Source organism: Rana temporaria, chromosome 7 (genome assembly GCF_905171775.1).
Source record: "Rana temporaria chromosome 7, aRanTem1.1, whole genome shotgun sequence".
Taxonomy (NCBI): Eukaryota; Metazoa; Chordata; class Amphibia; order Anura; family Ranidae; genus Rana; species Rana temporaria.
In genome coordinates this window covers 151315755-151459933 of record NC_053495.1, presented here as the reverse complement: position 1 = coordinate 151459933, position 144179 = coordinate 151315755, and the positions used below count along the sequence as shown (strand labels likewise).

The 144179-nt window shown below is 43.9% G+C and overlaps 1 protein-coding gene across 2 annotated transcripts; it reads left to right on the top strand.

Annotated features, from left to right (window-relative positions):
• Window positions 1–47868: 47868 nt before the first annotated feature.
• Window positions 47869–122116, top strand: LOC120945769 (flavin-containing monooxygenase 5-like). Of its 2 annotated transcripts, XM_040360151.1 has the most exons (9): window positions 47870–47959; window positions 63193–63358; window positions 78098–78286; window positions 84558–84720; window positions 96633–96775; window positions 97783–97979; window positions 113586–113941; window positions 118248–118320; window positions 121478–122116. In XM_040360151.1, the coding sequence occupies exons 2-9, from the start codon at window positions 63227–63229 to the stop codon at window positions 121821–121823; spliced, it is 1599 nt and encodes a 532-aa protein (XP_040216085.1). In that variant the 5' UTR covers window positions 47870–47959; window positions 63193–63226; the 3' UTR covers window positions 121824–122116. The 2 variants fall into 2 exon arrangements, with proteins under 2 accessions (XP_040216086.1, XP_040216085.1); XM_040360152.1 differs by lacking the exon at window positions 113586–113941 and having other exon boundaries at window positions 47869–47959; window positions 121478–121565.
• The last annotated feature ends 22063 nt before the right edge of the window (window positions 122117–144179 follow it).

Below are 144179 nucleotides of genomic sequence, written 5' to 3'. Positions count from 1 at the left end.
ATTTGATCACCTCTGCGTTTTATATATATATATATATATATATATATATATATATATATATATAAACAAAAATATAAACAAAAATAGAGTGACGATTTTGAAAAAAAAAAAACAATATTTTTTACTTTTTGTGAAAGGTGAAACTCGTGCGCTGTCTGTGAATACAAAGGGGGGGGGGGGTGGGGGGAGGGAGAGTGAAAGGGGCACTGCTGCAAAACCTAGGAAGGTCTACCTTGATAGACAAAGTGATAATGGAACAAGTGAAAGATGTCTGCGCTGTGAAAACACACTATCAATAATATATTGCAAATGTGTGAAAGGGGAGGGGAAGGGGGAAAGGGGGGGGAGGAGGGACACAAGTGACAGTGAATACGTGGGTATGCCGTGGTAATAACTATAGATAGCAAAAAATTGAACAATAACTTAGTAAATATAAAAGATACACATATGCAACTAAAATAAAGTCCAAGAAACGAAAGAAACCCCAGGTCTCCAGTTTTTCATTTTTTTACTAGTAATGGCGGCAATCTGTGATTTTTATTGTGACCGTGATATTGCGACAGACATATCAGACACATTTTGACACATTTTTGGGACCATTCACATTTATACAGCGATTAGTGCTATACAACTGCACTGGTTACTGTATAAATGTGACTGTCAGGAAAGGGGTTGACACTAGGGGGCACTGAAGGGGTAAAATGTTCCCTAGTGAGTGATTCTAACAGTAGGGGGAGGGGACTCACAAGGGGAGGAGACCGATGTGTGCTCCTCTGTACTGGGAACACACATCGGTCTCCTCTCCTCTGACAGAACACACACAGATCCACGGTCCTGCCGTGATTGCGGGCAATCGCGGGGTGCCCGGCAGACATCGCAGCCGCCGGGCACGCGCACCAGGTCCCGAGCAATGCTGCGGGCGCGCGCACCCCCTAGATGGCCGGGAAGCCCAGGACGTCATATGTCGTCCACCCAGGATGGGAGATCCCATCGGTGGACGTCATATTACTATGGGCGGGTAGGGAAGTGGTTAAACATCCATGAACAGAGTAAGGTAAGCGAGGGTAGAATAAATGGAAAGCTGTTTTATATTTGCAAAACTAGTACATTAATGCTATATTGGTACATCGGGGAGCTGGAATTTAGAAAAAAAAATAAAAGCTGAACTTAGCCTTTAAAATTGTATGCACCTATGAAACATCAACAAACTTTGGAGTACCAAATTTTCCATAAGCGACTTTAAAATTCCTTACAGCTCATTAGTTTAGAGTTAACTGAATAACGACCCTAGAATGATTGCACTTACTCCAGCGTGCATGGCGATATGTTACAAGTGTAGTGTAATCATACGTACATGCGTGGCCATGGGAGGCGGGGCAAGCTCAATATTGTTTTGTGTTTTTTTTTAAGTGGGTGTACCTGAAATTTTTTACACTTTTTTTTAACCTAATGTTATTGCTACTGTTTGGGCATATGTCAATGACAGTGAAAGGTTTAAAGTGACGGAAAATTACAGTACATTGAAAGTACCGGTAAATGATAGTAAATAACAGCTCTTGACTGCTTTATTCAGTTTGTAAACAAAGCAGATGGGAAATTACTTCATCTGTACCAGACCTTTATTCTAGACAATGCTCTATATAGATGGTAGCCACCCTGGTGGTATGATTATGTCAGATTTTTGAATCTCAAAGCGGTACTGTACATTGTTTTGCATAGAAATTTGGCTTTTTATATTGTAGGCCTGTAATTCTTAGGAATAACTCACTTAAATCTGTCCAAACAAGAGTTTAGTAGACATTCCGGGTATGATAAAGTTTGAAACATGAAATCATAAATTATAATATAATAAATAACTATACATAATTTAAAAAAATAATAATATAATACAGTCCTGATCAAAAGTTTAAGACCACTTGAAAAATGGCAAAAAATCATATTTGACATTGTTGGATCTTAACAAGGTTCCAAGTAGAGCTTCAACATGCAACAAGAAGAAATGAGAGTGAGACAAAAGATTTTTTGAGCATTCAATTAATTGAAAATAACGATTAAACTGAAACAGGCTGTTTTTCAGCTGATCAAAAGTTTAGGACCACATGCCTTTAAAAGGCCAAATCTGTGCAAAGATGTGGATTCATTGTCATTTTCTGTCAGGTAGTCACATGTTGTGATGGCAAAGGCAAAAAAACTCTCCCTTTTTGAACGTGGTCGGGTTGCTGAACTGCATAAGCAGGGTCTCTCATCAAGACACTGGACGATCCTCGACCTAAATTAAGGCCCTTACTGGTGCTGACTGCAGCCCCATAACCATCAGACGGCATCTGAGACTGAAGGGCTTCAAAAACAAAAAACTTCTTCAAAAACCTTGTCTCCTTGAACGCCACAGAACTGCTCATTTGGACTTTGCAAGAGAGCACCAAACATGGGACATTCAAAGGTGGAAGAAAGTTTTATTCTCTGATGAGAAAAAGTTAACCTTGATGGTCCTGATGGTTTCCAACGTTACTGGCATGACAAGCAGATCCCACCTGATATGTTTTCTACGTGCCACAGTGGAGGGGGCGCCATAATGGTCTGGGGTGCTTTTTTCTTCAGTGGAACAATGGAGCTTCAGGAAGTGCAGGGGTGTCAAACGGCCGCTGGCTATGTCCAGATGTTGCAGAGAGCATTCCTCATGACTGAGGGCCCTCGTCTGTGTGGTAACGACTGGGTTTTTCAACAGGACAATGCTACAGTACACAATGCCCGCAGGACAAGGGACTTCTTCCAGGAGAATAACATCACTCTTTTGGCCCATCCTGCGTGTTCCCCTGATCTAAATCCAATTGAGAACCTTTGGGGATGGATGTCAAGGAAAGTTTGCAAAAATGGACAACAGTTCCAGACAGTAGATGGCCTTCGTGCGGCTGTCTTCACCACTTGGAGAAATGTTCCCACCCACCTCATGGAAACGCTTGCATCAAGCATGCCGAAACAAATGTTTGAAGTGATCAACAATAACGGCGGAGCTACTCATTAATGAGTTCATGTTTGGAAGTTGGATTTCTGTTTTGGGGGGGTTTAGTTTTTTTTTGGAGGTGTGATCCTAAACTTTTGATCAGCTGAAAAACAGCCTGTTTCAGTTTATTCGTTGTTTTCATTAAATTGAATGCTCAAAAAATGTTTTGTCCCACTCTCAATTCTTCTTGTTGCATGTTGAAGCTCTACTTGGAACCTTGTTAAGATCCAACAATGTAAAATATGTTTTTTTTTTGCAATTTTTCAAGTGGTCTTAAACTTTTGATCAGGACTGTATCAATAAAATGAATTTACCAATGAATCACTATCGCTCAATTCTGCAAATGTTCTAATTCACTATCGCTGTTTTCTAGCTGGTCTAAAACCACTTTTAATGTAAAAGGACACCTTTTGGTTGCCATGGACAATCTCAAGTTCCCAGGCAGAAAGAACAGTATATATAAAAAAAATGTGCAGGCAGGGCACTGGACAAAGCAATAGGGACAAAGGGAAGGTGAAATGATTTGATACAGTAATGTAATCTATAAGAAAAAAGTGTACTGTATGTGTTATTTATTTAGTATTTTTTGAATTTCCTGCCGGGCTCTGCCCCTGTGCGTCGCAACGCTCGCAGGGAACAGAGCACGGGAAAAGATGACAAGGTAAGTTACCTGTACCAGGATTCTGCAATGCAATCCCGAGTGTGGCTCTGGGTTACCGCTAATGGTACTGAAATGTAACCCCGAGCCACAGGAGGGTTAATGGGGGACTCCGCACAAAAAAACACAAACAGCATGGGGTTACCCCTAAAAACATATACCAGACCCTTATCCTTGATGAGTTTGGGTGTCAAGGGGGATCCTAGGCAAATAAAAACAAACAAAAAGAAAAAACTGTGTGGGACCCATATTTGATCAATGACATCACCCGGGAGATCAGATATGTTGGTGGGTTTTCCTCTTTCAGGGGGTCGGAGGCCGTTGTTTACGGCAATTGACGAGGGTCCACAGTGCTGTACAACCTGATTTTATTTATTTTTTTAATTACTTGTCAAAATATGTTTGTGTATTTATTATTAAAATGTTTTACTATACTATACATTTTTATCTCTGTACTATGTATCCCTTACTCATTCATGCAAGAGGTGGGGGGGGGGGGCAGTATTTGGGGTCTCCCTTACATTTAATTTCAATTAGCTCCCCACCGACAGATCCCCACAAACACCAAGCCAGGGTTGTGAGAAGGAGGCCCCTTTGGTTTAGGGCATGTGGCCTGATATAGCTTGGGTACAGGTTTTTCTCCAAATTTGTTAACTGATGTCGAAAGCATCCTCTCCTCTTTGTGTGCAGGAAGCTGCAGGGTGGAAAATCTCCTGCCTACAGCTCATTAGCTTGTCACTGACAGCTGATTTCCAGGTTTGGATTGAACCCAAGCTCATTTCTAGTTGTTAGTATAGAGATTACCCCCACAGGAGCTGCTGGTGATAATGGGATCTGATCTGTGTTCTGCCACAACTCTCTTATCTGCTCTATCCTCTCTGACACACCTGGTCATAGACTCATTTTCTTTTTACTCCTGTGTGACTTAAGAGTTAGTAAGCTACTAACTATTAATACATGTAATATGGCAATGTAATTAAACAAGGCATAAATTAATGAACAGATAATTACGCAGTCTTAAGGGCATTATAATGAATGGACAGGAAAACGGTCAACCCACTAACTGGCACACAAAAGACTGCAAAAAGACTATAGCAAAGTTAAAATGAACTATAACAGGTACAATTAGAGACACTAGAATGGCATCAACTAACTCAGAAAAATAAAAGGGTCCACGTGTGCACACTATGCAAATGACCCCAGCAGTGGGTGAGAGTATGCATTCCTATTGTATGGGGTACCCTTTAAAGGTAATTGAAAGTACCTGACACATAATAATTAACAATGGCTGGTTTTCAATGGGGCTGTTCTGTAGGTGGTGCACTTAAACTGTTCCTTTAAGAATGTGAGTAAGGAATGGCAGATTGGCTGGTAAGTAGGGGCATTCTCTATTTGCATTCAAAGCGTGTAGTGGGTGTTTTAGACATATAGTTCAGCTCACCACCCCTGGCAGGCAGAAGATCTGGTCCCAGGCACTTGGAGGTTATTTGGCTCATAATTCTTAGTCCTCATAAGCTCACCAAAGCTGTAGGCACACATGATAATGGGTCCATCCAGATTTGGGTTGCGTTGAGACCGAATAACACTCATGTCTCTTGGTCCCTGGTATGAGCACAGGCACCTAGCATTGAGTCTGTCCTGCTCCAGGTCCCAACACACAAAAGGTCCAACGCCTTCTGAAGTGTATGGATGCAGACACCTCTGGAAGCAGGTCCTCACTCGCTCGCTCCAACCTTAGACTGCCGCTCCCTCTCACTTTGCCGGTGAAAAAATCTGATCTCATCTCCTCTGTCCACAGGGAATTCTGAGTATTGAAGTATAAGCCCATATCCATTCACACTGCAGCACTGTCCTAAAGTCTACACGTCCTATGATCTACCATGCTGCATAGCAAGTTCTCTCCCTTCACTCATAGAAAGTGAACCTTCAAAGAGAGACAGCCGGTGATAGAAAAAACATTTTATTGAAAAAAACACACAAAAATTAAACAAAATGAAACCTCCACCACATTCATTTAGAATTTGACAACGTTGTCAAGGCACAGGTAGACCACAGGCATTCACACTTCACACTCATATCCTAAACAGCTGATTTGGAGTGCACTGACAGGCTCAAGCACCATTGCCAGGAGGGAGGAGGAGCAAGAGTGAGCGTGGGACAGAGTGGGCAAACACACATAGCCCGCAGCTGCGGCTCTCATAGCCGCTCTGTTTACACACAGCTGCTCCGGCTTGGGGTATGAGCAGGGTATTTTAAACCACAGAGCCAATGTGTAGGATAAGTAGGATAAGTGAGCAGACACAAGCCTGCTCTGTCACCACCCACACAAAAGTCTAAGTGGGAGAGGGCGCGGCAGCACCCAGCCAGTAGCACCAGGCTACACTAGGAAGCCCACAGCTGCAGACTATCTACCATGATTCCAGCCTGATGGAAACTTTCACATTTAGCATCAGTAGTAATACCACTGCTAAATATTTCACTTGCCATTGCAGAAGGAGGTTACGTTTGGCTAAACACCCATTTAGTTTGGTCATTTACCAAACTTCCAAACAAACAAAATGCAGACCAAACTGACAGCTCATAGCTACTGGTAAGCTGTAGTATATTATATTTTCTTTTTCTTCTGATTGGCTGCTTTGGGTTACTCTGTCTAGCTCCTGAAGCATGTCTAAACCCAAAATATTAAGAGTATTTAAAAAAAGCTTGCAAATGAAAAATAAACATTCATACTCACCTAGGTGGATGCAGCATCTTTCTGATGCTACATCTGTCCCTCGTCATCCTCTGAAGCCCCATACACACTATCAGTTTTCCTGATGGTTTTCTCTTCAGGTTTACCAAAACCATCTAATATGAGGTCAAACCTTAAGCGTTTCAATTTGTATGCAATCAGGCAGGTCCTTGTACTACATGGTTTTGGTAAACCTGAAGAGAAAACCAGCAGGAAAACTCATAGTGTGTATGGGGCTTAAGACTGAGAACTGACTGATCTAGGACCGCTGCCCAGTTCTTGGTCTTCAGTGAGCAGAGAGCCGAGAGCCGGTGATTGTCAGTCACTGACTCTCTGCTCTGCCCCTCCAGCGCTCACTGAGACTGAGCCAGCTGCTGCTCAGGAATCAGGGTGGATTCTGACAGGATTTCTCCAGAGCCTGGACTGGCTCAGTGACATCAGCCGACAGCAGGCTTTAGCCCGCTGTCAGCTGAAAATGGGCCACAAGAGTGCAGAACAAAGTGCACTCCTGTGACCCACATCGGAACCAGGGCCAAAAAGAGCTTCTCCTTTAGGTAATTTTAAAAGTTGCTTTATCTTTCTTTTAAATTAACAGCTATCGTTAAGATTACAACTGGTGATCCTGCCATGAAAGTCTTTGTTCAGGCGCTTCCTGGTAATGGATGACAGATGTCTGCATTGTCAATCTGTCACACGTGGCCCTGGTAGAGACTACAAGTGTCCATGCTGCCACATATTGTGCAGCCATGGTCCACTATTGTCACTATCAGGAATCTAGTCCAGAGCAATGATGTGCAGCCAATGCTGGAGCACGTACATATAGATAGGAAATGCCTGAAAAAGATTAAAATTATATATTTTCCAGGGAAAATGGGACAGCTTTTCAATCCTCACTATAGTTAAAATACATGTATAGCCAAAGGTTTTATTTTTCAGTTTGGGAAGAATAACAAGTCTTGTGTTTATTTCCTACTGTCTTTGCTCCTTTGCGGACATTTCCTTTCACTTCCTGTCCTAAGGATGCAACAGAACGTTAGAGGATTTCTCTACTGTCTGTGCCCCTTTGGGGACATTTCCTTTCACTTCCTGTCCTAGGGATGCAACAGAAAGTTAGAAGATTTCTCTCCAAAGTAAAGTGAATTCTCCTCCAAGGCATGCAAAAAAGAAAAAAAAAAGTATAAGCTGCACTCCACTCTTAGCTCCTCTTACCATATGTATTAGTTGTTGACAAAAAAACTGCATACAACAATGTCTCCACCTGGGAACCAACCCTCGACGCATTTTATCATCTCAACCTTCAAACATCAAGGCAGGTTGGTTTCCAGGGGAACACTTTGTGGTATGTAGTCATTTTTGTTGACAGCTTATAAACACAGCAAGAGGAGCTAAGAGCGGCGTACGGCTGATACATATTTGCATATTTCTGATGAGGACGGAGTGGACTATAGTGGTCAGCACCCAGGTTGTCCATGTACAGGTGGGTGGGGTGGGCTCTTGAGTGGAGCTATGGATTTGGCTGTGTCTCCACCTTAGCAGTTATTATAAGAACAGTTGTACCCAAAAGAAAATCTTCCCTCACCTCTTGTTTTGATGACAGCTTACACATTAGGGTTGCCAAAATCAATTTCAGTCTTGGTGGTGGCAGACACCAGGACAGAAACAGAGGGCTAATCTACCCAGCAGAAACACAGCAACAATAAAATCTTGACTTGTATTCTAACCATTCTGTACTTTATCCAACACTTTTTTGGCTATACAAACACTTTAAACTCACATAGCTTCCCCTCTAACAATCTTAATACTCTACAAGAGTCTGAGCGCACAGATGCATAATAATAGCCGTACACTGAGGGACTGTAAAGCCCATACAGTGAAGAATCAATCTTCCCTTGAAGGATTCACTGATAGATAAGTAGTGCATAAAACATGCCTTCTAATTTCCAATTGAAAAGAAGGGAGGATCAGCTAGGTCAAACAGATTTTTCAACAAGCATGATGATCTCGGTGAGCGAGAAATAAGCATTTCCAGTTTTGAAAGCACCGATCAGTTCCTTTGAAGCCACCTCTTACATGAGGGTTAATAGGCTGAGGACATTCAACCAGCAGGGGAATCATTATGAGGAATACATCTGCAATGTGTGCAGCCTATGGAGAATCATTTCTTGGGCTATGGCAGGATTAGCAGAGGAGGAGGGTGAAGAGGTTTCATTGATAAGGCTGGAAAACAACTGCCCACCACTACTAAGTCCTTCAGAAGCTGCTCGTCTCCTACCACCGCCACTTGCAGTATCTCTACCTCTTGTTTTATACTTGCCTCTCATTGTAGTATTTTTGGTAGGTAAATGGATTGCCTAATGCCCCGTACACACGATCAGAAATTCCGACAGCAAAAGTCCGATGTAGGCTTTTAAATGGAAATTTTGACCGCTTGTATGCTCCATTGGACTTTTGCTGGCGGAATTTCAGACAGCAAAAGATTAAGAGCTGGTTCTCAATTTTTCCAATGGAAAAAAAAAATGCCTAATGGAAAATCCAAATCGTCTGTAGCAATTCCGACGCGCAAAAATGCTTGCAAGCTTTGAACTTCATTTTCTTGGCTCATCGTAGTGTTGTACATCACTGCGTTCTTGACGGACAAAAGTTCAGAGAACGTTTGTGTGACCGTGTGTATGCAAGCCAAGCTTGAGCAAAATTGGATGGACGAAAAATTAGATCGTGTGTACAGGGCATAACATTTATGGTGACAAAGGGGTGAATGCGGGGTGCTTTTGATGCACACCAGTTACTGCATAGCAGTGCGTTGGCATGCTGCGTACAAAAGGGCAGTACCAACTAGGATTGTCCCGATACCACTTTTTTGAGACCGAGTACAAGTACTGATACTTTTTTCAAGTACTCGCTGATACCGATTACCGATACTTTTTTTAATGTCATGTGACAGTGGCAGTATTTTTTTTTTTTTTTTTACAATTTTTTTTTTACAATTTATTTTTATTTTTTATAGTGCTTTTTTTTATTTTTTTTAGGGGGGGGTGGATTGTCAGTGTGTTTTTTTTGTTTTGTTTTTTATTTACATTTTATTTTTATTTATTTATTTATTTTAAATATTTATTGCAATTTTTTATTTTTTTTTAATCAGCCCTGTTGGGGGTCTTTGAAGAGATATCAGGGGTCTTAACAGACCTCTGACATCTCCCCTTTAAGACAGAGAAAGGGACTAAGGACACAGATTCCCCAGTCCCTTTCTCAGCAGCCTCAGCTGAAATGAATGGGGAGAAGCTCCTCCATTCATAAACTGAAGCATCCTAAACACAGGAGGTTACAATGCTCAGTTATATGAATGGACAGAGTCGGTGATCATTCAGAAAAGGTAGGAGCCGGGCTTAACAGCTCCTACCTCCGCTCTCCCCCCTGACAGATTGAGGGGGGAGAGCGGCGCGGACGGGGGGAGAGAGAACTGCATGGACGGACGGGGGAAGGAGAGAGAACGGCACGGACGGGGGGGTTGGAGAGAGAACTGCACGGACGGGGGGGGAGAGAACTGCACGGCTGGACGGGGGGAGAGAGAACGGCACGGACAGACGGGGGAAGGGGAGGAGAGAGAATGGCACGGACGGACAGGGGGGAGGAGAGAGAACTGCACGGACGAACAGGGGGAGGTGAGAGAGCTGCACGGATGGTGAAAAACAGCACGGGGGAAGACAACAGCACGGGGGGAAGACAGCACTGAGCACGAGGGAGAGAAGACTTGCAACTCCCCTGCCTGCCCAGGTATCCGGTGAGGCATCGGAGCATTTCCCCCAAGTACAAGTACTCTGGGAAATGCTCGGTATCGGTCCCGATACCGATACTAGTATCGGTATCGGGACATCCCTAGTACCAACAACTGTAATTTTTTTTTTACTCTAACAGGAAAAAAATATGAAAAACATTAAATGAAATAAAAACAAAAATCACAAAATAATAAAAGAGGGTGGCACAGAGGCTAGGAAGAAAGAACACTTGCTGCTAATACAAAAAAAGAGAGTCAAAGGAAGGACAGTTGGGTCTATGGTTCTTGGATTACAGGGCAGTACACAAGGGTATGTAGCCCCCCACACTGCAATATAAACTATAGCACTGCATAGTGAGGTATATCACTGTAACACAGTATATAGCTTTGCTCTGTATCTCTCCCTACCCTCTTCCTACACTGATTTGTTAACTTTCCTTAACTAGTTGCAACACACACTGACCTTTTGGCTGCTGGGAGTTCACCCTTCTATAGTGAGAACTTGTCGATTTTTTCAGATTTTAGTCTCTCATGGACCCATCTGACCAAGGACAAAGTTCAGGCATTCATTTTCATCCTATAATTCAGTGTTTTGCTGAACTGCCAAAATGTGAGATCCACCTCAAACCAAAGGTGTTTCCGAACCTGAACCTTATCCCTACTAACCAGGCACTTCCCTTTGCCAATGCTACCATCTATGCAATAATTAAAATAATTGTAAAGACAATTTTGTTTTAGATTAAAATAAAAAGTTGCTCTGTGGAATGGTATTGCACAGACTGTCCCCTAATTTCCTCTTCTGGAGTCCCCCACCGACACTCTCTGCCCCCTCCCCCTCCTTGCAAGTGCCCCCTCAGCAAGCTACAGTATGTGCAGGAGCATTCCCTGTGCATAGACACACACTGCGCTGCTTGACCACATTCCCTGCTCTGCAAGCCGCACTTTGCACAGGTACGGCAGCTCATTCATTTCAATGGGCTGCTGTGTTCCCTGAAATGCATTGAAAAGATCTCCATTTTTGGAATCACAGTCTGCAAGGGAATTACAAGTGCAGTGCAGTTCCCAGTGCAGAAACTATTTCAAGTTAGGATTAATGGCAACTGCACACAACTCCCGAGTTTTTCTGTGTGGGTGGTTGTGGCTGTGGGAACAGGCGCAGATTCTCAGCAGCAATTACCAGATGTAAGCCAGACCTTATAACCCCAATTCCAAAAAAGTTGGGATGCTGTGTAAAATCTATATAAAACAAACTGCAATGATTTGCAAATCTCATAAACCCATATTTTATTCACAATAGAAAACATAACTGTTTAAACTGAGAAAATGTACTATTTACAGAAAAAAAATTGTATTCTAAAAATGTTGGTAGCAACACATCTCAAAAAAGTTGGGGAAAGGCAACAAAAAGCTGCCAAAGTAAGTGTTAGGCCCCTTTCACAAGGTCGGGCCGTTCATGCCCGCCTGTCAATTTTGACGGCGGACCCGAACAGGCGCTCCATTCAATCCTATGGAGCATCGGATATCAGCGGAGACATGTCCGCTGACATCCGACCCTGGGGTGCTCTCTGGGTTCTTCAGGTGTGCCTTGGCAGAATGGCAAAAAACTGCTCCAAATTACCCAAAACTTGTGTACAGGGCAACAGGTGGATCAGAACTGCTTCGTGTTACACAAAGCCAAAAATTGTTATTGTGCAACATTACAACCTTGGGCACTGGACCGTTCAGCCACCAGCGTCCTAAGAACTGCTGACATCATTGGTTGATAAGGAGGACATTGGGTACCTGCACAGACTCCTTGTTTGACCCCCGTGCCCCTCTCTGTCAGCACTGGGGTCACCCTAGCCGTGTGAGGCAAAAAAAAAAAAGGAAGAAATGCTGGAATACTTGTCAGCCCCAGTGTGCAAAAGTGTATTTGCTTTGAAAAAATAAGTCACCTCTAATATTGGGTGTCTCACGTATGTGGATGTTGCTGCAATACGTAAAACTATTAGTTTTGTTTTTACATTTTAGAAGGGGTTGCATCAAGATCGTCCAGGGTTCTAAATGGTGCCCTGACTGGAAAAAGTTTAAGAAACACTGTCCTAGAGCGTCAGAGTGTCTCAGAAGTAAATATGGGCAGAGGTTTACCAATCTGTGAAAAGCTGCGTCTAAAAACTGTTGAACAATTTCAGAATAATGTTCCTCAATGTAAAATTCCAAAGATTTTAAGGCAGAGTTCCACCCAAAAGTGGAAGCTCTGCTTATCTGCCCCCCCCCCCCCCCAAGGCTGTATCCTGGCCTAGGCCAACAAGGCCCAGGCCTAGGGCAGCACTTTGCAGGGGGGCAGCACGGACAGTGTCCCCACTGGCCTGTGCTACACTGTTGGTGTAACGCAAGCTGTTTCTAATTTTGACTGTCCTATCATCCTGGACCACAAACCTTCCTCACTGTGCTATATGTTTTCTGCTGCACCATTGGCATGGTTATATCTTCTTAGTCTTCTCCATAAAATTATCAGAAATTTGTGCTTGAAGTAGAACTATAGGCAACACTTATTTTTTCATTTTGGATAGAGTAAGGGAGAGTTAAAGCCCCTGTCAGTTTATTTTTTACCATCTCTGTCCAATTGCAGAGATTTCCCTTCACTTCCTGCCCCATAGCGATAAAGGAAGTGAGAGGAAATCTATGCAAATTAAGGGAATCCATTCCCCCCCCCCCCCACCCAGGCATTGAGAATTGGTGTCCCCACTCGAAAATGTCAGGGTGGGTCTTAAACAGAAATGGGGTGTGGCCTTGACAGGAAGGGGGTGGGTCATATTTAAATTAGGGGGTGCACAAGTTTAGTCAGGCCTAGGGCAGCACAAAACCTATTTGTAGCTGCTGACTTTTAATATTTTTTTTAAACCAGGCTGGAACTCTGCTTTAAATATATAATCATCTACAGTACACATCATCAAAAGATACTTCCAAAATTTGACGTAGCGTTCTTCACGTTAAAGTTCTATCATGCAGAGAAGAAGCCATATCTGAATATGATTCAGAAACACTTCCATCTTTTCTGGGTCAAAGCTATTTAAAATTAAAAAGTCTGTTGCAAAGTGGAAAACTGTTCTGTGGTAAGACAAATCAAAATTTGACATTCTTTTTGGTAACCATGGACCTTAGGACTAAAGAGGAGAGGAACCGTATTAGGCCTCGTACACACCAGCGGACATGTCCGATGAAAACGGTCCGCGGACCGTTTTCATCGGACATGTCCGCTCGGAGATTTCGGTCTGATGGCTGTACACACCATCAAACCAAAATCCGCGCGGACAGAGAACGCGGTGACGTAGACGACACCGACGTTCTCTCTCGCGCGAGTTCAATGCTTCCACGCATGCGTCGAATCAATTCGACGCATGCGTGGGATTTCGGTCCGCTGGTTAGACGTACTAACCAGCGGACATGTCCGCCGGACAGCTTTCCAGCGGACATGTTTCTTAGCATGCTAAGAAACATTTGTCTGCTGGAAATCTGTCCGCTAGCCTGTACACACGATCGGATCTGTCCGCTGAAACTGGTCGGCGGACCAGTTTCAGCGGACATGTCCGGTCGTGTGTACGAGGCCTTAGTCTGTATGGAACTGGACAGCTTGCACATCTGGAAAAATACCATCAATTCTGAAAGATATATCCAGGTGTTAGAGAAGCATATGCTCAGGCAAGAATGGGACACCCACAATTCCAGCAACTGGTCCCTCTGACTTTCTTAAAGCGGATGTGCCATGGGAACAAAATATTAAAAGTCAGCAGCTACAAATACTGCAGCTGCTGACTTTTAATATTAGGACACTTACCTGTCCTGGAGTCCAGCGCCGATCGCAGCAGAGCACGAGCGATCGCTCGTCACTCTGCTGCTCCCCCCGCCATCCACGCTCAGGGAACCAGGAAGTGAAGCGCTGCGGCTTCACTGCCCGGTTCCCTACGGCGCATGCGCGAGTCGCGCTGCGCCCGCCGATTGGCTCACACGCTGTGTGCTGGGAGCCGAGTGTTCCCAGCACACAACGGGCGACAGACGGGATGTGACGGAATGCCCGTCTTTCGCCCGTATCGTGTGGCCGGAAGTGGGTGCAAATACCTGTCTTTAGACAGGTGTCTGCACCCCCCTCCCCCCTGAAAGGTGTCAAATGTGACACCGGAGGGGGGGAGGGTTCCGATCAGCGGGACTCCACTTTAGGGTGGAGGACCGCTTTAAGATGCCCTTTTTATACCCAGTTGTGTTACTTATCTGTTAGCAATCAACCTAATTAGTAGCAACATGTTCTTCCAGCATTTCCTTGTTACTACCACTTACTTTGCCAGCTTTTTGTTGCCCTGTCCCAACTTTTTTTAGACATTTTACTGCCATCAATTTCTTAAAATGGTACACTTTCTCATTTTAAACATTTGACATGCTTTCTATTTTCTATTGTGAATAAAAAGATTTTCAAATCATTACATTCAGTGTTTATGTAAATTTTACACAGAGTCCAAACTTTTTTGGAATTGGGGTTGTACTTTAGAACCATTTCATGTAACAAATTACTGTATTATATATTCTGATCCAGATGATACTTTTTTTTTTTATATATATATTACAAAATGCTTTTAATATATTTAAAACAAGGTTATATAAACTTCAAAATGTATATAAAAATAAAATAATTTAGAAACAAAAAAGAAATACAGTAAAACCTTGGATTGCGAGCATAATTCGTTCCGGGAAACATTCTTATAATCCAAAGCACTTGTATATCAAAGCAAATTTTACCTTACGAAATGATGGAAACTCAAATGATTAATTCCACAACCATTTATTCATAAATCCTTCACTCTATAGTCCATATAAAAAGATTATAGCAATGTGATAAGTTGTGTAACCATAAAATGTCCATCCACAAATGGCAGCCTCCCCAAGGGGATTAGAAGCAAAACCCAGTAGAACCTACAGAGTATAAAAGAGAAGAGAGGCACCTCTAATTGTAGCAACATGGTTACATTTAATGAAGGTACAACTAGGGGCCGACTGACAACTCATGGGGCCCCCGGGCAATAGAAGATTATGGGGCCCCCGGGCTTACAGATGGCCACCAAGCCAGGAGGCAGTACAGAGGCAGGGCAGCTAAAATCTCGGGATTTTCACATCAAAAGCATGTCGGTTTTGGATATATCAGGGACAGATGTAAAAAAAACACATATTTTGACATACTGTCCCTGGTTTTACTGAGCCTGGCAACCCTGATGGGGCCCCCTAGTGGCATGGGGCTCTTGGGTAGTGCCCGAGTGCCTCAATGGTCAGTCCGCCCCTGGGTACAACATTTAGCAACTCACATTGATGATTAAAAGAGGCACATCTAAGTATGCAGGGGTCCGGGGGAAAAGCAATCCACATAGGCGGTCCTCACCGCCGACTTTCACCAATGTCAGTCTGCAATCATGACCAGGAAGACTACCCTGCAGTAGAGCAATCTGAAAGCGAGGCTTTAACCGCTTGTGGAAGAGACGACATCAATGGATGGTCTTTGTGGACAGCTTTACCCCAGATGACTGCATACTTAGATGTGTCTGTTTTAATCATTAACCATGTGACTTGCTAAATGTTGTACCTTCATTAAATGTAACCATATTGCTACACTTAGAATCACCTCTCTTCTATTTTCTACTCAGTTGTGATATGATGCTACTCTTATATCAAGGCATCGCTTGTATACCAAGTCAAAATGTATTTAAAAATCTTGCTTGTCTTGCAAAACGCTTTCAATCCAAGTTACTCTCAAACCAAGGTTTTACTGTACAAGGATATAGTTACATAACATGTGCATAACACTGGCCTCTAGTGGCCATCAAACAGTATGGAAATATAATTTTGCAGCTCTGTAGGTAGTAATAAGAGTATTATAACGGTATAATAATGGTCATCAGTTAATGAAGAAAGTTTGGAGTTTCAGTGACAGCCTTTATTAGATAACTTTAGCTATTAAAGATGCATGTTTTCGGGCTTACATCCGTATTGATTTAAGTTAGGCAGTAAAATATATCACCTAAATTTCAGACTTTCTGCATCCATCTATGAAAGGAAAATATGCACCAATATACATTAAATGTGTGCCCTCTAGTGGTTAAACTTGAAACTGAAAATAAAATGACCATGCTTCTTTCACCATGTATTTTCTGCATTCTTATAGCATCAGCACAAACATCAAATAAAATGGCAGCCCCTGAGCTGCGGATTGCAGAAGACAATCCTGAATTTGCTGGTGAGGTTGTGAAATGAGGATAATAGGTAAGAAAAGGGAGAGAGAGGAAAAAAAAAGAGTGGTGTATGGGACCTAAGATCCTCTTTAAGCCCCAAATCAATAAACCAGTTAAAAAAAAATATATATATATATATATATATATATGTATTAAACTTAAAAGTAGGCACCTGCAGTATTCTTCATATATCTTATGTTTCCTGGGTTTCTGACATAGTAAAGAAGGACACCTTTCAGCGCAAAGTATGTCAGTAAAGGACAATTCAAATTGCAGAGGTGATGATTAAATAGTAGTGCAGGGGTCAGAAGTCAGGAGTAAGAAACACAGAGAGCAAAGGCCTGTAGTAAATAAGGTCAGGAACAGCTAACACAGCATTCAGGAGTATTTGATGCAGAGTGTAAGGTTCATTAATGAGTAACATTGAGTTCAGAGGTCAGTTATATGTAATGAAGAGTGCAGAAAGCAGTACAAATTAATGCATAGTGCAGAGGTCAGTAGTATGTAACACACAGTGCAGAGGACAGGCATCTCCCACCAAAAGCAGACATCTGTTTTTCATTTATTGTGTTGCTGTTAGAGAGTGTCCGTCACTACCTGACTGGTAAAATGTCATAAGATAGGACAGAAAGTGAGGGAAATGCAAAATGTTAGTATTCCTTCAAGGGATAGAAAGGAACAAATTTAAAAAAAGAGTACAGCAGGCTCATGCCAATAGATGGGTTTTACCTTAGTAAATAGCAGTGTGTAGTTCACAATGAAGAGTGGGGCATGGGACAGACACAAGGGGCTAAGTCATAGGTGTGCACACAGGGTGTACCGGATGTGCCTGGGCACATCCTAATCATCCTCTTTGCGTTAGGATTATTGTGTGCCAGTGAGGAGATGGGAAAGACCTCCTACTGAGCTTAAAAGAGAAGGGTGGAAGCATTTCCCTCTCACTCTGAATCTGCAGGCAGGAAGATCATGTGCTGGCTGGGCAGAGTGCCGCAAGGAAGACTGTATATCTATCTATCTATCTATCTATCTATCTATCTATCTATCTATCTATATAGATGTACAGTATATATATAGATATATATCTATATACCGTATTTATCGGCGTATACCGCGCACTTTTTTGCCCTGAAAATCAGGGCAAAATCGTGGGTGTGCGGTATACGCCGATACCCGCTTTCCCGCGCCGAGTTTGAATACTGCGCCGACATATACCGAGCGCAGTACACTCGTGTATTGTCGGGCAGTCTCTGCTCCTCTCGCGCTGACGTCCTGGACGTACAGGACGTCAGCGCGAGAGTAGCCGAGCCTGCCCGACAATACACGAGTGTACTGCGCTCTGTATATGTCGGCGCAGTATTCAAACTCGGCGTGGGAAACGAGCGGGGAGGACGCGAGGAAAACGCAGAAGGACGCCGGACCCGACGAAGAGGACACCCGAAGCCGCAGACGGACGCCGGACCCGACGAGGCCGTCGATGGACGCCGCGCAAGACACCAAAACTGTAAGTAGAAAAAACGTTTTTTTCCACAGGAATTCGTGGCAACTTTAGGGGTGCGCGCTATACGCGGGAGCGCGCTATACCCCAATAAATACGGTATACAGTATATATATAGATCTATACAGTATATATATATAGATATATATATATATATATATATATATATATAGAGAGAGAAAGAGAGAGAGAGAGAGAGAGAGAGAGAGAGATAGACAGATAGATAGATAGATATAGAACTATATATAGATCTATATCTATATATATATATATATATATATATATATATATATATATATACACACACACATGCATATGTGTATGAGATTTGGTGTGCACACTCTTGGAGAATGGGATAAAATTGAAAGAGACAGACCATGCATAAGTGTCAGAAGTAGACATCAGGAAAAGTCAGATCTCAGGATAGTATTAATCCTTTATCTCTTGATAAGCTTTTAACTCCTTAACCACTTGACAACTGGGCAATTAAACCCCCTTAACCACTTAAGGACCGCCTCCTGCAGATATACGTCGGCAGAATGGCAAGGCTGGGCACAAGCACGTACCTGTACGTCCTCTTTAAAGCGGGGGTTCACCCAAAAAACTAATTTTTAACATTAGATTGAGGCTAATTGCGGGAAGCACAATCGGGTGCTTTTTTTTAAATCAATGCAGTACTTACAGTTTTTAGAGATCGATGTTCTCCGCCGCTTCCGGGTATGGTCTGCAGGACTGGGCATTCCTATTTGATTGACAGCCTTCCGACCGTCGCATACAGAGCGTCACGAGTTGCCGAAAGTAGCCAAACGTCGGTGCGCAGGCGCCGTATAGAGCCGCACCGACGTTCGGCTTCTTTCGGCAACTTGTTACGCGCTGTATGCGATGGTCGGAAGGCTGTCAATCAGATAGGAATGCCCAGTCCCCAAGACCATACCCGGAAGCGGCGGAGAACATCTATCTCTAAAACGGTAAGTACTGCATTGATTTAAAAAAAAACACCCGATTGTGCTTCCCGTAATTAGCCTCAATCTAATGTTAAAAAAATAAGTGCCCAGCTTTGGGTCGTGGGCGCTCGCCCGCGGCGGGCGCCCGCGACCCGGTCCGAAGCTCCGTGATCGCGGCCGAGGGACCCGCGGACCCGATCGCCGCTGGAGTCCCACGATCGGTCCCCGGAGCTGAAGAACGGGGAGAGCTGTGTGTAAACACAGGCCCAGATTCTCAAAAGAGATACGACGGCGCATCTCCAGATACGCCGTCGTATCTCTGCCTAGCGCCGTCGTATCTATGCGACTGATTCTTAGAATCAGTTACGCATAGATATTCATTAGATCCGACAGGCGTAAGTCTCTTACGCTGTCGAATCTTAAATGCAATTTTTTTTTGCGATTTCCCCGTCGAGTATGCAAATTAGCTAGATACGTGAATTCCCGAACGTCCGCGCGGCCGAAGCAGTAAAGTTACGACGTTTACGTTAGGCTTTTCCCGGCGTAAAGTTGCCCCTGCTATATGAGGCGCAGCCAATGTTAAGCATGGCCGTCGTTCCCGCGTCGAAAATTTACGTTGTTTGCGTAAGTCGTCCGTGAATGGGGCTGGACGTCATTTACGTTCACGTCTAAACCAATGACGTCCTTGCGACGTCATTTGGAGCAATGCACACTGGGATATTTGACGGACGGCGCATGCGCATTTTGTTCGGCACGGGGACGCGCTTCATTTAAATGAAACACGCCCCCTACCCGCCGAATTTGAATTCCGCCAGGTGATTTACGCTACGCCGCCGCAACTTTACAGGCAAGTGCTTTGTGAATAAAGCACTTGCCTGAAAAACTTGCGGCGGCATAACGTAAATGAGATACGTTACGCCCGCACATTTTTGCGCCCATCTACGTGAATCTGGGCCACAGCTTCCCCGTTCTTCACAGTGGCAGCTTCATTGATCGTGTGTTCCCTAATATAGGGAAACACGATCAATGACGTCACACATCACACAAGTCCAAAGGAGAAAGAAGGTTTGCTTTTCAGGGTCCTAGACTATGGAACGCTTTACCAACCAGCATTCGCTTGGAGGAAAACCACCTGACTTTCAGAAGACAGATCAAAACTCTGCTCTTTTGATGTCATGAGACACGAACAACTAGCGCCCAGAAGCGATTCAGTTCGCATGCGCCGCGCTTTATAAGTTTTTCATTCATTCATTCATTCATTCATTCACATCCATCCCCGCCCCCTACAGTTAGAAAAACATATGAGGTCACACATAACCCCTACAGCGCCCCCTAGTGGTTAACTCCTAAACTGCACTGTCATTTTCACAGTAAACAATGCATTTTTATAGCATTTTTTGCTATGAAAATGACAATGGTTCCAAAAATGTGTCAAAATTGTCCGAAGTGTCTGCCATAATGTCGCAGTCATGAAAAAAAACGCTGATCGCCGCCATTAGTAGTTAAAAAAATAATTAATAAAACTATCTCCTATTTTGTAAACGCTATAAATTTCGCGCAAAACAATCGATAAACACTTATTGTGATTTTTTTTACCAAAAATAGGTAGAAGAATATGTATCGGCCTAAACTGACACAAATAGAGCTTTCTTTTGGTGGTATTTAATCACAGTTGTTTTTTTTTTGCGCTACATAAGAAAAAGGAATAAAAATTCTGTAAAAAAAAAAAAATTTTCTTCGTTTCTGTTATAAAATTTAGCAAATTAGTACTTTTTTCTTCATACATTTTGGCCAAAATTTACATATCTTTGGTAAAAATAAGTACAAACTGGTGTATATTATTTGGTCTTTGTGAAATTTTCAGATATTGACACCACAAGCTATGGTGCCAATATCTGAAAATTGATCACACCTGAAGAACTGACAACCTTTCTCATTTCTTGAGACCCTAACATGCCAGGACAGTACAAATACCCCCCCCCAATTACCCCTTTTTGGAAAGAAGATGTTCCAAAATATTTATAAAGAGGCATGGTGAGTTTTTTTAAGTTGTAATTTTTTCCCACAATTCTATACAAAATCAAGATTTTTTTCACAAAATTGTCATATTAGCAGGTTATTTCTCACACACAGCATATGCATACCACAAATTACACCCCGAAAAACATTATGCTATTACTCCTGAGTATGGCGATACCACATGTGTGAGACTTTTACACAGCGTGGCCACATACAGAGGCCCAACATGCAGGGAGCACCTTCAGGCATTCTGGAGCACCCAGGCTAATTCTGACATTTCTCTCCTACATGTAAAAATCATCATTTATTTGCTAGAAAATTACATAGAACCCCAAAACATTGTATATGTTTTTTTAGCAAAGAAAAAGACAAGGGGAGAGGCGCCTCTGGGTGTAGATGTTTAAAACAATTTAATAGCACAGTAATTAACACAGGCAACTCACATTTGCGAGGTAAAAAGTAGGCATTGAACGGGTCCCAAACATGGGGGAGATCATCAGTTCTGTCAGTCCATTCCTGATCCTGCTGGGCGCTGTGCTGCTAGAAGTAACATACATCCCTGATAGATGAAAAAAAGGCAGACTGTGGTGGAGGAACGTATTTTACGTGGTTTGCGTAAGTCGTCCGTGAATGGGGCTGGGCGTAGGTTACGTTCACGTCGACTAAGCATTGAGCGGGCGAAATTTACTTAGAAAATTTGACGTGATACTGAGCATGCGCGCGCATTCGCCTTTTGTAAAGCGTGTCATTTACGTGGGGTCACCAATCATTTACATACAACATGCCCCCTACCAGCCTAGTTTGAATTACGAGCGCTTACGCTGGCCCATTTATGCTACGCCGCCGTAACTTAGGACGCAAGTGCTTTGTGAATACTGCACTTGCCTCTCTAAGTTGCGGCGTAGCGTAAATAAGATATGCTACGCCCAACTAAAGATACGCCGCCATACGTGAATCTGGGCCTGTGTGTCTAAAACTCCTCAGAACCAATCAGATTCATTTTAAAAACAAACACTGTCCTGTGTTTGTTTGTTTTTGTTGTGTGTCTCTGTACTTCACAGAAACATGAAACTAGTTTAAAAACAAAACTAAACTGCAGGCACATTATATGATTGATTTTTATCTATTTTTAATATTTTTTAAAAGGAACCAGTTAACTATTATGTCTCTATACCCTGTAAACAGTCATTTCAGCAAAAAAAAAAAATTCCTTTACTGCTCCTTTAAGCCATAGTCACACGATGATCCTTCATTCTATTTTTTTTTTCCTGCTGGAAAATAATTAAATTATGTATAACACTTGCATAAATAAATTAATAATATAACCATTAGAAATGTATCCTGTTACACGAAGTGACAAAAAATAATAATAATATATATATACCGTATTTATCGCGGTATAACACACTCCCGCGTATACTGCGCACCCCTAAAGTTGCCCCGAATCCTGTGGAAAAAAAGTTTTTTTTGTACTTACAGTTTTGGTGTCTTGCGCGGCGTCCATCGGCGGCCTCGTCGGGTCTGGCGTCCGTCTGCGGCTTCGGGTGTCCTCTTCGTCGGGTCCGGCGTCCTTCTGCGGCTTCGGGTGTCCTCTTCGTCGGGTCCGGCGTCCGTCTGCGGCTTCGGGTGTCCTCTTCGTCGGGTCCGGCGTCCTTCTGCGGCGTCCTTGCATCCTCCCTGCTCGTTTCCCGCGACGAGTTTGAATACTGTGCCGACATATACCGAGCGCAGTACACTCGTGAATCGTCGGGCAGGCTCGGCAACTCTCGCGCTGACGTCCTGTACGCTCAGGACGTCAGCGCGAGAGGTGCCGAGACTGCCCGAAGATACACTCGGTATATGCCGGCGCAGTATTCAAACTCGTGGCGGGAAAGCGGGTATCGGCGTATACCGCGCACCCACGAATTTGCCCTGATTTTCAGGGCAAAATAGTGCGCGGTATACGCCGATAAATACGGTACCTAATATAAAAACACCTACATATTTAATCCACCCCAAATCTGCCAGTGAAGAAATCAAGTAAAGTAATCCAATAATGTGGCTTTCACATTTATCCATGCCATGTTTTTTATCTGTTACCGTGATTCTGTTTTGGTCATACTGATGGAATAACAATTTGGTGTTTTAGTTTTGTTTTTTATTATTTATTGCACAGTGTAATTTTAGGGAGCCTTTTTATATAGAAATAGTTCCCACCCCAGACGATGTGCTTTTGACCACGAAACGCGTCGGGAGGACTCCACTGTCGCCCCATTTTTGCATGCAAGAAATCTTTACATCAGCCAAATGTAAGTTTGTCAGCTGTGAATAAACTTCGCTATTTTTACCATACGGAGTTACGCTATGTGGCCACCTCTCTTTTCTCTTTCCTATGCACCGTCATTTTATCAAACCAATTGGTTTTGAGAGTCCTACACCAGTGCAGTTTCCCGTCTGTCCCTGGGGACCTATTCCATCTACGGATACATCATCCAATTGGGTCTACAATTCCCGGCTAAGGATCGTTTTCTGACATCCGTCATAATAAGCCTTGATTGACCTCTCTTGGCATATGCCACTAGCGGTCAATAAGTTCTGGTAAGCCTGCATTTTTATCGGTGGTGGGATTTTATCGTTTTAGAAGTCACGCATCTTCTTCCCTCACTCACGTGAATGAAATGTGGAGATAATGAACTTCAACAATATTAATTATTTTGAATATTAAGTTTTGTTGGACTTTGGTTTTCACTGGATATCACATTAAGTACATTGTATTATCCATCCATTGGTTTTTCCCTTTTCCCAAAGGGTTGCACAGACTGTTTATTCATGTTTCACATTTATTTATCTTTTGTGTAATTATTTACATATATTATGGTATTTTGATATTTAACATATCACTCTAAGCGCTACACTTATCTATCTTTTTGTCACTTTTTGCTTTTTTGAATAAGCTGTGTTAGCAGCTACCATTACCGCACTATAGGCAGCGCAGGGTATTCACTTTTCTTTATATAGAAATAGTTACCACTAGTTCAAAGTTTTTTGGAGATGAATGGTAGATGTAGAAAGATTGCAACTGCAGAAAGATAGCGCTGTTTAAACACACAGCTCCCAGTCCCCGCTCTGTAACGAGCGATCGCGTGTGCCCGGCGGCGATCGCGCCCGCCGGGCACGCGCACGGGAGTAAAAAAAACGACGTCGGCTGGTCGGCAACTAGTTAACCTTTTATAGTCTTTTGTTACTTTGTGATCAGTTCCTCCAAAATTTTGGAGAAAACTGAATTTTTTTATATTGGTCGTGAAAACTGGTCGTGTGCATGCTCCCTAGCAGTTTTCTCGACGGAAAATCTGTCCGCAAAAAAATTGAAACCAGCTCTTTTTTCTCGTCGTGTTTCCCATCAGTCTTTTTCTCGTCACAAAAAACGGTCGTGTGTATGCTTTTCCAAGGGGAAAAAAACACGCATGCTCAGAATCAAGTATGCAGCCCAAAAGCAGCCCAAAGGGTGGCGCCATTTGAAAGGAACTTCCCCTTTATAGTCCCGTCGTACATGTTGTATGTCACCGCGCTTTGATCAAACGTTTTTTTGCATGAACGTGTGTATGCAAGTCAGGCTGGAGAGGAATCATGTCGGCAAAAACGTTGTTTCTTTTCCTCCTGAGAAAAATGGTCGTGCGTACGAGGCATCATTCTCTGAAATTTTTGAGCATTCCCTTCTTGTTTCTTTGGTATCTACAATCTCACCTGCAAGACTCAAACATACAAGCAGCATATTTGAATTAATAATTCCAATGCTAGATATTTGCACAGACCATATCGACTGCAGCCTAGAGTCAAAACAGTTTTCCAGGTGCAGATTCCAGCCACATATCATGCTGGTGATAGTGAATGAATGAATTGTATAGTGCAACGCATGCGAACTGAATTGCCCCCCAGATTCAGTGTGTCACTTGCCACCATCACCTGCCACCAGATTCAGCGTGTCACTTGCCACCATCACCTGCCACCAGATTCAGCTTGTCACGTGCCACTGTCACCTGCCACCAGATTCAGCGTGTCACTTGCCACCGTCACCTGCCACCAGATTCAGCTTGTCACTTGCCACCGTCACCTGCCACCAGATTCAGCGTGTCACTTGCCACCGTCACCTGCCACCAGATTCAGCTTGTCACTTGCCACCGTCACCTGCCACCAGATTCAGCGTGTCACTTGCCACCGTCACCTGCCACCAGATTCAGCGTGTCACTTGCCACCGTCACCTGCCACCAGATTCAGCGTGTCACTTGCCACCGTCACCTGCCTCTAGATTCAGCGTGCCACTTACCACGTCACCTGCCATCAAATTCAGCGTGTCACTTGCCACCATCACCTGTCATCAAATTCAGCGTGTCACTTGCCACCCATCCCCTGTCACCAGATTCAGCGTGTCACTTACCATCCATCCCGTCACCAGATTCAACATGTCACTTGCCACGTCGCCTGTCACCAGATGCAGATTGTCACTTGCCAAGTCACCTGCCACACATTGCGGATTGTCAGTTGCCACATCATGGGCCCCTGGGCAAAGTAATGCTATGGGGCCCCTACAAGCCTGCCCCAATTTACGCACCTACTCTCAAGAATGAAAGTACAATATTTCTACTTTACAGCGTGTCACTGGCTACTGTCCCCTGCCACCAGATTCAGCGTGTCACTTGCCACCATCGCCTGCCACCAGATTCAGCTTGTCACTTGCCACTGTCACCTGCCACCAGATTCAGCGTGTCACTTGCCACCGTCACCTGCCACCAGATTCAGCGTGTCTCTTGCCACCGTCACCTGCCACCAGATTCAGCGTGTCACTTGCCACCGTCACCTGCCACCAGATTCAGCGTGTCACTTGCCACCGTCACCTGCCACCAGATTCAGCGTGTCACTTGCCACCGTCACCTGCCACCAGATTCAGCGTGTCACTTGCCACTGTCACCTGCCTCCAGATTCAGCGTGCCACTTACCACGTCACCTGCCATCAAATTCAGCGTGTCACTTGCCACCGTCACCTGTCATCAAATTCAGCGTGTCACTTGCCACCGTCACCTGCCACCAGATTCAGCGTGTCACTTGCCACCGTCACCTGCCACCAGATTCAGCGTGTCACTTGCCACCATCACCTGCCACCAGATTCAGCGTATCTCTTGCCACCGTCACCTGCCACCAGATTCAGCGTGTCACTTGCCACCGTCACCTGCCACCAGATTCAGCGTGTCACTTGCCACCGTCACCTGCCTCCAGATTCAGCGTGCCACTTACCACGTCACCTGCCACCAGATTCAGCGTGCCACTTGCCACCGTCACCTGCCACCAGATTCAGCTTGTCACTTGCCACCGTCACCTGCCACCAGATTCAGCGTGTCACTTGCCACCATCACCTGCCACCAGATTCAGCGTGTCTCTTGCCACCGTCACCTGCCACCAGATTCAGCGTGTCACTTGCCACCGTCACCTGCCACCAGATTCAGCGTGTCACTTGCCACCGTCACCTGCCACCAGATTCAGCGTGTCACTTGCTACCGTCACCTGCCTCTAGATTCAGCGTGCCACTTACCACGTCACCTGCCATCAAATTCAGCGTGTCACTTGCCACCGTCACCTGTCATCAAATTCAGCGTGTCACTTGCCACCATCACCTGTCATCAAATTCAGCGTGTCACTTGCCACCCATCCCCTGTCACCAGATTCAGCGTGTCACTTACCATCCATCCCGTCACCAGATTCAACATGTCACTTGCCACGTCGCCTGTCACCAGATGCAGATTGTCACTTGCCAAGTCACCTGCCACACATTGCGGATTGTCAGTTGCCACATCACGGGCCCCTGGGTAAAAGTAATGCTATGGGGCCCCTACAAGCCTGCCCCAATTTACGCACCTACTCTCAAGAATGAAAGTACAATATTTCTACTTTACAGCGTGTCACTGGCTACTGTCCCCTGCCACCAGATTCAGCGTGTCACTTGCCACCATCGCCTGCTACCAGATTCAGCGTGTCACTTGCCAGCATCACCTGCCACCGGATTCAGCTTGTCACTTGCCACTGTCACCTGCCACCAGATTCAGCGTGTCACTTGCCACCATCACCTGCCACCAGATTCAGCGTGTCTCTTGCCACCGTCACCTGCCACCAGATTCAGCGTGTCACTTGCCACCGTCACCTGCCACCAGATTCAGCGTGTCTCTTGCCACCGTCACCTGCCTCTAGATTCAGCGTGCCACTTACCACGTCACCTGCCATCAAATTCAGCGTGTCACTTGCCACCGTCACCTGTCATCAAATTCAGCGTGTCACTTGCCACCATCACCTGTCATCAAATTCAGCGTGCCACTTGCCACCCATCCCCTGTCACCAGATTCAGCGTGTCACTTACCATCCATCCCGTCACCAGATTCAACATGTCACTTGCCACGTCGCCTGTCACCAGATGCAGATTGTCACTTGCCAAGTCACCTGCCACACATTGCGGATTGTCAGTTGCCACATCATGGGCCCCTGGGCAAAGTAATGCTATGGGGCCCCTAAAAGCCTGCCCCAATTTACGCACCTACTCTCAAGAATGAAAGTACAATATTTCTACTTTACAGCGTGTTACTGGCTACTGTCCCCTGCCACCAGATTCAGCGTGTCACTTGCCACCATCGCCTGCTACCAGATTCAGCTTGTCACTTGCCACCGTCACCTGCCACCAGATTCAGCGTGCCACTTGCCACCGTCACCTGCCACCAGATTTAGCCTGTCACTTGCCACCAGATTCAGCGTGTCACTTGCTACCGTCACCTGCCACCAGATTCAGCGTGTCACTTGCCACCATCACCTGCCACCAGATTCAGCGTGTCACTTGTCACCATCACCTGCCACCAGATTCAGCGTGTCACTTGCCACCGTCACCTGCCACCAGATTCAGTATGTCACTTGCCACCGGAGTTCTTCCTTACATGTCAGGTGTTCCCAGCGGAGTGTCTCCTTACATCTCAGGTGTCCCCAGCAGAGTGCTTCCTTACATCTTAGGAGTCCCCAGCGGAGTGCTTCCTTACATCTCAGGTGTCCCTAGCCAGTGGAGTGCTTCCTTACATCTCAGGTGTCACTGTCCCCAGCCAGCGGAGTGCTTCCTTACATCTCAGGTGTCCCTAGCCAGCGGAATGCTTCCTTACATCTCAGGTGTCACTGTCCCCAGCCAGCGGAGTGCCTCCTTACATCTCAGGTGTCCCCAGCCAGCGGAGTGCTTCCTTACATCTCAGGTGTCCCCAGTGGAGTGCCTCCTTACATCTCAGGTGTCCCCAGCGGAGTGCTTCCTTACATTTCAGGTGTCCCAAGAGGAGTGCCTCCTTAAATTTCAGGTGTCCCCAGCGGAGTGCTTCCTTACATTTCAGGTGTTCCCAATGGAGTGCCTCCTTACATCTCAGGTGTTCCCAGCGGAGTGCTTCCTTACATTTCAGGTGTCCCCAGCGGAGTGCCTCCTTACATTTCAGGTGTCCACAGCGGAGTGCCTCCTTACATCTCAGGTGTCCCCAGCGGAGTGCCTCCTTACATTTCAGGTGTCCCCAGCGGAGTGCCTCCTTACATCTCAGGTGTCCCCCCCCCCCCTCCACAACAGGTCACAGATGACAGACAGACGGGGGGTGGGGGCGGCACCACAGCTCCTTTTTCTATTTCGGCAGGGCTCCCTTCTCGTTCTGGTCTTCAGGAAAATGGCTGCCACGGCCTTCTAGCGGCGGCGGGGCCCCCAAGTTTTACTCAGGGCCCTACGCAGCTTGCGTAGTCCGCATACAGGGCGGATCGGCCCTGGCTGTGGGGGTTTACAGGCAGGGGGCTTATCATAATCTGGATCTCGCCCCCCCTCCCTTGTGAATGAGTATGGTGTATCCCTAACCATTCACCAAAAAAGGGTCAAAAAGTAATAAAAACACAGAGGCAGTTTTTGACAATCCCTTTATTAATTGTTTTTAAAAAGCACCCCCCCATGTTAAGGGCATGTGGTCTTTCTTGTTTGACCCCCTTTCCTGACCTGCCAGAATGCATGCTCGGATAAGGGTCTGGTATTGATTGTGGGGGGAACCCCACGCCGTTTGTATTTTTACTACCATTTTTTTTTGTTTACTCAGGTGTCAGCGATGAACCCCATTGACAGCTGATGACTCATCGGTTGGTAAGGACGCCGCAGCCAGCTTCCCGACCCTGCTCCTTAACAACCAGCTTATACTGCACTGTGATTGGGCAAAGCTTTTATAGAAAAACATGCATTATAGATGGTTCATTAAGACTTCAAGATTAAATAGTGAAGGAAAGAATGAAATTCAGTTTATTTATATGTAAGAAGATAATGGTCAGCTTCAATAAAATGAAACTGGGCAAATCAAAAAGTGTCTCAAAGTGTATTTTTTCATCTGTAAACAAAGGACTTTGAAGGAGAAAAGTTCAGATTACATTATCCTTTATCGCCACTAGGTGTCAGCCTTGTTAAACGTTTAGATATATTCTGTGGTTTCAAAGTTAAAGGATTCAAACTTTGAAACTGGTCATTGTAGGTACAAATAAAAAAAATATGAACTCCCAAACATCTTCTGAATGCTTTTAAGTTGTCCTTTGTCTCTCTAGCATTTTTTCTACATTTTCTGATTAGTAAAGTGCTCTTTATTTCTAAGAATGTACAGTAGTTTTTCCCTTCTATGGTATTTCGTAGGCATAAAAGATCAATTTTTTTTATAAAGCAATTTTGTCAATGGTTGTAGTTGTTTTCTGTGTGCTTTTCATATCAAAGCTGTTCCACTGATCAGAGTTTAATGAGGAATTTGTCCTTAAAGTCATTGGGGTAGATTCAGGTACATTTGCCCATTTCTTACGGAGGCGCAGCGCACCGTTTTGCCGTAAATTTTGCCGTAAATTTCCTGCGCTACGCTTGATTCACGGAGCAGTAGCTCCGTAAATTGTGTGGGCGCTCCTGAAAAATGCCCGGCGTAAGAGCGCGCAATTTAAATGATCCCGTAGGGGGCGTGGATCATTTAAATTAGGCGCGTTCCCTCGCCGAACGTAGTGCGCATGCTCCGTCGGGAAACTTTCCCGACGTGCATTGCGGTAAATGACGTCGCAAGGACGTCATTTGCCTCAAAGTGAACGTGAATGGCATCCAGCGCCATTCACTTCACTTACGCAAACAACGTAGTTTTTCGAAAACGCGACGCGGGAACGACGGGTATACGTAGCATTGGCTGCCCCTGCTAATAGCAGGGGCAGCCTTACGCAAAAAAACGGCGTACGCAAACGACGTAAACTGCGTACGCAGGGCGCGCGTACGGTTGTGAATCGGCATTAGTATGCAATTTGCATACTCTACGCTGACCACTACGGGAACGCCACCTAGCGGCCTGCGTAAGAATGCAGCCTAAGATATGACGGCATAAGAGCCTTATGCCAGGCATATCTTAGGCTGCAGTCGGCGTATCGAGGTTCTGAATCAGGAGCATTCGATACGCCCGCGCAAGTAAGCAATTGCGCTGCGTAACTATGGTTACGCAGACGCAATTGCTTTTTGAATACACCCCATTCATGCAGCATTATACATTCCTTGCATTGCTGTTATGCCATGTGGGCACTTTCAACATTTTTAGTGAATGTTATTCGCTATTAAAAATAAAGTTGAACATTTTGGTAATCACACCATTTAAAGGGCAACATTAGAAATGCAAAAATCATTTAAATAACATGCCTGGGTGACGTTCTTAACTTGCATGTGAAGTGGTGCATCTGTTTGATGCATACAGCCTACTACAGAAAAACTGACATTTAGACCCCTTTCAGACTGGGGCGCTTTGCAGGTACTATAACGCTAAAAATAGTGCCTGCAAAGCGCCCTGAAAGAGCCGCTGCTGTCTGTCCAGTGTGAAAGCCCCGAGGGCTTTCACACTGGATTGGTGCGCTAGCAGGACGGTAAAAAAAAGTCCTGCATCTTTGGAGCTGTGAAGGAGAGGTGTATATACCACTCCTGCCCATTGAAATGCATGGGCCGTGGCTATACTGCCGGAAAAGCACTGCTGCATCGGCGCTTTGCAGTGGTTTTAACCCTTTCTCGGACAGTAAAGTGCCGCTAAAAATAGCGTCGCTTTACCGCCGACGCCCCCACCGCCCCAGTGTGAAAGGGGCCTTACAAAGAAAATATTGCTGTTTAAATTGCAGCTCCCGGTTGCTTTGTACTTTTTGTAGACAAATGGCCAGGGTCAGTGTTGCCAATCATCTGTAAATTCACAGAATTTTAAATCTGTCCATGATTATCCATTACAGACATTCAGGGGTTTACTAAAACTGGGAATTGCAAAATCTGGTGCAGCTGTGCATTGAAACCAATCAGTTTCCAGATTATTTTGTCAAAGTCTGTAGATAAAATGTTTAACTTTTGGTTGGCTCTCCCAAAGTTTCAGCCGATGTAAAGAAGAACATGTTGAATAAACGACAAGCATTGTCCCTATAATTATTTTTTCCAATTTTCTGACACGTGAAAGCAATTTTCTGGACAAATTTGTAACTTTAGTAGAAGGTCAAGACAGCTTTCAAAGACAATTAATTTTTTTCTTTTACAACATTAAAGGGGTATGGAAGCGGATTCTCATTCTGATGTTCCGTTACTTCTAGACTGTCATCTAAAGTGAGATCACTTTTTTGGGGTGTTTCGCAGTCAGATGTATGAAAACTTGGGTCATCATAATAAGTTAATTTTCTTTTGCTCTCCAACTCTGGACTATCAATTTCATCAGACAAAATATTGTGTGTTTTTTTTGTCTTTTTGGATGGAGGGGGAGACATGAGGGACGTAGAGGGTGAAATATCCAAAGGGATCACTTCTGATCTCCTTTTTGGATTTTCAGGAGTAGACCTGTGTAGTGGTGACATTATACATTGATCTCTACTTACATATGGGTGGTCTAAACCAAATGATCGAGGGGTGCCCATTTTGGGAGACGTGGGCTCCGACACCATAAACTGAGACGAGGGTACTACTGTTTGGTTGCCAGCTTCCTGCCTTGACACAATATCCATATTATTTTTGTCATGACATGGGCAATGACAATTAACACTGCTTACAGTAGCAGTAGAGGTAGAGGCCATCATCTGTTCTGTTCCCCAAATTTTTTTTAGTTTCAAGATCCATTTATTTTCGTGAACTAACGGGTTTTGCGGATTTTAAAAAATGGTTGGTACAGCATCTGTGTTCAGTCTCTTTTGTGTCCCACGCAATACAAAACATTCATTGGTGAAGTGTGAGGAACACATTCTGTAAGAGTCAGAACGTTTGTCCCCTTTTATAATTGGAATGTATTCGGAAATCATTCCTTGGTCCATTCCTGCATTGCTCAGCCAAGCTTTCATCCTCTCATCATCCTTTGGGAAGGCAAAGTAACTAATGTTACTTTCCTTTTGACCCTTCCTTGTGTAATTACCACAATTTTTGGCAAAACATCCAGGCATTTCTAATAAATACATAAGATTTATGGGGGTTAATAAAGCAAAGAAAACACCTAACAAAATATAGCAAAGTTATTATTTTTTTTTTAATCCAACAAAAGTTTTATTTAGTTTGCAGAGGTACAAGGCATACAGAATCCCCTCGACACGTCGGGGACATAAACATAAACTAGAGATAAAGATCAAGGCCATACAAACATGTACAGATATAGCAATCCCATTCTGGAGGTAAATCCCCCCCCCCCCACCACCACTCCAGGCATTGTTCTCGTGGCATCCGCTCCCATCCAGATCTCACCCAACATTAATACCCAGCAACCTATCCATCACCAAGTCCACCGGGGCTAGGCCCGGTACATCCAACCACTTTGCCCATAGCTTCTCAAACTTGTGGGCATTGCCCCTGTGTTGGTATACCAGTTTCTCCATCCTCATCGTTGTCCCAATGTTGGTGATCCACTCAGCACGAGTCGGGGGAGCCTCAGCTCTTCAATGAACCATGATGAGTTTCCTCGCCTGGAACAACACCCTGTGAATCACTTCCCTGTCCGCCTCCTCCCATTCGTACTCCTCCAGAGCCCCCAAGAGACATGCCCTTGGGTCCTGCGGAAGAGCCACGCCAAATGTTGAGTTAATGGTACTCACTACTCCTGCCCAATAAGTGTGGAGCTTGGGACATCTCCATAACATATGAATCAAATCTCCATGGTCTCTCTTACAACGTGTACAAGTAGGGTCAAGTTGCGGGTTCATCTTACTAAGTCTGTGTGGGGTGTAATAGGTACGTAGCAGGATATACAACTGGGTAAGCTTTTGTGATACATTCAAGGAGCACTTGCCCACCGCCTGAAAAATCTCCTCCCACTGTTCCCCATCCAACTCTCCCGCATCCGCTTCCCACCTCTCTCTTATCCTCAGGGGATGCTGCTTCATCACATATTGCAACAAAATGGTATAGCACTGGGAGATAAAGCCTTTCGACGTCTCAGCATCCCCCAAAAGATCAAAAGCAGGAGTAGGCGACAGGCACCACTCAGAAGAGCGACCCTGCGCCACCACTGCATGCCTCAACTGTAGGTAGGAGAAGTACATTGACTGCGGCAAGCCAAACTTCTCTCGCAACGCAGGGAACGTACGTAGCACTCCATTACAAAATATGTGTGTGAGGTGTGTGACCCCATATCTTTTCCATCTGGTCCCCGATTGCAACTTGGCCAGTTCAGTTTAGGTGTCATTTTGCCATATTGGACTGTATTTCGTGTATCCTTCCGCATTTTGAACATATTTAACCTTATTCCATACCTTCTGGGTTAGACTAAAAGTGGGGTATTTCCTATGTGGTTTAGCAAAGGCCTGTGCCTCCAACGCATCAGGAATCGGACTTCTGCCCACGGTGTGCTCCAGGAGCTTCTGAGCAGAGGACCGCACCGCCGGCCGAAACATACCGACCAACTGCTGCATCTGGGCCGCCAAATAGTACAGCCAGGGGTTTGGCAATGCCAATCCCCCACTATCCTTAGGTCTCTGTAAGTGCTCTAATTTAATCCTAGGAGCCCCGTCTCTCCAGATGAGGCCTCGAAAGATGCTATTAACCGTGTGGAAAACTTTCAAGGGGATGACCATGGGGGTGTTATGGAGGAAGTATAATAACTGTGGCATAAGTATAATCTTGATTAAATTCACCCGGCCTGCAACCGACAACAACAGGGCCTTCCAAGTTTTAACTTTGTCCCTAAATCGTAATAACAAGGGGGATATATTGAGACGGATGAAGTCCCGTGTCTGAGCCGTAATCTGCACCCCTAGGTACTTAAAGGAGGGAGTAATGGGAATAGGGCACAAGGGATTAATTACCTGCGTGTTGTCACCGTCCAACAAAAGCAAGGCCGACTTTGACCAGTTAATAAGTAAACCAGAAAATCGGCCAAACTCCATGATCGCTACCATAGCCTCTCTAAGGGAAGTGTCCGTATCCCCCAACAAAAGGAGGGTATCGTCCGCATATAACATCACCTTTTCCTACTCGTCTCCATAGCAGAAACCGGCGATGCGAGGGTTGGCTCTAATACTAATGGCCAGCGGTTCAATAGCCAAAGCAAAGAGGAGGGGGGACAGAGGGCTCCCCTGCCGAGTACCCCTCTTCAGTGCGAAACTCCCTGATAGAGAGCCAAACGCCCTTATCGCTGCCTGTGGCTGACAGTATAGCAAGCGCACCCAGGAAATGTAAACCGGGCCAAACCCGAATTTCTGCAACACCGTCCAAAGGTAGTTCCAATCTATACTATTAAACGCCTTTGTGGCGTCTAAGGACAGTAGCGCCCTACTGCCCATGTTGTCCGCCCGTGCCTGCATATTAAGGAACAGCCTCCTAAGATTGACCGCCGTGGATTTATTGGGCATGAAACCAGCTTGGTCTCCATGCACAATTGAAGTTATCACCCCATTCAGCCGCATGGCCAGCACCTTGGCTAGTATCTTAATGTCACTCTGCAGTAAGGAAATGGGGCGGTACGCACCTGGGTCTACAGGATCTTTGCCTGGCTTAAGTAGCAGGACTATGTTAGCCTTAGTCATAGACGGGGGTAAATTCCCCCTTTCCCTGGCCTTGTTAAAGACCCTCAGTAATTGGGGGAGTAATGTTTCAGAGTACTGTTTATACACCTCCATGGGCAGCCCGTCCTCCCCCGGAGCCTTGCAGTTAGGGAAAGCACCGACCGCCCCCACCAGTTCCTCCACTGTGATTGGCTTATCCAGCAGAATACGCTGGTCAGCAGTCAGTTCTGGGAAGGCCAGTTGGGCTAGGTATAGCTCTAGATCTCCCTGAGTGTATGCCGTGCCTGAGCTGTACAGGGTCTCATAGAAACCCGCCAGTTCCTGCATAATTTGTTCTGGTTGTGAAACTAATCCTCCAGAACTAGATCTTATGGCCCCTATAGCCGGCGATCGTTGGTGGGAGTTCGCAATCCGGGCCAATATACGGCCGGTTTTCTCACCCTCCTCAAAGAACGCCTGCTTTGCAAAAAAGCGTTTCTTCTCAGCAGACGAGGAGAGAAGTTGCTGGTAGGCCGACTGAGCGGCCTGCCAGGTTTCCCTGGTCGAATCAGAAGGATCCGCCACGTAAGCCCTCTCCATGTCCTGAACCCTGTTCTCTACTTCAATCAATAAAGCTGTTGAGGCCTTTTTAACCCCATTCACTTCCCTGCTAAGTATGCCTCGAAAATGCGCCTTGAAGGCGTCCCAATGTTCCACCTCCATGTCCATCCCTGCACCTGCTGCAAAGTACCCCCGTACCTCCTCCAATATCTCCCCATGTGAACGTATGAGCTGTAACCAGAACGCATTCAATTTCCATGGTGCCTTAACTAAGTTCCCCTGCGGAGCCACTAAGAGCTGTACCACTAGAGCTGAGTGATCCGACACGCTGCGGGGCCTGTGTGACAGGTCCGCTATCAGCGGAAGCATGCTCAGATTTCCCACCCCCAAATCAATCCTGGACAGACAGCCGTGAGTTTTTGAGAAACACGTAAACTGTCTGCCTCCCGGGTTACGGTGTCGCCAGACGTCCACCCAGCCCACCTCTTGCAACAACCGCGCCAGGGGAGTACTCCTAGCGAGGGCAGAGGGTCTAGGGGCCGGATGTCTATCCGCCACCTGATCCAAACAACAATTGAAATCTCCCAACACGACCAGTGGCGCCTCCGGCCTACCGTCCAAAAAAGAGAGGAGGAGCCGGAGCACCACTGCCGTGAAGGGCGGGGGAATGTAAACGCATGCTATGACACAGATTAAGGTACCGATTTTACAGTGAACAAATACATAGCGGCCCTCTGGATCTATGACACTTGCAATCTCCTGAAAATCCACTGCATTATGCACCAGTACACTCACCCCCCTCGAAAAGGAGGTGTGTGTAGAGTGATATGCCTTACCCACCCATTTGTATTTCAGGAAGCACACGGTCTCCGCCGTTAAGTGAGTCTCCTGAAAGCAAATCACCCCTGGCAAATACTTCTTTAAGCACATAAACAACATTGTACGTTTTAGTGGTGAATGCATACCCCTCACGTTCCATGAAACAATAGGCACTTTAGCCATGAGAGTCCTCCACTAAAATCATATAGCTATACACTGGTGAGCATAAATACACATTCTGGTCCCATGACTGGGAAGGCAGACCCACCCCCAGGACTGTCCACATCTGTATACTACCTTGCAAAAGGGCCAAAGGCCTAAGTCTCGTGCGATGTACCTCTTTCAACGAATGGTAACTGAAAAAGTGATAGAAAGTAATGTAACCTTTGGACCAAACGGGCCCCAAATATCCACGTACCACCAACAGGGCGGATACAACTCTTTTTGCGATTACTCGTCGACTGACACTGTTCGCATTAACCATCAGCATAGCACACTTTTCGTTGAGAGCATCTCTCCTCACATCTTGCTGCCACTTATCATGTCCCCCGGCCAAGAGGGAAAAGAAAGAACCAAAAAAAAGAGGAAATGAGTCTTCCTATATGGAGCACAAAAGTCTGCAAAGGGAGATCAACAGGTAAAAAGTAGGGGCTCCCCCCTAAACAGGATCAACTCAGACATTCTCTCATTTGTGCAGGATAGGTGCCCAAAGGCAAACAACAAACCTCCCACCCCAGTCTCTGGGCTCACTCTCCTTCCTCCTGCGCTCGTCTTTGTAAGGATTGTTCGTTGCGATCCAGCCATGACATGGCCTCCTTAGCGGATTCAAAAAATTGAGCTTGGCCCCTAACCACCACTCTGAGCTTCGCAGGGTATAGAATGGCGTAGGGAAGTTGCAGGTTTCGCAGCCGTCGCTTCACATCAAGGAATTTCGCCCTGCGTCTCTGCACCTCTTGTGAGAAATCCGGATAGAAGGACACCCGCACTCCATTATATTGAATATTGGCTCGTTCCCGGGCCTGACGGAGCACTGCCTCCCTGTCACGGTAGTGAAGTAGTTTAGCCAGGATAGATCTGGGGGGGCCCCCCTGTTGCGGTGGGTGCGAAGGGACTCTGTGGGCCCGCTCCACCGCAAAGAACGGTGACAGTGTTTTTTTGCCAAAAAGTTCCAATAGCCAGTTCTCTACAAACGTGGTGGGGTCCTTGCCCTCCACCCTCTCCGGTAGGCCCACTATGCGGACATTATTTCGTCTAAAACGGTTCTCCATATCTTCTACACGGTCATAGGCCTCCCTTGCCATCTGCAAAGCAGCCCTGGTATCCTGGGCCATGGGGTGCATCTGGTCCTCCACCTCACTGACCCTGCTTTCCACCGCAGTGGTGCGTTCACGAATTTTTTGCATATCCTGCCGGGGGAGGATCGTTACCGGATCACCGCTGGGAGCTGTGAGAGATGCGTCCTCTCACATGCCTGTCTTGGCCACGCCCCCCTAGCAAAGTTATTATACTTTAACGTGAGATTGGACCATTAAAAAAAAAAAGAAAAGTAATTATTAATAAAATGTATTAATATCAAATTTTACAAAAAAAATTAAATTTTGGAAATAAATAATTAAAAATAAAGATTACAAATATTTTAAAACATAAAAACTCTATTTACAATGAGAGAAAGAGACAGAAAGAGAGAAAGAAAGAGAGAAAAAGAAAGAGAGAGAAAAAGAGAGAGAGAGAGAGAGAGAGAAAGAGAAAGAAAGAAAGAAAGAAAGAAAGAAAGATAGAAAGAAAGAAAGAAAGAAGGAAAGAGAAAGAAAGAGAGAAAAAAGAAAGAGATAGAGAGAAAGAAAGAAAGAAAGAGAAAGAAAGAGAGAAAGAGAGAGAGAGAGAGAAAAAGAAAAAAAATGAGAAAAAAATTAGAGAGAAAAAAGAAAGAGAGAAAAAAGAAAGAAAAAGAGCGATAGAGAAAAAGAAAAAGAGAGAAAGAGAGAAAAAGAGAGAGAAAGAAAGAGAGAAAAAGAGAGAGAAAGAAAGAGAGAAAGAAAGAAAAAAAGAAAAAAAGAAAGAGAGAGAGAAAAAGAAAGAAAGAAAGAGAGAGAAAAAAAAAGAGATAGAGAGAAAGAAAAAAAGAAAGAGAGAGAGAAAAAGAAAGAAAGAAAGAGAGAAAAAAAGAGAGAGAGAAAGAAAGAAAGAGAGAGAGAGAAAGAAAGAAAGAAAGAAAGAAAGAAAGAAAGAAAGAAAGAAAGAAAGAAAGAAAGAAAGAAAGAAAGAAAGAAAAAGAAAGAGAGAGAAAAAAAGAAAGATAGAGAGAAAGAAAGAAAGAAAGAGAAAGAAAGAGAGAAAGAGAGAGAGAGAGAGAGAGAAAGAAAGAAAAAAAATGAGAAAAAAAATTAGAGAGAAAAAAGAAAGAGAGAAAAAAGAAAGAAAAAGAGCGATAGAGAAAAAGAGAGAGAGAAAGAAAGAGAGAGAAAGAAAAAGAGAGAAAAAGAGAGAGAAAGAAAGAGAGAAAGAAAGAAAAAAAGAAAAAAAGAAAGAGAGAGAGACAGAGAAAAAAAGAAAGAGAGAGAAAAAAAAAGAGAGAAGAAAAGAAAAAGAAAGAAAGAGAGAGAGAGAAAGAAAGAAAGAAAGAGAGAGAAAAAAAGAGATAGAGAGAAAGAAAGAAAGAAAGAAAGAGAGAAAGAGAGAGAGCGAGAGAGAGAGAGAGAGAGAGAGAGAGAGAGAAAGAAAGAAAAAAAGGAGAGAAAAAAGAAATAGAGAGAAAAAAGAAAGAGAGATAGAGAGAAAGAAAAAAAGAAAAAGAGAGATAGAGAAAAAGAGAGAGAGAAAAAGAAAGAGAGAAAAAGAAAGAGAGAAAAAGAAAGAGAAAAAGAGAGAGAGAGAAAGAGAGAGAGAGAAAGAGAGAGAGACTGGGAGAGCCAACTCCCCGTGAATGGCATTGGAGAATAAATGAGATGCTCCTGAAGGATCCAGAGTACGAGAATCAAATAGCAGAGGAAATCGAATCTTACTTTGAAGTCAACACATCAGAAGAAATAAGTCCTTTGTGCGTATGGGAAGCGCATAAGTGTTATATAAGGGGAATCCTTATTTCACTTGGCGCACGTAGGAAACGAATTTACGGGGCAAAATTAGATGCGCTGATTGAGGAGATCAAAGGGGTGGAGCGGTCGCATAAGAAACTTCAAACTTTAGGGAATGAGGACAAACTTATAAGATTACAGGAGGAACTTAATGTTTTACTGACGGAGAGAGCGAGGGCAAAATTAACTAGATGTAAGCGTGCATACTATGAATTCGGAAATAAACCGGGCAGAATGTTGGCAAACGCGCTAAGAGAGACAAGGGCGAGGAATTATATTGAGCATATAAAAACTCAGGGTGATACCCTAGTTAAATCATCACAGGAAATAGCAAAGACGTTTAGGGAGTATTATTTAAAACTGTACAATATAAAAAGCCAACACCATGCTCTAAGTAGGGAACAACAAGTAAATGAGTACATAGTAACATCAGGGATGCCGGGGGTGTCAGAAGAGGAGGCAGAAAATATGGATGGCCCAATTAAATTAGAAGAATTTTTAGAAGCGCTGAAAGAATTAAAACCAGGAAGATCACCAGGCCCAGACGGTTATACGTTGTTATACTATAAAACTTTCTCTGAAAGGCTAGCACCAAAATTCCTTGCTGCTTTTAATTCTATACGAGAAGGACAGGAGATGAGAGGAGAGACATTGATGGCACACATAACTTTAATTCCGAAAGCAGGCAAAGACCCAACCCAGTGTGCCAGTTACCACCCAATTTCATTGTTGAATGTTGATCTTAAAATTTTAATGAAGATACTTGCAAATAGGTTACTGGGATGTATCCCGGACCTTATACATCCAGACCAGGTGGGATTTACCCCGGGTAGAGAGGGGAGGGAAAATACACAAAGGGTCCTTAACGCCATTCAATTCTCACATTCCCAGCAGAAACCGTTAGTGATCGTATCCGCAGATGCGGAGAAAGCATTTGATCGGGTAGAGTGGACATTCCTGAGAGCAGTTTTACAACATATAGGACTAAAAAAAGGGATGTTAAATTGGATTATAAGTTTATATTCATGCCCAAGAGCTAGAGTGAAAGTGAACAATGTTATGTCTGAATCCTTTCCGATAGGCAATGGAACGCGCCAGGGATGTCCACTCTCACCCATTATATTTATTCTCACAGTAGAACCCTTTTTAAGAATAATACGGGCTAATTCTGATATCAAGGGAATTAGAACAAAAGGGAGGGAACATAAGGTGGCAGCTTATGCCGACGACTTACTGTTTTTTATAACTTCACCAGTGATATCTCTGCCCCCATTGCTGTCCAAGTTACGGAGGTATGGGGAGATGTCCAATTTTAAAGTAAACTACAGTAAGCCCAAAGCAATGGGAGTGGAAATGAATGGAAGGTTAAAGCAACAATTGGCAGATAACTTCAGCTTTAAATGGACTGAATCCCACTTAAGCTATTTGGGGACTAAAATACCAAATAACCTTAACCGTATATTCAAACTCAATTATACACCATTGATTAGGCAAATTAAATTGGACTTCCAGAAGTGGGAGAAAGAAATTTTTACCTGGTTTGGAAAAATAAATATCATCAAAATGAACATAATGCCGAGAATATTATATCTGTTCCAGACCCTACCCGTTAAGTTATCTGCTGGCTTTCTGAAAGATCTAAGGGCAAGATTTGTAAGATTTATTTGGGCAGGAAAACCCCCGAGGGTACGTAGAGCCATTCTGACTCTACCTAAAGCAAGAGGAGGGGTAGGCCTCCCGGACCCGGTGAGCTATTATGAAGCATCGCACTTAACATGGGTAGTGGACTGGTGAACAGTACAAGAGGCAAAGCCATGGATACAGTTGGAACAAACTATGACGGTTATACCCTTAGAAGGTATAGTGTGGCTGCCAGATGCTGAGATACCACACGAGGTGAAGAGACATCCCACGATTGGGGCTACTATCCAGATGACAAAAAAAATATTTAAGAAAACAAAGATGTCGATACATCCAAGTCCCATGATCCCAATCCTGGGAAATCCAAGCTTTGAACCGGGATTGATGGATCAGAACTTTCGAGAATTAAGATGCCAGGGAACTGGGAGGCTGATGCACTTTTCCAGAGAAAACCGGGTAATGACGAGGGAAGAGATAGAAAGAGCATTTTCGGAAGTTTTAGATCCTTTTAGGAGAACACAGCTCAATGCTTTCTTACAGTCACTTAGGCAACGCATGGAAGGAATACGTACACCGTCTGGGTTTGAGCAGATATGTTTAAAAAGAGAGCCACTTAGACACTCGCTTTCAGTTATTTATGCTTTACTGATAGACTTAGAAGCCCCTCAAGAATTGGCCTTTTTGCAAGCTTGGGAAAGAGATCTGGGTATTAGTTTCACGGAGACACAGAAAAAGAAGATATTGTTAATTGCACATAAAGCATCCATGGCAACCAAGTATCAGGAAGGGGGGTATAAAATCTTGACTAGGTGGTACAGAACTCCGGTAGTACTGAATAGGATATATCCGCAAGTATCTAATCAATGCTGGCGCTGTCAGAACGCAGAAGGCACTTTATTTCATATTTTTTGGGAATGTCCCAGACTAAAAGAATTTTGGACAATGGTAGCAGAAACGGTACTAGAAATCACAGAGGTATCTCTGGGAGAAAATCCATCAGCTTTTTTGCTTCACGATATCCCTATGTCTAACGAAAAATATAAAAACTCTCTTGTAAGGCACTTGATTACGGCAGCAAAAGCATGTATCCCGGCCCTATGGAAAAGTGCGATAGCGCCAACTAAAATACAATGGATTGGGAGAATAGCGGAGATCCAGCAAATGGAAAGTTTAACTATGATATTGAGAGAGCAAGAGGAAAAATATCGTGAGGTATGGACACCATATATTAAATTTAGAGAACAAAGTGTGTAGGCAGATATGTTGGGGACTGGGTGGGTAGGGGAGAGCCTAGTGTTCAAGATGCTAATCTGTGTTTTTTTTTTTTTTTATGTATTTATTTATTTATTTATTTATTTGTGTAGATTTTGGTTTGGAGGTGACTGGGGTATCACCCTAGGTAAAGAAAAGATATTGCATTGGTGATAAGAAATAATAACATACATGTATTAGGATATCGAGTGGAAAAAAAAAAATGTAAGGGCGCTGAGGTAAGAAGGTATTACCTGATAAATGTTGAAAGGAGATTCTGTTGTATAGGTAGAAGGGAAATGTTAATGTATACATGTATGTTGCTGTATAACACTAATGCAATTAAGAAAATAAAGAATTTATAAAGAAAAAGAGAGAGAGAGAAAGAAAGAGAGAGAGAAAGAGAGAGAGAGCGAGAGAGAAAAAGAGAGAGAGAGAGAAAGATATAGAGAATAAGACAAAGAAAGAGAGAGAGAGAAAAAGCAAAAGATGGAGAGAGAGATAAAGAGAGAGAGACAGCGAAAGAGAGACACACAGTGAGAGTGTGTGTGAGAGAGAGAGAGAGTGTGTGTGTGTGTGAGAGAGAGAGAAAGAGAATTAAAGTGAACGATAGAGAGAAAGAGAACAATAGAAATAGACAGAGACAAAGATGAAAGGAAAGAAACAAACAAAGAGACTAATTTAAAAATAGAGAAAGAGTAAAATAAAGAGAACAAGAGATTGGAAGTACAAATTACAAAAAAAAATATACAAGCAAAAAACTAGATAAATAAACCTTATATAATCTATAATTTAGAATGCTTGTTTTGAATAAAATTCAAAAACAATTGTCGGATGAGGGTGGGGGGGGGGGCTGAGAGAGAGAGAGAGAGGAGAGAGAGAGAAAGACAGACAAAGACAAATACAGACAGATAGAGACACACACAGTGAGAGAGAGAGCGAGAGAGAGAGAAAGACAGACACATAGTAAGAGAGAGAGAGACACACACACACACACACACCAAGAGAGAGAGAGACACCAAGAGAGAGAGAGAGACACCAAGAGAGAGAGACACCAAGATAGAGAGAGAGACACCAAGAGAGATACACCAAATGACAGAGAGAGAGAGAGAGACCGAGTGAGAGAGACACCAAGTGAGAGAGAGAGACACCAAGTGAGAGAGAGAGAGACACCAAGTGAGAGAGAGAGAGAGAGACACCCAGTGAGTGAGAAAGAGAGAGACACCCAGTGAGAGAGAGAGACACCAAGTGAGAGAGACACCCCAAGTGAGAGAGAGAGAGACACCAAGAGAGAGAGACACACACACCAAGAGAGAGAGATATAGAGAGAGACACCAAGTGAGAGAGAGAGAGAGAGAGAGAGAGACACCAAGTGAGAGAGAGAGAGACACCAAGTGAGTGAGAGAGAGAGAGAGACACCAAGTGAGAGAGAGAGAGAGAGACACCAAGTGAGAGAGAGAGAGAGAGAGAGAGAGAGAGACACCAAGTGAGAGAGAGAGAGACACCAAGTGAGAGAGAGACACCAAGTGAGAGAGAGAGACACCAAGTGAGACAGAGAGAGAGAGAGAGAGACCGAGTGAGACAGAGAGAGAGACACCAAGTGAGAGAGAGAGAGACACCAAGTGAGAGAGAGAGAGAGAGACACCAAGTGTGAGAGAGAGACACACCAAGTAAGAGAGAGAGAGAGAGACACACCAAGTGAGAGAGAGAGAGAGAGACACCAAGTGAGAGAGAGACACTAAGTGAGAGAGAGAGAGAGAGAGACCCCAAGAGAGAGAGAGAGAGACCAAGTGAGAGAGAGAGACACCAAGTGAGAGAGAGAGACCAAGTGAGAGAGAGAGAGAGACACCAAGTGAGAGAGAGAGAGAGACCAAGTGAGAGAGAGAGAGAGACACACACCAAGAGAGAGAGTAAGAGAGACACACCAAGATAGAGAGAGAGAGACCAAGTGAGAGAGAGAGAGAGAGAGAGACACACACACCAAGAGAGAGAGAGTAAGAGAGACACACCTAGATAGAGAGAGAGAGACCAATTGAGAGAGAGAGAGACACCAAGTGAGATAGAGAGAAACAACCACAGTCAGAGAGAGACACACAGTGAGAGAGAGACACACAGAGACACACAGCGAGAGAGAGAGAGACAGCGATAGAGAGACACACACACAGTGAGAGAGACACAGAGAGACAGTGAGAGAGAAACAGCGAGAGAGAAAGAGAGAGAAACAGCGAGAGAGAAAGAGAGAGAAACAGCGAGAGAGAAAGAGAGAGAAACAGCGAGAGAGAAAGAGAGAGAAACAGCGCGCGCGAGAGAGAGAGAGAGAGAGAGAGAAAGATAGAAATAGACAGAGACAAAGATGAAAGAAAAGAAACAAAGAGATTAATTTAAAAATAGACAAAGAGTAAAATAGAGAGAACCAGAGAATGGAAGTACAAAAATAAATATACAATCAACAAACTCGATAAATAAACCTTATACAATCTAAAATTTATAATGCTTGTTTTGAATAAAATTCAAAAACAATTGTCGGATGAGGGTGGGGGGGAAGAGAGAGAGAGAGAGCACCTCCTCCAACTCCATCGGAGCACCTCCAACAGTGCTTGCCGGTCCGAGTTGGTCAGATTTCCCTTACTTCTCGCAGTACAGAAGAGGGCGCTATCATACTGGGACCACCTACAAAACAGCAGTCCCAACTCCTACCACCATAAAGCCTTACTGGACAGTAAGAACCAGTCCAGGCCGTGTGGCCTACAACAACTTATCAACACCCTGTCTCCCCAAAACTCTCAACAATTCGGCCTGACAAAATCTCAAATAAAAATCATAATTTATAACTCCAAAGAAAAACATGTTGGAGAATGGAGACACGAAATAAAAAACTCCAAAAAACGAACAATTTACCAGTCACTGCAGAGAGACTACAAACTGGCCCCGTACCTGGAGGTGCTACAAGACCCCAAAGACAGACAGACAATGAGCCTGTACAGACTGAGCGCCCACAGCCTGGAAATGGAATTAGGACGGCACAGACAGACCTACAAGCCCCGGGAGAGGAGACTGTGCCAGCAATGTGACCAGGGGGTCCCGGAGGATGAGGAACACTTCCTGTTACATTGCCCTAAGTACGCATCAGTGAGGGACACTCACTTCCAGAGACTCTCCGCTCTCATCCCGGACTTCAATTCTACAGAAGAGAAGAGGAAACTCCAATTTCTACTGGGAGAAGAGGAGCCAATGGCGAAGATAGCTGCCCAATATGTGACAGCGTGTCACAGACTGAGAGGGACATGAGAAACTGAGGACTTTCACAGACTTATGTCCATTCCCCTTTATATTACCCCCTTCCCCTTTTCCTTGCTTTGGCAATGCTAACATGTGTTTGGTCCTGCCAATAAAGCTTATTTGAATTTGAATTTGAGAGAGAGAGTGTTATAGAGAGAGAAAAATAGAAACAGAGACAGAGAGAGACACACAGTGAGAGAGAGAGAGAAAGACAGAGACACACAGTAATAGAGAGAGAGACACACACACACACACACACACACACACACACACACAGTGAGAGAGAGAGACAGAGACACTGACAGAGATACACAAAAAGAAAGAGAGAGACACACACACACAGTGAGAGAGACAGCGAGAGTGAGAGAGAGAGAGAGAGAGACACAGACTTAGCGATAAAGGAGAGAGAAAGAGAGTGAGACACAAAGAGAGAGAGACAGAGACACAGAGACAGAGAGAGACACAGAGACAGACAGAGAGACAAGAGACAGAGAGAGACAGAGAGACAAGAGACAGAGAGAGACAGAGAGAGAGACAGAGAGAGACAAATATTTGTAACAATGTTTAATTAAACAAATAGTAAAATAAATACAAATTTGATAGGTTTGCATGGCTTTGAAAAATTCAAATCCACTTGTCTTTGAAATCTATAAAAACAGAAATAAAAACATAACATGAATACAAATATTATTACATTTTTTCTATTAAACAGGTACTATAATCTTTCGGCATAATCAAAATCATATTTAAATATAAATGGATCTATATAGACACACACACACACACACACACTAACACACAAAAATGTAAATATAATTCTAAACTAACACAATAATTAAATAAATATTATATTAGAAAAAAGGGGAAATATTTCAAGATTTGTTTCAATTTATAATAACAATTCTAATGAGTTAGGCAAAAAAAAAAAAAATCATATATATATATATATATATATATATGATTATATATATATATATTATTATAATTATTTTTTAATCATTATTATCCAGAGGTAGATTCTATTTAAAAATATATAATTTTTTTATTCTGTGATATAAAAAAATAATCTCTCTCTCTCTCTCTCTCTCTCTCTCTCTCTAATTATTTTTACAAATAAATCATGATAGAAAAAAAACTTGATTCGCTCTATATGACAGATATATATATATATATATATATATATATATATATATATATATATATGTATATATATATATATATATATGTGTGTGTGCTATAGAGCAAAGCAGGTTTTTTTTATACCATGCATTTTTGATACAAATATATATACATATATATATATTAACATTTAAAAAAAAAATATAACATATTAAAAAAACTTTATGTCTATATGACAGGCATTATAAAATTAAAAAAATATATATAATCTATATATTATATATATATATATATATATATATATATATATATATATATATATATATATATATAATATTAAAAAAAAAAAAAAAAAAGACAGAGAATTAAAAATGTTAGTCTTATTTTATACAATATTTGATAAAATAATATGAGATGAACACACACAAGCACGGACACACTCACGCATCCAAATAAAAAAAAATATTTCACTTACCTGATTAAACAATAGATGAGACAAATTGAGGTTTTGAGAAATGTCAGTATTTTTTCTGTTGTTGGTAGTGTTAATTGTAGTTATTTAACCTGGTAAAAATAAGATGTATGATTTTTAAAATAATTTTGTTTAAACATTTAAAAAAAATAAAGCAAATCCATCAGAAAAAAAATATAGAAAACACACACCAAAATATATGTTTCCCAAAAAAATATATCTATTAAAAAAATAAAAATAAAGAGTGTAAACCTTACAATTTATTCAAATATAATGATTGTAATAAATAATAATGAAAGTGGATATATAGCATTTTAAATACAATTTGAGGGCAAACGAATACAAATCTACCCTGATATCTCCCCAGCTACATTAGAATACAAATGAGCTGTGTCTAAGCACGTCCCATCCGCGTCGCGCCGCGCATGCTCCCCCGATATTATATGTTTTATTCACATATATACCATCTCTGATTCACTATTGAAGCGCTGCACTTTATATTTTTGTAATATTTACATTATGCCAAGCTGGACAAATGTAACTATGCAATAGAGATCATTTCTGGAGTTTAGCTTTAAGTACTTTGTCTATTTATTATTTTTAAATCTTGGGCTTATGCTATTGTGCAGTGGTGTGGGGTTAATAGGAAAAATCAAAGCTAGTTTTTTAAATGTTTTATCTGGAAATGCTATTACTGCCAATACTGCTGTTTATTGGCTTATCAAACATTAACAATGAACAAGCAAAGTTCCAGCTGCCAAGTTTGCCTAACCTAACAGACGTCCTCAGTAAAGGGCGGGGGATATATTAAAAGCCCATGCCTCTCTTACACAAATTCTCATTCAAGAACAAGCCATTTTTCGGGTTAACTCAGGCAAGTTTGTTACGTTTTTTTATTTTTTTTAACATTTATATTGCTTAGAATTTCCAAATATTATATTTGATGCTGGAAATTCTGGATTAACATCCTGGATATACATATTCTTTAGCAGCAGATGGTGTATTTTAATGTTTAGCTTATTCTCATTATAATTGTATTTTTTTGTTGTTATGTTGATGTTTTTAAAGGAAACCTTAAACACTTTGGGTGCTGATTCTCTGACTCTAGTGCTTTCTAAATCACAGACTTGGTATAGTGGCATTTCCCTAATGTGTGTAGTCCTCCCTGAGACCCTCTTCACAGCTGGACATGACTGGTAAATACCCTGGGGGCATATTTAGAAGTCACCTGCAGCATAGGTGTGCACAGCCTATTGCATTAGGGTGTGCACCCCAAAGGGCATATATGTGTGTGTGCATGTGTATATATAATGGCGTTGTCAGTAGAGCAGTGGACAGTGTCATTAGGGCAGAGATTGGTGAAAGTAGCACAGTGGACGGTGTCAGACATTTTTCATTTTTTATTATTTTATTTTCAACAATTTTATTTTTTAAATAATTTTTTTAGGAGCCCCATTAGGGGGCTTTGGTGAAATATTAGGGGTCTAAACAAGGGGAATCCGTGCCACACAGGCTGATTAGAGTGTGCGCAGGCACACCTGGCACACCCTGTGCACACACCTATGACCTGCAGTGATTCTATCAGCAGGGGGAACTCTGAAGGGAGGCTCTTATGTATAGGAGGACTCTGATATACAGGGTGACACTTATGTGAAGGGAGGACTCTGATTTAAAGAGAGAGCTCTGATGTACCAGGGGGACTCTGATGTATAGGTAGAAAAATTATTATTATTCTTAAAATGAAAAATTATTATTATTTGTGTCTCCACGGCGTTCACTAAAACCATATGATGGTTTTACTGAACGCCTTGGAGACACAAACTACTGTTGAGAAATCTTGTTCTTAGATTCTTAGATAATATGAAGTCAGAGTCTGCACAAAACTGGTATATTCGTTTTGCTTAAAATTGCCTTTTAAATACACAACCATGTTTCTGGAGTCCAAAGCCGCCCACTCAGCCTCTTTGCAGCCGCCCATTCAGGTCACAGTATGGCTGGGGGGGCATAGACTAGAGGTGTGGAAGGTACTCAGTGAGCGCTAAAAGTATGTGGGCTAGAGGTGCAAATTACTTGTCTTGCCTTGGGTGCTGACAATCCACGCTATGAAAATTTTACTGTTAGAGGTCCCCACAACTTGGGATATTTTATCAAGGCATCACGGCACTAAAAAGGTTGAGAACCACTGCACTAGAGGGAGCCTACTCCATGTAAACAACAGAGAACTTTACCTAGATTCAGTAAGAGTTAGGCCGGCGTATCAGTAGATACGCCGACCTAACTCAGAATCTGCGCCAACCTAAGTTTAAGTGTATTCTCAAACAGAGATACACTTACACCTATCTAAGATACGACGGCTTGCGCCGTCGTATCTTAGGGTGCAATATTTAGGCTGGCCGCTAGGTGGCGCTTCCATTGCGTTCAGCGTAGAATATGTAAATCACTAGATACGCCTATTCACGAACTTACGCTTGCCCATCGCAGTAAAGATACGCCGTTTACGTAAGGCATTTTCAGGCGCAAAGTTATTCCATCAAATAGCTGGACTAGTAATGTTAAGTATGGCCGTCGTTCCCGCGTTGAAATTTGAAAATGTTATGTTGTTTGCGTAAGTCGTCCGTGAATAGGGCTGGACGTAATTTGCGTCCACGTCGAAACCAATACGTCCTTGCGGCGTACTTTGCCGCAATGCACACTGGGATATGTACACGGACGGCGCATGCGCCGTTCGTAAAAAAACGTCAATCACGTCAGGTCACCCCCCCATTAACATAAAACGAGCCCCCTCAGCCTAATTTGAATTAGGCGCGCTTACGCCAGCCCCATTTACGGTACGCCTCCGTAACTTAGCAGGCAAGTACTTTGTGAAAACAGTACTTGCCTAGCTAACTTACGGCGGCGTAGTGTAAATACGATACGCTACGCCGCAAAGATGTGGCGGTCTATTTGAATCCAGCTAATTGTCTCTAACGTATAAGCACAGTAGCTAACTTTGGCTACATGTTTATGCACAATCCCTACAATTCCAGCTCCTGTAACCTTTGTATTTCCTAAAACCTTCCAAAAAAAAAAAAACAGTGAAGAATATAATTTGTTCTTTTGTTATTTGCAATGTTTTATTGTTAATGCCTTTCTGTAAGTAATTTCTGGAAAAAACATCTTGCAAAATAGTTAAGACTTGAGCTTTACTAGGCGTGTCTGTCCGTGTCCCTGGCAGCACTCACATTCTTTCCACTTTTGATGAAAACTGCTCTTATGGAAGAAGACAGGAACAAAAACATCTGCCAATTTATTAGCATGTGCATTTGCTAGAAAATCACCCACAGTCTGGCTTTATTTCCCCAAGCCTATGAAATGTTTTGCAACATGGCATCCATAGACTTTCATAAGTGACAAGGACAAAAAGAGTATATTTTTTACATGGTCATTGCCTTTGTTACCTTGGTGCATTGCAATGTACAAACACGGGCCTTAGTTTAGGGTGACCAGACATCCCCAGTTTCAGGGGACAGTCCCCTGATTGAGGACACTGTCCCTGGACCAAGTCTGTCCCTGGTTTTGTCCCCAGATTGGATTTAATAGGGGGCAGGGGCAATTTCAAAGACAATCAGTGCAGAATTAAAATAAAAAAAATTTGAATTACACACCGCCGCTCTGCCGTGCCTACCAGCATAGGGGGGTTGTATTTTTTCCATTATCTGCGCCCCTTTCTGATGATCATTAGTGTTGCTCACGAATATTCGCATTTCGAATATTCGTTACGAATATGGCATATTCCAATATTCGCGAATAACTCGAATTTCGCGGCCAAAATTCGCTATTCCGAATATTCGTATTTTTTCAAATTTATTTTTAAAACAGATCACATCCTATCGACGTCTAAAAGCATTGCTGGTATGATTAGAGACCCTGGGCCGAGTAGCTAAGCTGAGGCGATCCTTTTATGTTGCCGAATATTCGCAATCGCGAATATTCGATTTCCGAATATTCGCGAATACTATAATAACTATACTATAATAACCTTCTTTTGCATCAGAGCCAATCAGAGTTCTCCTACCACAGTTGTCAAAATCTCGCAATCAATTTCGCATTCGCATTAGCGAAATTTCGATAAAATATCACCAATATTCGATTTCCGAATATTCGCGAATACTTTCTCCGCCCTTCTTTTGCATCAGAGCCAATCAGAGTTGTCAAAATCTCGCAATCAATTTCGCATTCGCATTAGCGAAATTTCGATAAAATATCACCAATATTCGATTTCCGAATATTCGCGAATACTTTCTCCGCCCTTCTTTTGCATCAGAGCCAATCAGAGTTCTCCTACCACAGTTGTCAAAATTTCGCAATCAATTTCGCATTCGCGAAATTTCGCAACATTTTTATTTTTTATAAAATATCACGAATATTCGATTTTAGCGAATATTTCACGAATATTCGTCTATATATTCGTGATATATCGCGAAATCGAATATGGCGTATTCCGCTCAACACTAATGATCATGTGCTGGTCGGAGCGGAGGGAATATTTCTTCAGTTTCAGGTGCATGCCCATTCAGCTTCGCTCGCATGTTCTTCTGCCTTGGCTCAAATCCTGGCCAGCCACCTGCCTATCTCCTTGCCTTCCCTGGCAGAGTGATCTTCCTGCGCTCCCCATCCAGTAGTAGCCGGGGCCGGAGAGTAAGACTTGAGAGGCTGTGAGGCGGGCGGCGACGGGCAGGGAGTCGCTGATTGTTGCCATTACTAGTAAAGAAAAAATATGTCCCCAGATTTCATTTAAAAAATCTGGTCACCTTACCTTAGTTGCTGTGCTGCAAACTCGCCTACCTCCAGGTAGTGTGCAATATTCCAAATAATGTGAGTGGACAGCACAAGAAATGGCTGGCTAAATTGGTAGTTCTTTATCATCCATCAAGTGCACTCAAGTGCACAAGTTTTCTAACAAATCTTGAATTGACTGGTAAACAGTAAGTGCAGTATCAATATCTTGGCTGTTTTATTAGCTACAGCTGGTGGTAAGCATATGATTCTGCCAAGCCACTCCACAACTAACAATCAGTGATTGTAGGGGCATGGAAAAAAGAGGAGGATGAACTAACTGCCAGGTTTTGAGGTGGATTATGTGTGGCAGACCAGCTGCTGGGTAACAACTTCATTTTTGTACTGCTTATCCAATCTCTTCATTATTGCTGCAGAAAATAATTCCTTTCCAGAAGAGCAGTGAAGGAAGATGATATTTAGTGAGATATTTTGACTGGGATCTGAATACAGTAGATGATAGTGAAGTATAGGAGGAAGATAAGTTTGAAACAGTGGCGGTTCGTCCATAGAGGGCGCCGGAGTGCCGCCCCCTCTGGCTCTTGCACCGCCACTGAAATACATAGATTCATGCATTGCATGAATCTATATATTTTCGCCGCTGCAGCCAACTATTCAGATGACTGGATGGTGAGCGCCGGCCACCTGAATAACGGCAGCTGGTTGGCTGTGTGGAAGTGCCTATCAGAGCCAGCGGCTCTGATAGGCTTTCCGAGTACAGCCCTCAGGCTGTAGTCGACTTCCGAATGCTTATCTAAGGGACATACGGGGGGTGCGTTCCTTGGATAAGACTGACAGGCGTCTCAGCCAATCAGGTTCACCGGTTCTGGTTACCGGTAACCTGATTGGCTGAAGCGTCATCGAGGGCAGGAGAAGACATCGAGGGACGTGGAAGGAGGATGGCTGACCCCCAGAAAGGTAAGTGCCAGGCGGGGGAGGGGCATTTTACAGGGCACAGCGGCAACAATGGGAAAAGCGGCGACAATGGGCACAGTGGCATCAATGGGCACAGTGGCATCAATGGGCACAGTGTTGACAATGGGCACAGTGGCGACAATTGATGGGCACAGTGGCTGCGTTTGATGGCATGGCACAGTGGTGACAATTGATGGCACAGTGGCTGCGTTTGATGGCATGGCACAGTGACTGCATTTGATGGCATGGCACAGTGGTGACAATTGATGGCACAGTGGCTGCGTTTGATGGCATGGCACAGTGGCTGCGTTTGATGGCATGGCGCAGTGGTGACAATTGATGGCAAAGTGGCGACAATTGATGGCAAAGTGGCTGCATTTGATGGGCACAGCGAGGCTGAAATTGTTTTGTTTTTTTTCTTTTTTCGTTTGCGCCCCCCCAAAAATGTTGAGCACCAGCTGCCACTGGTTTGAAACTACTGTCAACTTTGTTTCTCAAAAAGGATACAAGTCTGCTGGAACTTTGTATGTGTTTTTGGATGGCCATGGCTTGCCCTTTCTTACTCAGGATGGGAAAAATTGCCAGTCTGGTGATCTTGGTCGGGATTTAGATGTAATAGGTCATTTTAGGATAGATTAGAGTAGGGTAGGGTAAAGGTTAGGTGTCAGAGAAAGAAGATAAAGTGGTTGTAAACCATAATGCCGCGTACACACGTCATTTAAAAATGATCGTGTGTGGGCTTCACATTGTTTTTCAGCTTCTGAAAAACAACAAAAAAAAAATTCGAACATGCTGCATTTTTTAACGTCGTTTTAAAAAAAATGATCGTGTGTGGGCTAAAATGACGTTTTGAACCCACGCATGCTCAGAAGCAAGTTATGAGACGGGAGCGCTTGTTCAGGTAAAACTACTGTTCATAATGGAGTAAGCACATTCATCACGCTGTAACAGACAGAAAAGCGCGAATCGTCTTTTACTAACACGGAATCAGCTAAAGCAGCCCAAAGGCGAATAGAACTTCCCATTTAGAGTGCCGTCGTACGTGTTGTACGTCACCGCGCTTTTTTCATACTTTTTTTAAAACGATGGTGTGTGGGCAACGTCGTTTTTAATGATGAAGTTGGAAAAACTTCGTTTTTTGGACATGCTGAAAAACGTCGTTTTTTTTTCATGACGAAAAATCATCGTGTGTACGCGGCCTTACATATACCCAGAGGCGTTGCTAGGGGGGTGCGGGGGGTGCAGTCCGCACCGGGTGACACCCACTAGAGGGGTGACACCATCCCGACTGCAGCGATGAGCGCCGCGGAATCGGAGCGGAATCGGAGCGCCGAGCGCCGCGGTACAAGAGGAGGGGGGGTTGCGGGGTGACACCGCAGCACCATCCATCCCCTCCTCTCACAGCCACGGGCTGTTAGCGGTGCTCGGCAGTCGGCACACAGGCACAGCCCCCTCCTCTCTGTGTGTACAGAGGGGGAGGGGCCGAGGGGACCTTCTGTCCATGTGCCGTGGCGCTGCCTGCGATGATCTGAGGTACTGCATGGGAAGGGGGGGTGTTTGCACCTGGGGGGATTTCACTGAAGGGGGGGTGTTTGCACTGAGGGGGGGGTTGTACTAAGGGGGTGTTTGCACTGAGGGGGTTTTCACTAAGGGGGGTTTGCACTGGGGGTTGTACTAAGGGGGGGTGTTTGCACTGGGGGGGTTGCACCGAAGGGGTTTGCACTGAGGGGGGGATTTGCACTAAGGGGGGGTGTCTGCACTGAGGGGGTGTCTGCACTGAAGGGGGTCTGTGTAACATGCAGGGGTCCAGAGGTGCAGGTGGCTGTGTAATGTAAAAGGGTCCAGAGGTGCAGGGGGCTATGAGATGTAAAGGGGGCCAGTGATGCAGGGTGCTGTGTAATGTAAAGGGGTCCAGAGGTGCAGGGTGCTGTGTAATGTAAAAGGGTCCAGAGGTGCAGGGGGCTATGAGATGTAAAGGGGGCCAGTGATGCAGGGTGCTGTGTAATGTAAAGGGGTCCAGAGATGCAGGGTGCTGTGTAATGTAAAAGGGTCCAGAGGTGCAGGGTGCTGTGTAATGTAAAGGGGTGCAGAGGGCTGTGTAGTGTAAAAGGGTCCAGAGGTGCAGGGGGCTATGTGATGTAAAGGGGTGCAGAGGTGCAGGCGGCTGTGTAATGTAAAAGGGGTGCAGTGATGCAGGGTGCTGTGTAATGTAAAATGGTCCAGAGATGCAGGGTGCTATGAGATGTAAAGGGGTCCAGTGATGCAGGGTGCTGTGTAATGTAAAGGGGTCCAGTGGTGCAGGGTGCTGTGTAATGTAAAGGGGTCCAGAGGTGCAGGGTGCTGTGTAATGTAAAGGGGTCCAGAGGTGCAGGGTGCTGTGTAATGTAAAAGGGTCCAGAGGTGAAGGGGGCTGTGAGATGTAAAGGGGGCCAGTGATACAGGGTGCTGTGTAATTTTAAAGGGGTCCAGTGATGCAGGGTACTGTGTAATGTAAAAGGGTCCAGAGGTGCAGGGTGCTGTGTAATGTAAAGGGGTGCAGAGGGCTGTGTAGTGTAAAAGGGTCCAGAGGTGCAGGGGGCTATGTGATGTAAAGGGGTCCAGAGGTGCAGTGGGCTATGTGATGTAAAGAGGTCCAGTGGTGCAGGGGGGCTGTGTAATTTAAAAGGGTCCAGAGGTGCAGGGGGCTATGAGATGTAAAGGGGTCCAGTGATGCAGGGTGCTGTGTAATGTAAAGGGGTGCAGTGATGCAGGGTACTGTGTAAATTTAAAGGGGTCCAGTGATGCAGGGGGCTGTGTAATGTAAAGAGGTCCAGAGGTGCAGGGGGCTATGTGATGTAAAGGGGTCCAGTGGTGCAGAGGGCTGTGTAATGTAAAGAGGTCCAGAGGTGCAGGGTGCTGTGTAATGTAAAGGGGCCCAGAGGTGCAGGGTGCTGTGTAATGTAAAAGGGTCCAGAGGTGAAGGGGGCTGTGAGATATAAAGGGGGCCAGTGATACAGGGTGCTGTGTAATTTTAAAGGGGTCCAGTGATGCAGGGTACTGTGTAATTTTAAAGGGGTCCAGTGATGCAAGGGGCTGTGTAATGTAAAGGGGTCCAGTGATGCAGGGGGCTGTGTAATGTAAAGGGGTCCAGTGATGCAGGGTGCTGTGCAATGTAAAGTGGTCCAGAGGTGCAGTTGTGAAGAGGGGTACACAGAAGTAAAAAAAAGATATTGAAGGATGCAGAGGTATGCAGGGGGCACAGTGCGGTGTTTTTACATTTTAACGTGTGGAGGGGGGGTGCCAGATATTGGATCCACCCCGGGTGCCAAATGCTCTAGGTACGCCCCTGGCCTATAGGCTCCTGAGATGTGAATTCCGGTTCTGGAGAAAGAGAGGTGGGGGGAGGGGACAAAGAAAAATGGAGAGAAAGAAGAAGGGATAGAACGAACAAGAAAGATGGATAGGGAGAGAGAGAAAAGGGGAAGAAAGGAGAACAGAGAGCAAACAGTAGGGTAAAAAATATTTGAAAAATGTTATTGGGGGGGTGGGGGGGTGACACCATATTTTACCGCACCAGATGACACCAACCCTAGTGACGCCACTGCATATACCCAAGTGAAGTGACTGACCTCAGGTGATACAAGAGATTAAACAAATTCTCCTACATTTATCTGCAGTTTTCTCTTCTCTACATCCATTCAAAGTCCACAATTTATAAGCTTGTCTGAGGGTTCAGAAAAAGGGAGCAGAGAATTAGTCTGCAGAGCTCAGTGAAAAGAGCTCTAATGCCCTGTACACAAGATCACTTTTTGTGATAAAATAAAATGACATTTTTAAAAATGTCATTTAAAATGATCGTGTGTGGGCAAAACATCGTTTTTTGTCTTCTGAAAAACGACCAAAAAAAATTCGAACATTCTTCAATTTTTTATGTCATTTTTTAAAATGTCATTTTTTGTGTCATAAAAAATGATCGTGTGTGGGCAAAAACTACGTTTTAAACCCGCACATGCCCAGAAGCAAGTTATGAGACGGGAGGTAAAACTACCATTCATAATGGGCACATTCATCACGCTGTAACAGACAAAAAAGCACGAATCGTCTTTTACTAACAAGTAACCAGCTAAAAGCAGCCTCAAGGCGAATAGAACTTCCCCTTTAGAGTGCCTAATAAGATATTTTGGGTCTGAGGTCCCGAACCAAAGAACCAAGGGGGGAGGAATGGGCCAATTAGGACTATCGCGGTACAGGTAAAAAAAGGGAACAAGTGAGGGTACATTTTAAAAGAACAAAAAATACATTTTATTGAAAACATAGACATACATCATCACACAATTAAAATACTCATAACCTATGACAACACCATATTGAGGAACCCCCGATAAGGAGAAAGACACGATGGGTTGAGGGTTATGACGGTCTCAACTAGTTTCGCGGAATATTCCGCTTCCTCAGGAGAAATTCTAGACAGGTCCCGCCAAGATGGAAACAGCGGGCGTCGCCCTACAGGGTCCCATGCGGTAGCCAAGGTGGACACACGGAGGGAATGTCCTGCTAGTCTTGATAACAAGATAGGTGGTAAAATGTAAGGGGATCCCGGGAACAGGAGCCCAATGGTGGCACCTGTGGAGGTGCCTGTGAGTTCAACACAACATGTGGGAGTAGTACAGTTGTATGGAGTAGGGGGGGCCAAACAATGACCCATGGTAGCATCAGGATAATGATGCTAGCATCTAATACTGTGGACTGGGTAAGTCGCAGCAGTCCCGGGACCCAACGCTGTGATTTCAATAAAATTTATTTTTTGTTCTTTTAAAATGTACCCTCACTCGTTCCCTTTTTTTACCTGTACCGCGATAGTCCTAATTGGCCCATTCCTCCCCCCTTGGTTCTTTGGTTCGGGACCTCAGACCCAAAATATCTTATATGATCTCAGGATGATGGTACTTCCAATATTTGTATTTACATACCTTACCCAGAGGCTCCTACTTTATATTTCCCTTTAGAGTGCCGTCGCTTTGTTCATCATTTTTCAAAAACTATGGTGTGTGGGCAACATCATTTTTAATGATGAAGTTGGAAAAATTACATTTTTTTTTCATGATAAAAAATGACTTTCTTTTTCATCACAAAAAGTGATCGTGTGTACAGGGCATGAGAGTTGATTGGAGGGAAAGACCTCCCTTTTTTTCACACAGCACACAGGAACAGAGCTGGGCTTGTCAATCAGCTGGAGCTCCATCCCCTGTCACCATTGTTCTCTTGGTGTCAGGAAAACTTGTCAGAAGTGACTCATGATGATAGCAAAGGGAATAAAACAGAAGGTAGAAATAGTGCTTAGCGCTCCTAATTGAGACAAGTACACACTATAGAGGGATATGCTTTGTTCATATTTCATGTCTGAGGTTTACAACCACTTTAAGAGTTATGCCACGTACACACAATTATTTTTCAGCATGAAAGAAAACGTTGTTTTTCAGCATGTCCAAAAAACAACGTTTTCCCAACTTCATCATTAAAACGACGTTGCCCACATACCATAGTTTTTAAAAAATGATCTAGCAAAGCGTGGTGACGTACAACACGTACGACGGCACTATAAAGGGGAAGTTCCATTCGCCTTTGGGCTGCTTTAGCTGATTCTGTGTTAGTAAAAGACGATTCGCGCTTTTCTGTCTGTTACAGCGTGATGAATGTGCTTACTCCATTATGAACGGTAGTTTTACCAGAACGAGCGCTCCCGTCTCATAACTTGCTTCTGAGCATGCGCGGGTATTTTACGTCGTTTTTGCCCACACACGATAATTTTTTACAACCCGAAAAACGACATTGTTTAAAACGACGTTTAAAAATGCAGCATGTTCGAATTTTTTTTTTTGTCGTTTTTCAGAACCTGAAAAATTATGTGTAGCCCACACAGATCATTTTAAATGACGTTTTTAAAAAAAACAACGTTTTCTTCATGCCGAAAAATGATCGTGTGTACGTGGCATCAGGATTTTGGTTTAGGAGATCTTTGATCTTTATTCTTTCTAACAGGCTCAAGTCTCTTAACACCCCATGATCCAATGTTTGTTTTTTCCAAGCAGCTCTGTGCTTTCAGGCAGTTTGTCAGGGGTCTTTTGTGAGAAGTGCCACTGCCACATTAAGTTTGATTGAAGTCTCCCACAAAATTGACAACTATTGCTATCCTGTAGGAAAATATAGTATTAATTTAGCCCTGATAATTTGCCATCATATTGTTTAACAGGAAGGTCAAACATATATTACAGGTTACAGTGCCTTGGAAAAGTATTCATACCCCTTAAAATTTTCCACATTTTGTCATGTAATCCTTGTGTAGCAGAACACAGTGGTTAGCTTGCACTCACCCTCATGTGGCTACTGGTCCCAGCACCACCTCTTCAGGCAATGCCAACCCACCTAGCTGCAGCTGCCCCTTTCATTAGTGCATAGAACACCTGTGCATACCTACTGTATGCGCTGATACACAGCCTGGCCTCATTCAGGTATACTCTGTAGTATGGCCCACGTGATATACAGAATACCATATTTTCTAAAAGTTATGGTATATGGTCCAAGCATACTCAGTCCCATGAATCCTTATGCCTGCATTTCACTCCAATGTATTCCAAAATGTAATTATCTAAGGCATTCAGTATAGTAGAACATTAACTTGTTAAGAGAAATGATAAAGAGTGCATGGTTTCCTTGGGCTGTAAGATAGCCACTGTATGTAGGGCTTACAAGAAAATACTGTTATACGTAAGAATGAGCATATCTGCCTGTGTTTACTTTATAAAAGGTTTGGAGAAACCTATTTGAAATTCAGTTAATCATTGAAGTCTAACGAGGGGGGGAGGGGGGGCATAGAGTGGCTTATCTTCTTAGATTATTATGGACATTTTGAGGGCTAATAGGCCAACGGTTGTGAAAAAACAAGTGGGTTAGGCACTGCCATAGGGACATGCACCAATGGCAAAAAAACAAAACAAAAACTGGGCTTTTCGGTTGCAGCGGAGAGCGGTCTGAAGTACACTCTCCGCTGTCGTCACTGCCATCAGTCGAGACTTCCAAGTCTGAATCTGGCATTTGCCTTGATTGTTGGCAGTCTCAGCAAGCCACTTCCCGCCCCTCCACTGCTCAGCGCTCCAATGAACACGGAGAAGTAGAGCAGAAGCGATGCTGACTAACAGTTCGGGGAGGAGTGAAAACAACAGTATCTTCAGTAGCAAGGTGCAGTTGATATACAAGTGTAAGATTGGCCAGCAGAAGGGCAGTTCTAATAAGCAAGACTAGGTCCAAGGTCATTAGAGACAGACAGGGTTTTACTTCAAGATTTGAGATACCACAGAAGATACAGCAGTGTTTAATTGCCCAGCATCAGGACAATTTACAATCTATTTAGGTGCAGCACTACCCCCAAAGGAGCTGCTGATTTGTTTTGGGTGGCATGTTACCTCTATTTCTCTGCCGTCTAGGGTACTGGATGAGAGCTGAAACAAAGTTAATATCCACACGTTGCGTTCCCCTTTCTCTGCTTTATTTACCAAATGTGGTAAAAGAACGAACAATGGGTTGAAGAGGTAATAGGTTCAGGTGTAGAACTTGATAGGAAGCACTCCTGCCTCCAGTCATAATCTCTCGTCACCACTCTAGCCAGAGTGGGTATTGTGCCCCTGGATAGGCCTCTCTCACTAGTCCTAGCAGCCAGGGCACTACACGGAACCTTGGTACAGTCTCTGCCACTGACCTTCCCAACGGTGGAGATACGATCGGTCCAGAATCCTCTCACTTTAGAATTAAGCACTCTCAAAGTAGTAACTTGTGAAATCAGGCAACTGACGGGCGATCACTGCTCAGCCTTTCAGTAACGATAGGTCCTTCAATGAAGTTCAGGCTTCCCCTGAGTGTACCAGCCTCGTGCTGGGTGCTCTCCAGACAGGTACTTCATTCAACGGCTTCCTCCCTCTAGGACGGATAGCACAGGACCACTTTAGCAATGCAGACCCAGTCTGACTACTGGGCCTGCTTAGCAGGGCACGACTCCAGACCAACGTGGCCCCGGAGCCAGGAAACTCTGAACACGCACCCCCGGCCACACACAGGGGTGGTGGGACGACTGCCCAGGGCAGACGACGATGACCCAGAACCTGTGACGTCTGCCCCTTAAATACTCCTCCCCAGTATGCACAGTGAGGTGACCAACCCTGACTGATTGACAGCCGAGAAAGAATACCCAATACACCTGGATCTGACTGCTGCTGGAGCCAGGAAACTCTGAACACGCACCCCCGGCCACACACAGGGGTGGTGGGACGACTGCCCAGGGCAGACGACGATGACCCAGAACCTGTGACGTCTGCCCCTTAAATACTCCTCCCCAGTATGCACAGTGAGGTGACCAACCCTGACTGATTGACAGCCGAGAAAGAATACCCAATACACCTGGATCTGACTGCTGCTACCCTTGGCCTGGGGTGGAACTGACACCCCAGACAACAATAGCGTTTACCTGCAGTACAGCCACGGCTGGGACAGAGGTCAAAATTTGAAAACAAAATAGGTCAGAGGTAACTAATCCCCTGACTAACCCCTAAATTTAAAGCAGGGCCAGCAAAGAAAATAGCTGCCCGCTACATAGGGATAACAGAACAACAAGTGTATGCCTAACTTTTATTTCTACTGGGTTAGAGAAGTGCTGTGAATTGGAGTGATTATATTTCAGGTCGGTTTAAGTGAAAATTGTAATTGCAAATTGTGCAACTCCAAAAACAGATTGTCTGTCACAAGTGAATGCTGTGCTATGAACAGCGTAAAAACTTAAAATAAAAACGTATAAAAATACAATAAAAACCATTCCCAAAACAATACCCCCATTTTTAAGGAAGGCATTGCAGAATTAAATATATATCCCAAAATACTATCCCCCTGAAACTTATGTAGGCTCCTTTTTTAAATAAGGATGACTTTTAGAATAAATAAATAAATACAATTGATATGGTGTCATGGATGGGACAGCAGCCAACCTCAGATCAACCACAAAATAAAAATTAAAGACATAAAGTCCCCAATAACAAAAACAACAACAAAGGCAAAGAACTAGCACATAAACGTAAATTACATTTTCCTATCTAACCCTAATTGCTTACTAAAAGTTTGTTAGCTTTCCCCATACATTTCCCTACAGCAGCTACCAACACATTGACAATATGGCCGCTTTGTGTGCCCCCTTTTATAGTGAGTGGACTCGCTTAACCAAAAGCCTTCTAGGTCTGTTATCCATATTGCCATGCAGTGCATTATGGCTTCACAAAAAATGTCCTAGAAAGTCTGCACATAAATTTACCAGGACAGCAAAGTTCAAACCTGTATGATTCACCTCAGATGATAAAACAAACCTCATCCCTAGTTGTAACATGGAAACATAGAAAGATGAAGGAAGAAACAGACTGAGTAGTCCATCGAGTCTGTCCTTTATTTTTTTTTTTCGTTAACTTTATTGTTTGAAAGTGAAATAGATAATTCATTATAACTAGATAAATGAAAATGAGGACAGTAGAGTTGTTGCCTATTGTGACCAATTTGTTTTTTTCATAAAATAAAAAGGTTCGTTGCTATTGGCAATACCAGCACTTATTTATTTATTTTCTCCGGGTTTTATAATTTGGCTCAAGTAATGAATTTTCCTTGATATGGCAAAAAATAATAATTCTGAATGAGGTATCGGCCCTCCTACAAACGTTGCACAGAGATTTCTGCCTTTTTGGTCCTTCTGGACATTGCTTTTTCTTGTGGAGCTAGTCTTCTTTTTGACAAAAAAAACTGGTATACTGATTGTAGTGACAGAGATTAGACTAATGATACACACGATTGGAAATTCCGACAAGAAAAGTCAGATGTGAGCTTTTGGTCCGAAATTCCCACTGTGTGTATGCTCCATCTGACTTTTGCTGTTGGAATTTCTGCCAACAAAAGATTGAGAGCAGGTTCTCTATTTTTCCAACGGAAAAAGTTCCTATCTGAAAATCCGCTCTTCTGTATGCAATGCCGACGCACAAAAGAAAAACACGCATGCTCAGAATCAAGCAGAAGAGCCAAACTGCCTACTGAACTTCATTGATCTCGGCTCGTCGTATGTCTTGTATGTCACCGCGTTCTTGACGGTCGGAATTTCCGACAAGATTTGTGTGACTGTGTGTATGCAACACAAGTTTGAGCCAACATTCCGTCAGAAAAAAAATCACGTTTTTTTTGTCGGAATTTCCAAACGTGTGTACGCGGCATAATTCTTTAAATATATGATTTGCAATTGGTCATTTGAATAAACCTTAGAATCATAGCACATTTTTCCCTGCTCCCAAACAAATAGCTTATGTTGTACCTATTGTTTTACAGAATTCAAGCTCATCAGGTAAACTAGAAATCCATCATGGTTAAAAGAGTCGCAGTGATTGGTGCTGGTTGCAGTGGACTGACTGCTATAAAATGCTGTCTCGAGGAAGGTTTGGAGCCCACTTGCTTTGAAAAGAGTGGAGATATTGGTGGACTCTGGAGATTTAAGGTATTGTCATTTGTCAACACATTATGAACTTTTAAATATATATATATATATATATATATATATAGACCTATACACACAATGTTTTTTTTGTATTTCTATGCAAATAAACCTTGTAGATGTTTAAAATAGATGACTGATCGTCTTGCAGCCTTGGCAGGACTGACTTCACTTAACTCATTCCCCTTATATCGACTCTTCCTAACCCCCACCCCCCCCCCTTTATTTTTTAATTCTTTCCCCTTCTCTCTTTAAATTCCTCCTTTTTCATCCCCTTCTTTGATCATGTTCTTCCCACAATTCCTGTTTATAAGCAAAATTAGTTGATGGAGCCAATGAGAATTACTGTATTGAACCTAGCTGTGGACAAGGTTCTCATGCCGCGTACACACGGTCGTTTTCTGCGATGTAAAAAAACGACGTTTTCTGTGAAGTAAAAAACAACGTTTTTAAAACGACACTTTTCAAAAACGATGTTGCCTACACACCATTGTTTTTTCACAGTGCTCTAGCAAAGCGAGGTTACGTTCACCACGTTTTTCCATTGAAGCTCGCTTCATAAGTAGCTTTTGGGCATGCGCGGATGAAAAAACGTCGTTTTAAACAACGTTTTTGCTACACACGGTCAATTTCTGTGAAGTCAAAAACGACGTTTTGAAAAACGACACATAAAATTGAAGCATGCTTCAATTTTTTTTGGTCGTTTTTCAGAAGACATAAAACGTAGTTTTCTCCCACACACGGTCAATTAAATTGACGTTTTTAAAAACGTCGTTTTTTTACATTGCAGAAAACGACCGTGTGTACGCGGCATCACTCATTTTAAATTTAGCTGCCTACATACCACCTCTTTCTCGACAGCAAAGTTAACCACTTAAGGACCGAGCCTGTTTTTCAGACTCAGTGTTTACAAGTTAAAAACATTTTTTTTTGCAAGAAAATTACTTAGAACCCCCAAACATTATACCTTTTTTTTCTAACACCCTAGAGAATAAAATGGTGGTCATTGCAACAATTTTTGTCACACTGTATTTGCGCAGCGGTCTTACAAGCTCACGTTTTTAAATTAAAAATTAAGACAACAGTAAAGTTAGCCCAATTTGTTTTATATTGTGAAAGATAATGTTACGCCAAGTATATTGATACCCAACATGTCACGCTTCAAAATTGCGTCCGCCCGTGGAATGGCGTCAAACTTTTACCCTTAAAAATCTCCATAGGCGACGTTTAAAAAATTCTACGGGTTGCATGTTTTAAGTTACAGAGGAGGTCTAGGATTATAACGATCGCGATACCTCATATGTGTGGTTTGAACACCATTTTCATATGCGGGTGCTGCTCACATATGCGATTGCTTCTGCGTGTGAGCTCGTCGGAACGGGGCGCTTTAATTTTTTTTCTCATTTATTTTACTTTATTTTATTGATTTTAAAACAGTTTTTTAAAAAAAATTGGGTCACTTTTATTCCCATTAAAAGGAATGTAAACATCCCTTGTAATAGAAAAAGCATGACAGGTCCTCTTAAATATGAAATCTGGGGTCAAAAAGACATGTACTGCGGATGGCTGGCATCTACAGGCTAACTGACATACCCGTACGTTGCCTAGCACATGTGCACTTGCACACTCCCAGGGGCGTGCAGCATGCCACACACGTGATATCTATGTCCACAGGACACAGTGGACTGTGTTTGCCAGTACCTAGATGCTTTGATCTGCTGGGTGATAATGTGATAAAAAAAAGAATCACTGCCACAGGAGTCATATGACAATGCTGCACTGCTCTGGTGATAGTATGTAAAAAGAAATTGTGAAAAAAACAACATTCTATTTAATTTTTTTATCTTCCAAAAACTTGTGACAAAAAATTACAACTTCAAAAACTTGGCAATGCCTCTTACTAAATGCATCAGATTGTCTACTTTCCAAAAAGGGGTAATTTGGGGGCTATTTGTACTGGGATTTTAAGGGCCTTAAGAAATTGGATTGGCCGCCAGTACATCAGAATTGGTAAATTTTCAAATCTACTGTATATACCATAGTTTGTAGAGACTCTAAGGCCCCATACACACAATAGAATCCATCCGCAGATAAATCCCAGCAAATGGGTTTCTGCGGATAGATCCTATGGTGTGTACACGCCAGCGGATCTGTTTCCGCGGAGAAATCTCCTCTGGGATGGATTCCAGCAGATCGGATATTTGCTGACATGCACAACAAATCCATCTGCTGGAATCCATCCCAACGGATGGATCCGCTGGTCTGTACAGACTCACCGGATCCATCCGTCCGAAGGGATCCCCCGCATGCGTCGTAATGATTCGACGCATGCGTGGAATTCCTTATATGACAGCGTCGCGCACGTCGCCGCGTCATAATCGCGGCGACGGCGCGACACGTCATCGCCAGAGGATTTCGGCGCGGATTTCCATGCGATGGTGAGTACACTCCATCGCATGGAAATCCGCGGAAATCCTCGAGAGGATTTATCCGTGGAAACGGTCCGCTGGACCGTATCCGCGGATAAATCCTCCCGTGTGTATGGGGCCTAAGGCCTCGTACACACGGACGGACAGTCCGCTGAAAACGGTTCGCCGGACCGTTTTCAGCAGACATGTCCGCCCGGAGATTGTACACACCATCAGACAGAAATCCACGTGTAAACAATACGCGGGGACGTGGCCGCGATGATGACGCGGCGACGTGCGCGGCCCTGGAAGTTCAAAGCTTCCACGCATGCGTTGAATCAGTAATGGTCGGGTCACAGACACAGAGCACCTCCCCCCCCCCCCCCGTCAGTTGGTCGGTCACTAGCCCCACACTTACCCCCTCAAGGTCACGGGGTGGCGGGCAGCGCCTTCTCCTCCTGGTGTTTTACAGTGGCTTCCCCTGTGTCTCCTCAGCAGCCAAAAGGATCACTTCTCCTCTCAGACAATCAGGTGACGGTCCTGGTTAGCTGGGAGGAGAATCAGGATGGCAATAGCGAATATTTTCATTTGCTGTTGTCACACAAGTGGATGGGCTCAGAGCGCGGAGCCCACCCTTTTTTTAAGCCTATTAGAGCCATTGGCTTTAATCACATGCTTCTAAAAAAAAAACATTTGAATCATTGCATCTGGCACTAGATGCATGTATTAGGGGGACGGCTCACCCACTAAAGGTACCTAAGATGGACCATTTAAAATCTGGGTTCTGTTAGGCTGCTCTCAAAAGGCCAAGTACCTACTTTACAAGAAGTGAGTTCTTTAGCCATTTTTTTGTCTATTTCAGGTACCTAGTGCCCTAACCCTCTCTCCTGACTTTATTGCGCTAAATAAACCTTCACAACATACTAAAGTCAGGGCCGGATTCCCGACAAGGCCACCGAGGCCAGGCCTCGGGGCGGCAGTGGGTGCAGGGGTGGCGCCGTTTGTAACACACAGCAGGAGACTGCTGTGTCATGGAGCTCACTGTGAAAAGTTTGGGCGAGCTGTGATAAAAGTCCCGTCCTCCTCCTAGACTTGCACGTGTGATAGAGGCAGTGTTTTGTCTATCACACAAGCTGGTCTAGGAGTAGGGCGGGACTTTTATCACAGCGCGCCCAAACTTTTCACAGTGAGCTCCGTGACACAGCAGGAGCAGGAGATGCCCGATATGCGTAATGCACACACTGACTGGTGAGGCTACATTGTTTGGCACAGTAAGGCTGCAATGATAGGGAGTGGGGCTGCAATAATGGTGAGGGGGGCTGTACTGATGGTGGGGGGGCTGTAATGATGGTGAGTGGGCTGCAATGAGGGCACAGTAAGGCAGCAGTGATGGTGAGGTTGCAATGAGGGCACGGTAAGGCTACAATGATGGTGAGGCGGCAATGATGGGCACAGTGAGGCGCCAATGATGGGCACGGGTTGGGGAACTTTCCGGTTTTTTTTTGGAGCCACTTAGGGGTACTCAGCCATTGCTCAATGGTAAGGGAATGCTACACTTATATACAGGAGTGGCAGCACCCCTTTCCTTATCCGATTAATTTCCGTTTTATTAAAGAACCCTTTCAGGTAGTTTTGGCAACAACGCATGCTTTTTTTTATCAATTAGTATTTACAGTAGACTGCTTTGATACGTGGATAGAAATTGTCCAGCAGTTTTCTGAGCCTTTCTGTGTTTCTGCTAATGCAAAGCTGTCCTGACATAGACCAATTAAAATCAAATGCTCAGATACAACAGTGAAAAAAAGAATTGTCAGCAGGGCAGCGACACAAAAAGACACAAAGCACAAACAGAAACAAGACCCCACAACTACAATTCACAGAAATAAATCACAATTTTCTAACTGTCACTAATCTTGCAGCTTGTCTGCTTTCTCTATTCTCTCCCTACACTAACTTCAAGACACAAAAGCCCTGTACACACGATCGGTTTGTCCGATGAAAACAGACCGATGGACTGTTTTCATCAGTAAAACCGATCGTGTGTGGGCCCCATCGGTTTGTTTTCCATCGGTGAAAAAAAATAGACTATGTTTTAAATTTTTCCTATGGATAAAAAAACGATAGAAAAAAACAATCGTCTGTGTGGAAGTCCATCAGTCAAAAATGCTCGGAAGCATTGAACTTAATTTTTCTCAGCACGTCGTAGTGTTTTACGTCACTGCGTTTGGACACGGTTGGATTTTTGACCGATGGTGTGTAGGCAAGACTGATGAAAGTCAGCTTCATCGGATATCCGACGAAAAAAATACATCGGATTAGATTCCATCAGATATCCGATCGTGTGTACAGGGCTGCTATGGTGTGGGGAGCTGACTTATACAAAGGTCCCTGTTATTGGCCCTTCTGAGTTTGCTGGTCATGATTCTAACCTCAAACAGTAAGAGCCGGTTCACACTGGGGCGACTTGCGATCCGACTTCATGTCGCCTCAAGTCGTCCCAAGTCGCGCTGTAGAGAAAAACAATGGAAGTGAATGGGAGCGGTGTTAATACACACGACTCAAGGCGATCCGACTTCAGAAAAGGTTCCTGAACTACTTCAATCCGACTTGTAGGCGATTTGTACCCATTGATTTCAATGGAAGTCGCCTCAGAAGTCTGATCACTGTCTTATCTGAAGCAACTTTCCAGGAAGATAACATACATTTCTCAGGCAAATCTCTCCTGCCCCCCTCCCTCCCCCTCCCTCTCCCAGAGCTGATTGTTGTTTTATTGGCCACTGGAAAGTCTCCTGTCCTGGAGACGACTTCAAGTCGTGTTGTAAATCGCCCCAGATCGCCCTGTGGTTCATGTTCAAGTCGTGTCGGAGTCGCCTCTGAAAGTCGTGCTGGAAGTCGTGTCGCCCCAGTGTGAACCGGCTCTTATGGATAAAATACAAAACAAAACAAAAAACAGACCAGAAAATTTGGACAGAAATTCAAACTAAGAGAATTTGGCTTAAGTTCAAGGTTACTGTGAATATGATCTTCAACCCTGCAATGTCAAATCAATAGCAAAGGAATATTGCTGCCAAATAAAATTAAGAAAAGGGAATATCACATCTGGAAATATACAAAACATCTGTCATAAATAAAACATAGCCCATAAAACATTTATAAGTCCATGCTATGACATCCAAGATTTAAATGAAAAAATATTTCTACCACTGTTGTGCCAGCAAAGTGAAATAAAAAAAAAAAAACAACCCAGAGTTTAACCACTTAAGACCCGGACCTTTAGGCAGCTAAAGGACCTGGCCAGTTTTTGCAATTCAGCACTGGCTTCACAGCTGGGTGCGCACTGTGCATGCGTGAGCCGCTCCTGCATGCTGTGATTGGCCTGGGCAATCTTCTGGGACCTGTGACTTGTCCCAGAAGATTGCAGGAAGGGAGGAGGGAGAGGTGATCTTCCTTCCAGCACCACGGCGCCAGACAGGAAGTGGTTGCTGGGTGCCTGTAAAAACAGGGTACCCGCTACCCCCCCCCCCCCCCCAAAAAATGACCTTTGGCATGTTAGGGGGTCACCTACACGTAAAGCGGAAGTTCCATTTTTGGGTGGAACTCCACTTTTATTCAAAACACCCACAGGCAGCGAATATCCTCCAGAGAAAGTTGCAGTCAAACTCTTGATGAATACAGCTTAACCACATAATAACAAATCTACCATTAAATACAAAGCATCTTACTCTGTTATTCACTCCTTTCAGGATGCCGGGCGCATTAATTCAAACGGCAGGGGTGTTTTTTTTTAAGCACCTGATTAGAGTCAGTGGCTCTAATAGGCTTCAAAATGTGGCGCAGAGCATTGCGCCAGGAGCCCACCCAGGTGTTACAACAGCGAATGAATATTCACCATTGAAACACTGATCCTCAATCCGGCCAATCAGAAGCAGGTCTGAGACCCATTTTCCTATTTCCTGAAAAGAGAATATTCCCAATTGCCCGCTCAGGAGGAGGGAGGAAATGGAAGCTGCCGCAATGCCCGTGAAGAACAGAGGAAGGGAAAGCTGTCGCCACCGCCGAGCAAACGGCCGCCACAGGTTGGATGTCAGGTCAGATGTTTTCATAACATTAGTTAATATCCACAAATACTATTGCTCCTTCTTTGTCTGCTATTTTTTTACATTCAGTATTTGTGAATTTATTTATAAATTATGTAAGACTTTACATAAGACGTAGGCCTCTTTCACATTGAGGCGTGGTGACGGTATAGCCGCGCTATTTGTAGCGCGGCTATACCGTCGTATTTACTGCGATATTCGGGCGCTAGCGGTGAGGTTTTAACACACCGCTCCTATACCGCGGTAAAGATGCGGCTAGCAGGACTTTTGGAGCGCTCCTGCTAGCGCACCGCTTCAATGTGAAAGCCTTCGGGCTTTCTCATTGAACACTACAGGGCAGGTTTTTTCATGCGGTATAGCAGCGCTATTTTTAGCGCTGTACCGCATGAAAACCGCCTCAATGTGAAAGGGGCCTAACAGAAAAGCCCTTTTCAATATTTGTTACTAAACTCTACAGTTCTCTCTCTGTTCTCCCTCTCTCGTTCACAGGGTAAAAGCCTGATCCTTTTCTTGTCCTAATATTAATTAGTTTCTCTAGAGATTTTGGGAGTTAAATATTTTTCATCTACACTTTGTGAATTATTATTATACAGGATTTATATAGCGCCAACAGTTTGCACAGCGCTTTACAAGAGAGCAGACAGTATTCATCACAGGAATCAACTGACGGATCTCATCAACCTACCCATAATCCGTTACCATTGCACTCCTGTAATGTTGTGTAGCACTACCCCCGTAGGAGCTGCTGGTTTAGATTTGGGTTTTGCACGTTACCTCACCATTCGTTGTCCAGGGAAAAAAGTCTTTAGAAATTGCAATGTCCACACAAGATGCAAAACCTTCAACTGTAGGCTTTATTTTTGCTGCATAAAACTTGTGAAGGAAGTAGAGAGTATAGAGAGAAGGGGAAGGTTCTGGTACGCGGTACAGAATGCACAAAAAGTAGTCCAAGTTCCAATATTCACCACTCACTCCTGAGTGGGCATTGCTCACCCGGAAAGACCCCTCTCACATGGCCTAGCAGCCGGAATGACGCACGGACAGTATAGAAACAGTCTCTGCCACAGACCGTCTGAGAACACAGAATGGATAGTCAGGAATCCTGTGCCACAGGATTTCAGTCCCAAACTTCCTGCCTTACAGCAAAAGAGCCTTTAAGCCAATCCGGCGGGCTGTAAGACAAATTGCATAGTGGATCCCTTACCTTAACGAGGTCACCAGGCCTATCCTGAGACATCAGCTTGCCTTGCTTGGTCTCCTCCAGGGCAGGTCCTCCCCCGATTTCCTTTGCTAAGAAGCTTCCTTACATAGAATTAGCAATCTGAACCCAACTATGGCTTAGACGCCCCCTAAATTTAAAATAGCGCCCTTGTCATTGGGAGCCTGGCGCGACACTTGCATAATTTCAACTTTCAAACAATTAAATTACTCACATCAGGCATATCAAACAAATCAAAGTGGTAGAAGTTCATAATTCAAACCTTTGGATAGAAGTTTTATCTCATCTTTTGGGCGTTCATGTCTAAAAGAATGTAAAATGTTATTACAAAACTCCATCTCAGTGCCATCGCGTGTTTCATAATTGAGATTGCGCAACAGATGAATCTAGAAGTATTTGGAACAACTAAACAAACTTGGCTAAACATTTTATAGACACGCATGGTGGAGACACATAACTCCTGAAATAGAGATAATTTAATGCATAGACAGACCCATTAGGAGAGGACAGATTTTCTATACAGGCATATCCTGCTTTTAAGTACACATTGGGGTTTATTTACTAAAGCTGGAAAGTGCAAAATCAGGATCACTTCTGCATATAAACCAATGAGCTTCTAACCCCCAGATTGTTCAATTAAGCCTGGTAATAAAACCTGGAAGCTTATTGGTTTATATGCACAAGTGAGCCTGAGTTTGCACTTTCCAGATTTAGTAAATAAACCCCATTGTGTACTTAAAAGTGGGGTATTCCTGTATTGTGTAATAAGTGTCACCGGCGCAAAACAATAATTCCCAATTGTTTAAGTTACAAAAAAACAATAAATAACATAACATAATAACAATATTATAGTATAAGGTGTGCTGCAGCTAAAATGTTTCCACTACTTACAGTGAAAAATTTCCAAAGTTATACGTATCGATAGCTGCGCCAACCTTAATATATTAGTGCTCACATCAACATAATTAATAACCAATATATTCATCAATACTAAATCTTCAACACCATTGACGTATGTGTTCAAAACAATTTAAAAGTCCCAGTGATAGTTCTTTATAAAGTGATCCTTTGTGCCAATAGTGGGTTTTTGTAGCGCTATTATTCCAAAACACTCGTAATTCACCACCACCTTCCAAAGTTTCCACTCACCAGATAGTGCTAATTAAAAAGCCTGATTAATGACGGTTCTTTTGAACCTCTGTGAAAGTGAAACAGAAATTTGCCCAGAGGACACAGCGGTTTTCCGTCATATGCCTTCACCAGATACCACTCTTAGGCCCCGTACACACGAGAGGATCTATCCGCTGGAATTTATCTGCGGATCAGTTCCAGCGGATAGATCCGCTGGTGTGTACAACCCAGCGCATATTTTTCCGCTGATTTTTCTCGGGCCGACCGATTTCCAGCGGATAAAAATTTCTTAACATGCTAAGAAATCTATCCGCTGGAATCGGCTCCAGCGGATCGATCCGGTGGTCTGTACAGACTCACCGGATCGATCCGTCCGAAACCATCCCTCGCATGCGTCGTAATGATTCGACGCATGCGTGGAATTCCTTATATGACAGCGTCGCGCACGTCGCCACGTCATCATCGCGGCGACGGCACGACACGTCACCGCGGTGTGAATTCGGCACGGATTTCGATCCGATGGGGAGTACAATCCAGCGGATTGAAATCCTCAGAGGATTTATCCGCAGAAACGGTCCGGAGGACCGTATCCGCGGATAAATCCTCTCGTGTGTACTAGGCATTAGATGCGCATGTAAAATAAACGGCCAAAATTGCGCAATATTGGAGGGGATAGAGTTAATCAAGAACCAAAAGCATCAAGGGCAAAACTTCCAATGTATGGTTAAATACAGATAAAGAGTGACATGAAGTAAACAAGCAGGAAATGGAGGAGAACAGCCAGCAGATATAATGGCGGAAAGTGGGCTTCCAGTCCACGGAAAACTGATTGGATAAATAAAATCAAGTAAGGGCATGGTGGTGCATATTGTATGCAAAACGCGCTGAGGGTAGTGGAGCGGCGCTGACGCCATATCTGGTCCCTGACCCGCACAACAATCAAAGCTTGCACCGCACACTGGCTTCCTGGAACGGAGCGGCGAACACAGGCTGATTGTTGGAATACTGGATAGACTTGGTGCCGGTCTAATTGCAGAATTAAGTGCGAGTGCATAATCTGTTTGATACATTCAAGTTTAACAAACATGTGGGATACTGCACAATGATGGCCATTTCTATTACATGAGTATCTAAGAGTGGTATATGGTGAAGGCATATGAAGGAACACCGCTGTGTCCGCTGGGCAAGTTTTTGATTCACCTACATAGAGGATCAAAAGAACCAACATTAATCAGGCTTTTTAACCACTTGCCTACTGGGCACTTTCACCCCCTTCCTGCCCAAGCAATTGTATAGCTTTCATCGCTGTCACACTTTGAATGACAATTGCGCGGTCATGCAACACTGTACCCAAATGAAATTTTTATAATTTTTTTCCCCACAAATAGAGCTTTCTATTGATGGTATTTGATTACCTCTGCAGTTTTTATTTATTGCGCTATAAACAAAAGAATAGGGACAAGTTTGAAAAAAACACACAATATTTTATACTTTTTGCTATAATAAATATCAATTTATTTTTTTTTAAATGTTTTCATTTTTTTTCTCAGTTTAGGCCGATACGTATTCTTCTACATATTTTTGGTAAAAATCACAATAAGTGTTTATTGATTGGTTTGCGCAACAGTTATAGGTTCTACAAAATAAGGGATAGATTTATAGCATTTTTATTTTATTTTTTACTAGTAATGGCGGCGATCAGCAATTTTTATCGTGACTGCGATATTGCGGCGGACACATCGGCCACTTTTGACACATTTTTGTCACCATTCACTTTTATACAGCGATCCCTGCTATAAAAATGCATTGATTATTGTATAAATGTGACTGGCAGGGAAGGGGTTAACACTAGGGGGAGTGGAAGGGCTTAATGTATTCCCTAATGAGTGATTCTTACTGTGGGGGGAGGAGAGTGACTGGGGGGAGGTGACCGATGGTTGTCCCTATGTACAAGGGACACACCATCGGTCCCCTCCCCCTGACAGGACTTGGATCAGTGTGTTTACACACACCGATCCACAGTCCTGCTCAGTTACTGGGCAATCGCGGGTGCCCGGCGGCCATCGCGGTCCCCAGTGATGCGGCAGGCACGCGCGCCCCCTAGTGGCTTAAAAGGGCGCAACGTCATGATGTCCACCCAGAACAATGGGGTGTGCCTCCTGCCGTCATTTGACGGCGGGTGGTAGATAAGTGTTTTATTAGCGCTTTCTGGTGAGTGCAAACTTTGGAAGGTGGTGGTAAATTACGAGTGTTTTGGAATAATAGCACTACAAAAACCCACTATTGGCACGATGGATTACTTTATAAAAGGACTATCACTGGGACTTTTAAATTATTTTAAACAAACACTTCAATGGTGTTGGAATTTAGTATTGATGAATATATTGGTTATTAATTATGTTGATGCGAACACTAATATATTAAGGTTGGCACGGCTATCTATACATATAACTTTGAGATTTTCTACATTACTGTATGTTATTGTAAAGTATTTAAGATCTTCACAATAAATATATGTATACAAGAGGGAGACACTTTTGAATGGGATATTTTCAATAACCATGGATTGTTCATCAAACAAGAAGTTTGTCTATGCTAGGACGAAATGCGTTGGGTCTGCAGCGTGTGCTATATGTTCTTTCTGGATTCTCATTAAAACCTACTATTTTCAAAACATCATTAGTGTGCAGTCTGATTCTTTTGGCTTGGGTGCAGTGTGGAGCAGGAGCGGGCTTCTGGGCTTCAGCAACCCAGCTGTATCTATGGGATGCTTCGGAGTGGTGACACATACTGTACATCCATCATGAGTCTGGTTGTAAATTATTCTGGAGGACATCTGATGGCTGTAGGTGTTTCAGGTTAAGTTATCACATGTACATTCCCATCCTGCAACCCCACCCCCACTCACTATCAAGTGAAATATGTTGGAATACAGAGGATTAGGGTGATCTGTCTGTGTACCAAATGGACAATTGAAACCTTTAATATGGTTTTTACAATGGAGTGCAGCTACCTTTTCTTTAGTATGGCATGCTCATTTTGATTACTGCAGGTGTAACGCCTGGCTACTTTCAGAGCCGGTGCTATGTTAAAATTTAGGGGAGAATTCAGAGAAATAGTTAGCTCTGAATTAGTTTGACTGTTTAAATTTGTGTCTCTGCTCTAGCTTGGCTGTGCTGTGGGCTAAACTGTTGTTCGGGGGCTCCCATCACCCCTGAACGGCAGGTGGCAGCAGCGGGGTCAAGTGAGTCTGAGTACTACCCCTTAGCAGCCAGTCAGGGGTTGGCCACCTCGCTGTGCATGCTGGGGAAGGGTTTAAAGGGGGCAGATGCCATTGCCTCAAGGTTCTTCCTCGTGTGGCGCCCACCATTGGGGTAGCTATTCCACTACACCCCTGCATATGTCCCTCCTGGCCGGGGTGTGCGTGGGTAGCAGTGTTTCTGGTACCACGTTGGTCCAGAGCAATTGATCTGCTGTGTGGGCCCAGTGATCGACTGGGTCCCCAATCTGGAAGGGGTCCCGAGCTGTCTGTCTAATTGGAGGAAGTCTGTCCGAAGGATACCAAGCACAAGGCTGGTGTTCCAGAAGGGACCTGTCCACTCATCGGGGGATATCCTGGGATCTGATAGGCTGGATGTTGGTCGCCTGTCAGTCGCTACCTTTGCAAAACTGGATATGGAAAATAGAGGGCGCTAGACCACACAGTGATAAATCAATAAATCATTAATATAGGTGATCATAATAGAAATTAATAATAGAAATATATTACAATACTATAGTGTCTCTGTGTCATGAACAAATCAATGACATCAAGTCCCAATAATAAATAGGTGAGGAGTATCTTGCTTATGTGAAAGTAAAATGCCACCACCAAACTTCAATCTTCTTCAACACCCAAAGATGTGCTGATGAAAAATGGATGTACTTACTACCTGAAGGAGATCCGGGTGCCGAATCTACTGAGAGAGGATTCTGGACCATAATTGTCTCCATTCTTTTAGGAGGGTCTGTGGCAGAGACTTGATCCTAAGTTCGAGTGACACTCTGGCTGCCAGGCTGGTGAGAAAGGCCTGTCCAGGTGCGCTACACCCACTTCGGCTGGAGTGGCAAAGTAAAGTGTTGTTGGAAGCAGGACTGTTTCCCGTATGCAGTTACACCCGTATGCAGCTGTCTCCTATTTGCTATCCCTTCACCTTTCCACTGTTTAGTCGTTTTTAACCGGCTGGGTAATAAAAACACAGAAAAGACACCTGTGGACATTCCCTTTACTACAACTCTCATCAAGTACCCTGGACGGTGGAGATACAGAGGTAACATGCCACCCAAAACAAACCAGCAGCTCCTTTGGGGGTAGTGCTACACAGGTATTTGTGATCTGCTGGTTTTAGTGCAGATATCTAAACAAAGCCTTACTCAATCCAAAGCCCTAAAAACACTCCATTCAGATATAAAACACCAATTAATTAAACTGCGTATTAATTACAAAATAATGACATGTATTTTTAAATGCAGCTAGGGGAAGTATTTGAATTTGAGACAGCCTCATGTATTTCTCCCTCTTCTCTTGCACAGCAGCCCTCAGACTTGAATAGGAAGTGGCAGCGCTAGGAGCCAATCAGGTATCCTGCATGTACATGTACTGTCAATGAGACATGCTGGTTGGAGGAAAGAACAGCATGATCAGGGGGGTGAACTTTTGTTGCTCCTTCACTGTCTTGTCACAGGCTGGGTACCAGCACCAAAGAAATGTAAGGTCACCAGCCTGTCTGTAAGTCTGGCATGGTTGTGTAAGCTTCATGTCTAGACAGGTAGAAATAAAAATCATTTTACAAGAGAAACAGCTTCGGTATATGTTTTTCATCTGTGTGTTTAGATTTAAAGTGCTTGTAAACCTCAGCCATGAAATCTGAACACAGCATGTATTTCTATAGTGTTTCTACAGAGCACTAAGTATCATTCCTCTCTGCTGTCTAGTTCCTCTGTTATCTCCATTAGTCACTTCTGACACCAATAGCTAAAAAGTTGACAGGGGAGGGACCTCCAGCAGACTGACAGCTTCAGCTCTGTTTATGTGTGTTGTGTGCAGAGGGGTGTCCCTTCCCTCCCTTCTCATCCAATCAGCTCTCTGAGCTCTTGTATAGTGTGTAACTGCAGCTCCCCACCACCTGCTTTATGAGTATGTGATGCACAGGACAAATGGCTGCAAATACACAGGTACAACTGGGTATAAGTAAGGGTTTACAACCACAAGTCTAGAGGCATTTCAGTATTTAAAAGTTAAAGTGAACCAATAATTGTAATTATTACATTAATCCTGGACACCCCTAAACCCTTCACTTTATGCTGTTTTCAAACAGAGTTACATGTGGAAGCCCTGCATCTGACTGTGCAATGCAGTGACCGCTTTATTGGACTACTATAATAGGCTTATGTTACACATTTTTGTTTTGACAAAAGTTCTGTTTAATCCACTGCATTTTATATAATCAGAGAATGTACTGCCAAAAAAAAAACACACTGAATGTTCAACTGAGGTCAGGCGTCGAATCAGAGCCCAAAATGATATTGCAAGTCAAATTCTTGGCATTCTGTATGCATGCTTCTGTGTAATAAATCATTCACGGGCGTGTGTTTTATAGCTGGTTTAATAAAAACATTTAAAATCAACACAAAAGGCTTAATATTTTTACTGCATCTATACTAATAATAATAATAAAAAAATAAATAAAAAAAATAATAATAATAATAAAAAAAAAAACATCACCAAAGTGCTCAATGCATTATAGAAAGCATCACTGACACAAGCTATCAAAATGATCTGTCCTTGTTAGCCAAACTGATTGCAGTCTATAAATCTGAGATTCATGTTGTATGATGTTAATTGCAGGACGTTCCAGAAGATGACAGAGCCAGTATTTATAATTCTGTTATCATCAATACATCTAAGGAGATGATGTGTTACAGTGATTACCCAATACCAGAGGACTACCCCAATTTCATGCACAATTCCAAGGTGCTGCAGTATTTCCGGCAGTATGGCGAGCATTTTCAACTGCTCAAATACATCCAATTCAAGGTAAATATTTATTACAAAACTAAATGTGAATAATGTGCTGTAACCCCAATCCCATTTTAACAAACTGTCTAATCACTACATCACTGTAATATATATATATAAAGGTGTGTGTGTGTGTGTATATATATATATATATATATATATATATATATATATATATATATAGAGTGAGTGTGTTTATGTATGTACAATATATACATATATGAGGGTTCTTCAAAAAGTTCCTGCACGTTTTTAAATCTGTTAAATACAAAAAATACGTTTTAAGGACCCCTCATGTGTATGTATGTGTATACATTTTATATATATATATATATATATATATATATATATATATATATATATATATATATATATATATATATATATATATATATATAAAATTTATTATGTGGGGGATTATATCAATGAGGATCACCTTCCCTGGGAAGAAGGTAGTCCAAACCGCAGGTTTTCTTAAAATCGTTTTTCTTTTTAAAAGGTTGCATGAAATTTTTTTTTTAAATAAAAATACTCGCCATGCAGGCTATAAACAGTTCAGGATCCTCCCTCCCAGGTAAAGGGACAGTCTCCCAGTCACCCACAAAACAAAGACAATGCAAACCTTATTTCTGTCTCTCACAAAGCAGACATCACATCAATAGCTATCTCTCTCAGGTATGGCTTCCTGAGTCCTAGGCCAAGAGCAATTCTTAGCTCCAGTCCAGCTTTATTTATACCACCTGTTGGTGGACACAAGTGGACCGCAAAATCTGGTCCGGAACCAACCCTGCCAAGGTGGCTGGTAAAACCTGGACCGGATTCCATCTTAGTTCTCTGCAAATTAGCACATGCAAGATGAAAAAAAAACATTCAACAATCACCTCACCTTTCACAATATCACAACCCCCCCCCCCCCCCCCCCCCCAGCCCCTGCAGCTGAGCAACTGTCCCAACCAGACAATGGACATGGAAAAGGGCATCTGCTTTATTCTGGAGTTTTCCAGCTCTTTGCTCCACTGTGAACATAAACACTTGAATGGGAATGAACCACCCTGTCACCCTCCATTTAGGAGGGGTGTGATCAGTGACTAGTTTGAATGGTCTCCCCAACAGGTAATATTTCAGGGCATCTAAGGCCCATTTGATAGCTAAACATGGGATAGCACAAAGTACTTAATACTAAATAAATAAACAAACAACACACCAATCTTTATTTTGGCTAATAATGGCCACAACGTTTATTAAGGGGTTACCCAAAGATAAACAATCAACATCTATAGCATAAAAATATAATCTTAAAATTCCATAACCATAAATTATTTAATTTATTAATATCACGTAGTCCATCCAGAACTGAACTGGATGACAAACACCACTAACACGTCATGACAGGACAACATTATTTTATTCATAAGGGATGGAGGGTGGGAGCAGCACAGTTCCTTCTTCTGCGGCTGTCCCCTCAGGCTGTGAGACGGAGCAGGAAAGCTGCCGACTTAAAAACACTGCCCGGCTCAATCCCGTCCAAATTAGCCAATCGGGGGGCATTGCTATGCCGCTCTGAACCCTGCAATCACCCGGAGCAACCTAACTGTAAAGAAACATAGGGGGTGGAATAGACAGGAATTGCGGCAGCACTTTGTACTTTCCCATGGTGCCCCGCATGAACGCTAGGGGCTTGTTCATGGGACAGCACAAGGTACTTAATACTAAATAAATAAACAAACAACACACCAATCTTTATTTTGGCTAAAAATGGCCACAATGATTATTAAGGGGTTACCCAAAGATAAACAATCAACATCCATAACATAAATATATAATGTTAAAATTTCATAACCATAAATTATTTAATTTCTTAATTTCACGTAGTCCATCCAGAACTGAACTGGATGACAAACCCCACCAGCTGAAAGCCGCTCAGCAACTGAGCGGCTGAAGCCCCCAAACACCATGGCCTGCTCAATCATATTTTGTAAGCCTAGGATGAAAATGTCTAGACCAACATCCGACAGGTGTACAAAGTCAAATCTATACAAACTAGGAAGAAAACCCTCCAGATCTGAGTGGCGGTAAGAAAAACCACCTTGTGATATCACTAATTTACGTGGTTCTAATTATACGTTTTCTAATCTTATCTAAATAATGAAGATTACTTGTCGCCGACCAAAGGAGTCTAGGTATTATTACCGAGAATACTATTACCGTAAAAGGAAATAACAACTTGAGAGAAGATAAATCCCTCTTCATTTCACAAATCAAATCCCAAGTTTTTACCCTGCCCAGGTCATTAGCCCCGGCATGAATGATAAGAACATCCAGCGAAGGCCATTGTCATGACAAGAAAATAAACTCCTCCTTTAAATTCCCCCATCTCAAACCCCTTACACCCCACCATAAAACCTGGAAACGTCCTTTATCCAATCCGAGATTAGTTTCGCCACTCCTGATGGAAGTTCTTCTTTTGGCCCAAAAAATAAAGGAATGTCCAATTATTCAAATGACATGCTTGGAAACACCTAGGAAAATCACATAATGACAAGGTCAGGACAGACATACAACTTAAATCCATTACTATCCCAATGCTACAATTTTTTAAGACTTTCATTAGAAAAACCAAGAAAGCTGGCCTCAGCAGTCGCACCTATCCTGAAGGAATGCAAAGAAAAGTGAAAACCAGAAAGATAACGTTTTTTATGGCAGGAAGACAGGACAGATGAAAACTGGAATCTTGTCAATGGAGACAAATAATTGTGAAAAAAAAAGAACCTGGCCAAACGGGGCGAATGGAAAGATATTGCGAGACACTGAAAACTGGACAAATGCTCTGAACAGGAGCTTTGTAAAGGGTTATCCAACGACCCTTCCCTAATTGGTCCATCTGAGACCTACGGAGAAAAATCTTAATCGAGTTTTCGTTAACAGAGATATGCGAAAACTCTAAAAAGGATGCTGAAAACTTATTAGGAGCTGTAAGCTCCCCCACTCTGAAAGCACCAAAGAATGCTATGACAAAAACCGCTCTGAACAAAGAAGTCTCATATGGAGAAAAACAAACTAATTCCAACATGGACATCAGTTTAATCAATAATTCAGAAGAAATGGGGCGTCTATTGTCAACCGCTGGTACAGACCTTATGAAACCCTTCATTGCTTGCTTAACCGGAAAAAAGGAAGAGAGAGCAGGAGAACCAGAAATTTTTTGAAAAAATTAAACACCGGCTAAAATCTTATTCACTGAGGCCGGACTGAGATTATCCTTAATTAAGGAGGAAACAAAGCATAGAGCTGTAGATGTATCCACGAACTAACTGAAAGATTAGCTTCTGCACAAAAGTTACACCACCTAGACCAGGATTGAGAATATTCTTCCCAAGTCTTAGGGGCAACAGAATTCCTTATGTTCATCTCCATTAATTCCAGATCAGGCCCCAGAGGGAATCTGGGCATGAGAAACCTTCTTGATCTGCCTCTGGAGCCGAAACCTCTGGAACTGCGAACGAGATAAAGAATCGGCAATCTCATTAGCAAAACCAGGGATATGTTTTGCTTTTATCCAAATATTAAAAGTCATTCATTGCACCCATGGGCAGGCACTTGTCAAAATAAAAGTGATCCTCAAAATAAAAACACAGAGAATTAAAACCTACTGGATGAACCGGTAACAGACGAAATGCAGATTTTATGTCTGCTTTTGCCATAAGAGATGACTTGCCAAATTGTTTCAACAAAGCTAAAGCCTCATCAAAAGATGAATATGACTCAAAATCTGATATTTCATCATTTAAGGAATTACTATGAGGAAAGGATAAATAGTAGATTAAACAAAAAGACCCTGTCTCTTTTTTGGGGACCAGGCCCAGAGGAGATAAAAGAAAATTCAAAAAGGGGGAGAGGAAAAAGGACCAGCTATTCTACCTTCTTGTAGTTCTTTCAAAAAAATTCTCTCATTATCTCTGGATTTAAAAGAACTGATCGTAGATTTTAAACAGGGACGGGTTTTTCTTTCAATCTTCTTTTATTTGATTTTCAAGCAGAAAAATAACATAAACCTAAACCAGGGAAGCAATCCCTCTGGTTTGAAAACCAGGCACATAATACAACAAAAGATATCCACAAACATTGCACGTAATTCACCACATCAACTCCAAAAATACAGATTGTATATTTCTTATCAAATCGTAACTCTTCTTTCCCGACCTCCATAACCCAGAGTCTACTCAACTAATACCCCCTGTTAATCTTTAAATTCCGTTTCTACACTCCTATGGGCAAATAGGCCCCCACACCTCCGGGTAACTCTATGTCCCAGAGGAATTGGGGCAAATTGTCCTTCCCTTGTTCTGTCTCTCTCTGCTTTACCATCCCTGGTAAAGGAGGTAAGCCTCCGCCACTATACCCAGGTGTTGAAATAACCCTGAACACTTGTTAGGGAAATGTTCCCCAATCACTGAAGAAAAAATACAAAGGGCTTGAATCCAATTCTGAAAAGTTCAAGGAATTGCCCTCCTCCAATTTTATTCAGACTGTCATCTATTCTTTTCTCAGATTTCAACAATAATTATTTAGAAGAAGGAAGCAAAGATAGTATGAGCTAGATTCAGCATAGGTTTACGTTGGCGTATCTATAGATACGCCGCGTAAGTAGAAAGATGCGCCGTCGTATCTATGCGTGCCATTCTGGTAGCTAGATACGCCTGAATTATAGCTTCCTCCGAATGACGTAATTGTTAGTACGCCGTCGTATCTAGGGTGCATATTTACGCTGGCCGCTAGGGGCGCTTCCATAGATTTATGCGTAGAATATGACCTAAATGACCTAAATACGTAGGTGATTCACTTCTGGCTCTGTGACCAGAGAATGACTTTGCCTGCTTCACATTCACTCTTACAGGAGAAAAGGGAGAATCTTCACTTCTAAACCTCTTTCCCTTGTTACCTCTTTGAGCTACATTGGCTGCAGCAGCACAGTTCCTTCTTCTGCGGCGTCCCCTCAGGCTGTGAGACGGAGTGGGAAAGCTGCCGGCTTTTAAAAACACTGCCCGGCTCAATCCTGCCCGAATTAGCTGCTCTATGCTGCTATGCTGCTCTAAATCCTGCCATCACCCGGAGCAACCTAACTGTAAAGAAACAGGGGGGGTGGAATAGACAGGAATTGCGGCAGGACTTTGTACTGTCCCATGGAGCCCCGCATGAACGCTAAGGGCTTGTTCATTCCTTCTCAACAATGCCATTGTTTTTCTCATATCTGTTATGCTTTCTGCTCAGGTAGACCACTGGGTGCCCCTCCCTGTCTCTGATTTGAGACAGTACAGCACCCAGTCCCACATCAGAAGCATCTGTCTGTACCACAAACTCCTGTGTGAAATCTGTGGTCACGAGCACAGGTTGTGCACAAAAAACCTGCTTCAACATTTGAAATGCTTTCTCTGCGTCAGGATTTTACTTAATCATGACCGACCCTCTACCCTTCATTAGATGTGTCAGTGGGGCTGCAATGGTGGCAAATTGGGTATAAAACACCTGTGGTACCCTGTGATTCCAAGAAATGCATGCACTTGTTTTTGATCTATAGGTTGGGGGCACTTTTGAACCACCGTAATCTTGTTGATCTCAGGCTTCGACCAATAATTTTGCCAAGGTATTAGGCAGTGGGAGGAATAGTGGCCCATCGTTGGTGTCGGTGAGAGGAAGAATGATGCTCCATCATTGGCATCAGTGGGAGGAATAGTACCCCCACTGTTGGTGTTAGTGAAAGCAATGGTGCTTCATTTTTAGTGTCAGTAGGAGGAATATTGCCTCAAGGATCGGACAAAGGCAAGCAAAGAGCATGCGCAGGAGTGACGTCATTGCGCCCCCGGCCACTCAAGGACATGAACCTGGAAGGAAGACTGGGGGAAGATGTCAGCCCTTTCAGCGGTGACAGCGCAGCACTGGAGGGCTTTATTCTAAGGTAAGTCTCTCATAATGTGCTAGTGTGCAATGCACATTATGACATTGCCTTGCAAGGGATTTTTTTCCCCATCAACTACAGTTTACTACCACTTTAAAGAACAACTTCCCTTTTCCTCATCTCCATTGCATAGGTGTTGGCTCTCTCTGTGGTTTACAGAACAACTAACATTAAGTTATAGCAGTACTAACTCAATTCATGTTTTCCTCAATAGGAAAAAAATAGTATCAGTGACCAATGGCCCATTAAGGGTTAGCTTGTCATGTTTGGCTCTGTTATCATGGGTATCAACAGGTGTAGTCAAATTACCTCTGCCTTTTTTTGTCTTACATAAAGACGGCTGTTTGTAGCATTCGGAAGCATCCAGATTTTCTCACCACTGGCCAGTGGGATGTTGTCACAGAGTCAGAAGGAAAACAGGAGAAGCATGTCTTTGATGCCATTCTTGTGTGCATAGGTCACCACACACATCCAAAGTTGCCTCTTCATTCTTTTCCAGGTATGAAACTTTTAAAAAGATAAGGTATACACATAGATAGGAAGATTTCATTAACCTGTGAGAGATTTGTCTTTCCTTTTCGGCCAAGTAACTTTTACCCCTCATTTCAAATTGTGATCTAAGTAAAGCTATGTTCACTTAGGTCAAGGGTGCCCAATCAATGGGCTCTGATATGGCCTGCGGCCTCCTGCTCTGGGGTTGAATAGAATAGAATACTGTTATTAAAGGTCAGTGTATTACTAAAATCAGTGTATATATGGGCATATCTTTTCTGCAGTGGTTAGTTGGCTGCTTTAAAACTGATCCACAGGTGCAGATTATTTTACCTGCGGGTTCCCTGCACTGAGCCATAGACTTCTGGTATTACCTGCAAGTATGGTGAGCTTTCTGAAAGTGCACCAAACCTGCAGAATATAATAGAATTCTATTGCAAAGTGCAGGAAAGCCAAAGATACACTGTGTTGCACCCGTGGTGCAAGTAAACCGCAGCACATCAATGTGAAAGCAGCCTTGGACTCCTTTCATACAGTCAGTCCGACAGTCCGACAAATTGGACCCTCCATTCACCTCCAAGTAACTTGTGTCCTACCTCCAATATGATCCGCTAAAAAGTATAGTGGGCTGTGTCAGTGTCCGCTCTACATATTTAGAGCAGACACGAACATGCCCTCCACCCGTTTTGCTCATTGCGGCCCGCGATCAGTTACCAAGTCGCTTTAAGTGGCCCTCATTTTTCAAAAGGTTGGGCACCCCTGACTTAGGTCATCTAAATTATATGAAAATAAATTCCCCTGCACATTACTAGATCTTTAAATTAAACACATCTTCACTTTATTTAATAAGCTACGTAATGTAAATAAATTACATGGATGCCACAGATGGCATCTGGCCCATTAACATAGGGGAGCAATATTACTCTTACTATTACACTTTATGCATTGCCATACCTTCTAAGGCCGCGTACACACGATAGGATCGCCAGAGGAGAACGGTCTGAAGGACCGTTTTCATCAGTCCAAACCGATCGTGTGTAGGCCCCATAGGTTCTTTAACCTTCGGTCAAAAAAATGAGAACTTGCTTTAAAATTGAACAGATGGACGCCTAACCGATAGGTCAAAACTAGGGTTGTCCCGATACCGATACTAGTATCGGTATCGGGACCGATTCCGAGTATTTGCGGGAGTACTCGTACTCCCGCAAATACCCCCGATACCGAAATAGAATACTTGCCGCCGCCGTTACGCTGCATCCCGCCGCCGTTACGTCGCATCCTGCCGAATCCGCGCTGCCGCCGACTGTTTAACACGCGCAGGGAGTGTAATGATTGGCGCTGCGCAGCGTACAGACACTCCCCCTTGCTCGGGTGAACTGTCCAATCCCGAGCAAGGGGGAGTGTCTGTACGCAGCTCGGCACGAATCATTACAGCTGTAATGATTGGCACCCCGCCGCGTATAGACACTCCCCCTTGCTCGGATGAACTGTCCAATCCCGAGCAAGGGGGAGTGTCTGTACGCAGCTCGGCACGAATCATTACAGCTGTAATGATTGGCACCGCGCCGCGTATAGACACTCCCCCTTGCTCGGGTGAACTGTCCAATCCCGAGCAAGGGGGAGTGTCTGTACGCAGCGCGGCACCAATCATTACACTACCCGCGCATGTTAAACAGTCGGCGGCAGCAGTGGATGCAGGTAAGGGGGATATGGGGGGAGACAATGGCTGGATATGGGAGACAAAGGCTGGATATGGGGGGAGACAAAGGCTGGATATGGGAGACAATGGCTGGATATAGGGGGAGACAATGGCTGGATATGGGAGACAATGGCTGTATATGGGGGGAGACAAAGGCTGGATATGGGGGGAGACAAAGGCTGGATATGGGGGGGAGACAATGGCTGTATATGGGGGGAGACAATGGCTGTATATGGGGGGAGACAATGCTGCATGGGGGGAGACAGTGGCTGGATAATGGGGGGAGACAATGGTTGCATATGGGGGGAGACAATACCTGGATATGGGGGACATGGCTGCATTTGGGGGGAGACAGTGGCTGGATAATGGGGGGAGACAGTGGCTGGATAATGGGGGGAGACAATGGCTGGATATGGTGGGAGACATTGCTGCATGGGGGGAGACAGTGGCTGGATAATGTGGGGAGACAGTGGCTGGATAATGGGGGGAGACAATGGTTGCATATGGGGGGAGACAATGGCTGGATATGGGGGACATGGCTGCATATGGGGGGAGACAGTGGCTGGATAATGGGGGGAGACAGTGGCTGGATAATGGGGGGAGACAATGGTTGCATATGGGGGGAGACAATGGCTGCATCTGTGGGGGGACATGGCTGCATATGGAGACACATTTAAAAAAAAGTATCGGTATTCGGTATCGGCGACTACTAAAAAAAAAAGTATCGGTACTCGTACTCAGTCCTAAAAAAGTGGTATCGGGACAACCCTAGTCAAAACCAATCATTAGTATGCAAAAGCATTGGTTAAAAACCTGCGTATGCTCAGAATCAAGTCGACACATGCTTGGAAGCATTGAACTTTGTTTTTTTCAGCACGTCGTTGTGTTTTACGTCACCGCGTTCTGACACAATCGTTTTTTTAACCGATGGTGTGTAGGCGCGATGGACCATCAGTCAGCTTCATCGGTTAACCAATTAAAACGGTCCATCAGTCCGTTCTCATCGGATGAACTGATCGTGTGTATGCGGCATAAATGTTTTTGCTAAGTGCTTTTTATAGCATACAGAGGGATCTATGAAGGGCCTGAACTGAAGTGGATCAAATCAGATCCCCCATCACTAGTTACATTAATAATAATATTAATAACATTAATATTATTATATGGTATGGATAATTATGCAGCGTCTTTATCAGTCCCTCCTTGTGCAATGCTATTAGGGTTAAGTCGCAGAATGGCGCTCCTGTGTGATATCTCTCACATGGGTTGATGTGATCATTGAGTCACTTCACAATTAGCTGCAGGCGTGTGGAAGTGTTTACTTGCCTCTGTCCACATATCTTCCTCGTGTCCTTGTAGCTCCCAGAAGTTTGCTGAAAGACATTGCAGGGCTGTGATGAAACAACATAGCCACGTCTACTTTACTCTGAGGCCTCGTACACACGACAGAGATTCTCGGCAGAATTCGCAGAGAAACTCGGTCAAAACCCGGATTCTGCCGAGAATCTCTGTCGTCTGTACAGTTTTGGCTCGATGGAGCCGCCGAGGAGCTCGACGAGAAAATAGAGAACATGTTCTCTATTTTCTCGTTGGCCGCGTTGTTCTATAGGAGAAGGCGGCCCGCCGAGCTCCTCGGCGGCTTCATCCCAAAACGAGACGAGGAACTCGACGTGCCAAGCACGTCGAGTTCCTCTGTCGTGTGTACGGGGCCTCATAGTGTTGTGCAGCAAATAGTGCAGAGAGAAGACCTGAATTTACTTAACCTACTGTACAATTTATGGAAATAGAAATTTAGATATTATGCAGTCAGAGTAGATGGAAATATCATGCTTTTTCTGAACAGGATTTATAATTTTCAAAATTTAAAAATCTGACATTGCTGGGACATTACATTTTTTGCTAGGAAAGAACCCCCTACGCAGTTTAACCACTTCAATACTGGGCACTTATACACCCTTTCTGCCCACACCAATTTTCAACTTTCAGCGCTCTCACACTTTGAATGACAATAACTCTGTCATGCTACACTGTACCCAAGCAACATTTTTTTTCCCTCACAAATAGAGCTTTCTTTTGGTGGAATTTAATCACCGCTGGGTTTTTTATTTTTTGCAATATAAGCCAAAAAAGAGCCAACATTTTGAAAAGAAAACACTTTTAGTTTCTATTGTAACATTTTGCAAATAAGTTATTTTTCTTCATAAATTTGGGACAAAAGTTATACTGCTACATATCTTTGGTAAATATAACCCAAATGAGTGTATATTATTTAATCTCCGTGAAAGTTATAGAGGGGTAGATTCAGAGAGAATTTACGCCGGTGTATCTATAGATACGCCGCGTAAATTCAAATCTGCACCGGCGTATCTTCTTTCTGTATTTAGAAAGCAAGATACGCCGACATTAGCCTAAGATACGACTGGCATAAGTCTCTTACGCCGTCGTATCTTAGGGTGCATTCTCACGCTGGCCGCTAGGTGGTGCTCCCGTCGTTTTCGGCGTAGATTATGCGAATTACCTAATTACGCCGATTCACAAACGTACGTGCGCCCGGCGGTACTTTTTTACGTCGTTTGCGTAAGTTGTTTTCGGCGTAACGTTGCTCCTGCTATTAGGTGGCGCAGCCAATGTTAAGTATGGACGTCGTTCCCGCTTCGAAATTTGAATTGTTTGCGTTGTTTGCATAAGTTGTTCACAAATAGGGCTGGATATAATTTATCTTCACGTCGAAACCAATGACGTCCTTGCGACGTCATTTGAAGCAATGCACACTGGGATATGTACACGGACGGCGCATTCGCCATTCGTAAATCACGTCAGGTCATCATGTATTAGCATAAAACACGCCCCCCTTCCACATTTGAATTACGCGGGCTTACGCCGGCCCCATTTACGCTACGCCGCCGCAACTTACGGTGCAAGTGCTTTGTGAATACTGCACTTGCTCCTGTAAGTTGCGTCGGCGTATCGTAAATACAATACGTTGCACCGCCGTAACTAGGCGCGCAGGTACCTGAATCTGCCCCAGAGTCTACAAGCTATGGTTGCAATCATTAAAAATGTATCACGCCTGATCACACCTGATTAACTGACGGCCTATCTCACTTCTTGGGATACTATGCATGAAGGAAAAAATACCTTCTGGATGCAGCTCCCACAACAGCCCCCAATCCTCATTTGAGGCCCCTCTTGATCCAGGGATGTGCACAAAAGTCTTGGCTGTCCCAGAACTTCCTCTCCTCATTGGCTGAGACAGCAGCGGGAGCCATTGGCTCCCACTGCTGTCAATCACAATCAGTGAACCAATGAAGAGAGAGCAGGGGAAGGAACCGTCTTATGGATGTATAGAGCAAACAGCTCGTCTTGTTATGGGGGCACTGGTAAAGGGGGAAGAGGGGAAGGGGGAAGAGCCAGGAGCACCGACTGAGGACCAGACAAGAAGAGGATCACAGCTGCTCTGTGCAAAACCACTGCACAGAGTAGGTAAGTATAATATGTTTTATCTGGATCTTCTTGTAGAGTTGCTTTATCCTGTTGTGAAGTTACAAGGTGTGTCTAAAAAGTTTGGTGAATGGTCTGATATCTCAACGGCAACATGGGTCAGGTGCACGAACATGCACATGGCTATCCAGAAACGCGTTGAGAAGCACCACCTAGCGTGAAGTACACGTGACTATCAGGGTAAACCCACTGTGAGCAATCAAACGTAATCAGTGTGGTCACAGTGCAATGAAGTAACAAGTGAACATCAAGTTTTGCTACAAATTGTGGAAAACTGTGACGAGACTTATGAAATGTTGGTACAAGTATGGGACGGAAGTGGTGAGCAGAAATTCTGTTTACAACTGGTTCAATTGCTTTTGTGACTTTAAGGAAACAAATGAGGATGAGTCACTTTCTGGTCTGCCGTCGCCAAGCAGAAACCATGATCGAGCGAGTGCAACAAATGCTGGCATGAGATCGGCAACCGACTAATTGATGGCAGAGGAACTGGGCATTAACAAGGACACAGTGAACACCATTGCCTGAAAATATTTGGGTAAGCAGAAGATCTGTTCCCCGTTTGTGCCCCACAAGCTGCCAGACAAACAAAAAACAAAACGCATGGAAACCTCTGGAGATCTCATTACCATGTGTGACCAGAATCCATCACGATAATGCACATGCGCACTGTTCGATCTGTGTGCGAAAACTCTTGACTCAGCCACTCTTGACTCTTGGTTCATCCACTGTGCTCCCCTGATCTGGCGCCTGCGGACTTCTATTTTTATAATCAGCTAAAAATTTCAATATTGTAAGCAAATATTTACAACTAAATGTTACTTTTACAAATCTAAACTTGAAGGCCCGGATTCAGAAAGAATTTACGTTGGCGTATCTATTGATACGCCGCGTAAATTCTAGGATGCGCCGGTGTATCTTCTTTCTGTATTCAGAAAGCAAGATACGCCGAAATTTGGCTAAGATACGACTGACATAAGTCTCTTACACCATCGTATCTTAGTTGCATATTTACGCTGGCCGCTAGGTGGCGCTTCCATAGATTTACGCATTGAATATGTAAATTAGGTAGATACGCCGATTCAGAAACGTACGTGCGCCCAGGGCATTTTTTTACGTCGTTTACGTAAGGCTTTTTCCGGCGTAAAGTTACCCCTGCTATATGAGGCGTAGCCAATGTTAGGTATGGACGTCGGGCCAGCGTAGAATTTTGCGTCGTTTACGTCATTTGCGTAAGTCGTCCGTGAATGGGGCTGGGCGTAAGTGACGTTCACGTCGAAACCAATGAGGCTTTGCGGCGTAATTTGGAGCATGCGCACTGGGATACGTCCACGGACACCGCATGCGCAATTAGTAAAAAACTTCATTTACGTGGGGTCACCGTTCATTAACATACAACACGCCCACTGCCTGGATAATTTGTATTCTGCTGGCTTACGCCGGACCACATACGATACGCCACCGTAACTTAGGGCGCAGGTTCTTTCTGAATACAGAACCTGCCTCACTAAGTTACGGCGGCGTAGCGTATCTGAGATACGCTACGCCCGCACAAAGTTATGCCAGGCTTTCTGAATCCAGGCCGAAATGTTTAACTCTGTATTTTACATATAATTTTTATATTTATATAAAACATAATTATATATTTTTTTATATTGGCCATTGTAAACTACAAATACACATAGGAGAGAGTAGGCGCTAGCACCAGCATCAATGTAAACAGCACTAAATACAATGAGCTCCTGAGATCTAGGGGCCAGATCCACGTACATCGGCGCAAATATAGACCGGTGTAGCGCATCTCATTACCGTTACGACGGCTCAACTTAGAGACGTAAGTGCCGTATCCTCATAGTATTTGCGCCCAAATTTGCGCCGGCGCGACGTAAATTCCGAGGCATAAGCCGGCGTAATTCAAAGTGGGAAGGACGTGGGCGTGTTCCATTGAAATGAGCCGTTACCCCATGCAAATGAAGGGCCGGCCGGACTGCGCATGCGCATGACGGCGACTATGGTCAGAGCCTCTCTGCGCATGCTCACAACTCGGCCCAATCAGTAAGATAGGAACTAGGCCTGGCGTACTTAGTGAGATATGCCCAGTGCATAAATAGGCCCAGACATACGCCCTTCCATTGCAAAAGTACATCCATTTGTTTCCCTTCCTGAAGCAAGGTGCTTTTGTTCCGTTGTCTGTGGCTGTTTGTTGGTTTGTGTCGTGTCGTGTCGTTGTGGTTTTTGGAGAGTGTCTTTGATCGTGTGTTTTGGAAAGATGAGCGAGAGGAAGAGAAAGCTGAACTTTGGTAGTTTGCTGCATGGCCCTGAAAGTGCCAACACCACCCCGGCCAGGAGGAGGCAGATACTGCAGGATATAACAGATGATGTCAATGCGTTGGGGGGTGAGACCCGGACCCGCAATGGGATACAAAAATAAATAAATGATCTCAGGCGTGTGGTCCGTGGGAAGCTGGCCAAGATCGTGGCTCATGCCAGGTGCACTGGAGGGGGACCACCATGCAGGCTGAGCGGCTGGTGGCCCAGTGCTTCCACAGGCAGCAAGTGGAGGGGCTGCCTGGCTTTAACTCCATTGAGGAGGCCGTGAGGACAGGTACGTTTATTTATTTGTTTCTATCTGGTGAGTAGCATGTGTGGGGGGGGGGATATGTGACAAGTGTGTGAATCCTCCAACCTGTGTATGTTTTGTGTCATCCACAGATGTGCAGGAGGGTGCTGGGCCATCTGGCCAGTCCGCAGCCTCCACCGGACATGAGTCTGAGGAAGACACCCAGGCAAGCCCGGAGTCCTCTGAGGAGGTTGAGGAGGAGGAGGTGGTGTCGGGGAATGATGTCACGCACCATTTGGAGGAGTCTCCCCCTAGGGCTGGCAGCAGTCACGCTTCCATCAGGGGTAGCCCCTCCCACTCCTCCCCCAACAGGGCTTCCCCCCCAGGGGTCTCCCCTACTCCCAGGCCACAAGCCTCATCTGGAGGCAGGAAGGCGACCCGCAAGACCAGGGGGCTGGCAGAGCTTCTGCCGGCAAATCTGCGGAGGGACCAGGCCCTTAAGACCCGACATCTGGGTCAGGTCACCCAGACTTTGGGCCGGATGGAGGAGAGCCTGGCCTCCATCAAGGAGACAGTTCAGGACATGGGCTGCAACTCTCTGGCAATGATAAACTGCAGCAATGACCTGCAGACTGCCACAGCATGCGTGGGTCAGGAGGTGCGTGCCCTGACCCAGGCTTTCCAGGCCAATACGGCAGCCCTCAATGTGGGCCTCACACGGATTGCCCAGGCCTTGGAGGGCAGGCCGCCAGGTGGGCAGAGACCAGGGGATGCTCCTCCTTCCCCTGATTCCCCCCCCATGAGTCTCCCCTGCGGAGCCAGGGCCGTGGCGTTACGTTTTTCTCCTTTTTTGTTTTCAGTGTTTTTTTTTATTATTTTTTTACTGTGATTATGATTTGTTTTATGTTTGTGAATGATGTATGATTGTGGGGGTGACATTCCTGATGGAAAAGGGGTGTCACCCTCAGTTGTGGTGGAGAAGGGATCCCCAGGACCAGGGAGAAGTGATCCCCAGGTCCGTGTGAATGGTGTATGAATGTACAGTGACATAATTGGAGCCTTGGCGTGGCGTTGCTGCTCCCAAGTCCTGCATGGTGGGCTTGTGCTAATCCAATTTGATGAGGATGTGATGTGTCTGTGCTAGGGACCACAGTGGTGTGCATGCATGCATTCTACTTGTGCCATGATTAATGTGTGTGTTTAACGTGCAAAGATGCCTAATGCGCGCATCTAAAGCCAGTAGTATAGCTATGACCAAGGATGCCCCTGGCATGTTGGCATACAGATTGGTGTCCTGCAAGTGTGGCTGCTCAGCTTGTTCCTAACGGTATTGCTTTAGCTGACCTGCACACGTCTGGTGCAAAGTTAAAGCTGCTTTTATGAGGGGTAACTTTAGCCCGGACGTACAGCTGATGCGCACAGCGCGTAGCCTGCGCCGGTCAAACGTACTTTTGTGGATCACCGTATCTCCCTCATTTGCAAATTTGCATAATCTTTTTACGTTGGTCGGAAAAAATCTGTTTTTCAGGCGTATCTCGTTTTGGGGATACAGCGCATAGATACGCCGGCGCATATTTACACTTACACCGCGCATCTCGAGATACGCCGGCGTAAGTGCTTTGTGGATCTGCCCCTAGGAGCTGGTTAAAACTTAACCACTTGCTTACTGGTCACATATACCCAGGCAAAATTTCGGCTTCCGGCACTGCGTCGATTTAACTGACAATTTTGCGGTCGTGCGACATGGCTCCCAAACAAAATTAGCATCCTTTTTTCCCCACAAATAGAGCTTTCTTTTGGTGGTATTTGATCACCTCTGCGGTTTTTATTTTTTGCGCTATAAACAAAAATAGAGCGACAATTTTGAAAAAAACACAATATTTTTTACTTTTTGCTATAATAAAAACTGTATCCCAATTAAAAAAAAAAAATCTTAGTTTAGGGCGTTACGTATTCTTCTACATATTTTTGGTAAAAAAAAAAAAAAAACGCAATAAGCGACTGGTTTGTGCAAAAGTTATAGGGCCAGATCCTCAAAAACCCGGCGCAACGTAATTTTTGGCATTTAAGTTACACCGCCGCAAAATCTCTACCTAAGTGCCCGATCCACAAAGCACTTACCTAGAAATTTTGAGCGGTGTAACTTAAATCCGTCCGGCGCACGGCGTTCCTCTTCAACTGGGGGCGATTTCCATTTAAATTAGGCGCTCTCCCGCGCCGGCCGTACTGCGCATGCTCGTGACGTCATTTTCCCGACGTGCATAGCGCGAAATTACGTTACGCCGAGCTTTGTGGATCGCGACGGGTCAATAAAGTTGCGTCGGGAAAAAAAAAGATACGGCGAAAAAAAAAAAATTCAAAACAAAAAAAAAATCGTGTCGCTGGACAGAAGGGTCTGCTTTTACATGGTGTAAACAGTTTAAACTTTGTAAAAGCAGCCCTAATTTTGCGTTTGCAAACTAAAACTTTCGGAGAAAAAACGAAGCGTAAAAGCTTCGTGGATCTCCGTAAGTGCTAATTTGCATACCCGAGGCGGCATTTCGACACGAAATGCCCCCAGCGGCGGATGCCGTACTGCATCCTAAGATCCGGCAGTGTAAGTCCCTTACACATGTTGGATCTTCTGCCTAACTATGGGAAACTGATTCTGTGGATCAGTTCCATAGTTAGAAACAGGGATACGACGGCGTAACAGCAGTTACGCCGGCGTATCCCTTTTGAGGATCTGGCCCATAGCGCCTACAAAATAGGGGACAGAATTATTATTTTTTTTTTTATTATTATTTTTTACTAGTAATGGCGTCAATCTGTGATTTTTATTGGAACTGCGACATTATGGCGGACACATCGGACACTTTTGACACATTTTTGGGACCATTCACATTTATACAGCGATCAGTGCTATAAATATGCACTAATTACTGTATAAATGTGACTGGCAGGGAAGAGGTTAACACTAGGGGGCGAGGAAGGGGTTAAATGTGTACCCTGCATAGTGTTTCTAACTGTGGGGGGAGGTGACTGACTGGGGGAGGTGACCGATCTGTGTCCCTATGTACAAGGGACACAGCATTGGTCTCCTCTCTCCCTGACAGGACGTGGATCTGTGTGTTTACACACACAGATCCATGTCCTTGTCTGTGTAACCACCGATCGCGGGTGCCCGGCGGACATCGCGGCCACCAGGCACGCGCATCGGCATCTTAGTGATGTGGCGCGAGCGCGCTGCCGGCAGCGCGAGCGAAGCCCCCCGGTGGCCGAAGGAGCCAAGGACGTCTATAGACGTCCTCCTGGCAATTGAGAGCCACCTTGTGGCCGTCTTTTCACAATAGGCTGGATACCAAGTGGTTAAGACTGTTGAGAGAGTCCTTTTAGTTCATACTAAAGCACTTGAAGGCAGCCCAGTGAAGATGTGAAGCATATCTGGAATCAGCAGGGGAGAAAGCACAATGGCACCACTCTAAGTGCAGTATGTTGCATAACATTTATTGGACAAAAACAGCAAACATACTCACAAACGTGGGTAAAATTTAGTCATATAACACCAGTGAACGTCCAGGAGAGTCACTGCATGCGGCTGTGTTGTAGAGCGGGTGGCGCCCGTGGATGTCGACGCTTCCCATGTCTCGATCGCACTGGGAGCCAGGGCTGTCACGTCAGTTCCGGGTGGACGATGGGTAAGGTGGATCACAGTGCTTCCGGGTAATTCGGAGAGCCAATAGGCCGGAAAAGGGGAGGGTTTCGGGTAAAGAGTTGGAGTCACCAACTCCAACTCTTCACCTGAAACCCCCCCTCTTTAGGGGTTGCACGTTTGGTGATCTGTTTGCTGTCACGTCATGTGTATTGTTTTAATACTGTCTATGTGTGGTTTTAATTCTTGCCTTGTATACTATGTTAATACATTTTGTTAAACTTGTTCATATGATAGCTCTGGTTTGAGTTTATCTACTTTATCAAGTACCGCTATAGTCCTCCCCGCCCACTTTTTACTGTTGGTGTTTCAGGGTCCACGGGGGTTCCCTGGACCCTTTGACTATTCTATGAATATTAGGATGATGGTACACTTCCAATTCACTTGTATTCTCAAATGTTAGAGGTCAAATCTATTTAAACATAAATGAGTTTTAGTGAATGAATATTTCTATGCTGTTGTTTATAGGTATTGAAAACTTCAAAGGTCAGTACTTTCATAGCCGCGACTACAAAACTCCCGAACCTTTCAAAAACAAAAAAGTAATAGTGATTGGTATTGGAAACACTGCAGTTGATCTGGTGGTGGAACTCAGCGCTGTAGCTAAACAGGTATGTATTCTGAGTCTTCTTAGGATAGGGTGAATCTTTTTAAATCCATATTTTTTCTAGAAACTGACTATATACATCATAGTCAAAATTTACACAGTACAAGTCCAAAATTTCACTGCCCTAAAAACAATTTGCTGCAAAATGCATCCATCTATAGTTCAGAAAGAGTGCTGTAATGCGCTATTACCCGTATAAATTAAGTAACATGAAAATGTACTTTTGTGATTTGTTTGAAACTTATTCTGTACAAGGTGGTCACTGAACTTCCCCGTGTGCTCCAACCAACAGGGTAAAACAATACGACTAACTGCTAGGTTGTGTGCTCGAATAAGGGTCTGGTATGGATTTTTGGGGGGACCCCTGCGTCATTTTTTTTTTACTTTTTGGGGCAGGGTCTCTCATAAAATCCATACCAGACCTGAGACCCGACAATTCATTTCAGCCGCGATCAGTTTTAAATGATTTGTTTTCCTTTATAAATGTAATTTTGCTGTGGGACTGTTCTAAACACGGGAAAAATTTGCCACTTTACAGGCATACTATAGACACCACCTAGGCATGATATTTAAAGAAATATTTCATTTTTATTGTTTCACTTTAAACATTATTAAAATGACTGCTCCTGAAAAAACGGCTTAGTAGCGGAGCTTTAGCTTTCACACAGTACATATTAAGTTATGAGGCTGTAGGTGCAAAAGTACCTAGGCACACTCACGGGAAGTGCACTATTATTTTCAGGAGTTATTCCAGACAAATTATAAATATGTCAGTGTACTGTTTAAGTGCAATTAACATTTCTAAGCATTCTCTGAGTCTAAAACATACCAAAGATTTAATTTTGAGTTCAGGTCCACTTTAAGGTGGATGTTTGACAGTCTATTTGTTATAAATAGTGTTAGATTAGTCAAGTGTGTTTCTTGCCCTCCATATGCCACCTTGTTGCTTATATCTAAGCCTTCTAAAGCTATATTACAAGAATTTGCAGCATTTTCTCCACTGTATTTTAGGTATTCCTCAGCACCAGAAGAGGGGCCTGGTTGATAAATCGTGTTTGTGATAATGGATTTCCATTCGACATAGTTATGACCACTCGCTTCAATGCCAAACTCCTAACTGCTTTTCCAAAGTTGAGTAACAACTTCATGGAGAAAAAAGTCAACAACAGAGTTGACCATGACAACTTTGGTCTAAAACCTAAACACAGGTAATGAGAGATGGATGATATGAAAGACCAAACATTCTATGCCAAGCAATTAACAACCTGCCCACACTGAGAAACAGTGTTGCCAACCTAGCAGATTGAAATTTACTGACATGACACCCAAAATTTACTGACACAACCAAGTTTTTACTGGCATGTCCCAAAGTTACAAAATTACAGTTTTATTTACAAACATGAGTATTTAGGCTACAAACAAGTACAATATGAAATTAGCAATGTTATTTAACCCCCTTAGCAGTATTCTTGAGTGTGGCTCGAGGTGAATTTTCCATACCAAAAGCGGTAACGCTGAGTCACATTTGGGATTGCATCACAGGATCCATGTACAGTTTACTTACCTTGTCCCCTGGATCCTGCGATGTCTCACTGCTGTGTGTTCGAGCTGTCTCCTGCGCTCGATTCACAGTGCCAAGCTCCGTTCCCTGAGAGCGGCACAACACACGGGGACGGATAGCGGCGTATAATTTAAAAAGTAACACACAAAACATGCAGTACAATGTAATCTTGCAGATTACATTACTGTATCAAATAGTTTCACATCCCCTTTGTCCCTAGTGGTTTGTCCAGTGCCCTGCATGCAGTTTTATATTATATATACTGTTCTTTCTTCCTGGAAATTGGAGATTGTCCGTAGCAACCAAAAAGTGTCCCTTTACATCAAAAGTGCTTTTAGACCAGCTAGAAAACGGTGATAATAAATAAGAATCACTTGCAGAATTGAGCGATGGTGATTTGCGGGGAAATTCGTCATCAAATACTAAAAGTAATGACAGCGACAATTCTGCAACTGAGCAAATTTCAGTGTTTTTGATTTGATTACATTATTGAATAATTTTTAATATTATAATATTATTATTTGTTATAATTTTTTATAGTTATTCAATATATTATAATTTATGATTTTGTGTTTCAAACTTTATCATACCCGGGATGTCTACTAGACTCTTGTTTGGACAGATTTAAGTTGAGTTTTTTCTAAGGCCGGGTACTCACGACCAAACATGTATGGTGAAAGCGGTCCGTCGGACCGTTTTCACCATACATGTCTGCCAGAGGGCTTCTGTACGATGGTTGTACACACCATCGTACAGAAGTCCGCGCGTAAACAATACGCGGGGCGTGTCTGCGGTGTCGCCGCGTCGATGACGCGGTGTCGCCGCGACAATGACGCGGCGACGTGGGCGGCCCGCCTTTAAAATGCTTCCACGCATGCGTCGAAGTCATTCGACGCATGCGAGGGACGGCGGGCGCCTGGACATGTACGGTAGGTCTGTACTGACGACCGTACATGTCCGAGCGGGCAGAATTCCAGCGGACTGTTTTAAAACAAGTCCAGGAATATTTGTCTGCTGGGAAAAGGCCCGGCGGGCAAATGTTTGCTGGAATTCGGCCCGCTCGCGCCCACACACGACCAAACATGTCTGCTGAAACTGGCCTGCGGGCCAGTTTCAGCAGACATGTTTGCTCGTGAGTATGGGGCCTAAGACTTACTGGCCTACAATATAAAACACCAAGGGCTAGATCCACATAGATCGGCACCGGCGCAGCGTATCTAAGATACGCTACGCCGCCGTAACTTACTTGGCTTTGTTTCAAATCCACAACGAATTTGCGCCGTAAGTTACGGCGGCGTAGTGCTTCTCTGGCGGTGGAATTCAAATTGGCGATTAGGGGGCGTGATTCATTTAAATGAAGCGCGTCCCCGCGCCGAATGAACTGCGCAAGCTCCGTTTCTAAATTTCCCGCCGTGCATTGCGCGAAATGACGTCGCAAGGACGTCATTTTTTAAACTTAGACGTGACTTACGTCCATCCCGATTTACCGACGACTTACGCACGACGGCCATACTTAACATGGCAAATCTAACTATACGCCGCAAAAAAGCAGCTTTAACTATACGCCGGAAAAAGCCGACTAGAGACGACGTAAGAGAATGCGATGGCCGCGCGTATGTTCGTGGATCGTCGGAAATAGCTAATTTGCATACCCGACGCGGAAAACGACGCAAACTCCACCCAGCGGACGCTGAAGTATTGCATCTACGATCCGAAGGCGTACGAAGCCGTACGCCTGTCGGATCAAACCCAGATGCCGTCGTATGTTGGTTTGAGGATTCAAACTAAAGATACGACGTGGGAAATTTGAAAGTACGCCGGCGCATCAGTAGATACGCTGGCGTACTCTCACTGTGGATCTGGCCCCAAATTTCTATTAACACACATGAGCCGCAAATGTATTAAAAATTTCGATAAGATCTGGGGGGCCTGGGTGAAAGCTAGACCAAGAACTCCTTGAGGCCTTCCCACAATGTGTGACAGATTACTGGGCTCAGGTGTAGAATCTTCACGAGAGTGTATCTTTGATGCCTGTGTCTTCTCCCTCCTCTCCCCCCGCTATACTATTCTGACCCCCGCTATCCTCACCTCTTTTTCTCCCTTTTCCCCTTCTTTCCCCCCCCCCCCCCCCGATGCTGCTTCAACTAACTAACCCTATCAATTTTGTTGCCTCCCGAATGTTCTCCCCCACTCGCTTTAACGACTAATTTTAGATGAAACTGTATGATTACTTTGCTAGAGTTCTATATCCTCGTGTATTACACACTATCCTTTATATAAAATAGTGTACTGTGTACTTGATTGTTTTCTTTGAAATTGTGTCTGATAAATAAAAACCTTTCTGTTGAAAAAACAAACAAAGAAAAGTAAATACAAAACATACCTAATAATTATAAGAATCCCCCCCAAAAAAATAAAAATGAACAAATAGTAAGGAAACATAATAGTACTGAGGAGAAAAAAAGGGGGTCAACATCTAACTGGTGTCAATGAAAAAGTTCACATCCCAGTCTTCATTAGTGTCACCTATCAGTGCCGCCTATCAGTGCCCATCAGTGCAGCCTCATCAGTGCCTTCTTATCAGTGACGACCTGTGCCACCTCATCAATGCCCATTAGTGCAGCCTATCAGTGCCCATCAGTGCAGCCTATCGGTGCCTCTCAGTGCAGCCTCATCAGCGCACATCAGTGAAGAAGAAAAATTACCTGTTTGCTAAATTTTATTACAAACTATGAAAAAGTTTTTTGCTTTTTTTCAAAATGTTCTCAAAATGTTTTTTCATTTATTTAGCAAAAAAAAAAAAAACCCTATTTGCGTGAAAAAATTATAAACATTTCATTTTGGTATAGCGGTGTATGACCCGTTGTATCACCATTCAAAGTGCGACAGCGCTAAAAGCGAAACAATAGCCCTGGGCAGGAAGGGGGTAAAAGTGCCCAGTAGGCAAGTGGTTAATGATTTGTTTCATTTGATAATGTTGTACAGAAAAGGAAGTGATGAAAGGACAGAATATTCTATTATCGTTGGCTCTATCTTTTGGAGCTAGCAAAGTGTTCCTATCCATCCTTTTCACTTGTTCAATTGTATTGTCTTTATCAAATTCTGCATACTTTTTTTCAAAAAAATCTTTGTTTCAAAACAAGAGATTGTTCTATGTAATCCATCTCGTTATTGCAGTTCCACCCCATCCTCATGAGCAGCCATTAAGATTGACGACAACTGCTTAATGGAATATAACTATTCCCGGGGGGGGGGGCTAGCCGCGGACCGTGATGGTTGCCTGAGAGAGGAGCTCCGCGCTATCGGGACTCACAGCGGCACAGCACGGCTTTCCTGTCAGGTTTTTCTACACCCTACCTGACGTCTGACACTCGAGGTGACCGGGGGAACATGACGAGGAAGCGCAAGGCGGAGAGGCGGCCGCAAAAACTCACAGAGTTCTTCCCGCTATATCAGCATGGAGGTAGGCAAGATGGCGCCGGCTCGTCATCTACCCCAGCACACGGCGCACATGCTTCTTCTCCTCCAGCCTCCTCCACATCCCTAAGCAAACACAGCGGTTTCTCAGGCAGCCCTCAATCCTGTACTAACACCCCACAGACAGCTAGCCCAGCTAAGGCACGGTTTAGGATGGATGGTCCTGGCTGCAGCCCTGTGGCAGGGCCAGAGGCAGACTCGGGAGATGACACAAGGGAACTACCTGATAGAATAGAGAAGTTTCCCACCACCAAACAGTTATGGACACTGTCTTGAAAGACATGTTGCTCTCTCTGCGTTGCACACTACAAGCTGACATGGTGTCTTGCATGAAAAAATGTCATTCTGATATCCAGGAGGTGGAAACAAGGGTAGACCACATAGAGTCGAAAATGGCGGAATTTGCCACCACTATCAACGACTTAGTGGATGCCCAGGAAGGGGATGAGGATGAATTGGAAAGTATGAAAGCAAAGATGGCAGACATGGAAGATAGAAGCAGGAGGAACAACATGAAAATCAGAGGTGTCCCAGAGTCCGTCCAGCAGTGGGATCTGAGGGCTTATGCTACCACAATGTTCACTGCTATACTCCCTGATCTTAACGCCATGGAGGTCACTATTGATAGGATCCACCACCTCCCCAAACCGTCCTCTCTCCCGGACCAAACGCTGAGAGATGTGATATAAAGGATGCACTTTTTCCATGTCAAAGAGCAGCTCATGACGGCTATGCGCACCAAAGACCGCATTCCTTCCCAGTATCAGCATTTGCAATTCTACACAAATTTGTCGCAATATACGCTAAAAAAGAGGAGGAGCTTAGCCACCATCACTAAAGCTCTGAGGAATATAATTATTCCTATCAGTGGACTTGAAGTATAATTTGGTGCAAATTTGTCCATTCCTAATTAATAATGTCAAATCCAGAAAGTTAACTTCTTCTTACTATAAGTAAAAATGTACTTAATATTTCTATTATTTGAGTTAAGTATGGAAAATAATTAAACATGTTTTATCCCCTTTCCAAATTAATAGGATATCATCTATGTCATTCATAAAACGCCAAATTGTCCCATCTAGTGCCATAGATGAATGTTTCTTAACTCCAGTCCTCAAGTGCTCCCAACAGGTCATGTTTTCAGGATTTCGCTCAGATTACAATGGCTGTGGTAATTACTAAGGCAGTGAAACTGATCAAATCACCTGTGCAAAATGATGGAAAGCCGGAAAACGTGACCTGTTGGGGGTACTTTAGGACTGGAGTTTAGAAACATTGCCATAGATGACCCCAGATTCCCATTTTGCCATGGAAAGGTTTGCTAAAATGGGTGTAATTTTAGCCCCCCATCGCAACACCCCTAATTTGAAGGTAATATTGGTTGTTAAAACAACAAAAATTGTGAGTGGCTGGTTTGATAAATTTGATATCCAGCTGACGTCTAGACAGAAGGATCACTGATTTGAATGACTTTTTCATTGAGCTTTATTGTTTTATGGAATTTCAATTTCATTCATGTATTTCATCAGAGTACTTTATGTTATTGAGAGTGCTGCAATCTGTACAATAATTTGGAGGGGAACAAACAGCTTTCCAGCAGGTAGGCTGGGCAGTGGGCAGAACACTAGACTGAGTCTTTAAAACGGAGTCCAAAAGCCCCCATTGCTTGTGCTTGAGGTAAGATATTGTAAAACACAGAGGAAGTTTCCAAACAGGGTTCAAAGCTGTGAGACAGTAAGTAAATTTGGCCTCTTGGGGGAAAAGATTCAGACTGCGACAATTGGCTGGAGAAGTGGTCTGCAGAGGATTCAATAAACTTGTCAGTATCTTCTGCTACAACAGAGTCATATAAAGGCAAATGGTTAGCAGTTTTAATACATTTTGGAGGCAGGTCTGGGACCAGGACCTAATCTCCTCTATAGCCCAATCTACAGTATATGCAGGTTATAAAGTTTAATCCAGGGATGACCTAAGTGATAAAGTGGAGGAGGTTCTTTTGGGAATTTAAGTGAAGCCATGGCCTGATATGGTCATCTATTTCCATCCCTGGGGTCTTTGAATGAAACCATGGCCTGGTAAGGTCATGTATTTTCATGCCTGTTGAAGTCAATGGAAGCACGTGGTAATGCTCTATTGTTTCAGTTCTATTACATCACTTGCATTGAATTGACCTAATGCTAGCCTCCCCTGGTTTATCTGACCTACCTTTTTATCAGTAGCATCATGCTATTCATTACTTTTATTCATATATTGTTTCAGTTTATTTTGGACATATAACTTTGGTTGTCACTGTTTGTGATGTGCATGGTCAGGTTGCCATGCCGTTTGACTGATTGTTTCCTTAACTGGGAGCTGTGATACACCTGGCGGGCCTCCTCCCACCCCTGCCTCTTATGACACCTAGGGGGTGGATGCGCCATCACTGCACGTCAACGTCACGCACCCCATGCTGGACGGGGGCGCCCTACGGGCACTGTCACGCCCATGCAGGTGGTTTCCACGTTTGTGAGCAACATGGGAGAGATATTGGTGCCGGTTCGCCGGGGCATACAGTTGCCCGGTTGATGGCGTCTCTCCTCTCATTCTGCGGTCTTGGCACTTGAGTCTCTCTGCACACCGGACTCCACGTAGCTTGGGATATCGTTTTTTTTCCCTCCCATTTGTGTTTACATTCACATTAGGTATTATTGCACTCCCAATGACCGTCCCCCTGGTTTTTCAACCACTTCTTTCACTCTCACTTCCACACCACACAGCTTATGGTTAGTTTCAGGGTCACCAGTTTTCACCTTTGCACACTATTTTCTGATTACCAGCACGGGCTTCCTGCCCACTTTCTCACCCTCACTGATATCTCTCAGAGACTTCCTAGATTCACTTCATATTCTCCCTACTCTCGAGTGCCTAGTGGTTCCATGCCTGCCCTGGTTGATGCTTGTGTGGGTCATCCCCGCTGAGTTGTTTGACACAGCTCCCAGTTGGAGCTGCCCTCAGATGGCTTGTGGTGCCCTGCACCATACCATCAATACACAAACCACAGTAAGTAAGCATGCACCTGGTGTGGGGTTTCTTTACCCTACCCTTGTTCATGTTTGTATATCTCAGACTATTCATAGTCCAAACAGCAGAGCAGGGCAGACAGATAGACAGAGAGCTTGGAGCAAGTTTTACACACGCTATATCACAAGCATGAGACTGCAGACTTGGCTGGCTTAAATCAGATTTGGTCTCGACCCAGAGACTGGCCACATCAATGAACTTGCAGGTGGATAGACAGACAGATGCATCATAAAAACCAGGGTGCTGGAATGAGACCAGCAGCTGTCAAAGAACAGCAGCATTTACACGTTCTGACAGAGGAACAGTATAATCGAGAGCAGCATCTTTAACCTGCTCCCTCCTCACCCCACCACCATTGGACTACTGTTTTCTGATAGTCAGTGGCAGCAGCGGTCACAATACTTAAACAGTGTCTGCAACTGATTGGATGCAGCCTCTGTTCAGCTGAGGCCCCGTACACACGACAGAGGAACTCGACGTGCTTGGCACGTCGAGTTCCTTGTCGAGTTTTGGGATGAAGCCGCCGAGGAGCTCGGCGGGCCGGCTTCTCCCATAGAAGAACGAGGACAACGAGAAAATAGAGAACATGTTCTCTATTTTCTCGTCGAGTTCCTCGGCGGCTCCATCGAGCCAAAACTGTACAGACGACAGAGTTTCTCGGCAGAATCCGGGTTTTGACCGAGTTTCTCGGTGAATTCTGCCGAGAAACTCTGTCGTGTGTACGAGGCCTGACAATCTTCTCCCCAGTTCCTTTGCTTTTTTATTTCAAGGCTGTTGGGAGGGATGGGGCTGACAGGGCCAATTACAAAGTAAATTTCCGTGGATTTTTCAGGAACCGGACAAAATTCTTATGCCGCGTACACACCATCACTTTATGTGATGAAAAAAAATGACGTTTTTAAAAACGTCACTTTAATTGACTGTGTGTGGGGGAAAACGTTGTTTTATGTCTTGTAAAAAACGACCAAAAAAAATTGAAGCATGCTTCAATTTTATGTGTCGTTTTTCAAAAGTGCACTTTTTACTTCACAGAAATTGACCGTGTATAGCAAAAAACGTTGTTTTCTAAGACGTTTTTTCATCCACGCATGCCCAGAAGCTACTTATGAAGCGAGCTTCAATGGTAAAACGTGGTGGAACGTAACCTCACTTTGCAAGAACATTGTGAGAAAAACGATGGTGTGTAGGCAACTTCGTCTTTGAAAATTGAAGTTTCAAAAACTTCATTTTTTACTTCACAGAAAGTGTCGTTTTTTTTTCATCACATAAAGTGATGGTGTGTATGCGGCATTACATTGGTCAAGTTCTTAAACAATATCAGAATATTTTCAGTATGACTCAGCTGTGTGTTAGGAAAGCTGATCATGGGAGTGGGGGCATGACCGGACGCAGGTGTGGGAGTGTGGAGTGAAGCAGGCATGTGAGATGGGGCAGTGAGGTGTGAGCTGCTTCCCCCATGTTCTTACCACCCTCAATGTGCCGCTAGAATTTCTTCGCTGACCCCCTGTAATCCCTCTGCAAGAATCGTACATGCCCTGTAAAAATTATTGAAACCCTGCTGAACCCCCCGCGCACAACGCTCGATGCTGGCACACTGATTCCGGAACAATTACACTTGCTTGCCTGTGGGGTTGCGGTGCGGAGGTGTCCCCAGAAATCCCTGGATCTGTGAGCTGGCTGCCTGGGGGAGGAGGTCCCCCACGAGACCCGACTATCCATCGGAGGTCTGGCGGTGGATCCGTCTGCAGCCCGAGCTCAGAGCACCGTGACCGGAGGCTGTGATTGGACGGCGGTGGTCAGCTGATCGGACCACGTGAGCGGCCCAGCGAATCTCGGCGTTTCCCCGCCAGAGGTCGGAGGAAAAAGCTGTGGGGCATCCTGGAGGGTCTCCCCCTGTTCCCCCATGATAACCAGCATAATATTCGCTACGAGGCAGCATAGTACTGTATAGTACAAAGAAGGGTACACAGCGCACAGCCCAAGATCTCGTTATATTGGGGGTATCGGCAGTGGAGTCCAGGCTTAAAGAGAGAAGGAAAGATCCTATGAGCAGTCGCTAGAAGGACGGAGTGAGTAATCCAAAATAGCATTGTCGCTATATGCTTGGAATTGTGCAATATTTTAGTATTGACTGTACTAACCGAGTAAAATTCAAAAGATTGGCACCAAGCACTTTATGGTGGCTATTACTCCTCTATATAAGCCAGGAAAGAGGTAAACAGAACTTTCTCTTTTTATTATTATTCAAGTATTAAGCACCTTTTTCTGCGGACACTTTGAATCCCCCACGAACATTGTGCAATACAGATCATCTATGGTCTATGCTCATATCCAGGCTCTACTTACTCTGTGAAACCGGCCATTCTTATTTACTATTTACTTAATTACATTGATTATTGTTGGTAAACACACCTGCTTATGGTCCATTTGCCCTGTGTACCCTGCTTAATTGGCCCTCCACGTTTTTGCACTTACCATTCAAGGAGACAATCATAGAACTGCAGCCGCTTTGCACTTTCGCCTTTTGGACGGGATTTCCCGAGCTGGTGCCTCTGTTAGCCCCCCCCCCCTTTTTTTTTTTTTTTTCCTTTTTTTTCCCCCGGCCCTTCCATTTTTTGCTAGCCAGACCAATAAAACCAGAGGGAAGGTAATATAGGCATAAGAATGGCGGCGGTAGCGGGAAAGAGAGGGCAGCATAACACTGAGAGTGGGGGGTCTCAAGCAACAAGGGCAAAAGAAAAACAGGCGGCGGCAGCAGTCAAAATGGAGCAGCACCTGCACACCTCCACAGTTTCCCCCGGGAAAGGGGCCCAGAGCCAACAAACACAGGCCAAAACACATGGGGCCGCAACAACGGACAGAAAGAGCCAGGGACATGGGGTCCTGGCCCCAAAATCAACTAACAAAAAAGATACCAGTGGGGAACCCTCAGGGGGGGTGCAAGTGTCTGCAGCTTCCACAGAAACAACTATAGTAGCACAAATGGCAGGTGCATCATCGAGCGAAGAGGAGACATCCTTGAAAGAAATGCTCTTGGCCATCAACGTTTGCAAGGGGTCTTTGGGCATCCTTTCGGCTCAGATGAGTGAAATAAAAGACGAGCTAAGATTAATGGGGCAAGAACTCCAGAGAACGGTGCATAGAGTAACGGAGGTGGAGGAGAGAGTAAGTCAGGTGGAAGATGATATACACCCCCTAAAACAGCAGATGCAAGCAATGAGAGAGCAAATCGACCAGCAGGCATCGAAGCTCGACGACATCGAGAATAGACTGCGCAGGAACAATATTCGGGTGGTAGGCCTCCCGGAGCAGAGCGAGGGTACCCACCCAATACGTTTCCTTGAGGAGTGGTTTAAAGAGACTTTCGGGGAATGTGCTTTTTCACCCCTTTTTGGGATAGAGAGGGCCCATAGAGTTCCATTTAGAGCCTTAAAGGACGGCCATCCCCGACCCTTACTTTTGAAGCTGCTTAACTACAACGACAAGGTGACACTATTACAGAAGGCAAGAGAGAAAGGTGAAATCTATTATAGAGGGTCTCGTATTTCCCTGTACCCAGATTTTTCACCTGAATTAAGCAAGCGAAGAGCGGAGTTTATGCCAGTGAAACGCAACCTTTTAAAAAGTAACATCACTTATGCTCTACTATATCCAGCACGCTTGCAGATAATGACACCGACAGGACCCCAGCTATTTGACTCGCCCAAAAAAGCAGCGCAGTGGTTTGAAGAAAATAAAGTATATATAGAACATAAAGACTGATAAAATGACATAAGCCTAGAGACGATTAAAGAAAAGAGAGATAGAGTAGGGTGGGGGGCGGGAGGGGGGTAAAAACAAATATTTCAAAATGTGAAAATGCACTGAGTGTTGAAAAGTGTAATTTATTTATGGTTTGTATTTTGGAACTGTTTAAAAACAGGGCACTATATTTTTTTATATTTTTCTGATAAATTTGCACAGTACAGTGGGATGGGGACAGGGGGGGGGGCTCACATGGGAGTGTAAATGGGAGAAGATACGGAAGAGGATGTGAGAGAGGGAGGGCAGATAGGGGTCACAAGTAAAGCTCCAGGGGTAGGCCTAGGAAGGCAAGGGAACAGGGGGGGAGGGAGAGCCGGGGAGGGAGGGAGGGGGGGGGATAAGGGGTGGGAGACAGGGAAAGACACAATTATATAAAAAATTGATTCACCCACTTAACAATGTATTAAACAATGCACTTAAGGAACAAGGAAGAGGGAAGGGAGAGATGCACGTTTGGGAAAGGGAAAAAAAAAGGCACACTTAAATTAGGTAAATTTTTTGGGATATATCTCTTTCCTTTTTTCTTCTTGGCGGAGGAGGGGGGGTGGGGGCCAGCCCAGAGGGGGAAGTCGGGGAGGCACACCTCCTGGCCCCCCCTCCCCGCCCCCCCCCGGTATTATGGAGGGGTCACTGATTTGCTTAATGGGAACCGGCCTTGTGGGGTTACCTCAATTGGAGGGGTCTCCCTCCTTTCCAAGTTTATTAAGGGTTGCATGTCTGGTCATACACCTTTCCCCTATAGACGACTCGAGGAAATATTATGTCTGTGTTTATAAACCTATGGTGGAGTAATGAGACCAAAAAAACTTAAAATTGCTTCCTGGAATGTGAGGGGGATGGGCGACCCGATTAAGAAAGCTGCAGTTTTCTCTATGCTCGAAGGGCATGGAGCAGAGTTAATTTGCCTGCAGGAGACACACCTAACAAAGGAAACAAAATTAAAACTAGTAAATAGAAAATACCAACATCAGTATCATTCAGTTCACTCCTCTTATTCAAGGGGGGTGAGCATAGTGGTCAAGAAGGGGGTGTCTTTTGCATGCAAGGAGCTCAAGATAGATGAAGCGGGACGTTATATATTTTTGCATTGCCAAATAGAGAATGCGCCATATGTATTGGCGAATATATACATCCCCCCACCCTTTAAAATGGAGGTCTTGTATAAACTAGTGGAATTTGTAATAAATAAGGACAATACTCCGATAATAGTAGTAGGGGATTTCAACGTCACACTAAATAGGACAAAAGATAGGTTTCCACCAGGGGGGCAGGGAGATAGCAGGGGGGAGAGACTCTTTAACCAATTCCTGGAGGAAGTCGGGTGGTGCGATATGTGGAGAACAAAACATCCAGAGGCACGACAATATTCCTGTCTCTCAAGCTCATATTCTACTCTGTCCAGGATAGATATGGCCCTAGGTAATGGGGCAAGTGTACAACTGGTTGATGAGATAGCATACTACCCTAGAGGGGTGTCGGACCACTCTCCATTGGTGTTGTCTCTGATTATAGGCAGGAAGCACCCCGCAGGTAACTGGAAAATAAGACCGTTTTGGCTGGAACTCATGGGGGACCCAGAGGAAGTGGAAATAAAGTTAAGAGAATTTATAAATTTTAATTCGGGGACAGCACCGGTGGAGGTGGTCTGGGACGCTATGAAGGCCTTCCTCAGAGGGCTTCTGATTGAACAGGTAGCCAAGATAAAGAAAAATTACAGGGACTGGGAAGTATAAATTAGGAAAGAAGTCCTGGAAGCAGAAAAACAGTTCGTAGAGGACCCTTCTCCGCTTAAACAAAAAAGCTGGCTCGAGAAGCAGCAGGAGTATAGAATGGCAATAAACAGGAGGGTGGAGAACGCCTATTCCAAAACCAAAGTTCATTTGCAGAAGGGGAATGTGTAGGTCATACACTGGCACTCTTAGCCAGAACCAACTCGGCGCCCTCAAATGTACCCGCAATCAGGACAGCTGGGGAGGAAATATCCTCGCAGACGCCCGAGATTCTAGATACATTTGAGGTATTCTACCAGGAATTATATAAAACAAAAAGAAGGGGTGAGATAACAGGCATAAATGAGTTCCTAAGGGAAATGGAAACACCAATGTTACAAGAGGAAGATAGAAGTAATATAGAATCCCCCATAACCCTTGAGGAGATGCAACAGGCCCTGGGAGGGATGACAAACCAGAAGTCCCCCGGACCGGACGGACTACTGGCAGAAATTTACAAAAAGTACAGCAAGGTGTTGCTCCCAGAGCTTCTTAAGGTGTTAAATGGGGCCCTAGAAAGGGGTAGAATGCCTGCATCAATGTCAGAAGCTATTATAATAGTACTACAGAAGGAAGGAAAAGATTTGTTGGACACAGCTTCTTACAGACCAATATCCTTATTATGTTCCAATGTTAAGCTACGGGCTAGGATACTTGCAGCCAGGGTAAATAGGTATATACAGCAACTTATCCACCCAGACCAATCTGGCTTTATACCAAACAGATCAACCAGTGTCAATATTAGAAGACTCTACCTGAACCTTCAAACACCAACTGCGAATGAGGGAGATGAAGCCATATTAACCCTAGACGACACCAAGGCATTTGATAGCCTTGAGTGGGACTACCTTTGGCACATCCTGGGAAAGTTCGGATTCGGTCCCACCTTCACTGGATGGATAAAAATGTTATATAATGCCCCAACTGCAAAAATTTAAATAAATAATGAATACTCGAGAGTGTTTAAGTTAGAGAGGGGGACGAGACAGGGGTGCCCCCTGTCTCCTCTCCTCTTCGCGTTGGCAATTGAGCCGCTGGCAATCGCGATTAGAAGAAATCAGGATATACTGGGCTTCCAAAGAAACTCAGGAGAGGAAAAAACTGCATTATACGCTGATGACATCCTTCTTTTCCTGGGGGACTGCACTAAGTCCCTAAACTCGGCATTAGAAACAGTGGAGGCATTCGGGCTAATGTCGGGACTAGTGATCAATTGGAAAAAGTCTGCACTTTTGCCAATAAAACCAGCAGGGAACAGGACAATTGAAAATAGTTGATAAAATGGAATACTTAGGTGTAGTTGTAACGCGGGACCCAGAACAGTATATCGCTAATAACTTGGAACCTCTCTTGAAAAAATTTAAACAGAAAGCGGAGATCTGGGGAAGACTCCCACTTTCGATAGCCGGTAGAAGCAACCTTATAAAAATGATCTGGATGCCACAACTACTGTACATGCTCCATAATTCACCTGTGTGGATAGGAAAGGCCTGGTTTAAAAAAATTTAGACCCTTTTCAGGGAACTGATCTGGAAGAGGGGGTTAGCTAGGATCAGCCTCCAAACGTTACAGGCCCCAATAAAAAAGGGGGACTGGCGGTCCCCCACCCCCACAGCTACTTTTTAGCGGCTCAATTACAACACCTGGGGGGGTGTGGAATAGAGGGAGGAGGGAGCGCCAGCAGGAGGATGATGCTAATGGGGTCCCCCCACAGGTCATTGATAGAAACACTAGAGGCGGACTCCTTTCCAGTTATGAACCCTACATTGGGATTGATCAAAAAAACTAGGCAGGCAGGCAAGATAGCACTGGGGTACAAGGGGTTAACAGAGTATTCCCCACTCTGGGATAATAAAAATCTACAGGAGATTATAAAAATGGGAAAGTTGAAAGAGTGGGAAAGGTTGGGCATAACCAGAGTAGATCAATTATATTTAGATGAGACGTTGAAATCATTTGCTGCATTAAAAGAAGAATATGGCATACCAAATTCCTTATTTTATACATACTTACAGGTCAGACATGCCCTCCAGGCGCAATTTAAGCAGGGTCGGATAAGGGGGCAAAAAATCCCCCAGCTTCAACGTTTAGTAAAAGATGAGGGCCCCAAGGGAACCATTTCAGACCTCTATGCAAAAGTCAGTGTGGGGTTCCTCGAGGGAGGAAGATTGGAAAAAAACAAACAGAGGTGGGAGGAGGATGTAGGCCAAATTACAACAGCACAATGGGAGCAGATCCTAGCGGCAGGGAACTTGGTGTCTCTTGCACCGTCGCAGAAAATCTCTCACCTTTTCTTGTTTTATAGAGACTATTACACGCCAAAGAGACTGTACGAGTTCGGTAGGAAAGAAGACGACAAATGCCCCAGATGCCAAAAGACAGGGGACTTAATACACATGCTTTGGAGGTGCCCAAAATTGCACAAGTACTGGGGTAGAGTGATAGAGATCATAAACACTACTTTTGGGATAAACTTGGAATTGGAGGCACTGGTCTGTCTGCTAGGTTGTATAGAGGAGAGACCTGAGTCAAAAGGCAGAAGGGTAGCAGCTATAAGATGTCTGTTCCAAGCCAGAAAGCTGATCGCACAAAAATGGCAGTCAGAGAAAGCGCCAACGTCAACTGAATGGGAAAACGTGATTAATGCTACAGTATGGAAAGAAAAAGTAACCCTAACCAGACAAGGCAACTTTAACAAATTTAAAACAATGTGGGAGCCCTGGTTGAGAAGAATGGGATGTCCACCATAAGGGAGTTGGGGAAATAAGAGAGGCCACCGGGGTGGACCAGGGGTGGTAAAAAGAAAATAACGAGGTAAAAGAGTTCGGGTTAGGAACGTGTATTCGCTACATGTCAAAAAGTGCTAAGAGTAAAACAGAATCTAAGACGGCCAAGGTGGGTATAGAGAAATATGCAAACAAGTAGTGGGGTGGGAAGGGGGAAAAGTAAAAGGAATAATACAAATTGTAAACATAGAAATGCACTTTATTAGGATACATGAAATGTAAAACGATTTTTAATGTTTACCTTTTGTTTTGTATGGAAGAAAACGAATAAAGATTACTTGAATTAAAAAAAAGAATATGTTCAGTACAAAAGCTACCTATTTTAATAAAATTGCTTATATATATATATATTTACAGATTTTTCGGTCAGCATCCAACAATTAGTGATGATTTACCTAATCGCATTATCTCAGGCAAAGTCCTGATGAAAACTAATGTGGCACATTTCACCGAGACAGATGCCTTTTTTGAAGATGGAACAATAGAAAAAGACATTGATGTGGTCTTTTTTGCCACAGGATATAATTTTTCATTCCCCTTTATTGACGAATCTGTTATAAAGGTTGAACATAACGAAGTACCTCTGTATAAAATGGTGTTTCCTGCAAATCTGGAAAAGCCAACAATGGCTTTCATTGGTTACATCCAACCAGTTGGGGCTATAATGCCGGTTTCTGAGATTCAGGCTCGCTGGGCAACAAGAGTCTTCCAAGGTAAAGAGTAATGCAATTATACATCTATTCATCAATTTTTTAATATTCTGTGATTAAAGTTTCAGGTAGATATAAAATAAAATGAAATTAAATTAAGGCAGATTATATATATATATATATATATATATATATATATATATATATATACACACACACACCAAATATTTTTACACATATTTTTACAAATACAAGCTGTGTAAATGCTCACATTTGATTTGGTATAACATATTGCAGGTGAAAGACGACTTTAAGAAAATATCTCATGTAAATGCAGTTGCTGCAATACAACAAAAATTCTTGCTAGTTGTCTGTGTTTGTAACAGACTGAGTAAGAGTGGGGCTTTACACCTTATGCACACTAGGGTAGCACATAAAATCACACTAATGCTGGAGTCACACCTATGCAGTTTTAGTGCCTTTTGCATTTTGCAAATTTGCACTACAGTCTATTTAACACGGTTTCCTATGGAACGCGTTCTGTAGTGCAAATCTGCAAAATGCAAAAAGCACTAAAAATACATAGGTGTGAATCCAGCCTAAATCTGGTGATTTTTCTTTCATTCACTGAAGAAATGCACATTTCATCTAATGTTTGTGTTGCCATTCATTGTTAATGGCATCCAAAATGTGGCATGCAAGAAGTGTGTTCTTGTGCATGGTGACAAATACTCAAAGTCAGAAGCTCAGAAAGCGGCGTCAGCTTCTTTGCTGTGTTTGTTGTGTGTAGGGCAACCCATTGAAATTCATGGGCTGTCCTCTGTGTGAATCATGAAAACATGCAAAAAATGTGCTAGTGTAAATGGGGTATTAAGGTTATATATATATATACAGGGCCATCTTTTCCATTGGGCATGCTGGGCAGTTGCCCGGGGGCCCTGCTTGCCTGGGGGGCCCCCATCGGCTGCCCAGCAACTGCAGTAAAAAATTGTGGAGAGTGACGGGTTATAACTGCCCATGCCCAGTTTGCGGAAATCACAGAGAAGATCCGGTCCTCCACGAGTGCGGGGGGTTGCTGATGTAAGGGGGGAGTGAATGCAAAAATGTAAGGGGGCACTTATATAAAGGTTCCCCCTCCTATATTAGTGACCCCCCTTACCTTAGTGTATTTATTCATTCACCAGTATTTATTTATTCACCAGAGTGCCCCCCACATCAGAGTTCCCCTTTACATCAGAGTCTGCAGGATTCCCCCTTACAATGCAACTCAGTCTGCGGACCCTGATGTAAGTGGGAAAGAGAAAGCAGTGGACTCTGATATAAGGTGGTCTCTGGTCACCAGAGCCCCCCTCCACATCAGAGTTCCCTCCTTAGATCATGATCTGCAGCGTTCCCCTTTACATAAGAGTTCCCTTTCACTGTAAGGGGTAACCTGACCTTCATGTCAATGAAGACATTTTTTTTTTTACTTTTGTTTAACTTAAACACATTGCTAATAGCACTAGCTACTGTATATGTTTATAGTTTAAATACTGACATTTGCATTGTTCGGCACTGAAAACTGTAGTTTTAGGTACTTTTTTTGCACTGGCATTAAAAAATGTGGTTCTGCCAGTAAATGTTATGATTTTTGTCAGTAAATTCTCGTGCGTGATTGTGTAGACAGGGCCCCAGTGCACTGTATTGCCCGGGGGCCTATAATGCTCTTAAGATGACACTGTATATATATATTGTATATATAGATGTATACAGTACTAAACACTATATTGACAAATGTATTGGTACACCCGCCTTTATATGCACATGAAATTTAATGGCATCCCAGTCTTAGTCCATAGGGCTCAATATTCAGTTGGCCAACCCTTTGCCGTAATAACAGCTTCAACTCTTCTGGGAAGACTGTCCACAAGGTTTAGGAGTGTGTCCATGGGAATATTTTGCCATTTAACCATTCTTCCTGAATCTCATTTGTGAGGTCAGGCACTGATGTTGGACAAGAAGGCCTGGCTCACAGTCTCCGCTCAAATTCATCCCAAAGGTGTTCTATTGGGTTGAGGTGCAGTCCAGTCATGTTCCTCCACCCCAAACTCGTTCATCCGTGTCTTTATGGACTCTGCTTTGTGCACTGGTGTGCATTCATTTTGGAACAGGAAGGGGCCACCCCCAAATTGTTCCCACAAAGTTGGGAGCCTGAAATTAGCAAAATTGGTGAGTGAACTCTTATGGACTTTATAGGCACCGAAGTACACAAATGTCTTAAAAAAATATACATTTTATTACAGTTATTATTAAAATACAAAGTGCAAATTAAAATTCTCACCATAATATACTACCCAGATAGTAAGTAATATAAACATCAACACAGCCACTAATAGGGTCCCATCATAACCAAATCAGTGCACCAATGAGTTGTAGCCATCAATGTCTGGGCGGGCCTGGTGTGGGTTGATGTGTGAAAGAGGAAGCTCTACATGTTACGCGCAATTGCTCTTCTTCAGGAGATAAGGGTGAGTATAAAGGTAGATTATCGCACTGTAGAACTAGTATGATGGCTTAAAAGTAGTCAGATGAGCAAGGAGTGTGTCTGGATATTAAATAGCCATAATAGGTAATAGAAGAAAAAAAGGGGGGGGAAGCTGCGTCAAAATAAACAAAGGATTAAATACAGTATATGGTAATGGAAGAGCAAGTTAATAGTCCATATGAAGAACCAGTCCTCCTTTAAATGGCACTACAGTGACTCCACATAAAGAAAAAAGTGCCCAACCACCGTAACATAGACCTGTTATAACTCAGCCACGGCCTTTAGCTTGCAGGTCTATGTTACGGTGGTTGGGCACTTTTTTCTTTATGTGGAGTCACTGTAGTGCCATTTAAAGGAGGACTGGTTCTTCATATGGACTTTTAACATGCTCAATCTTCCATTACCATATACTGTATTTAATTTCATTTATTTTGGCGCAGCTTCCCCCCCCCTTTTTTTCAATCGATTTATGTGTGTATCCCACATTGAGCTTCTGCCTTTTTTGTTGCTTACTAGTTTAGCGCAGTTTCTTTTTTAATAGATAATAGAAGGGGTGCAATGCAAAGCATCAGATGCAGTGGTGTAAAGCAAGCCTCCACTGGACTCTAGAGCAGTGAAGACATGTTTTCTGGAGTGACGAATCACACTTCTCTGTCTGGAAATCCAATGGACATGTCAGGGTTTGGCGGTTAGAATGTGCTGACCTCATCATACTTGGGTGGATTCTCAAACGCGGGTATCTTAAGGTTAATGCAGGTGGCATTGGATATAGTATAGGCGAGTACCATAGTGCGCACCTATGTTCAGGGGTGTTGGGTTAATATGCTTTACATAGTATTCCCTAGTCGCTGAACCATATGCTCAATACATCAGGGTCCAAGCCAGCAACCACCCAGGTTACAGGCATCCATAGCAGTGTGTCTGATAGAAGCAGTAGCTTCCCCGCCATTCATCCACCTGTGTGGAGTTGAATCAAAGTTGGGATGTGGCACCATTTTAACTATGCTCACATCCACAGTACTACCCCGTGAGGATGCAAATACATTCTAGGAAGCATAAAATTGTCCAAAATGTCTTGGGAGGCTGATGCCTTAAGAGTTCCTTTCACTGGAACTAAGGGGCCAGGCCCAACACCTGAAAGACAACCCCACACCATAATCCCCCCTCCACCAAACTTTACATTTATCACAATGCAGTTAGGCAAGTACCATTCTCCTGGAAACCGCCAAACCCTGACACGTCCATTGGATTTCCAGACAGAGAAGTGTGATTCGTCACTCCAGAGAACACGTCTTCACTGCTCTAGAGTCCAGTGGAGGCGTGCTTTACACCACCGCATCTGATGCTTTGCATTGCACTTGGTGATTTAAAGCTTGGATGCAGCTGATTGGCCATAGAAACCCATTCCATGAAGCTCTCTAAGCACTGTTGTTGTGCTAATCTGTAGCTATTGACTCTTCAGACAGTTGGAGACTTCTGCGTACTGTGAGCTTCAGAATGTGCTGACCCCGCGCTATAATTTAATGTGGCCTACCACTTTGAGGCTTAGTTGCTATTGTTCCCAGTTGCTTCCACTTTGTTATAATACCACTAATAGTTGACCATGAAATATTTAGTAGGAAGGAAATTTTGTGGATGGGCGGTACTATGCTTGAATTCACTGAGCTCCTGAGAGCGAACCCATTTTTTCACAAATATTTGTAGAAACAGTCTGCATGCCTAGGTCCTTGATTGTTTACACATGTGGCCATGGAGGTGAGTGGAACACCTGCATCCAATGATTTGGAGGGGTGTCCTAATACTTTTGGCAAATATTATGATTAACTATGTCTGCACTTTTCTTAGGTCTAGCCAAGCTTCCGTCCATGGGTGAAATGAAGGAAGAGATCAACAAGAGAAAGGAAGACTTGCAGAACAGGTTAGACAATCTCTTTAAACAGAGCTTGTCAAAGATTTTTTGAAATTTGGATCTCCACCCTAATGCCGCGTACACACCATCACTTTATGTGATGAAAAAAAACGACACTTTCTGTGAACTAAAAAAATACGTTTTTGAAACTTAAATTTTCAAAGACGAAGTTGCCTACACACCATCGTTTTCTCACAATGATCTTGCAAAGTGAGGTTACGTTCCACCACGTTTTACCATTGAAGCTTGCTTCATAAGTAGCTTCTGGGCATGCGTGGATGAAAAAACGTCTTAGAAAACGACGTTTTTTGCTACACACGGTCAATTTCTGTGAAGTAAAAAGTGCACTTTTGAAAAACGACACATAAAATTGAAGCATGCTTCAATTTTTTTTGGTCGTTTTTTACAAGACATAAAACAACGTTTTCCCCCACACACAGTCAATTAAAGTGACGTTTTTAAAAACGTCATTTTTTTTCATCACATAAAGTGATGGTGTGTACGGGGCATTAGGCCTATTGCTTATGAGACACCTATAATTGCTTGTGTGCTTTTGTGATCAGCTCACTGATTTCCTCAGAGGTCTACATTAACATCTAAATACAATTTTAGGCATTCTTTGCATTATGAATTTCATTTTGTAAGATACTTTCTCTATTAGAACATTGAAAGTACACCAGGTGCTTGTAATAAACCAGACCCTCCCATTCGTGAATCTGTGTTGCAAGGACAATCCTTGTAAATTACATATGTAGCACTACCCCCGAAGGAGCTGCTGGTTTGTTTTGGGTGGCATGTTACCTCGTGGCTCCTCCGCCTTCTAAGGGTGTATGGTGAAAAATAGTAGTAACGGAATGTCCACGACAGGTGTCTTTTTCTGTGCTCTTTATTACCCAGCCGGGTAAAAACAATAAAACTTGTGGTGAGAGAAGAGTTGGAGTAAAAGGAGAAATAGCAGATTCAGGCATACAATAGGAAAACAGTCTTGCTTCCAACAACACTTAGTTTTCTTCACCACTCCAGGCGGAGTGGGTATAGTGTACCTGGACAGGCCTCTCTCACTGACCTGGCAGCCAGAGTATCACTCAGGAACTTAGGGAGAAGTCTCTGCCACAGACCCTCCTGGAACGAACTTAGGGAAAAGTCTCTGCCACAGACCCCCCCCTTATAATTGTAAAAGCGGAGATAATCCTCCTTGAAAGATTTTGCGCCTGGATCTCCTTCAGGTAGTTTGCAGGTTACCGACTGATAGGTGACCATCCTCTCAGTGCCCGGTTACCTTGATCCCCAGTGGTTTGTCGAGACCCTATTGGATCGCCAGCCTCTCTTGGCTCTCCTCAGATGGACTCCCCACCGAACTGCTTCCTCGCTTGGGATCTTTTCTGTATTGGGGACCCAGTCACCAACGTGGTCCCAAAACCAGGAACACCGTGTGGCACGCGCACCCCGGCCTGGAAGTCCATTTCGCCGGGGTGCCGTGATGCAGTCACCCTAAAGGTGGGTGCCGCACTCCAAGGACAAGAAGAAGACCCAGACTAATGGCGTCTGTCCCATAAATACCCTCCCCAGCATGCACAGCGAGGAGAAACCCTCCTGATAGGCTGCTGGGGAAAAGCACCCAAACCTCGACTCCACTGCTGCCACCCATCGTCCTGGGGTGGGAACAGCACCCCAGTAACAATGGAATGAGCCCACAGCACAGCCAAGCTGAGACAGAGACCCAATTTGAACAGATTAACTGGATCAGAGCTAATTAACTCTAAATTTACAAAGCACTGGTACTTGGAACCAGGCGCTACACATACATTACTTAGAGATAATTGGCCTTTTCTCAACAAATGTGAAGTTGCACTTGCATCTACTTAGTGTATCTAGGTAAATTATACTGTGTCTTTTTTCAGATTAAATTGGGCTTTCATTTGTTTTTTAAATGGTAATGGATATTCTCTTTTTTTTACTATCAATCTCAAAAATAGTTGTATATTTCTGCACTTTACGTTATCTTTTTAGCCAGCTAGCAGGTTTTTACACAAATGGAAGTGTGCAAATACTACAGTGTTTGAGATAGCAGTGAAGTGGCAGCTTTTCAAGAAATTGGCCACTTTCTTCTTCAAGCAGGTATGATGTACCTACGAATGACCCTGTACTGACAGAATCACTTTAGATAGAGAGAGCTCCATAAGCAACTGCACGATCAACATTGCGGCCTGCATTTTATGAATGGTTTGTATAATGCAGGCCATGGTGCGGGATAACGCTCTTGGACACAGAAGAGATCAGATTGCGCTTTGCTATAAACAAACCCCTTAGGCCTCGTACACATGTCCGAGAATCTCGTCAGGAAAAACCCCTTCGTTTTCCCTGACGAGATTCTTGGCAAAAAACTCTTGCCGCCGGAGTGTACTGACTTTCATTTAAAAAGAACCGCGGTTCTCTTCAAAGGAAAGAACGCAGTGATGTCATCGCGTATGGCGAGCATGCGCTCGTCACATTCGATGCCGTCACCGCCATCTTTCTTCACCCTACCTATGCTGTGGAAGCTACCGCGCATGCGTCAAAGTCATTTCGAGCACGCGCAGGTTTCCATGGCGACAGGTAAGTATACACACTCTCGGGTTTCTCATCGGGAAACAGGCCGACAAGTATCTCGACGAGAAAAAAGAGAGCGGGTTCTCTTTTTTTCTCGTCGAGATTCTGGCCAGATTTCCAGACGAGAAACCTGAATGCCTCGTACACACGAACGGGAATCTCGGCAAGAAGCAGTTTTCTTGCTGGTTTTTGCAGAGAAACCCGGTCGTGTGTACGAGGCCTTATTGTGGTAAAGTGCCGTGCTTCAATAACAATTTATTTTTTAAATAACATACTTCTTTTTATCTTTTTTTTTGGTGGACTATACCTGCATAATTTATGTTTAAATGGTTAACTATATTTTCCACTGGAAACCTAGGTGACAGAATGACAGCCCAGGAGCAGAATGGGAAAAAGGGACAGAATGTTGTCCTTATGAATATATAAAGCCGAAATATATAAAGAAATATATATATATATATATATATATATATATATATATATATATATATATATATATATATATATATATATATATATATATATAAAAAATCTTTGAATATTCTTTTCACAATATTATTCAAACTTCTTGTTTCAGGTATGTCAAAAGTGAGCGACACACCATACAAGTGGATTATGTATCATACATGGATGAAGTTGCAGTAGAAGTAGGCTGCAAGCCCGATGTTAAGCATCTTTTCCTGTCCGATCCCAAGCTGGCCTGGGAGACATTATTTGGTCCATGTACCCCTTACCAGTATCGTCTGTATGGACCAGGGCAATGGAAGGGTGCCAGGAAAGCCATTCTAACTCAGATAGATCGTGTCATAAAGCCAACAAAGACCCGCATTACTGATACTGAAATGAACCACAGTTCATTTAATATGCTTTTTAAGCTTCTAGGCATTTTGGTGATCTTTGCTGCCGTATATGTCTTAATGTAAATATTCAAACAATGCTATGATTCAAAAAGGTCCATTGTTACAGAATTCAGTCTCTTGACCAACACCTATTTGTTATATAATATATTCTTTAGGTTTAAAATCTAATTTCAATTAATTGTAAAAATCTCACAGCTTTCAACATTGATTGTAATGGGACTGTCCTTTTTTCTTGGCTACTGAAAAAAAAATATTCTAAATGCATAGCTTCTTATGTGCAATTTGCTACTTCAACAAGTTTTTATTGTTTTATTTTGTTCCCTGTAATAAAGAGAACCCCTGAGTCAAAGGGAAAACCTATTTTCTAGATGATATATTGGGCTCAGACCAATATAAGATCTTTTGTTAGCGTCATTGGAGCCTCTATGCATTACATACAGCCTTTTCCTCTGGAGAGAAGTTTTACAATTTTTTTTTTTTGTTAGTTAATATGTGTATTTTGGAAATAAATCCCATAGGAATAGGCTTTTTAAGGATGCAGGGCTGACACTGAGGTGAGCACACAGTATGTTAATATAAAATAGTTTAATTGATGCAAAATTGTTAAAATTACATATAGAGATATCACATCTCATACTGTAAACAATACATAGCATGATGTGTAGCATTAATACTTGGTCTAAGTGCCTGATAACAATTCATATAACTAGAATCACCCAACACGTTTCATGAAGTAATATCTCCGCTTCTTCAGGGAAATTCAGAGCATATCTAATTGTCATTGAGTTAAAAGAAACATCATTGTTATCACACCATGCATTCGTTTATCAGATACAAATATGTTTACATAACATGAAATATCACATTCCAAAAATGCTCACCAAATCTTCAGTATGCAGCTCATTGCACTTCCACAGGCTCCGCATATAACACGACTGCCATCCAACCAAGTTGAATAACCAGGTGTCTGGCATACAATGGATCATGTAAAAATGGATAAGGTGGAAAAGATGTCCAACCTCAAGTACTGTGAAGGAAGGAGAGTATGTATAGTCTGTAGGAATTCCAATATTGAAGCAGACAGCACAATCCATATACCCATTATTACCCATATTCAATATATGGCATGCATAACAAAGAGCACACGCACATCACATGATAACACTACCTGTAAAGAGGAAACAGGTAATACGACCACCCAGGTAATGCAGGAATACCTTCATAGACCCCCGGATCCGTAACAGACCAAATGAGACACAAGGAAACAGATTTGAGTGTGTTCATAAGATCTCTAACCTTTACTGAATACTTGAATACTACCGTGGCTTATATGCAAAAGAAAGAAGGGACGGGCTGTGTTTTAATGTATATGTTTCTTAAAGTTATACAAACTGAGTACTTTTCTTATTATGATTTAAACATGCTTATTTTAGTTAACATGCACTAGCTGATGATTTTGCTTACACAACAGACTGCTCCGTGAATCAGCTTAACCATAATGACTTGCAGGGTGTATTTCTATGCAAACTGTTAGGCCTTGTACACACGACCGAACATGTCTGCTGAAACTGGTCCGCGGACCAGTTTCAGCAGACATGTTCGGTCGTGTGTACGGCCGACCGGACAGGTTTCCAGCGGACATTTGTCCAGCCGACCGTTTTGCAGCGGACAAATGTTTCTTAGCATGCTAAGAAACATGTCCGCTGGAAGCCTGTCCGTCGGACATGTTCGGTCGTCTGTACAGACTCACCGGACATGTCCGGACATGTCCGATCGGCCGCCATCCCTCGCATGCATCGAAGTGATATCGTTTACACACGGATTTCTGTCTGATGGTGTGTACAACCATCAGACAGAAATCTCCGGGCGGACATGTCCGCTGAAAACGGTCCGGCGGACCGTTTTCAGCGGACAGTCCGTCCGTCTGTACGAGGCCTTAGTTATGTCAAAACACATACATTCAAAAGTAAATTTCTACTTAAAGAAAATGAAGTCAGTTATTTATACATTCTATTGCAATCCCCTCTTTGAGCCATGGCTCTAAATGGCTAATTTTCCCCTCATTTCCCTTATTGTAATACATACTGAGGTAAACTTTATTAGCATAGCTATTTTTTAATTTTAATAAAAACATCCTTTAGCTTGTACTGTATATCTCTCTTATGTCTTATATGTGTATGATTAGATTGGTTCTGAGGTTACCCACATATGCCTTTTAAGGCTCACAAGTCCTTTGGATGATATAAACAGTTAGTTATGACCCAGGTGGGTAGGAACACAATCAGAGTGATCAGGAACAGGAAGCAGAGCGCTTTCCCAGAAGTCTGTGGTGACATAAGAGAGGTCATCTTTTTCAGAGACTTGACTTTCTTCACCTCCTTTGTCTTTATATTTGCCTTGCTTCTTAGGGTCCTGGTTGACCTTCTTTACTCGACTGGCATGGATCCAAGACTGTTGTCCTTCCACAAGGATTGCTGTCCTGGTTATTGTGATCACAGTAGTTGGGGGTCCAAAAGGATATTCCTACTTTTTGGTTTGGTTCAGCTGCTGGACCACCACAAGGTCATCGACCTTAAAGCGGTGTGTTGGTTCCTGTGAAGAAGAAGGAGATGTGCGTGCGACATTTCTTTCAACTTTGTCCAATGTTTCAATTAATTTTCTTACATATTTTTTCTGAATAAGATTAAGATCCCCTCGTTCTAACATTAAGGATTGTCTGGCCCAGGGAGTGGGAAATGGTCTGCCCATAAGGATTTCAAAGAGAGACCTGTCTTGTTATTTGGGGTCATTCTTACCTCTGCTAGAATTGCCGGTAGCACCCTTTCAAGTTGGTATAAGTTCCACCTGTAGCCTTCCTGATCTTATCCTTTATTGTCCTATTTATTCTTTCTACAATTCCTGAACTTTGAGGATGGTAAGGGATGTGAAATTTCCAATCTATTTTTAATGCTTTTACCAGATCTTGGTAAACTTTGGCTATGAAAGCAGGGCCATTGTCTGAGTTGATCTGTAGTGGGCATCCTCATCGAGGAATGATCTCCTATAAGTGAGGCTTTTTACCACTGTTTGAGCATCTTCTCTTTTAGTTACAAATGTCTAATATTACAAGTAAATATTCCTGTCGTTTGCCTAATTTGGGCATGTGGGTGAAATCAATCTGTAAATGAGTGAATGGTGTGGATGGATATATCAGATGTTCATATTTTGCTTTGTGTGGATTTCTCAGGTTGTTCTGGATGCATGTGATGCATCTAGAAAAATATGATTTCACAATAGAGAGAAGACCTGGGATGAAAAAATCTTTATCCAGTAATTCACATGTCATCTGCCAGCTTTTGTGTCCCACCCCATGGTATGGTACAATTAATAATGGGGCACTAGCTACAGGTATACATGGTTTCCCCTCTTTGCAGATAAGTCCAGATTGCAGGCTTTTCTGCACACCTACCATATTCCGTTGTTTTATGTCAGTTTCAGTAGCATATGTCTGTAAATCTGAGAGTCTTTTGTCAAGTAGGGGTATTTCAGGGGCTAGAGAAGGCATCTGGATAGTGGCCTCTTGTTTGGAAGCTGCTTGCGCAGATTGAAAAAGGACTGGGTGTGGCTCGAGTACAACATCCGGGAGCTGGACCACAGCATATCCAGCATGATATGTGTGATCATTTGGTCTTGAACAAGATTCATCAACAAACACATTTTGTGCTCCAGAAATTGCACTTGAACACATATCCTCCCTAGGGGATGTGTCCTGCTGTATGGCTTCAATACATTCATGTAGTGGGGCTAACTCATCCTTTTTGAGTCCTAGGAGAGCATTCAAGATTGGTGCTGGGCCTCAGGTGGGGAGGCATATTTTATTTCCAAATTAGGGTTTGAGAGCAAAATTACCTCATACCCACTCAGCCACTGTGTGGACATATGTTGGGTGACCTAAAGTGAAAGATGTGGCCATTTCCACAACCATAGCACAGGATGTCAGAGTTCTTAGACACGCCGGAGGACCCTGAACCGGCATACCCTAAACCGGCATAGGCACCACTCTTGACAAAAAAGCGATAGGGCACAGTTTGCCCCGTGTTCTTGCGCTAGGACTCCCATCATGGTTTTACAGTTGTCCCTAGCAAATAGGTGAAACCCTTTGCTTTACTTGGATTAGGCTAAAATCCCTATTTTCAAATTAGGCTAATTCTTTTTATTATTAGAATCACTGAAATGTTCCTCTTTTCCTTATACTGTTTATTTGTTTTTATACGCATTATGCATATGTATGTATGGGTATGATCAATAAGTGTTTGTTTTCCTTGAAAGAGCTTATATCAGGAATACTATATGATGGTTTTTAAAGTTGCCATTTGAAGTGGAGATACAAAGGAGAGCTGTTTGTTCAGAAGCCATTTCCTCTTCATTTTTTCCCTCATGATACAAATGTGTTCAGACTTTCTTCCCATCCCCCCTCCTTCCTACTACATTCTAAAGTGGACTTTAACCTTCCCTCCCCCTTCTCTTCACTTCACCAAAGGAATTCTATGTAAGATGGCGAATGAGTCTGAATAAAAGACACAAGGGGACTTTATGCCACATGACAAGAAGGGTGTGTGCAGCTTCCCTGGAATGGACTTGTGAGGAGAAACCACCCTTTTATGTGAACTGACCAATGAGAAGCTTCATGCCAAGGGCAAGCCACACAGGGGAGGAGGGTAGAGTGGGTGTGTCTGTATAATGTGAACCAATCAATGCATGTTTTGTGATTCTATGCTTTTAATAAAGCTGTGGGGGCCATAGCTCGCTCTCTTGGCTGTTGACCATTGGAAGGTGAGCATGTGAAATCATTTTGTCTGGATTGCATGCTCTCAGTAATTTGAATCAGGCGGCAGGAATGGGTTAGCCCTGAGATTGTCAGGAAATCAATTAATTAGTCCATATCATTACCATAGATGCTTTAAGGTATACAAAGGCATTGTACATTTCATCATTCCATTTTATACAATCTGGTATGTCAGTACCCGTGGTTTCTCAAAATGTTATCATAGTGGGAACAGTCAGGTATCCATTGGTGACAGTAACCAATCATGCCAAGGAAGGACAGCATATCCTTGGTCTGTGGGCAGGCTAAACCCACGAGAGCCGCAGCTCTCTTGTGACTGACCTTCCTTTCACCTTTTGTGAGTGTAAAACCAAGTTATTCAACAGTTTCTTGACACCACTGAAGTTTCTTTTGGAAACTTTATGACCATTATCTGTCAACCAATGTAGGAGATCTAAACCATCCTCCTTGCAGGTTACCTGGCTTGGGCTACATAACAACAAATCATCAATATATTGGAGTAGGACAGAACCATGACGAGCAGTCCAGGACCGCAATGTCGCCTGGAGCACAACTGAGTAGACTACAGGGGAGTGCACATAACCCTGGGGCATTCTACATCATGTCATTCTGCAAGACTGGGCTGTGTCTCTTCCTCCACAGGAACGGAGAAAAAAAATGCATTTGTCAAATCAATAACAGAAAGATATTCTGCATTGGATGGTATGGAAGTAAGGACATCAGGCACTATAGGCAACTCTAAAATCTTGCAACAATCTATGAGAACCATTAGGTTTCTTTACAGGATTAATTGGTGTATTCCATTTATTTCCAGTGATTTCTCTCACTATGCCTTGTTTCAGAAACTTTTAAATTACAGGCACAATTCCCTCTTCCTTTTCTTCCTTTTCTCTAGAATAAGGATATTGTTTATCGGCTCCGGGTTTCAACGTAGCTTTATGCGGGGTACATAAGATGAGACCAACATCTAGGCTGATTATAGACCAGACTTTATGATTGGGACCAGGTAGGTCACCATCATCAGGTTCTGAATAGATAAATTGCCTTTGAATGGAAATCTTTTTAGAATGTACTATAATTCCTCCTTCCTCTGTCCCTGCCTCTATTATGCTGCACACCGCTTCCCGAGTAGGGCCGCTGTTGTGGCAGTCCTCCTTGGAAGTGTGTACCTGGACCCTTTGGTATGTCAAAATATCCTGCTACATCCTTCTCTGTGACTGCTTTCTGGAATTCGAGTAAGGTCTTTGTAGGCCAAACAGAAATAGTTTGCTTAACCATTAACCCATTTTGAGGTTTCAGGTTGTTTATGAAAGTCTGGATCATCAAACTATGCATAGTCGGTAGTATTGATAGTCCAGCTTCCTGTGTCCACACATCCAAAAACCTCTTACAAAATTCTAAAACACTTTCCTCTGACTTTTGTTTACAAGGTATGGCAGTAGGGAGGGAAGTGTTATTTTTAAAGGCATTATTTAATCAGCCTTTACTGTTTTTAGATCTTCAATATTATTTATGGATGCTACTTTAGTCCAATTGAATGCGGATGTGTGTCCGATGACACCATCCACAATCAATCGCATATCTTTCTGTGTATAATTTCTTCCTTTACAAGCCTTTTTCAAATAAGACAAGGTTGCAGAGGCAGACTGAGTTTGCTTTGGACAATGTTTAACCGGTTAATGATCACCTCCTGTACATTTACAGGCAAATGCACCGACAGGCAAATCCGTATATTTACGTCAGTTTGAATTTGCCGCTGTGCGCACGCAATAGGGTCACAGAGCTGAAGAACGGGAGATGCCAGTGTAAACACAGCATCTCCCCATTCTGTCTAGTGACATGTCACTGATGTCTGCTCCCTCTCATCGGGAGCAGTGATCAGTGGCATGTCACTCGTAGCCACGCCCCCTAACAGTTAGAATCACTTCCTAGGACACACTTAACCCCTTACCACCCCCTAGTGGTTAACCCCTTCACTGCCAGTCACATTTTCACAGTAACCAGTGCATTTCTATAGCACTGATCGCTGTATATATGTGAATGGTCCCAAAATAGCGCCAAAAGTGTCTGATGTGTCCACCATAATGTCGCAGTCATGATAAAAATCACTGATCGCCACCATTACTAGTAAAAAAAAAATATTATAAAAAATGCTATAAAACTATCCCCTATTTTGTAGACGCTATAACTTTTGTGCAAACCAATCAATAAACGCTTATTGCGATTTTTTTACCAAAAATATGTAGAAGAATACGTAATGGCCTAAACTGACGAAATTCGTTTTTTTTTTATCGATTTTTGGGGGGATATTTATTATAGCAAAAAGTAAAAAATATTGTTTTTTTTCAAAATTGTTGCTCTATTTTTGTTTATAGCACAAAAAATAAAAACCGCAGAGGTGATTAAATACCACCAAGAGGAAGCACTATTTTTGGGAAAAAAGGACGTCAATTTTGTTTGGGAGCCACGACCGCGCAATTGTCAGTTAAAGTGACGCAGTTCCGAATTGCAAAAAGTGGCCTGGTCTTTGGCCAGCCAAATGTTCCGGGGCTTAAGTGATTAATAATGCGGTTGATATCTATAATATCAAATCACATTTTTCATCATGTAATTTCTATGGTCATAAAAGGGAATTTTCCTCCAGAGACTTCCTCCCCTTCCTGCCTTTGTCTTGTAGTCTTTCTAATGAGACCCGAGAGCTGTAAGTCCTCTTAAAACTGTGTTCATCATGGCAACTATCTAGGAAGGGGCCATCTAGGTCCTCTCCATGTTCAGAACCATGTTTCGATCCTGGAGGGGATTCAGATGAAGGGGAGTCAGTGCCCCTGGAGGCACCTACTTGTGGGGCACCACCGTGGTCTGAAGGAGTGGGGGTTTGGGCAACAGGTTTACCCTGAACAGGCGCTCCAGAAGGTGCACCTCCTCCTTGCTGAATAGGTGTGGGAGGTCTTTGCTGAACAGCATAATGTCCAGCTAATAAATATATCTCTTCCTTGGTTAAACTTGGATATACCTTATTATAGGCAGGTAGGGGACCCAGAGCAGTAGAAGATACAGGTACATAAGGAAAAGGGGATGCTGTAGGACCGGGTCGTTTGACCTTCACCTCTTGGGAGTGTTTCAGATCACATTCCTCTCTGGTCATACAATTGTTGGCCTTTTTTTTATTGTCCCTCTGGAACCAATAAGGTGCATATTGTAGCCAATTTTCACTACCCTTTCTCATGTATTCCATGTCCCACTGTGGGTCACCCTTAAACCATGGAAAAGCTTTCTAGTCTCTGAGACATAAACCTTTTACTACGTCCATGTGAAGCTCATCATTTGCACCATCTCTGGGGAAAGGGTCTGTTCTAACCAAAGTTTCTGTCCATCCCTCCAAATTAGAAACCCAAGGATTTATAAATTCATAATCAGTGCCACAAACTCTAGCAATATAATCGTTACAATTTTCCCCGGGATTGGGAGGTTCTTTACTATATTCTTGACCCATATTAAAACAGTGACAGTGAGATTATGCCTGTCTTACTTTACAGGCCTCTTTACAGTGAGAGTATGTCTCTCTTACCTTAGAGACCCCCTTCTCCCCCTATCTTATACTTCTAATATTTCTTATACTTTATGCAAAAGAAAGAAAAGCGTAAATAGGTTGGGTCACTGAAGTATAATCCTCATTACTTATTTCAGATCCTTCCCAAAAGGACTGTACACTACTGTATTATTCAATTAAGACCTTCTCAGAGGTACTTTTAGGCGGACTTTCCCAGCGGGAATCCCCTATACTTTCAAAGGCGGATTTTCCCAAAAAATCCCCTATACACCAAGTTGTGGTTTGTATCCCTCTTCTACATAAATTTAGTTTGAGATGAAATTTAAATCAGAGCTAAGGCAAGAGGAACAGTGGGCCAGATTCACGTAGAATCGCGGCGGCGTAACGTATCATAGATACGTTACACCGCCGCAAGTTTTCATCGCAAGTGCCTGATTCACAAAGCACTTGCGTGAAAACTTACGCCGGCGGCCTCCGGCGTAAGCCCGCGTAATTCAAAGGGGCGTGTGCCATTTAAATTAGGCGCGCTCCCGCGCCGGACCTGCTGCGCATGCTCCGTTTTGAAATTCCTGACGTGCTTTGCGCGAAGTGACGTCATTTTTTTGAACGGCGACTTTCGTATTCCCGGACGTCTTACGCACGATTTTTTTTTTTAAATTCGACGCGGGAACGACGGCCATACTTTAACATGGGCTGTGTAAAGTTAGGGCAGCTAAAACGACGACTAACTTTGCGACGGGAAACTAGACTAGCAGCTACTTAACGAACGCGAAAAACCGTCGTGGATCGCCGTAACTACTAATTTGCATGCCCGGCGCTGGTTTACTAGTCTGTCTAAAAGACAAAGGGATCCTTCTTGCGAAAGGTGATTATTTAATCCCACCCCTGCTACTATCTGAAGAGGAAACAGGTAATACGACCACCCAGGTAATGCAGGAATACCTTCAGAGACCCCCGGATCTGTGTGAGACCAAATGAGACACAAGGAAACAGATTTGAGATTGTTCATAAGATCTCTAACCTTTACTGAATACTAACGTGGCTTATATGCAAAAGAAAGAAGGGAGGGGCTGTGTTTTAATGCATATGTTTATACAAACTCAATAGTTTTTTATCGTGATTTAAACATGCTTATTTTAGTTAACACGCACCAGCTGATGATTTTGCTTACACAACAGACTGCTCCGTGAATCAGCTTAACCATAATGACTTGCAGGGTGTGTTTCTGAGTTCATTTCTACTTAAAGAAAATGAAGTCAGTTAATTCTATTACAACCTAGATAGGTCATCCAAATATACATGACAATAGACATATTGGGAGTGAAAGAGAGAGTCATTAAATTAATCATATGTGACAGGGATAATTAACTATTCCCAGCTAGAATGACAAAAAGTCCACTGCACATACAAATCCACATACAAACACACTCTGGCAATATCCAAACGCCAATACGGAGATCTCCAAAACCTCACGGTGTATATAAGAGTAGTGCCTGTTAAAGCTTCCCTATTATAACATCCACTAATCGCTCACATATCTCATATACTATAAAATAGTCAGCATCATTACCTTGTACAATGTGGTAGTTCATCAGCCTTTAGCGCATTACAATAAGCGCATTGGATGATTCTAATTATATGAATTGTTATCAAGCACTTGGACCAAGTATCAATGCTACACATAATGCTATGCTATTGTTTACAGTATGTGATGTGATTATCTCTGTATGTAATTTTAACAATTTTGTATCAATTAAACAATTTTATGTCAAAATTCTGTGTGCTCACCTCAGTGTCAGCCTTGCATCCTTAAATGTCCTATTCCTATGGGATTTATTTCCAACATACACATATTCTCCTATTTCAGGATGTGGATGTAGTAGCTGTCAATAGAACTGGTAACACTTTACTACAATTTGGGTTTCTTAGTTCTTTTTTTACGTTAGTACCATTTTTGAAAACTGGTGGTTTATAGCAGCGCACATTAAAAAATTATGTTTCTGTATTGATTACATTTTTTCTTGCTAGCATCACCATAATTTATAACCATGAAGTTGTAGAGTAGTGTTTCAGGGGTCATGACCAGCTTAAAGGGGAGTTCCACCCACAATTTCACTTTTTAAATATAAATACCCCTGTAATACACAAGCTTAATGTATTCTAGTAAAGTTAGTCTGTAAACTAAGGTCCGTTTTGTTAGGTTGTTACAGCATTTAGATAGTTTTATAATCTAGAAATAGACCGTGCCCATCTTAAGCGTGGGCATCATGAAGCCAGACTGTATGACTTCCTGGATTTCAGCTTTGCATATCTCGCACATGCTCAGTGCACAAGCAATGTAATAGGTTTCAGTCAGGTTTGCAAGGACTACTGGGAAACCTGATGCCTATCCCAGAAACCCTTGCAAATAGCCTAGGCAAATAAGGAGGAGGAAGTAATGAAGGACTACAAAATAAAGGTATTTACAAGCAACAAATTAAATAAAAATTGTCCATTCTGAACACTATGAGATTAGAGCATGCAGCACAGACAAACATAAAAAATGGGTGGAACTCCACTTTAAAGTTTGAGTGAAAGGGCTTTTTTATGTCTGGATAAAGAAGGTTTAGACCCTTTGTCTGGTGTTTATTGCTGTATGTGTTTTTGATGGTGAAATTCACTCTCTGTATTTCCTGGTGATCATTGTCAGTGGAACTAAAAGTGAGAGAAGAGCCAAAGATGTGAGTTGTCACTGGAACATGCATAGAGAGGAATTTTCCAAAGGGGAAACATATTTCAGTGACAAATGTCTTAGGGATTATTGGTTTTTCACTTTGGAGAGATTTCCAAGAAAGTCTGGCTGCAGACTGGATCTTCACATTTGACAGGAAACATGTGTCCTCCATCCCATTTTTTCATTTTTTTTTAATGGACTTTAATTTAACAAACATTCAACAGACACAAGACACGACTCGTGGAGCTGGAGGTCACATGTTAGCTGAAAACCTCCCAAATAACACCCATCCCTCCGCTGACAGATTCCCAACCCCCCAAATACCACCCTCCCTCCACTAACAGTGACATCAGTGGTTGGAAAGGGTGAGTGACATTAGTAATTGGAAAACAATGCAGTGGGTGCAAGCTCCAGCTGCTCCTTATCAACCATTGACAGACAGAAGTTGCCACGTTCATCCATGCCGAACACCCAAACATCCGAACAGCCAGTGTTCAGTATGAACTTACGTCAGGACCGAACACTGAGCTCACCCCTAATCACAACTTAGCAACTTTCTGACCTACTGCTGTAAGAAAATAGCATGTAGGTTTAGATAAATCTGTGGCCAAGCTATATACATATTGTTAACAAGCAGCAAATGAGCTTTACAACAAGCCTCCACTGACCTGTATCTGCATCCACTACGGAGAAATGTGTCCTCAATATTCACAGTGGAAACACAAAAGTTGATATTTCAGGGAGCTCAGCTCTCCCTGCTGCCCCTCCCAGCAGTGATTCAGCAGCCTTCCAGCCTTCTCATCTCTATAGTAAACACAGAGCTGGGGATCTGGGAGAGGGCAGGATGTGCAGAGCTGCTCATAGTAGCACTTTAGGACTTCTACTGTAAAAATGTGAATGATGTACAGTAATTTTAGGTATCCCAGCCCTTTTTGATTACTAACTTGCACTATGCAGCTGAAAAGGAGAGGTGTGTTCAGGTCCTAAATAGCTTCCATATACACAACACATAATACTAAAGAGGTAAAAGTAGAAAGGAATAATTGGGACTTTGAATGAGGTGTGCTGCTGCTGAATAAAAATAATGTATGAAGTATATATATATTGTTTATTTTGTTTATATATAATCAAAGGCAGTCCCTTTGGTCTAGAGCTGCAAAAATGTAAATACAAAGATATACAAATGAGTTGATAATAAATACATACACATTTACCCAATGGACATAGGGAATAACATTCAATGGTCATATATATCCCATAAATATAAACTCTACGCGTTTCGTGGATCACGTTCACTCATTAGGAGTATGGATGCAGGACTACGCTGTGGTTGTTTGTATCCATCCATACCATCTGTCAGGGAAATGTCCGTAGAAGTACTGGCAATCTTGCCAGTCGAAGAAATGGCTATAGAAGAAGTACTGGCAATCTTGCCAGTAGAAGAAATGGCCATAGAAGAAGTACTGGCAATCTTGCCAGTAGAAGAAATGGGAGCCATAGGCTCAACATGTGACAGGAAGATCCTCCATTTGCTAGCCTATAAAAGGCTGCCACTGTCTGATCCAAATTGCTGGATTGTCGTCAGCCTTCCTGAGTCTCTGTATTACTGCTGTTTGGATTTCCTGTTGTGACCCGGCTTGTTCCTGACCTGTCTGATCCGCTCTCCTGGTTTGACCCCCTGGCTTGCTTTACGGACTTGTTACCTTCTCCAGCACCTGATCCCGGCTTGTTTCACGGACTTGCTTCAGTTATCTGTTCCTGCCTGTTTTACAACACCAGACCTTTGGCTTGTCTCCACTCCTGCAAAACCTGCATCTCCTGCCTGGATCCACAGTGTTTGATCCCCAGCCAGCTTCCACTGTTGCTCCTTGTGCACACCTTGCTAAGTGTTACCGAGGACTCCTAGAGACTGCAGCCCAGCGGTGTTTCCTGTATTCTCCAGTATTCTTCAGGCACCCACCAGCTCTTCTGTCCTGGATCCATCTGGCAACCAGTGCTTCTCTGGGCACTACACCCTCTGTACCCAACCTCAGGGGTGTACTGCACTTAGCCGCAAGGGGAGCCCTCTCGGCATTTCGGCCTCCAACCAGGTACGTGACAGTACAATCCAGCCATGACCGAGGCTGACAGAGGTGCTCCCCTGCTCGAGATGATGTGCCAGCAAGTCACCACCCTTACACAAGCCATCCAGAAACTCCAGGATGGTTACGTTCATTTGGAAGATCAGCTGCAGCATTTGCCTGTTTCTCCAGCGTTGGTGGACTCCAGCTCATCTTCCACTAACACATCATCAGCTTCCCTGCCTCAAGAATCTGCTAACCCGACCCATACAGTGATGATGCCCTCTCCTGAACCACGGGTACCAACACCCGAACGATTCTTCAGGGACCGAAAGAAGTTTCGGGCTTTTAAAAATGCGTGTCTGCTGTACCTGGCCCTCCAGCCTAGAACTTTTTCCTCCGAGTTTGTAAAAGTAGGATTCATAATTTCCCTACTATGCGAGGAACCCCAAGCTTGGGCTCATAACCTACTAGAACAAAGGAGCCCGGCTTTGAACTCTATGGACACTTTCTTTGAGGCTATGACTCTTTTGTATGATGACCCCCAGCGTATGGCCTCCGCTGAATCTGCCTTAGTCACCTTACAGCAAGGAGAACGCCCAGTGGAGGATTATACAGCGGAATTCCGCAGATGGTCCACTGATACTAGCTGGAATGAGGCAGCACTCAGGTTTCAGTATCGCCAAGGACTATCCGAGACCCTTAAAGATGAACTAGCCCGAGTTGCTGTTCCAGACACTCTTGACAAACTTATCCATCTAGCCATTCTGCTTGACAGGCGCCTGCGGGAGCGGCGGTCGGAATGCGCTCAAACCTTCCAGCCTACCAAGAGGCCACCCAGGTCTCCACCTGCTGCTGAACCCACGCCTGCCTGTTCTGCAGGTCCCAAAAGAGGTCCAAAGCAAGTTGGCCTGGTCCGTTCTCCCCTTACCTTTGATGAGAGGCAACGCCGTCGGCGGGCCTATCTCTGCCTGTACTGTGGAGGGGCCGGACATTTTTTACGCAGCTGTCCCATAAGACCCAGTAAGGCCTACCCACCAAGTTCCACTTATCTGCAAGTCTCTGTATCCTCCCATTCTTACCTTGCTCTTCCTATCTCCTTACAAGTGGCAGGAGGGGAGGTTCGACTACCAGCAATTATCGACTCCGGGGCATGTAGTTGCTTTATGGACTTATCTCTGGCCAAGAAACTTGGTGTGCCCCTTTATGAGAAAAAACAAAGACTGGAAGTTCTATTGGGCGATGGTTCCTTGCCCAGTTCTGGACTTGTCTCCCGTGAAACCATACCCATCTTCACAACTACTGATACCGGTCACCAAGAATTTATCCGTTTTGACATTTTATGTTCTCCCATGTTTCCCATCATCTTAGGAATTCCGTGGCTACAGGCACATAACCCACGAATCAACTGGGCCAAGAAGGAAATCTCTTTTTCTTCAGACTATTGCTTGCAACATTGTTTTCCTCCCAGTTCCAGTAAGCCTGCTAGCTGTCTGGCCGTGCAACCTTCTCCTGATAACCTCCTGCTTGTCCCTTCTGCTTATCATGAGTTCATAGACATTTTTGACAAGAAAAAGGCTGATGTCCTCCCACCTCACCGGCCTTATGATTGTCCAATTGAACTGCTTCCAGGGGCTGAGATCCCATTCGGACGAATCTTTCCTCTATCTGAGAACGAGCTGGAAGCCTTACCTTTATATATTGATGAGAGTCTTAAAAAGGGGTTTATCCGACGCTCTTCTTCTCCTGCTGGAGCGGGTATTTTCTTTGTGGAGAAGAAGGACGGCACATTACGGCCATGTGTAGACTACAGAGACATCAATAAAATTACCGTAGAAAATCGATACCCTCTCCCCCTTGTTCCTGAACTCTTTCAAAGGTTCCGAACCGCCCGGATCTTTACTAAATTAGATCTAAGGGGCGCCTACAATCTTGTCCGCATCCGCCAAGGAGACGAGTGGAAGACAGCATTCCGGACGAGGTTCGGCCAGTTTGAATACCTTGTCATGCCGTTCGGCTTATGCAATGCTCCAGCCACGTTCCAGCATCTAGTGAACGATATCTTCCGGGAATTCCTTGACTACTTTGTAATTGTATACCTCGATGATATTCTTATCTTTTCTGCTTCTTTGGAACTTCACCGAACCCACGTAAAGAAAGTGCTCCTAACCCTGAGAAAACATGGTCTTTATGTCAAAGCAGACAAATGTGATTTCGAAAAGACATCTATTCAATTTCTGGGTCTCATCATCTCCACAGAAGGAATTGCAATGGACCCAAAGAAGGTGGAAGCAATACTTAACTGGCCAGCTCCCTCGGACAAGAAGGGTGTCCAGCGCTTCATAGGGTTCTCCAATTTTTACAGGAAATTTGTGAAGGGTTTCTCCACCACCATAGCACCCATCACTCAATTGACCCATCAGACGATCCGGTTCCAGTGGTCCCTAGAAGCTCAGGCAGCCTTTGACAAATTAAAGAATCTGTTCACGTCTGCACCAATTCTGCAGCACCCAGATCCAACTCTTCCCTACGTTTTGGAAGTAGACGCCTCTGAAGTAGCTACAGGGGCAATCCTGTGCCAACGGCAAGGACCCAAGGCTCTTCTTCACCCCATTGCTTTCTTTTCCCGAAAGATGAGCCCACCAGAGAGGAATTATGACGTTGGGGATCGAGAACTATTGGCCATTAAATCTGCCTTAGAAGAATGGAGATACTTATTGGAGGGTGCCGCTCATCCCATTATGATTTTTACAGACCATAAGAACCTGGAGTACCTCTGGACAGCCAAACTTTTAAGACCTCGGTAAGCCCGATGGGCTTTGTTTTTCTCCAGGTTCAATTTTCATCTTACATATCGCCCAGGTTCCAAGAATGGGAAAGCGGATGCACTTTCTCGAATGTTTCCAAACACCCCTGAAACAACAGAGCCAAGTACGATCCTTTCAGCTCAAAATGTTTTACTCATCCAACCTGACTTAAAGACTTTGATTAAACAAGCCTCAACCCAGTGCCCTGGGCCAGAAATGTCCTCATTAAGAAGCCAAGATGGATTTTTATGGCACCAGGACAAGATTTTTGTTCCCCAATCAGTTAGACTCCAAGTTCTAAAGATGTCACATGATCACAAACTTGCCGGACATTTTGGAATACGAAGAACCACTGAACTTGTTCAGCGCTCTTTTTGGTGGGCCAGCCTAAGACAGGACTGTAGAAAATATGTTAACTCCTGCACCACGTGCCAGCGCAATAAGGGTTCCAATGCCAAACCATGGGGACTTTTGAGGCCACTACCCATCCCTGAACAACCCTGGAAAGAAATATCCATGGATTTTATAGTAGACCTGCCTCCCTCTGGGGGATGCACCACCATCATGGTAGTGGTAGACCGCCTTTCCAAAATGGCACATTTTCTCCCAATGATTGGCACACCTTCCGCCTCGGAGACAGCAGACATGTTCATTAAAGAGATCGTCAGATTACATGGACTACCAGATAGTATTGTCTCTGACAGAGGGGTACAACTTACCTCCAAGTTCTGGAGAGATCTCTGCAAATCTCTATCAATTGAAGTATGTCTTTCCTCAGCGTACCATCCCCAGAGCAATGGTCAAACAGAAAGGACTAACCAGACCTTAGAACAGTATCTTCGATGCTTCTGTACTTGCTCACAGGATGACTGGATCTCCCTTCTTCCCTGCGCTGAGTTTGCATATAACAATTCTTTGCATGCAGCCATCAATCAGTCTCCCTTCTGGGCAAATTATGGATTTCACCCTTCCTTCCTTCCGAATACTATACCTGAAACATCTGCCCCCGCTGTCCAGGATCGGTTAAAGTTCATTCAAACCAACTACAAGATACTTCAGGAGGCCATGCGAAAAGCCCAAGAGGACTATGAGGCCTCGTACACACGACAGAGATTCTCGGCAGAATTCACCGAGAAACTCGGTCAAAACCCGGATTCTGCCGAGAATCTCTGTCGTCTGTACAGTTTTGGCTCGATGGAGCCGCCGAGGAACTCGACGAGAAAATAGAGAACATGTTCTCTATTTTCTCGTTGTCCTCGTTCTTCTATGGGAGAAGCCGGCCCGCCGAGCTCCTCGGTGGCTTCATCCCAAAACTCGACGAGGAACTCGACGTGCCAAGCACGTCGAGTTTCTCTGTCGTGTGTACGAGGCCTAAGAGGTTTCATGATAAAAGAAGTAGAGGGAATCCTGTCTTTAAGGTTGGGGACAAGGTATGGCTTTCTTCAGTAAACCTCAAGCTCTCATGTCCAGCCCGGAAGCTTGGACCTAAGTTCATTGGTCCCTTTGAAATTAAAAAAGAAATAAATCCAGTGGCTTTTGAGCTGGCACTACCCAATACTTACAAGATCCATCCAGTGTTCCACATCTCCCTGCTTAAGCCCGTGGTACCCAGTCCATTTCCTGGAAGAGAAGAGCCACCTCCACCTTCAGTCCTGATATAAGGGGAAACTGAATTTGAGGTTGAAGCCATTATGGATTGCCGGAGGAGAGGTAGACAGATCCAGTATCTCATCAAATGGAGGGGATACCCTCCCGAAGACAATTCCTGGGAGCCTGCAAACAATGTGCATGCTCCTAGACTGGTACGGGACTTTCACAGCAGACATCCCAAAGGATCGGCCCGTTGTGGCATCCGGAGGCTGCCCCTTGGGGGGGGGGCACTGTCAGGGAAATGTCCGTAGAAGTACTGGCAATCTTGCCAGTAGAAGAAATGGCTATAGAAGAAGTACTGGCAATCTTGCCAGTAGAAGAAATGGCCATAGAAGAAGTACTGGCAATCTTGCCAGTAGAAGAAATGGGAGCCATAGGCTCAACATGTGACAGGAAGATCCTCCATTTGCTAGCCTATAAAAGGCTGCCACTGTCTGATCCAAATTGCTGGATTGTCGTCAGCCTTCCTGAGTCTCTGTATTACTGCTGTTTGGATTTCCTGTTGTGACCCGGCTTGTTCCTGACCTGTCTGATCCGCTCTCCTGGTTTGACCCCCTGGCTTGCTTTACGGACTTGTTACCTTCTCCAGCACCTGATCCCGGCTTGTTTCACGGACTTGCTTCAGTTATCTGTTCCTGCCTGTTTTCCAACACCAGACTTTTGGCTTGTCTCCACTCCTGCAAAACCTGCATCTCCTGCCTGGATCCACAGTGTTTGATCCCCAGCCAGCTTCCACTGTTGCTCCTTGTGCACACCTTGCTAAGTGTTACCGAGGACTCCTAGAGACTGCAGCCCAGCGGTGTTTCCTGTATTCTCCAGTATTCTTCAGGCACCCACCAGCTCTTCTGTCCTGGATCCATCTGGCAACCAGTGCTTCTCTGGGCACTACACCCTCTGTACCCAACCTCAGGGGTGTACTGCACTTAGCCGCAAGGGGAGCCCTCTCGGCATTTCGGCCTCCAACCAGGTACGTTGACACCATCCTACCTTCCTTGGATTGCATTGTGGTTACCTGGCTTGTTTTCTGGCATCCCCCTAATCCATTTTGGGCTCATCCTGATTTAGCTCTGGACCCAACACTTTGTTGGGGATCCCCTCCCTCATCATCCCCCCATCGGTGCATGAGCCGATAGACATTTCTCACTCTGAGTTGTGGGTACTAGATTCCAGATAAAATATCTAGGGACTCTCCCCCCTTTTTTTCTACCTTAGGTTGAAGGATATATTATACCTATATTAAAGAGGAGTTCCGCCGAAAAAAAATAAAAATAAAAGTCAGCAGCTACAAATACTGCAGCTGCTGACTTTTAACTTACCTGTCCAGGGCGTCAGCATTGTCTGCGCACAAAGCCAATCTGTCCCTCGGCTCTCGGGTGCTGCCTTCGGCTTCACTTCCTGGTTCCCAACTACGCGATCCCACTGGTCCCTGCTGTCTTCTATGACCTGTGTGTCTCCCAGAAGACAGCGGGGAGGCGGAGAGGGTGCCAGATGTGGTGTAGGTCGCCACGGCAACCTATGCCCAGAAGTAGGAGAAAATACCTGGATTACACAGGTATCTTCTCCCTCCTCCCCCTTAAAGGTGCCAAATGTGACACCGGAGGGGGGGAGGATTACGAAAAGTGGAAGTTCCATTTTTGGGTGGAACTCTGCTTTAATATACTCAATTTGATCTGTAACAACAGTGTAGTCCTGCATCCATACTCCCGATGAGTAACGTGATTCACAAAATGCGTAGCGTTTATATTCTTTATATTCTAGGAGCTTTTACTCTTTATATTCAACATGCATTCACGTATATAAATGTATTTTTAATCATTATTTTTACAAAAAATTTATATGAGAAGAACACACATAACATGGAGTTTTATTCAAAATTCGATATGTGCACCAGCATTCGCCTGCAGCTTTTGAAGCCGCTTCGCAGGAACTCTTGTTGGATGGCAGAAATAATTTCTCGTAGTCGCCCTTCAAGTTCTTCTAAAGTCTTTGGTTTCGTAGAGTAAACTTGTTCCTTCAACCAACCCCAAAGAAAAAAGTTGCAGGGTGTTAAATCAGGGCTTCTGGCCGGCCACTTATGCGGACCATTTTCCAGGAAAACGTAACGTATCCCGTTTACGTTACGCCGCCGCAAGTTTTCGGCATAAGTGCTTGATTCACAAAGCACTTGCCTGTAAACTTGCGGTGGCGTAGCTTAAAGCCGTCTGGCGCAAGCCCGCCTAATTCAAATGGGGCGCATTCCCGCGCCGAACGTTCTGCGCATGCTCCGTTTGGAAATTTCCCGCCGTGCTTTGCACGAAATTACGGCGCCTCTACGTGTTTTTTGAACGACGTGCGTAACGTACTTTCGTATTCCCGGACGTCTTACACAAAAAAAAAAAATTAAAAATTCGACGCGGGAATGACGGCCATACTTTAACATGGATGGTGTAATTTTACACCATCTAAATAGCACTCTTAACTTTACGACGGGGAAAATCGGCGTAAGAGAATGCGACGAACGCGCGTACCTTCGTGGATCGCCGTAAACAGCTAATTTGCATACCCGATGCTGGAAAACAACACGAACTCCACCCAGCGGCCGCCGGAAAATTACACCTACGATCCGAAGGTGTACGAAGCCGTACGCCTGTCGGATCTATGCCAAAAGCCGTCGTATCCTGGTTTGAGGATTCCAAATCAAGATACGACGCAGCAAATTTGAAAATACGCCGGCGTATCAGTAGATACGCCGGCGTATTTCTGCTGTGAATCTGGCCCAGTGTTCCTAAGCTTCTAGATACAAGCTCTACCTGGCCTAGGAGTGGTAAGTTCCATTATGTTTTCCACTGCAATCCTAAGACCTTAATACTCCCTGAGTTTTCTGGCTACTATTTTTTATTTAATTAGAGGGGGTGGGGTCACCCGTACATGTCATTGGGTAACCCTGGGCTTTCTCCTTGAGTCAGAGAGGGGGCGGGGTCACCCGCGCATGTCACGGGTGGTCCCGCCCTCAGCTATAAAAGAACTGTCACACAGAGAGAGCGTCATTCAGTCAGGCGCCTTCTATGGGGGCGGTATCGTTCCTATCGTCAGGTTTTTTTCCCGGATCGCTCGAGAGTGGATTACATTGTGGAACCTTTTTTTTTATCTTTTTTTTTTTTCTTTTTAATAAAGGACTTGTCCCAAACTGTCTCCTGTGCTTTTTAACAGTTTGACACTTTTTTTTGATAAGCCCCCCTGCCCGCAGACCCCCACAACCACCGGGCAAGGGTTGTGGGGATGAGGCCATGGTCCCCATCAACATGGGGACATCCCCCCCATGTTGAAGGCATGTGGCCTGGTATGGTTCAGGAGGGGGGGGCCTCTCTCTCATCCCCCCTCTTTTCCTGCAGCCTGCCAGGTTGCGTGCTCGGATAAGGATCTGTTATGGATTTTTGTGGGGAACCCCATGCCATTTTTTTTATTTTGGTGCGGCTTCCCCTTAAAATCCATACCAGACCTGAACCCCCACACCATTTAAAAAAAATGCCACAGGTTTCCCCTTAACCACTTAACGCCTGCCGCACGCCTATTTACGTCCACAGAATGGCACGTACAGGCAGATGGGCGTATATATACGTCCCTGCCTTCTAGCTGGTCGGGGGTCCGATCGGGACCCCCCCCGCTGCGTGCGGTGGGCGGCTTACCTCGGGGAGCGATCCGGGACGACGGCGCGGCTATTCGTTTATAGCCGCCTCGTCGCGATCGCTCCCCGGAGCTGAAGAACGGGGAGAGCCGTATGTAAACACGGCTTCCCCGTGCTTCACTGTGGCGGCTGCATCGATCGAGTGATCCCTTTTATAGGGAGACTCGATCGATGACGTCAGTCCTACAGCCACACCCCCCTACAATTGTAAACACACACTAGGTGAACCCTAACTCCTACAGCGCCCCCTGTGGTTAACTCCCAAACTGCAACTGTCATTTTCACAATAAACAATGCAATTTAAATGCATTTTTTGCTGTGAAAATGACAATGGTCCCAAAAATGTGTCAAAATTGTCCGAAGAGTCCACCATAATGTCGCAGTCACAAAAAAAAACCGCTGATCGCCGCCATAAGTAGTAAAAAAAAAATAATGTAAACGCTATAAATTTTGAGCAAACCAATCGATAAACACTTATTGCGATTTTTTTTTACCAAAAATAGGTAGAAGAATACGTATCGGCCTAAACTGAGGAAAAAAAATGTGTATATATGTTTTTGGGGGATATTTATTATAGCAAAAAGTAAAAAATATTGCATTTTTTTCAAAATTGTCGCTCTATTTTTGTTTATAGCGCAAAAAATAAAAACCGCAGAGGTGATCAAATACCACCAAAAGAAAGCTCTATTTGTGGGGAAAAAAGGACGCCAATTTTGTTTGGGAGCCACGTCGCACGACCGCGCAATTGTCTGTTAAAGCGACGCAGTGCCGAATCGCAAAACCTGGCCTGGGCATTTAGCAACAAAATGGTCCGGGGCTTAAGTGGTTAATATGACTTTCAATGACTTTTATTTGTATTGCCGGGACCGGGCAATTCATTATAGCTGCGAGTATTTTTAAAATAATTTTTATCCTTTAGAAATATCATTTTGTGCAGGGACTTTTGTAAGCACTGGAAACATGCGCTAATTTACAGGCATACTATAGACACCCCAGGTACGAAATTTGAAGGAATATTTCACTTTTATTGTTTCACAATAAGCATTGTTAAAATCACTGCTCCCGAAAAAATGAAATTTATAAAACTTTTTTTTGCATTGATACATGTCACGACCTTGGTCCCCAAACACTTTTTATGACAATAACTTGC

Excerpts from the sequence above, each read along its gene's own strand:
- LOC120945769 (XM_040360151.1), top strand. The coding sequence starts at position 63,227 with ATGGTTAAAAGAGTCGCAGTGATTGGTGCTGGTTGCAGTGGACTGACT. Across the intron at positions 63,359-78,097 it reads GTGGACTCTGGAGATTTAAG|GACGTTCCAGAAGATGACAG; the intron begins GTATTGTCATTT and ends TGTTAATTGCAG. Across the intron at positions 118,321-121,477 it reads AAGGAAGACTTGCAGAACAG|GTATGTCAAAAGTGAGCGAC; the intron begins GTTAGACAATCT and ends TTCTTGTTTCAG.